Source organism: Mesocricetus auratus, unplaced genomic scaffold (genome assembly GCF_017639785.1).
Source record: "Mesocricetus auratus isolate SY011 unplaced genomic scaffold, BCM_Maur_2.0 Super-Scaffold_100007, whole genome shotgun sequence".
In the NCBI taxonomy this organism is placed as follows: Eukaryota; Metazoa; Chordata; class Mammalia; order Rodentia; family Cricetidae; genus Mesocricetus; species Mesocricetus auratus.
Window position 1 is genome coordinate 35,501,624 of NW_024429191.1, and position 144,179 is coordinate 35,645,802.

The 144,179-nt window shown below is 41.5% G+C and overlaps 2 long non-coding RNA genes across 2 annotated transcripts; both read left to right on the forward strand.

Annotated features, from left to right (window-relative positions):
• The first annotated feature begins 1,905 nt into the window (after window positions 1-1,905).
• LOC121141340 lies at window positions 1,906-47,143 on the forward strand. The gene is made up of 4 exons (XR_005878223.1): window positions 1,906-2,025; window positions 2,836-2,947; window positions 45,252-45,307; window positions 46,208-47,143. It is a non-coding gene; the product is annotated as an uncharacterized LOC121141340 (long non-coding RNA).
• Window positions 47,144-79,246: 32,103 nt separating this feature from the next.
• On the forward strand, window positions 79,247-131,619 carry LOC121141341. Its single transcript, XR_005878224.1, has 5 exons — window positions 79,247-79,323; window positions 95,049-95,101; window positions 111,869-111,957; window positions 130,138-130,333; window positions 130,735-131,619. It is a non-coding gene; the product is annotated as an uncharacterized LOC121141341 (long non-coding RNA).
• The last annotated feature ends 12,560 nt before the right edge of the window (window positions 131,620-144,179 follow it).

Consider the following 144,179-nt stretch of genomic DNA (forward strand, 5'->3'; position numbering starts at 1 on the left):
CTACAGGCATATTTTACCATGCGTGGTTTATACAGTGGTGTGATTTAAACCCAGAACAGGCACTCTACTAACTGAGCCATACTTTCAGCCCTAGGCCCTGAATGAAAAACTTCAAAATATTATTGCATTAGGGATTTGGTGTATCACATACTCTTACACATATGGCCTGACAATTCCAAACTCGTCTCTAAGGAATTTGCTGAGAAACCTAATAGTTATAGTCACTGAAGTTGGGACTCCTCGCACCCAGCTAAGTTAGGGAGACATCAGTGGCCATCGTGTTCAAGGATAGAATAGTCCCTAGCAGGAGAAGGAGTTACTATATTGAGGGCTCAGGTGCATCCGTGACCTGGCTGATATTCTCCACTTCTCTCAGCCTGAAAGACAGTAATCTTCTAGTTGGGTGCCTCTCTTCTTCTTTTGCAGGGTATCTCTTTTACTTTCATCTGGAAGGATAGCAACTTTATTTCTGATGTAAGGTGATACTGTACTAGTCTTAGTGGGAGAGAGGAAGGAGAAATTAGTTAATAAGGGTTTTTGCTGCGGTTGTCATGTTGGCTTGTTTGGAGCCTCTTCACTTTTGTTCTTGCATTTTACACATACTTGGAGTGACTTCTCCATATTGGACTCTGTACAACAGGAAGATGAGGACAGGAACTGGAGAGGTGGCTCCCTGGTGAAGAAAACTTACTTCATAATCCTGAAGGTCAGAGTTCAGATTCAGGCATCCACAGGGCAGGCTGAGGAGTGTCCCCCAATACCTGTAACCCCCAGATCTGAATTGTGAAGAGGCAATAGAATTGCTGGGGTTTTCTAGTTTCTAGCCTAGGTAAGAAGATCATGCTGAAGTTTTAGGAAGAGACCCTGACTCCAAGAAATAGTTAGAGATGGATGGAGAATATCTGACAGTTTTCTGGCCTTTGTGTATGCACACTGGTGCATGAGCTTCCCATACGAATGCACACTCACGCAGACAGACTAGTGCACACACACACACAGACACAGGATTGCACTAGTGGCCATGACCAATGCATATCCTTATTGAAGGTTTACTTCATTGCTTACATTCCTAAGTATATTCATCTCCTGTCTTATAGACATAGAGACATCCATAATGTAGAGTTTAATGGCTGATTGCCTTCATTCAGGAAGGTAAGGGGGTCTCAGCTTTACTCAATGACCCAAAACAAGTTGTTGCATTTCATCAGCTTATTTACTAATTTAGAAATGACCCTCTGTGGTTCCTTCTCTGCAGGCCAGCTCGCTGCATAGCAAATCATTTTTTTTCCTCCATGAAGATGTATCTGTCTCAGAGACAGAAAGCGTCCGGGCTCAGAAGCCCCTGAAGAGCTGTGAGAATGCACTGTACTCTCCCTTCACTATCTTGAGGGGAGTCACCTAATTTCTTATGACATAATGCTAGCCTGTGTCTGGCTGAGTTTGATGGTGGCCAGTGATACAATCCAGAGACAGCAATGTAAAATTCCTCTATGGATTTTTAAGTTTGGGCCCCTTGGATATGTATGAAATTATCTCACACTGTGTGGTTGTGTGCATGGGGATATTGCTCTTTCTGAGATCTTCTGGGCACAAGGATGATGATGGGCACTCCTTTCTGATGTAATTGCTCATAAATGGCCAACATAGTCACTTAGAACAGTGCCATGCAATGAGTTGATTTCCACCTCAGATTTCCACCCCACTTTCTGCTTCAGGGGAGATGCCCATAGCTCTTGGCACCAAGTTTCTAAACCAGCCTCCAGATTATAGCATATGCTCAGCCAGGAGTTGCTCCCTTGTCAACAATGAGCATTAGTGCAGCAGTTGGAGAGGAAGGAGAAGCCTTTGTCTATTAGGAAGCCCACAGAGCCTGGTTGCTAAGCAACCCAGTGTGGAGGCAGCAACCAGTGTGTACCAGGAGGGAACCCAGTGAGATGGGCCTGGAAAACAGGGAGAAGGCATTCTTTCTGCAAACCAGCTGAGGCACCAGAGAATAAAAGGAAGCTCCTCCAGTCTGGCACTCAGGTAAGGATGTGGAACAGAGGTGGAATCAAGCTGTGACTTTAGCATGGAAGTGTTAGGTGCCAGAGCTCACAGGCAACTCTCTTGTCATCTGTAAAACTTGGTGACCTTGAAGAGACTTTCCCCAGCCTGGAGTTTTTGACAGTAGGAAATAAACCAAGGAATCGGTTCCAGTGATCTTCCCTCACTTGTACTCTTGCAGAAACCAGCACACACACACACACACACACACACACACACACACACACACACACACACACACACACAAAGTCAAATGGGTCCTGAATCTGCTGTTTCTAACACCTTGCCTGTATGAGAGAGTGTGGAAGGAAGGTTATGTTGCTAAAAACTATGAGGGAAATGACATTTAGGGTTAAGTCCAATTTTCTAAATAAAAGGATATTTACTATTTGCAATCACTTTAAATATTTGTACAGTTCTGAATGTGCCATGATGCAGATATGGAGGAAGTTATCTTCTGTTGGCCCAAGTGCTGTGTAACATTTTACTTCAAAACTCCTAAGACTTAAGAACTTTGGAGAAGACACCTTAAAACGGTGGAAGGGAAGAGCTTCTGAGTCTGCCTGCAGAGCACCCAGGGCTCCGGCTTTCATGAGTTGTCACCCATGCTGCTGTGGGCTTTAGTGATGCACAGTGCCATTGAGATGCCCATGCTTCTACAACTAATCCCTCTCCAACCCTTCTGTAAGCAACCCCGACAAATTCATTGGTTCACCAACTTAGATTTGGTTACTTTAGTCTGTCTCCATTTCCCCCTTGGAAATAAACAGGCGTTTGTTCACATCTCTCCAGGAAAAGCATCGCACAAAAGCCAAGTTTCTCACATCTCTTCTGTCCCAAGATGCGTTCTTAACAAGCCTGCCAGCAGACCTGAAAGGCAGAATAGATGCCTTTGGAAATTAAGGTATGTACATATCTCCTCCTACACCGGGCTGGCTGCCATCCTCAGTATCCACTAGTGCTCAGCTTAAGGTTGGCAATGAATATATACCAAGAAAACTAAGGCACCGTCATTGTGAACCAATGTGCAGGGTGGAATACAGGCTGAGTGTGGCACATGCAGGCCCTGGGGACTGAGGCATGACCAGGAGAAGGCAATGGACTCAAAACTTTTCACGTTGGAGATAGGGATGTGTCAGCACTTCCTCACTTGTTTTAGCTGTTAGCCTTGGTCTCATTGCCTGAATTGTTTGACTGGGCCTCACCTATCAGTCATAGGAGAAATAATTTTATTTACGTGTAGACAATGCTTTGAGTTTGGAAGATGGCCTATAGGACCAGAGAAGCTTCAAACCTGACATCTTTAATTTATTATTATCACTACTATTTTACTTATATGTATGTTTCTGTGTGAGTACAGGTTCTACTGAGTCAAGAAGAAGGCACTAAATCTCTTGGAGCTGGAGTTACAGGCAGCTACGAGCCATCTGACAAGGAAGTTGGGGACTAAATTTGGTTCATACAAGAACAATATGTGCCCTTAGCCACAGAGTTATCTTACCAGTCCCAGAAACCGACATACCTGTGCACATACTTGTATGTGCACATGCAGGCAGGAACTAGAGGTAGACACTGGTTCTTTTACTTCATCACTGTCCTCCTTAGTTTTTGAGACAGGATCTCACTAAACCCCAATCATCAATTTGACTCACTTGTTGGCCAGTGAGTCCCAAACATCTCCTTGCCTCTCCTTCCCAGTGCTGTGATTGCAGTTGCATGCTATGTTACTGCCATTTTATGTGGGTGTTGAAGATCCAAATTCAGGCCCTAATGCTTGTGTGGTAAGCATTTTATGGCCAAGTTACCTCTCTGTCTTTGTTACATTTGTATTGCTGTGAGAGACACCTCGACCAAAGCATCTTATAAAAGAAAATGTTTAATTGGGGGTTTGTTTACAGTTTCAGAGAGTGATTCCAGTACCATCATGGGGAGGAACATAGCAGCAGGCAAGCAGGTGTTGTGCTGAAGCAGTAGCTGAGAGCTTACATCCTAACCCACGAGCATAAGGCAGAGAGAGATTTAACTGGCAGTGACATGGGATTTGGAATCTCAATGCCCATCCTCAATGGCATGCCTTTTCCAACAAGGCCACACCTCCTACTCCTTACCAAATAATTCCACAATATGGGGACCATGTATACAAACATATGAGCAACAGGGAACATTCTCACCAAACCACTACACTGCCTCAGGATGTGATATACTTGGAAACACCTAGTAGAGGTGAATGAACAATTCCATGTGGGTACAAGGCCAATGCCAGAGTAGAAGTGGAAGTTGATAGTATAGCAAATATCACACACACACACACACAACAACAACAACAACAACAACAACAACAACAAAGAGAAACAGATGAGTAATACACCTCAGCGACAGAACACTGGCTTGGGGCCTGTTGGGAGTTTACAGCTTTGTGCCGATGGTAGAACACACAAGCATTTTGATATGGACATAACCAATGGCCATAGCTCTCAGGGTGAAGGTAAACAGTCCTCTTAAATATCACCTTGTAGGTGGCACAGATACCCACTCCAGACAGTATGAGATTAAAGCTTCCTCCTGGAAGAATCCTGGCTGACAGCCTATCCCTGAAGACACTGCTTGTCTCAGAGCCCTTTGTATCTTTGGGTCTGGGTCTCCTGTGAGTTTCTTTTCTCTAGAAGGCCACATTTGCAAGTTCTTTCTTAAGTCCTTGTTACTAGGCTAGTGCCCAACCCTTTGATATTACAAAATGCTGTCATCTACAGATGTGTTTGTTTCACCTTAATGGCTCTCCTGGGATGCAAGTGGGCTGTATGCTGCAGATTGGACATTCTTGCAAGTCTAAAGTGCATGTGTTCTTCCCTGAATGCCCATTACCTCAACAATAGTATGGAAAGTTGACTTAGGTATCTGAATATGCTCTAGCACCTGTTTTTCAGATACTTTCCTCATACATTTTTAGATCTTTAACCATTCTATCTATTCATAAAAAATATTACTGAGTGTTTAGTAGGTTCAAAATACTGCCACAGCACTTAAAAACTCACACTGATTGATCAGGTTGCAGCCTTGTGTTCCTTTTTACATGTAATGGCCAGATATGAATAATAAACACAAAAATACCCAGTTATTTAAGGTTGTAACCATGACACTGTTTTGTACAGCGTAAATAAAACACCACAGAATGGGTAGATGATAAGGAAGAGGAGTTTATTCTCCATTTGGTTCTAGATGGTAGGTAGCAGGTCCAAGGCCTAATGGCTGGCAATTGGCAAACAGTTTCTGAGGAGTCACCCCATGAAAGAAGGTTAAAGGTTAAAGGGTAAAATAATGAGAAGGTTGGCAAATATGAAGAAATGAAGGGGTGCCTAACTCAATCTTTAATGAGCAATGTGCAGTTCAGGTAGGGAAGCCCTCATGATGACATTAGTTCTCCTGGAAAGGCAGAGCCCCATGGCCTCCCAACCTCTCCTTAGGCCCTGGCTCCCACTGCTGCTGCAATGGGGATTATGTTTCAAACAACTCAAGTACATGAAGCTATAGGCATGGCAGAACACACTGTAATGCCAGCATTCAGGAAGATGAGGCAAGAGGATGGTCTTGAGTTCCAGACCAGCCTGTGTCATATAGTATGACCACAACTCCACAAGAAATAAAAACATCAGAGACAAAACATTCAATACAAAAATTCTCGACAAACATTTCTATTTCTGACATGAACCTTTGGGGAACATGTTCAAGTCTAACATTAGTAAGCACTACAAAGTACATCAAAATGCAGAGGTTTCCCCCTGCAGTACAATAACCTCCAAAGTGCAGTCCTATTAGTTTTTCTTATTGTATGGTTGACTTGACTCCACTGAGCAGTCCTCCCTCAGGTACTGCACATGAAGTCATCCCTGTAACCACATTCAAATGAAAGGTTGCATGGGACTATCTTCCAAGATATTTTTTATCATGGGGTTCCTGTTGCCTATCACCCATTCAATGTTCCTGCACAAGATTCTACCAGCTCCCAAGAGGTGATTGCATTTCAAACATGTGTAGTTACCATCCTTCCACTGCTCACTCTTTCCATGTGGCTTGGTAAAATCCAAAGTTCAGAGACAGCTTGGGAGAGGACTACATGAAGACATGACTGTCAGTCCAGGGAGCTGCCAGTGTTTGGGAATCTGGTTACTGTATGTTATGTAGATATATAAAGTCTTTTGGAATAGTAGTCTTTGAACTAAACCCAGAAAACCATGAGGAAATCATAGCTGAGCGAATGGGACCAGCAAGATAGTTCAGCTAGTAACGCCTGCCATCAAGCATGATGTCCTGAGTTTGATGCCTAGGACTCACACAGCGTAAGGAGAGAACCAACTTCTGCAAGTTGTCCTCTGACCCCCACACATACACACAGCACTCTCCGTACAGCATATAACTAAAGTATAATAATTTTTAAAAGGTTCTAGGCAGATAAAAGAACAGATGGAGGTTTCTTGGGTGAGAAAAAGTTTGTGTATTTCAAATATCTTGATCGGTTCTCTCTGGCTGGACCTCTGACAGAAAGAAGTAGAAGAAACAAAAGGTTAAGAAGCCAAGGTGGCCACACTGGGCTTTTGTAGGCATAAGTTGGTGTTTGGGCTCGGTTTTATATGCACTGAGGCACAAAAAACATGTTTAAGACATAGAATGATCTGATGTGATTAACAGAAACAAAAGTCAGACTTACTTGTGAAAAAAAGATGCTAAGACATTTAGCCTAGTCTTGTCAGTAAATCAGAAACATAAAATAGGGCAGAGTTGGATTGAGAGGTTTAAATGATGACAGCCAGATGCAAAGTGAAATCCTGGAATGGAGGAAAATAGCTGTGGAGACATTTGGGAAGAATTAGGAGATTTAAGTCATACTGAGAGAAAGAGGCAATATTATCTTGGAGCCAAGTTAACAAAGCATCAGGGACACCAGGGTTTTACTTTTGTTTAAAGTAATCTCACAGTGTCTATAATGTGACAAAGACACATGTTAAAGCTTTGAGCTTTCTATGACCTCTGGGTGTGAGATTGAGAAGGTCTGGATTGCTTAGAAGTAACAGGTGGGAAGTGCTAAGAGTGAAAACCAGGCTATCAGGAAGGTGGTTGCTTTGGGTGCATATATAAGTCACTTTGAATGGTAACTGGCTGGATTTAGTGAGCAGATCCATTGGGGTTTTTTGGAAGTAGAAGGATTGGGACCTACTGGTAAACCACCATCTGAGAAGAGATGAAGTCCAATTGGAATGGCTTTTAGACTTGGGCTTGAGAAATGGATGGAAGTAGAGGCATAATCTGGAATGGGAAGAAACAAATGTGTGGCAAGGGTACCTGATCAAAGAGAGGTGTAGAGATGAGTAGACAGATGCCTATGGATGAGGGATTTCCAAGGAGATGTTCCATCTGAAGTCCTTAATCCCCTGGATGGGTTCCTATGGGTTTTGAGAGTTTTATAAAGCTGAAGCCTTTTTCAAGCAGAGTTTTTAAAAATCTGGTTAAGTCGAGGCTGGGTGAGCAGAGATGTATTTTGGAAAGACCCCTGGGGTGTAAAGCAGAATACAAGCAATACATCATACTGGGTGCCTGTGGAATCAAAGTTGAGTACCTGCACTCAAGGTGGTTCAAACATAATTCACTCTTAACCTTCAGACTAAAACTTATATCTTTGAAAAAGAGCATTGGCCACTATGTTCAGAAATCAGCTATCTCACAGAAAGATTATCAGAATTCTCTTTGCTAGAAGATATTTTCTAGCCAGCTCTCAGCTAGGTAAAATGTCCAGCTAACCCAAATTTCCATTAAATCTTGTGATAAAACATGATTTGTAGATGACCCGGAAGACTGCCTGGCTCGTACTGAAGTTTTACTAATTACATAAGAAAAAGTTCGGTTAAAAAAGGAGAATTTTTTAAGTAGTAAGCCAAGAATAGCACAGGTGATACTTTGGGCATGTCCCCACCCTTTGGGACTAGTTCATGGCCAAAGATTGTAAAACCTGAATAGCCAGACTTTCTGAAGGCGGCTCTTTCCAGTGTATAATTCTTTTAAACCTGGCCCGTGACCAATCTACCCAGATGCTTCGGGCTGAATCAGTCCAGATGGTTCTGTGAAACAGCCAAACTGAGCATTTCAGATGTGCTACAAATTTGGATACTGGAGGATCTCAGAATCTTCACTAAGTAGGAGACCTCAGGTACCAATTGCAGAGACCTGGAGACTGTAGGAATTAGGGAGCAAGGGTCAAACATCAAATGGGGAGCAGGTGTGAATATCAACAGTGACACAATTCTTCAACTGAATTCAAATATTCAGCATAGTTTCTTCATTAATGATCATCCAATTTTAATAAAAAACTTTTGGAATTCAGTGTTGTCCCAACAACAGAGTCTTCCAAGGTCCATGCTGTAGTAGTCTCAGTGAGAAATGTAGAGTGGGGAATGCCCGTGTCCCCACAGGCTCATGTGTTTGAGCACAGAGTTCCCAATTGGTAGCACTGTTGGGGGAGACTGTTAATGGCCTTTGCTGAAGAAAGTGTCACTTGGGGAAGGGGTGGGCTTTAGGAATTTTGGCCTCAACTTACTTTCTATTTTCCTACTTGCTTCTTGAATGCATTGTAATAAAACACAATCTGTAGATTAGCCGGAAGATTGCTCAACTCAAATAACAGCTTATGAGGCCTTTTATTTATTTATTTTTTTTATTTTCCAGTTTAAATTTATATAAGAAACAAGGTTGCTTCACAAATCAGTTCCAGGTCCCTCTCCCTTTCCCTCCCCTCTTCCCGTGCCCCCCCCATTATCCCCTCATTCCCCCAGGGAGGGTGAGGCCCTCCATGGGGGTGTCCATAGTCTGTCATTTCATATAGGGCAGGGCCTAGATCCTTCCCCAAGACTTCAAGGTGAGAGTGCACCTCACAATGTTCAATGGGAGTCCAAAGTCCATGTGTATACTTGGGATGGGTACTGATCTGCTGCCCAAGGCTCAATAGATTACCTAGGCCTCCTCACTGACACCCACATTCAGGGGGTCTTGATGAGGCCTTTTAAATAACCATAATGAGTAACAATTCCGTTAGCAGACAGCCTCTTGCTTCCTAGGTCATTTCTTCCCCTCTACAACAGACTGTATCTCCTTTGAAAGTCTAAGACTCAGGTAGAGCTATGTGAGATGGCACACATCTGTAATCCTAGCACTCATCAAGGAAGGTTGTGAGTTCTGTCCCATCATGGGCTGGATAGCAAAACTCTGCCTCAATAAAAACCCCAAACAAACAAATAACCAAAGCACTATTTACAGATGTTCATCAGTGGTAGAATGCTTGCTCCCTAGCAATGGGAGAGGGGAGACACAAAGAAGTGGGGTAAATAAACTAGATGGACAGGAAGCTGAAGAAGAAAGCAGGAATTGCATTAACCACTGGTTTAAAGATGTTTCCATCTAGTGGAAGAAGGTCTATCAAACATGTCAGAGAGCTTGGCCTTTAAATCATCAGACATCATGATGATGTTCACAGGGAGCAGAGCCTGCTGGCCGTGGTGCCTCTCAAGAAAGAATGCTGTTCCTATAGGTGAGAAGAGCCACATCAGAGATGAACACAGACCAGAAAACTTTCTTGTGAGATGTACCCAAAGCTGGGAACATACCTGCCATTCACAACTGTGAAGACTGTGACACTGGGCTTGATGCTTCCTTTTTCTGCTTCTTTCTTGGCATCAGAGCTTAAATACTGCTCTACAAAGTGTTGCATAATGCTTGATACCTAGTATGCCTTGTTCATGTTAGCTATTTTTCTTTTTTCCTTTTTGTTGTTTTGTTTGTTTGTTTGAGATAGACCATCACGTACTTCAGGTGATTCTTGAATTAACTGTATAGCCAATGGTTGCTTTGAGCTCTTAATCATCCTCCTTCGGAGCGTTGTGATCATATGTGTGCTGACATTCCTTACTAATGTGAATGAAGGAAATGCATAAACCACAATAAAGGGATAGCATCAGTAAAAAAATACTCACCAAGCACATGTGAATGACCTCATCACTGCAGAGACTGAGGCAGGGGGATATAGTGTGTGACACTGCTATTTGTAATGAGTTTCAGGACAGGTCTTCCTAGTCAATGTAAATAAGATCCTGCCTTTAAAAAGCCTCCCCCCACACACAGAGAGAGAGAGAGAGAGAGAGAGAGAGAGAGAGAGAGAGAGAGAGAGAGAGAGAGAGAGTCTTTCTTTCATTTCCCGATTCATTGTTTCTCAGAATGCTGTGTCCAGGCAACATGGAGAATCTGGTTGCACTGAGAGCCTTTTGGCATTGACAACTGCTCAGCTCTGAACACATGGAGCCACGAATACAATGACAAACACTTGATGTTTTTTTAATCACTCAGCTCAATCTGATGACATTCTTCTTGAGTTCTCATGGGACTTATGATGACAGCTCATTGGGGATCTGTTCTCAGCTTTGGGGGAGTTGAATGGCTTCAGGCTGAAGACCACAGTCTCAAGGCTGGTAGCTTAGAGACAGTACAGGTACAGATGCCATCCACCCTGAGGTGACTGTGTGCTGTCTGTGCTTGTTGAACCTGTTATGAGCACATTTCTTAGGAATGCATTTCCCCCTTCTGTGTCTAGAATCTGCATTCTTTAAAAATTTCAGAGTGTGTGTGTGTGTGTGTGTGTGTGTGTGCGCGCGCGTGCACGCGTGTGGGTGCAAGGATATGCAGTATCCATGGAGGCCATCAGAGGGTATTAGAAACCTAAATCTGGAGTTTACAGCATTTGTGGGCCACCCTGCATGGGTACTGGGAGCCAAAGTCTGTTCATCACCACTGAGAAGCAAGCTTTCTTAAATCTCTGAGTCATGTCTCCAGCCCCCAGAACCAGCTTTCATACATGGACTTGAACTCATCAACTGAGTAGTATATTCCTTTAGGTAACCCTTTCATTGCAATCACCCTTCCCTGCTAGGCCAGATTTCACATACTGCCCACTCTGAAGGCAGTGGAGGACTCTTGCCAGGAGGAAATGCCTGTAATATGTCAGAACATTTAGTGGCACAAGCATCTACAGGGCATATATCTTTCTATTTGTTGATGGGAGAGCTGAGATCCAGGGAAGGCTGGGTTGGCTAGTGAGAAAGAAAGGAACTGCTTTTCAGACTCTCACTTCAACTCTAATTCCGGGTCAGTTTTGTTTCATTTTTCTACCAGGCAAGTCCAACCTCTGAACATCAAAACATGATGTCACCATCTACATCATTCATACTGGAGAAGCAATGGTGTGTGTACGTGTGCGTGTGCATGTGCGTGTGCTTGTGCATGTGTGTGTGTATGTGTGCGTGTGCGTGTGCATGTGCGTGCGTGTGTGCGTGCGCGCGCGCGCGCGCGCGTGTGTGTGTGTGTGTATGTGTGTGTAATGAATTAGAAAACAATCACAGAGGAAGCATCATAGGTTTTAGGTTCATGGTTTAGTGTCGGTCCATATTCATGACTCTCCTCAACCATGCATGGTCTCATGCTGCCCGATGCTTATGAGTTGGACACTTCTGGCTCAAGAAGTGGAATACATCACATGTGTGTGATGGAGGGGAAAATTAGAAAACAGTGGAAATGCATCTGCAAGTCACTATGGGTAGCAAAAGGTGTACTAGGAGTCTTAATGAGGGCACTCGAAGGAGGACAGCCCTCTTAGATCCCAGTTTTAAGGCAAAAACCTCAGGCCTTGCATTCCAGGAAGGAAAATTGTTAGCTAGTCACTTGAAAATCTTTTCATCTCCACAGTGGTGATGTTATTTTTTCCAGCATCATGGCTTCTTGAGAGCTGGGGGGGGGTCTGGTTGTGGTGCCTAATATAATCTTTCACTGAATATATTCCTTCAAATTTAGTGTCTTTGTTGACAGCTATTAAATGCCCGGTTGACACTAGACATCAAAGAATAGGAGAGCTCACATTAGGTGCTGCAGATTCATTTAGTATTCAAAGATAACTGCTGGAAAAATAACGGCCAGTGTGGATTTATTTTCAGGATGAGTGGCTGGTTGCCATGTGAATCACGGATCCTGAGTTTATCCCCTTCACCAGCCTGCCAGAACACTCCAGAGCCCTTTGTTTGGGACTATTCCAAGACTGGTTTTTAAATTCTTATGGCAGTTTGATGATCTCAATGCATGTAGATTGCTCACATGGGTTTACCTCTGTAGCATTTGTTCTCCTCTGCTGTGTATATGGCTTTAGTTATCTAGCTAGGTAGTAGCCCTTGCCTGTGACATTGTTGGATGTGGTTAGATTCTGTTTCAACCTTTCTTGTACTTGTAACATCAAATATTGGAAGAGCCGCTGGAACTCTGGACTTCTTCCCTAGCTCTCAGGGAGCCCAGTTCTCAGCTTGATGCTGCTGGTCTTGGGGAAGTCAGAATTGTGGTTAGCTGGGAGCCTGCTTTCCTCATGCCCCACCTTCTCATCCTTTCCTGTAGAGCATCAGTGTGGTCATTTTGGACTGAAAGTTGAATCACAGTGGTGACACAGGTGAAGTCCATTTTTCACACTCTTGGCTATAAAGGGTTATTAGGAATGATTCACATCGGAACAGATTATCTGGGACTGGAGCCAGTGCAGTCATCAGCCTTCTTTTTCATCAGTGGCAACAGCAGAAGCTTCTGTTGTTGTGTCTGTGTGCTCCTGTGTGTGGAAACCAGAAGTCAGCTTCCGGGATCATCTCTCAGGTGCCATGTACCTTGCTTCTGAAATAGGGTCTCTCACTGGCCCAGACTTCACCAAGCAGGCTAGTCTAGAAGGTCATGAAAGCCCAGGATCCACCTGTGTCAATCTCCTTAGCATTGGAATTTTCCATGCCTGGTTACTATATAAATTGTTCTGGGAATCAAACTCAGGCTCCTGAGCTTGCATGGCAAGCATTTTTCTAATGCAGCTATCTCTTCAGCCCTGATGAAATGGATTTTATTTTAAGGACCGTATTTTCAGTTCAACTTTAAACAGCTGTTGACCAAACTGAATCTGGAGCTCCTATTTCCTAACTCATTTCCTTCCTTCCTTCATTTCTTCCTTCCTCCCTCGCTCCCTCTCTTCTCCCTCCCTCCCTCCTGCCCTCTTTCTCTCTCTCCCTCTACCCCCTGTCTGTCTCTTGTGTATTTTTGAGACAGGCTCTCACAATCTAGTTTAGGGCTGATCTTGAGTTCATAAACCTCTGCCTCTGCCTTAACAAATGTGGGGAGTTCAGGTTACATGCTTGAGAGTGACCTCATATCCAGGAGCATTTGAACACAGTATAACTCATAGACAGACAGCAACAGTCTCTTTCTCATATACTGGACAGAGTTCAACACAGAGATGCAAAAACAACCAGGGACGGGTCACTATTCAACCCACCCTGATCTGTAACTCCTCAGCTTTCTTCATTACATGCCTCCTATCTATGACCTCAGCTGTCTGTTTCTATTTCTCTAATTAAATTTCTGTCTTGGTAGGCAGGGATCCAAGCTTTCCCTACCAGCCAGGGGTATTTGTGATTCCAGATCTGAACAGAGTCTGTTTGCGGTCCCAACAATAGTCTTTTACCCTTTTCATTTCTTTTATATTATGTGACACTTGAGAATGCCTTTCATGGTGTTTGCCTCACTGTGATCCACCCTGGATCTGTCGTCAGGCACATTAGGAGTCCCAGGCATCACATGCTAGACTCCCTGAGTCCATGGTCTTGGAGTTTGTGTTGTCTCTTTGTTTAGAAACAGTGTCTCTCTATGTTTCTCAGGCTGGCGAAGAATTCACTATGTAGCTTAGGGTAGCCCTGAGCTTACAACCTTCCTGCCTCAGCATCCATTATAGATGTTTTCTAAACTATGCTTGGTTGTGCACATGTGGGTATATGTTTATATGTATGAGTGTGTATTTACGCAGGTGTATATGTGTGTATGTGTATGAGCTCATGAATTTGTATGCATAAATAAATACACGCACACATTTGCACACATGAGTGTGTGTGTGTGTGTGTGTGTGTGTATTTGTGTTGAGAGAAATTGGGTTTTCTGAGTAAATGCAGAGGATGGAGTTTGTGGACCAAGCTTTTGGATGAGGTTGCAAAGGTCTCCTGAGGCTCATGCCTCCATTTCATCCTTTGGAAACTGGGTAGTTAAAACAGCTAACTTACTATTCTAAGGCAAAATGTATTGGATTGGGACTTTAGATATTAAGAGCTGGACCCAGGGAGAAGGTAACATCGGGAGGCACCATGCCCAGGCCTGTTTGTCTATTTGCATGCCACCCCTGTCATTTCTTTCAAACCAAGATATGAGGCTATAAGGAAGTGACACACCTCCATGTTCACACAGCTCCCTCTCTGGCACAGTTTTCATTCTGTGACCCTGTCCAATAAAGGAAAGAGGTAGGGCATACCGGCCATGCTATGTTCATCAGGGAGATCTCCAGTCTCAGAGACTGGAAAACCATATCACCAGTTTTCTCTTTGAAGGTCAATCAAAGTCTCTTTTTCGTAACCCTCTAGCTTGCTTGGGCTTGTTCTGTAAGGATAATGTCCCCTCTGTCTTGCAGTGAATAAGCAGCCTGTGAACACAAATCTCCAGGAAATTTCAAGGAAATCTCATGGAGTGACTGAACTGTGGACTCCTGAGATACTGAAGAGGAAGTGTCCTCTAGTGCCTTGATGGAAGGGGTGGTTGGTACACTGACGGCAGTAAAGTCAATTTTGAACAGAATAATAAGGAAAGAAATAAAGTGCTGTAACTAGAGAAAGAAATCACCCAGATAATGATCTGTTAGTGTGTGTAGTAAAGGGGTATATTAAATCACCCAGTTAACAAATAAATAAGCCAAAAGGCCTGGATCTAGGGAAAGGTGATGGTTTGCTGGGCCACATGGGACAGCATCATCATTCTGGAAGTACACAAAGTCAATAAAACCACAGTTTCCTCACTGATATGTGGGAGGCAGGCAGGCAGTTATGCCTAAAGTGGATCTGCTTCTACTTTAATGACATTCCCCCAACTCTGCACTTCCATCCTGAAACATCCTCCTCAGGTGGTGCAGGTTTATAGATAGATGTAAGTTTCACAATTCTCAGTAAAGAATTTGCACAGAAGTAATTCCTACACTGGGAGGCTGAGGCGAGAGGATTGAGAGTTTAAAACCATCCTGGGAAACATAGTGAGGCTTTGTTTCAAATACATACTTACATACATACATATACACATATACATACATATATACAGGCATGTACTCACGTATATATGCTGTATTATTCAGGGTTCTCTAGAGTGATAGAACTTATAGAATAAATCTCTCTCTCTATATATATATATATATGTAGATGTGTATGTGTGTGTGTATATGTGTGTATATAAAGAGGATTGTTAGAATGACTTACTGGCCATGGTCCAGTTAATCCAACAATGGTTTCCCATGAGTGGAAGGTCCAAGAATCCAGTAATTTCTGTTTGTGAGGCTTGGTGTCTTGGCTGGTCTTCAGTGTAGACTGGAATCCTAAAGATGTAGGCTCTAATGCCAGTAAAGGAAGGACTTACTGATGAGGTGAAATCAAGCAGGCAAACAGCAAAACCTTCCTTCTTTCATATCCTTACACAGGATTCCAGCAGAAGGCATGACCCAGATTAGAGGAGGGTCTTCTTACCGCTAAAGATCTAGATTAAAGGTCTATGGTCCCATACTTCAAATCCAGATTAGAAGTGTATCTTTGTACTTCAAATTAAGCAAAAATCCTCACAGTTGTGCCTCACTTTAGAGTTTTAGTTAATTCAATTAGTAAATTGACAAACAAGAATAGCATATCCTTTACACAGGGACTACTAATGTTACATATACTACTACTACTGTTACTACTACTTCTGATATTATTTAAACCAGTGAGACCTCCTTTTGTGTTTATGTGTGTGCGCGCGCGTGTGTGTGTGTTTGTGCACTCATTTGTGTACATGTTTGTGTGTGCATGTCTGTACCTACGTATTTGTGTATGTTTATGTTGAAGTATTTGTACATGTTTGTGTAGGGATGAGTACACCAGTGTATGTGTACACGTGTTCATGCAGATATATGTATTATGTACCTGTACATGTGTACATACAAGTAGATAGGGCTCAGAGGACAACTTCAAGTGTCATTACTCGGGTATGTTTACATTTTTGTTTCAGCTACAATCTTTCACTTGCCTGAACTTACTCAGTAGACTAGACTAGATAGCCAGCAAGCTTACAGGCATCCTCTTGTCCTCGACTCCTGTCTTGCCATCTTTGGGATTACAAGGGTATGCTACCATATCTGTCTCTTTGCATGGGTTCTAGAGAACAGATCTCAGGCGCTCACACTTTCAACTTAAGAACTTTATTGACTTGCTATCTTCCCAGCCCTACCAGGAATATCTGTGTGTCCTTCTGAGGGGCTCCTTCTCAAGGCATCAGGCACTATTGTGTTAGCCTGTTGATTTCCTGGTTCTTGAGGTTTTGCCAAGTTATTGTGAATAAAGTTCTTAGCTCCAGTTAAAGGCATGGCTGCTGTTGCCTTTTATATCAGGTGGGTCACGAAGTCACTCATTCTCTAGTCTCTCAGATATGAAACCAACATATCTGTGTCACTCTACAAGCTGAGAGACATCTGCCAAGTTGTTTAACTTCTCTAAGCTTTGGTTTTATGACCTATGGAGTGGAGGTGATTTTTTTTAAATCTCAAAAGTAAGAACAGTTCACAGTTTTGAAACAGTTGGCGCTGGTTAGCCTATCCTGAATGCTGAACTTGTAGTGAATTTACTCCAAGTATAGTTTAGAAAATTCAGAAGCTGGCTGCAGCCCTGGAAGGCATGTTATTTCATTTGAGAAGAAAACACTTTATTACATTTATTCTGAAAAATAACTTAGAACCATGCACAATGTCCTTGGCATTCTACACAGACAGAATAATGAAGTTGTTGACCTTAAAATGAGGCCACCATACATAACCCAGGGGCAGTAGGGTTGCATTTCTTAACTTTTTAGTTAGAAGACTACCAGACTAGATGATTTTTAAAAGCTTTGTCTTATGAGCTTACCTCAAAATGTCAGAATCACAAGGGATTGCATCAAGGTCCTGAAGATGCTCCCAGAAGAGCAGTCAGAGTAATTGAATCTAATCCTCACCCAGTGCTCCTGTGCCCCAAACAGTCCCTCTGTCTGCTGCTGTACTGGGAGGCAGGGACAGGCTTTGCTACCTCTCCAGGCTGTTTATTTTCCCATGGATTTAGGTGGCATGAACTGTTCTATTTAAATTCAACACAAAGAAGAAAACATCTCTGCTCCTTGTGTATCCAGAAATCCAACTCTTGTTGGTGGAAGGAGCCTAACAAATCTTTCCCCGAGGAAATGGTCCCTCATTGGATTCAAGGCAGGTAGCATAGACTCCAGAATCCTCTCTATGGTGAAATACCCTGAGGCTGTTCAGCTACACAGCATGGACTTTTAAGATCATTTTCCTCTGAAAAAACTTTCTCTATGGTACTTTGTCCTCCCTGAAGAATGACACTGGAATAGACCGCCCAGAGTTGAGTTCTGAGTTTTTGCTCCCCACAGTCTCAGTTATATGATATTGTTCTGATCTTCATGCCACACAACTTTCCAGCACCCACTCACATCCAGGACACACAGGACACACAGACAGACAAAGAGAGAGGGTGAGGGATAAGAAGAGGGAGAGAGAGGGAGAGAGGGGGAGAGAGAGAATTTCTCAAGCTCACATGATTCCAATCAAAATGACTTTTTCATCTTGATAGACAATATTTTTATACCAAGATAAAAGTTTGGTATCCGTTCTGTTAGGAGAAGTATTCAACCTCCCCAAATCTTTCCCATAAAATAGGTCTCATGTCAAAGTCAGATAACTACCAGCATGGCTGTAGAGATAGCAGGCAGTGATTCCCAGAGAAGTGGAATATGAAATGATTTAAGTCAACCCATTTCCCTTCTCCAAAAGCCATCCATATCAGAATGGCTCAGTGTCTCATCATCTGGCCTCATTTCCTCATCCAGTTCTTAAGTGAAAGCTGGTCACTCAGCTCTGGATCCTAACCATAGCTAGACACTACTCCGAGCTTTTTATCATTTTCCAAAAAGTGTCTAACACTGTAGGAGCTCCTTTGACATTTGCTGTTTTGACCTCAAGGGTTCACCTCCAGCTCCCCATATCTCCTAATACAGACTGGTCCCAACTACCTGTCATGTCTTTGATTTTACACACACACACACACACACACACACACACACACACACACACACACACACACACACACACATTTTTCCAGTTAATGATGTCCATATGTGCATAGGTGTGGGGCATTCACTGGAGCTTGGGAATCCTATTAGTGACCATGTCTTCAAATAAATAAAAAAATACTCTTTCTCCTACCCCAATAGCTTCTCAGTAAGGGATGGGGCATAGAGACCATCTTTCCTGTCTTTTCCAATATTTTGTTTGCCTTCACCTTGCATAGGTCTTATGCAGGTAACCCCAAATTCTGTGAGTCGATGGGTGCAACAGCATCTCTTGTCCAGAAGCACTTTCACAGTAATCCTTCCATCACCCAGCTCTTAGACTGTTTCTCCCTCCTCTTCTACAATATGCCGTTAGCCTTGGTGGTGGGCTTTGACATGCATGTCCCATTTAGTGCTGAGCACCTCTTGCTCTGCCCTTTGACTCACCACTGACTGCTATTCACTGCATCAAAGCAGGTCTTATGGCCAAGGTTAAGAACGGCCGGAATTATGCCTCACAGGTGACATGATTGCCTTTATTCTATTTTCAAAGCTTTAGGGAGGGCTTGAAAAGGTGTCAGAAGGAAAAAATGCAGTAATTACCTAGCCAATTCCCCAAACACACTATTTTAAGTGAAGGCACTGCCTTCAGGCAATGAGTACCCTTGGTGTCAATTGAGACCTGGGAGCTTCTGTTTTAGATTTGCTGCAAAGTCAGCTTCCTGACTGTTCACATGTGCTTAAAATGCTGCCTGTATTTTGTTGCATATTACATACTTGGTGTTTCATGATTCCTTGTGAGCAGTGAGATTCCCTGTGTATTGTGATTACGCTAGGTTTGTGTGTTTACATGTCTCACTTCATTTTAAACACAGTTTAAAGAATATTTTGTGCCAAGGCCTTTAATCCTAGCACTTGAGAGGCAGAAGCAGGTGGGTCTCTGAGTTCAGAGCCAGACTGGTCTAGGTAATAAGTTATCAGACAACCAGGGCCACATGGTAAAACCCCGTCTCAAAAAATAACAGTTCTTTTTGATTGGCAAACATAAATTTATGTTTTAATTATAGTTATCATGATGTACAGTAGATGTTTTGAATTCATTCTTCCCACCTTACTAGAATTTTGTGTCCTTTGGCCATCTCAACTCAAGTCCCTTATTTTAATATAGCAGCAGCCTTACCCATTGAAAGTGACATTTCTTTTTTCCCTTATCTAGCTGATCAAGTGGAGGCTATTCTGATTTTAAACCAGTTGATAAATGGAAGTTTTCATTTCTTTTTATAAAGGAGAGAAACAATAACAAGATAACTACAAAGGGCACTGGTGTCATTACATCGATATAATCTTACAATAAAAAGATGGTAGGAATGCCCTAGTGCTGGAGTGTTCATGGCTATGGGCAGTAAGAGCTCGATGCTCTGAACTTTCTATTCTGCACACTGGCGATTGAACAGAAGAGATGGACTGCTTCTGTGTGTTGGAACATGGAGCAGGTGAAGCTGGATGGCTCAGTTCTTAGATCTAATCCTTTCTCTGAGCTGACATCCCAGGCTCCCTCCTACTTCCTAGGTTTGGGGTCCCTGTCTGCCTCTATTGCTGTCTTCCCTCCTTCCTCTCATCATTTGAACTGACTCACAGGGTTCACACATACTTACAGTGCACAGTGTGGTGCTTCAATGTATATAGTCAACATGAAATGATGGATTTGGGGCCTTTCCTCCACCTCTTTAGTTGTTTACAAACAACTCAATGTACTCCCGTCACTCACACATCCATCATGCTTCAGGACCATAGAACTCATTCTTCCTGACTGCTGTAGATTAGTACTCTCTATGGATCCTCCCTCAGTCTTTCTCCACTACAATTCCTCAGCCTCCAGTTACCCTTTCCCACACTCTACAATAGAACAAACACATTTTAACGTTTACATATTACTGATAATATACAGTATTTGTTTAGTTTCTTTCCTTAATTCTGTCTGTTATTTCAGGCGTGTTGCCACAAATGCCAATTTTGGTAGTTGAGCAGAATTCTCTTGTATACATAAACTACATCTTCTTCATCTATTCACCCATCAGTGGATGCGTTGCTTGGCAACTGTGAACAGTACTGCAATAAACATAGGGATGCAGGTGTCTCTTTGATGTACTGATTAATTCCCTTTGGGATGTCCTGGAGGCAGGACAATTGTGATTTTAAGGCTCTTTATTTCTTTCGTTAGTTTATTTAGGAACCTCCATAGCATTAATTTTTCTTCCACAATACATCATTTTTATTTGAATATTTTTATTAATTTTTGAAAATTTCATAATGCATATAATGCATTTTGATCATATTGAAACCTCACTCATTTCCCTAGTTCCTTCCAACCTCCCCTTCCAACTCATTGACCTCTTTTTCCTAATAAGACACAGATTCCATTTCTGTTATACATACACTCATGGGTGTGGGACCATCTACTGGATCATGGTTCAACTACTAGAGATTATATCCTTAAAGAAAATAGACGCTCCCTCCCCTGGAAACCTGTACTGGCAGCAGCTCCTCTTCAAGGAGAGGAGCCCCTCCCTCCTTCATGCTGCAATGCTGTTTGGATTACCTTTTGCAGCCAAGTCCAGCTTCAGTGAGTCTGAGTTTAGCAGTCTTACCACCACTGCCGTTCTTCCTGACCTCTGACCTCTGACCTGTGACCCTTATAACCTTTCTGATGTCCTTTTTAAGATGGTCCCTCAGCCTTGAGGGGAGGAAGTGTGACATGGATGTCTCTTTTGTGGTTGAGCATTCCACAAACACTTATTTGGCTGAGGTCAGAGGGCTGTGCCAAGCTACAGGTAGAGGGAGACAAACTTAGAGGGAATCTTGATACTATGCCCATTTAGCAAAATAAGAATGTTAGGTTCACCCATGGGACCTGGTGTTCCTAATCATGGGTTCTTGAACAAATATTCAGCTATGTGCTTTCTCTTGTGAGGTAGGGCTTAAACCCAAGTAATTTAATTTCCCAACATCAGTGAATCAGAGCTCCCTTTTCTAGGCTAGAATGTCTTTAATCTCTTGCTCTGGACTCCTCTGTTCACAGCATATTGAAATCACTGTGAGCTGTAGCAGGAGATCTGCCCTGAGGCCATTAGAATGAAAGAGAAAGGAAAGGAGGATAAACAGGTGTGTGTGTGTGTGTGTGTGTGTGTGTGTGTGTGTGTGTGTGAGAGAGAGAGAGAGAGACAGAGACAGAGAGAGAGACAGAGAGACACAGAGAGACACAGAGAGAGGATAGCATGCCTGCATTTTAAGACTTGAGGTTATTTAAACTGGGTATGGTTTCAGACAAGAGATGAATGTCAGTGTAGAGAGGGTTTGCACATAAAAAAGTAAAAGAGATGGGCAAGAGGATGAGTATAGGAATTGAAGGAAAGGGAGTAGGGGGTGGGCCTTAGCTTATGTTAGCATTAGGTGAGGTCACAGCAGCAACCACAGAGGGAATTGAGGGAGAGCCCAGGAGAGTCTGGGAGTCCTTGAAGTCGAATGAGTAACACCTATCAGGAGGACCTGGTTGACTATATCCAGCTGCTGGTCAGGTCACATGAGAGAGCACATGTCAGGATGTTTCCCAGTATAGGCTGAGCAGCAGTGGCCTTCCAAAGGAACACTCTGTTATGAGGATTGGACTCAAGTTGGCTCAAGTGGGCTAGAAGAAGACCAGGATTGTGTTAATACACATCTGTTTACCACAGATAGGGAACCAATAGTGGACCAAAGAAATGACTCCACAAGTCAATCTTGGCGAACAGATGAATTCATTGGAGTTCCTTTCAGGAAAATGGGTAAGCGGTTACTGACAGGTGCATGGATAACTAACCCTGCTGCACTGATTAAAATCCTCACCCAGTGTGAGTGATAGACAACTCATGAAAGCTGCAGGCCTGGTGTTCCCTGACTAACTTGTAGGCAGCTCCACTGAAGAGTCACCTTATAGCCAGCAATAAGCTTTCCACAGGGAGCGGCTAACCATGTATCTTGTGAATTTCCTAAGCTTCCCAAGCCTCATCCACGGAAGAAGCAAATGTGCCAATTCACAGGGAACAGCACTACAAGCCCTAGGAAGAGAGAATGTCCTAGAAAGTCCTTTCAGGAGCTACACATTTAGAAAGACCAGAGAGGTGCAGAGTTAGCTGAAGAGGAAAATAAGGTGAGTTCTTCTGTTACTGATTCTATTCACTTTGTAATATGAAGGAATGTTTATGTTCTGAGAGTTAAGCACCCAGTTAGGAAAACTTGGCATCATTTAGCAGTTGCATACTATTGCTGGAGCAATAACCTTGAGGAGTTGAGTGGAAATGACCTGTGTGCAAAGGGTAGTACGATGCCTCTCTCTGGAGTCAGGCGACAGCCTGCTTCAAGTTGCCTGCTGCATCTGCCACACCCAGCAGCAAACACACAGGTTGATGGGAGTGTCAAACTAATTTGTGTGATGTGTTCAAAATGGTTCCTGGCAGAGCAGCTCAGTAATTTATTCTTTCCAGGGAATCTCCAACAGTTGGCAAAGACCACACTTCCAAAGATAAAATGTGATGTCTCAGTGGACTTAGGGCCACTTTCAGTGACTAGGCTTTATATGAACTCCTAGGAGTGGAATGAAGATCTTTATAGCCACACCTTGTAAAGAGGTTAAACTATGGCAGGAAGGCCATACCTACAGTCATTCTCTCTTCCTTCTGCTCTTCCTACTCTGCCTCCTTCTCTCCTCCCTCTTCCCTGCTCCTTTCTCTTCTTATCTTTTCTTCTACCCCCCCACCCCTCCTCCTGCTCCTTCTCCCTCTTTTCTCAGTGCTAGCTTGAACCCAGATTGTGATGGCTATTCTTGGCTGTCATCTTGGTGACCTCTGGAATGAACTAAAACCCAAGTGACTGGGTATACCTGTGACACACCTTTCTTAGTTAAATAATTTGAAGTGGGAAGACTGGCTTTTGATCTGGATCTTTTGAGGTGGGAACACTCACCTTCAATCTAGGCTACACCTTCTGGGGGCAGCCTGTATAAAGGAGATGGAAAAGGGAAAATTTGGCTTTTTGCATGTTTGCTGTCACTCTCGCTAGCAAGTCCATTCCTTCACTGGAATTAGAGCTATTTCTTTGGGATTCTAGTATATCCTGAAGACCAGCTGAGACATCCAGCCTCATGGGCTGAATGACTACTGGATTCTTCAACTTTCTGTTGGTAGAGTGTCATTGTTGAACTAGCTGGACTACAGCCTATAAATATGTTAATAAATCCCATATATATTGAATATTTGTTATTTATTATTACAGTTGAGATATATGAAGTCATTCTATCAATTCTATTCCTCTAGGGGAGCCTGACTAATACACAGATTGTTTTTTTATTATTTACATTCCAATCCCAGTTCCTCCTCCTTCCTTTCCTCCCACTTCCTTCTCCTATCTGCTCCACAGAGAGGGTAAGGCCTCCCATTGGAAGTCCACTAAGTCTGTCCTATCATCTAGTTGAGGCAGGATCAAGGCACCTCTCTGCCCCCACACCCCTGTGTCTAGGCTGGGCATGGTATCTCTCCATATAGAATGGGCTCCACTAAGTCAGTTTGTACATTAGAGCTAGATCTTGAACCCACTGCCAATGGTCTCATATATTGTCTCACTCACACCATTGTCACCTATATTAAGGGAGTCTAGTTCGGTTTTATGCAGGTTCTCCATTTGTCAGACCAGAGTCAGTGATCTCTCTAGCTTGGGTCAGGTGATTCTGTGGGTTTCCCCATCATGATCTTGATTCCTTTGTTCATATTTTTGCTCCTCCCTCACTTTGATGGTACTTGGCCCAATGGATAGTTGTGATTTTCGGCATCTGCTTCCATCACACAGATCTTTTTGCATATTAGGCCAGTGTTTACTGCTGACCTGAATCCCAAGCCCTCTCTTAACTTTTTTTCTTTACTTTGAAATTGAATGTTTCTAAGTGGCCAATTTGGCCTTGAACTCACCTTCTTCTTGTCCTAGCCTCCTGAGTAGCTTAGATTTTGGGCTTGCTCCGCCAAAGCCACACTCCAGTAGTCTTTTAAAATAGTGTTTGTCTACAAATGTTTACTCAATAATTCAATAAGTCCACTAGTTACACAGTAACTGTTTTCCTTTTTCAACTAAAGCCCTGAGAAGCAGGATGCCAGGCCCAGTGCAATGAAGTGACATGGTGGTCACTGGCTGCTGGATGGTCGGATCTGTGTGTCTGCCTAACTACTCAGGATCTGGATCATGCTTTATCATCCTCAAAGCACTGTGTATGCTGCTTTCCTCACCACGATGACCAAAAGCCTAAAGCCAAGCCAAGAAAGGAGTAGGTTGTTCCAGGCTCACAGTTGAGGGCAAAACAGTGCATCATGGCAGAGAAGGCATGCAGCAGGAGCTTGAGACAGCCACTCACGTTGTATGCACAGTCAAAAAGCAGACAGAGAGACAGAGAGAGAGAGAGAGAGAGAGAGAGACAGAGAGAGAGAGAGACAGAGAGAGAGAGAGACAGAGAAGCTGGCTCTCAGTTCACTTCTTTAGACCAGGCTCCTGGTCCATGGGATATCTATAGGGTATCTATAGGCACCCTTGCTCAGTTATGTCTCTCTGGAAACCCTCACAGAGAGACCTGCACAATTTGAAATCTAGTAAAGTTGACAATGAAAACTGACGTCATCATACACAGATCTAAAGGCTCTTAAACTAGCTAAGTAAACTAGGTTAACTGAACAGTCCTTAGCCAATGAAGGTGGCCACTCACTTATCAGTCCCTAGTAACTGAAGACTGACATTGCAGAGAACAGAGAGGATGGGGACTATGAGTTGTGGAGCCTGCTTTGAAGTGATCCAAATGCCAATAGGAAGCGTTATGACATTCCATGGTTACAGTTTAGTGTGCTGAACTGGGATATCTTCTAGAAAGTTAGGTGGAACAATCATTTAATCATTTGCTGACATTTAATCAAGAGCCAAAATTCTAATCAATGGCTGACCCATTGCAGCACTGGGTCTGTTCTGGCTTTTTGCCTGGACTGCCCAGACTCAATTAGCAGTCATCTCAGCTGGGTGACCTTGGCCTTGGGAAATTTCAACAGGGAATTGCTATTTCCTAGGGGACCTTAACTTCACCCCCATCCCCCACTCACTTCTGGACAGTATGTTGGTTCCAACCCCACTGCCTCCATTGGTTGATGTTAGGTCAACATTGTAACGAAAATCTCTAGTGAAACTTTCCTAGAGGAAGTTTGAGATGTTACCCTCCCCTTTAATCCTTTCTCTGTTCTTTCACTTTGAAGTACAGTGTTACTTAATTTTATGCATTTTAGTTTCTTTCTGGATTCACCAGAAATCTAACTGAGCCAGGAAAGATTTTTGCTTCAGTTCAAAACAGAACTTTCAATTTAAATTGTGTCCTTAGGATAAAGATAGAGCCTTGCTCAGATGCCCCGAATGCCATTTTCTTCTGACCCCTATCTTGGATTGGGTCTTAGATTGAAATTACTGTTTTGTCTGTGTCTTTGGCAAGGGACTCGACTGCTTTGTGTCTTCCATTGACATTGGTCAACAAAGGCCTCCTTCTGTAGAGGTGTCACCTGGGGGTTCAGTAAAACCAGTCTCTGGGAATGGGGTTCCAGCAGAGAGAAGCACAGCTAGACCGTGGATGTATTAGAGGCACAAGCAGATCAGGTGAGCAGGATGGACATGATCTTATCTACACATTGTGCAGTTGTGCGGAGGCTCGGTTATTACAGTGCTTGTCATGAAAGCCGGCAGACCTGAGTGCAAGCCCTCAGGACCCATAAAAGAAGCAGGGAGTGGTGGTGGTTGTGGTTGCAATCCGGGTGCTGTGTAGGTGGAGACTGGGACATCCCTGCGGCTCAGCTGGTTTTGCTGAATTGGTGAGCTCCAGATTTAGGAAAAGAGCATGTCTTTAAAAAATAAGATGGAGATCTGATAAAAGACAATGATATATTTGCTTTACCTGTGTGAACACCCATACACATTCATGTAGATACATGAATACACTACTCACATGTACGTACAATCTTTATAGGTAATCATTAGGAGAAATGTGAGTAGATTACTTACAAGGATGTTTGGACTCTAGTAACAGTGCTGGTTATTGCCATAGTCAATATTTTGTTTCTCAGAGAAGGGCACACTCCCTAGGATGGCATGCCAGACCCTTCCATGAGAAGAATCTGAGTCTCAAATCCTACTTCTTTAACCCTTAATGTACCTAGTGAGTGCTACAAGGAAATGTGGTCTTACTTCAACCTTTCCATTTCCCCTCGGGCGTGGAAATGTGACTGCGAAAGACTGCTGGGCATCATCTACCACGGTATGAGCAGGGATGGAAATGATGCTGAGAATATCCTTGTGTAACTCATCTCCTTTGCAGAGCTGTGTTGATACTGGGATGGTCTCCAAAACAATCTTGCCACACAGATTATTAGGGAATCCATGTCCAAGTGGAAGGACACGAGTATTTGTTGATAACACAGTTTTCAAGGAACTCATTAAAACCTCAATTTTAAAAGCTGCACCACCAGAAGTGAGTTACTTTTTCTTTCTTTTTTTAAATTTAAATTTAAATTAGAAACAAGGTTGCTTCACATGTCAATTCCAGGTTCCTCTCCCTCCCCCCCTTCCATGCCCTCCTACCAACCCCTCCAATATCCCCTCATTTCACCAGGGAGGGTGAGGCCCTCCATGGGGGTGTCCATAGTCTGTCATTTCATCCAGGGCAGGGCCTAGACCCTCCCCCAAGAGTCCAGGGTGAGAGTGCATCTCTCATTGTTGGATGGGCACCCAAAGTCCATTTGTGTGCATGGGATAAATACTGATCTGCTGCCTAGGGCCCAATAGATTACCTAGGCCTCCTCACTGACACCCACATTCAGGGGATCTTGATCAGTCCCATGCTGGATTCCCAGCCATCAGTCTGGGATTCAAGAGCTAACCCTTGTCAGGTCAGCTGTTTCTTGGGGTGAAACCAGCCCAGTCTTAACCCCTGTGCTCATCAGTCCATCCTCTCTGTCACTGGATTCCTTGAGTTCAGCTCAGTGTTTAGCCGTAGGAGTCTGCCTCTGCTTCCATCAGCCACTGAATGAAGGTTCTGTTTCCCAGACTCTCTGGCCATGGGATTGTAGGCTGGCACTCCTCAGATCTATGTCTAAAATCCATATATGAGAGAGTACATGCCATGTTTCTCTTTTTTGTTACAGGGTTACCAAACTCAGGATGGTTTCTTCTAGTGCCATCCAGTTGCCTGCAAATTTCAGAATTCCATTGTTTTTTTCTGCTGAATAGTATTCCATTGTGCAAATGTACCACATTTTTTCTATCCACTCTTCTGTTGAGGGGCATCTAGGTTGCTTCCAAGTTCTGGCTATTACAAATAATGCTGCTATGAACATAGTGGAACAGATGCCCTTGTTGTATGAATGTGAACCTTGAGTTACTTTTTCTAACTTGCTGCTGTTAATAATAATAATAACCGGTGTCTTGGGATGCTACCGAGTACGTGAGATAGCCTCTTGAAGAACATCAATTCATTTGACCTTCACAGTAACCTCATAACTTGGGTAAAATTAGCATACTAACTTCTAGCATATAGGATCTTGCCAGCAATATTGGGGGAATGCAAGACATGTTTGATCCCACAAACAACACCAAATGGGAGTCTGAGAGGGTTAGTTTGTAACTTTCAAATTGCCATCACTGAGCAGAGATCTTTAATTAAGGAATTGTCTAGGTCAAAATATCCTGTGGCTATTTCTTTGGATGACTGTCTTGATTATTAATTGATGGCAGAGTTGGGTGGCATACTTCCCTAGGGATTCATTGGTTTCTCTCTGCTCTTGGCTGCAGATGTGACTAGCTGCTTGAGTTCCTGCTTTGGCTTGTCCTCAGCAAAAGGCTATCACCTGGAATTGTAAGCAAATAAACCCTTTCTTCCCTAAGATGCTTTTGGTCAAGAGAAATTAAATTATAATGGGATCCATAGCTTGTGAACCATAGTCTGGGGCCATCTCCATCATTCCCAAAGGAAGGTCCCTTCCTTTCTCTGCATCCACAGAAATATGGAATTGCAATGCAGAAATTGGCAAGGGGAAAAACATGCCTGTATTAAGTCAATACTACTCCCAGGATGGGATGTGTCTGAATGAAAAACAACAAAAAACAAATAAATACAATGCAAAGTTTAAGGAAATTCAAGGGCTAAATCATAATAGGATCCCCATTTTTGCTTTGTGAGGTGTCTATTAAGTAATAACATACTTAGAGGTTGTTCCATACATTTGAAGTCAGTGGTTTGACTTTTCCAAGTGAATACCCTCATATACCTAGCACCTAGATCATGCCAGGGATAATGGTCAGCATTTCTGATCTTCCCTCTGTTTCTCTCAGTCCTCATTTTCTCTAGAAAAACATGGCTCTGATCCTCTCATCATAAATTACTTCTGATATCTTTGAGTGGGTATATATGATTAGACAATTCATGTTATGGGATGCAATTAATAAAATAAATCTTAGCTATTGTGCAATAGTAAATTCAAAGTGTGCCACTAACACCATGATCAAACTTCAGGTCACTTCTATCAGGTAGAAGCTGCCTTGGCTTGTGAGCTACAAACCCCTCTTCTTTTCCCCATCCCAATCATAGCCAGCATGGGCTCTGTGTGCAAGATTCTTCACCTTTCTAACCCTTATGACATGAAAACCCTGTAGTATGTATTCTCTTTGGACTGATTCTCTCATAAGTTCAGCCAAAACCTGTGGATCAGGATGATCATACTATATGACACATGGACATATCATGTCCCATGGTATGAATTTTGTTGACTTATCAACATACACAGATTTGGGCTCTCATGGCCACAGTGCTTGCAATGGACACTCTACACATATCTGTAGCAGTGTCAGTCTCCATTTATCTAAAGGTAGATTCTTTGGTGTAACCACAGGGTCCTGTGGGAAGCATTCATTCTACACAGTGGTTCTCAACCTTCATCATGCTGTGACACTTTAATACAGTTTCTCATGTTGTGGTGACTCCCACCATAAAATTATTTCATTGACGCTTGATAACTGAAGTTTGGCTACTACTTATCTGATATGCATGATATCTGATATGTGATTACTGTGGAAAAGTTGTTCAACCAGCAAAGGGTTGAAAATCCACAGGTTAAGAATCACTGTTTTAACAGGTTAGAAATTCCCACTTCCCTATTGGGTTTAAAACAGCCACAGTGTCATTTTACATCCCTAGCAGGGATGGATGAGGATTTTGGTCATATCCCATCCATGCTAAACTTTGGTACCAGGTATCAGTCTCTGATTATACCCACATGGGTTTGCACAGCTGTATCCTTTGGGTGTAACTTGTCCTTTGCTAGTAGCTAGTGTGCTCTTGTACTCATTATTAACTCTAAACTTTTGTCAAGCTACATAATTTTGTTGTTTAGTTACAAGAGATTTTTATATATTATGGATACATCTTGTTTGTCAGATAATACCTTGAAAACAATGGTTAGTCTCCTTCTTGCTGATTTTCCTTTTCATGTATACAATTGTACATATTTTGAAGGGTATGATACTTTAATAAAAAAGTCTATTTTTTTTCTTTCACAGCTAAACCTTTATAGTGGTCATATCTGAGAAATCTCTGCCTAATAAAAGATCCCCAAATACTTCTTCTAGTTTTTGTTTTATTTTGTTTTGAGACAAAAGTCTCAGGTAGTCAAGGATGACCTCAAACTTTTAATATAGCCATGGGTAGCCTGGAACACCCATTCCTCCTGTCCCCCACCTCCCAAGTCCTGGGGTTACAGATGTACACCACTGTTCCTGTTGTGATGGTTTGAATGGGAAATGGTTCTGTAAGTGCTGGAATTTGAATGCTTGGTCCTAAAGTTTGTGATGTTGCTAGAGAGTTCATGGAATCTTTGGGAGGTGGACATATGTCATTGGGGTGAACTTTGAGTGTTTATGTCCTTCCATATTTTCTGTTCCGTTTCATGCTTGTTTTCAGATGTGAACTCACAGATTTTGGTTCCAGCTTCCCTGCTTCACTGTCACAATGGCCTCATCTCTCTGACAAATATTCCTTCTAACCATTGCTTTTGGTTTTGGTTGTTTTATCACAGTAACAGAGAAGAAAATCCACCTGGCCTTTCCAGACATTAGTGCTATAGTTCTGAACATGCAGTTCTTGTGTGGAGGCCTGTGATAAATTTTGAGATGGCTGTGTGATGAGATTTAAAGACCAGTGTTCATTGCTTGTGTGTGGGTATTCAACTGTACCACTACACCAGAATATTTATTTTTAATCTATTCTTGCCCTTTTGATGTTTGCTTGCCCTATGTCAAGATGCTACTGCCTTATTGACGGTGTATTTAAGTTTTGGAATCAGAAAGTGTTAACTATTCAATTGGAATTTATTCATTTTCTACACTGGTTTGATGCAAAGAGAAGCTTTTTCTTTGAGAGAAGACTTCCCACCAGCCTGGTTCCACAGCCGCATCAGTCCCAAATAAACACACAGGAGGCTATATTAATTATGAAGCTATTGGCCTTGCTTGTTTCTTACTGGCTAGCTCTGACTTAAGTAATTACCTCATAATTGTTAGTCTAAGTATTTCTCTTACCGGAGAATAGTTCCAGGCTTCCTACCCCATGGTGTTACATCTTGATTCTCTGTGTTTCTCCTTTCCAGAGTCCGTCTGGACTCCTAGTTCCACCTATCTTGATTCCCTCTTGGCCAGCAGTGCTTTATTGACAAATGCACAGGACTTCCCCCCAACAGTTTTATTCTGCATTTCCTATGCTGTTCGTTCTACATGGGTCAATCTGTGAAGTTTTATTCTAAAAAGGCCTTTTGGTATTTTGACAGAAATTGTTTTTAAGGAAGAGTTTGGGCAGAATTACCATGTTAATAACACCTCGTCTTCAAACTTGTAGATATGGCTTGCCGCTGTTTATTTAATAGTTCTTGGTTGTGTTTTATATTTTTCAGTTGTAAATCTTATACCTTTGCTGTGTTTGTTGTATTTCAGGGGGTTCAATTGGTAAGTGAATAACTTTCCAAGTTTTTCACATTAACAAGACAGAAGTACAATTTTCCAAATATTATTTTAGTATATTTTAGTTAATTGATATAGGAGGACCCAACCCACAGTGGGTGGTGCAAACCCTAATCAAGTGGGTTTGAATTGTATAAGAAAGCAGGCTACACAAGCCATGGAGAGTGAGCCAGTATTTCTCTACGACCTCTACTCCAATTCCTACCTGCAGGTTCCTACCTTGAGTTCATGCCTTGGCTCCCTCAATGATGAAATAGGCCCTTTCCTCCTCCAGTTAGTTTTCGTTAGTGTTAATTAGCATTTTATCATAGCAACAGGAAGTTCACTTTTTGTCTGCAGTCAGGAAGCATTGGCACTGGTGTTCAGCTTGCTTCCTCTTTTCCCCTGTTTCACTTTATTCAGCTCAGGTCCTGCCTGTGGGATGGTGACATTCACATTCAGGGTGAGTCTCCCTTCCTCAGGTCTACCTCTCCTGAAAACCCTTAACAGACCTGCCTAGAGTTGTGCCTCATAGGAGATTCAAATCCAGCCAACCGGACAAGGAAGATGAGCCATCACTGCAAAGCTCTAGTTTTACATTTCTGTCTTCCAGAATTGATGGGCTAATGTACACACCTACCAACATTGATCAAGGCTTCCTTTTCCTCCAGAACCTGGTAAGCACTAGCATCCATTGTAGTTTAGTTGTTCACCCTACTTACTGGAATGAGGTGGTATCTCCTTGTGCTTTTGCTTAGCATTTCCTAAGTGGCAAGTAGTGATGGAACATTCTTTTCTTTCTTCATGTATCTGTTGGTTACTCACATGTGTGTCTTTGGAAAAACATTTTATCAGATACTGAGTGATTTGTAAGATTTTGTTATTGAGTTTGTTTTTATATAGTTTGAATAGCAACCTCTTTTCGGGTGTATAGTGCACAGGCTTTTTCTCTCACTCTGTAAACTGCCTCTTCACTATGTTAATTGTTTACTATGCTGCGTGGAAGTTTTTTTAGTTTGACACAATCCCATTTGTCTAATTTGCTTTTGTTTTCTCTTGTGCTTTTTGGGTTTTGTCTAGTTTACTTTTAGTTTGCTGTGATAAACACTATGACTAACAGCAGTGTAGGGGTGGAAAGGGTTTGCTTCAGCTTATGTTCTGGTTATAAGTAATTCTCCACTAAGAGAACTCAGGGAGGGAAGGATCTCAGGCACTTAGAGCAGAAGACTTGAAGAAAAGGTGCTTACTTATTTTCTGGGGTAAATTTTTATACATCTTTGGTCTACCTGCCAGGGGATTGTGCCACTGACAGTGGGCTGGGCTCCCTATATAGTCAGCAATCAAGATGACATCTTGCAGACACACCCCCAGCATAATCTAATCTAGGCTATCTTTCAGCTGAGGTTTCCTCAGTTGACTCTGGCATGGTAAATTGATGACTGAAGCTAACTCAAACAGGTTCTTTTCTGATGACTCCATGACTGCTCGAGTTTGTTTGCTTATAGATTCAGTGTTTCATCTGGTTCAAACATGTAGTTTTTACTCTTCTACACATAGGCATCCATTTTCCCTACCGATGAGCTTTCTCCAGAGCATGCACTTACAACAGTAGGTTGCACCCATATGGATTTGCTAGTCTCTGTACTCTTCCCCATTGGCCCATGCGCCTTTCCTGGTAATTTCACACTGTCTTGACTGCTACAGTTTTATGTTCTGAAATGTGGCAGTCAAATACTTCGTGCTTTAGTTTTTGTGCTCACGATGTAGCACATTATATAGCTGTGTGTAACGTTCAGAACTTTCTTCTATAGTTCCATGGATCATTATAATAGGAATGGTCTTGAATCTGCAGATGGAAGACCATCTCCCTGTGGATATTATTTGTTTTGAAGCAGGGTCTTGCTATGGCATGTACTCCTCTTTCTGCACCCTGGCCAGTGCTGGGATTACAGACACATGCCTCCAAGCTCAGCTTCATTTCCTTTTGCTAATATCTCATGCCAACTACCTTGGTCTCAGTTTATTGACCTTGGGAATGTCCTCTTCAGTGACGTTCCTGATAAGCCCTTTTGTTTATTTTCCTTTTAGGTTTTAGGCTGTCTGTGACTCATTTGTGGGACTTTAAAAACTGTATTTTGAGACGGATCTTCAGCATATCCTTGGGTTACAAATATCTTCTGTTCTAGGACTGCATATATATCCCAATTAATTTATGTTTTGCTAGACTAATCTTTTAAGATTGAAATACATGAGTATATTCTTATCATTAATTTCTCAATAAAATTAAAAAGAAACAAAGAATATTTTATCCAGAAGCATGTAAGAACTGATAAAGGCATTGAAAAGAAACTAGATTTTTTACTAGCTAGTCACTCTGATGAGTACAAGCATAAAGTTCTTAAATTATGATTAAGTTATTAGAATCAAGATATATGAAACTGGTAATATAATCATATCACTTTTTATGAATGTTAGTTATCTTAAAATTTTTATTATACTTTGTTTATTTAAAAGCTTAAAACTTTATTATAAAAGATGTTGCAAATGAAAAAAAATTCACACAGTGAAATTAACCAGGCCTAAAGGCTATACAGCCTTCCCCCCTTTCATTAAGCATAGATTTTTTCCTCATACAATATAATAGTTTTCCCTCACTCTACTCTTCCAAATTCCTCCCCACCTTCTTTCCCATCTTGTTCAATTTCCTTTTGGTCTCTCATTAGAAAAGAACAGGCTACTATGAGATGAAAATGAACCATAACAAAATAAAATATAATATGATAAAACAGAACTAGCATATTAAAGTTGGATGAGAAAAATAAAAGAGCCCCAAGAGAAGACATAAGAATCAGAGACCCACTCATTTATACACTCACGAGTCCCATGAGAGTACTAAACTGGGAGCTGCCGTATATGCAGAGGACCTGGTGCAGACCTGCTTAGGCCCCCTGATTGCTGCTTCAGTCTTTGAGTTCATATGAGCTTAACTGTTTTAGAGGCCTTCATTCACGAGGTCTCCTCTGTCTGCTTGGTATCCCCCAGTCCTCTGCCTCCTCTTCCGTGGTGTTACCTGAGCTTTGGGATGAGCAATTTGATGGAGACATCTCGTTTTGAGCTGTGCCTATCTCTGTCTGTCCCCCCCTCCTCCCGCATACTGTCTGGCAATGGGATCTCTGAATCTGTTCCCTTCTGCTGCAGGAGAAAGCCTCTTTGATGATGGCTGAATAAGGCACTGGTCTGTAAGATTAGTAGAATATCATTAGGAGTCATTTTACCATTACCTTCTTTTAAAAGACCAGTGATATTTGGTTTTTGCACTAGGTGTCTGGACTATCTAGTCTCTTGTTCTTGGTCACTCTAGCAGTGTCACCTATGGGTTCTATCTTATGGAGTAGGCTTTAAGCCAAATCAGGCATTGGCAGGTTACTGCCAAAAGGTTTGTGCCACCATTGCCCTAACATATTTTGTATGCAGGACAGATTATAAAGATTGTACAACTTAATGAACTCCTAAACAGAATAGGTATTTGGGACCTGTGTTTGTGTGTAAGCTTGTGCATGTACATATTTGTGTGTGTGTGTGTGTGTGTGTGTGTGTGTGTGTGTGTGTGTAAGTCAAAGGACAACATACAGGAGTTGATTCTTTTCTAGGAGGTGGGTCTTAGCCTTCATATTCAGGTTGTTAGCCTTGGTAGAAAATGTCTTTACCCAGAAATACAAATCCTCAGTCCTGAAAGTTACATTTAAAACTCAATGTATTTCCCTTCATTAATGGAAGAAAGAAGAAAACAAAAAAATCATCCACAAAGATGCAAAAATTGATAAAGTCAGATAACCATGAGATAAGACTTATTTTCAAATTATAACTGAATTTTCTTAATACATTCTAAAATATCTACTAGAAAATCAAACCAAACTCTAGCCAACGTGGTATTTAATGCACCTGTCTGCAGCTGTTTCCACACCTGAAACTGGAACTCCACAGATGTCCTCTGATGCTGTCTTCTCCACATTAGCTACTGAAGATTTTAGCCACTTTGTGAGAAAAGAGAAAACACAGAGAGTAAGTGTAAGATGGAAAAGAAGGCACAGATTTTCAGCTGCCTCCCTTACATGTGATCTGTAAGAAAGTTGCACACATAAATTAAGACAGATTTCCAGGCTGCAGAGGGAAAATCCACAGAATCATATTTTGAGCAAATGGTCACACAATAAAATACTTTGATAAACACCACGAAAGAGAGACGTTCAGCAAGTGGTTGTGGCTCAGGAGGAGGCGAGGACCAAAGAACATGACCGTTGGCTTCATGTTACTTCTGCCATCAGCATTGGAGTCCAGGTAATACAGAACTTTCTGACCTTCGGGGAAGCAGAGACCCAGGTGTTCCTCCAGCTCTAAAACCTAGTGATTGGTATAATAGGATGCACTGGGTGGGCCTACCTGACACCAGGCAAGGTTCTGAAGTCATTGGTTCTGGGTCACCTCAGGGTGATGCCTGTTCTGTACCTGGGTCTGTTCACTGCACCATACTTCAGCAGACTGCAGATATAGGCATGCTTCCAACTTGGGAGAGAAAAGAATTTGAGGCCTGTGACACTGAAACCTAGAGCTGAGAAAAGCCCCTTGATTCTGCATTTTCTTGCTCGTTTTTAGAAGCTCAAAATATTAATGGAGTAGAAAAATGGCTCTTGTAACATGAAAAATAAATGACCCAGAGACTGATATTGTGGTTCAAACTTCAAGTTGAAGATCAGAGAAGCAAAGCAGCTGGCCACTAGCTTCTTACCTCTACCTCAGACTAAAAGGATTAGTTCTGTCTCCATGAGTTCTCACCAAGCCTCAGACTGCAAACTTTCTTCAGTGTGGCTGGAGATTGAATGCCTCCTACTGAATACTTGCTCCTGTCTTTTATATCTCCCTACTGCTGGGATGAAAGATGTGAGCTATAATTCTCTTTTAGACCTATTCAATCTTATATAGATCTGGGCGACCTTGTATTCACAGAGATCTGTTTGTCTCTTAATCCTGAGTCCTATGATTAAAGGTGTGTATCACCACTGCCTGATCTCTATAGCTTGAGGCTGACTTTGCTTTTCTGAATCCTCAGACAAGCTTTAGTAAATCACAAATAATATATCACTACAGGCTCAGAAGTTAAGAGCATTTGCTGCTCTTCTAGAGGACCAAAGTTTGGTTCCCAGCATTCATACTGGGTGGATCACAGCTATCTGTAACTCCAGATTCTGGGAATCCACTGCCCACTTCTGGTCTTCATAGGTAACTGTACACACACATGTATGTACTTACCCGGCACATAAATAGCATTAGATCTGTTGACCTGAAAGTAAAATGGCTGCTAGTGATCTGGAAGGGTGCTGTGGAAGTGAGTAGTGAGGGCCAGAGTGTGGGTGGATGTGAGATCAGTATTGATATAAGGACCACTTGTTGAACATGCAGCTGTTATTAATATTTATGCACCTGATGTGAAATCAAACAAATACACATAGCAAATAGTGTGAGGCCTACAGGAAAGGGAGAACTTCACCTTCCCTTTTCCCATGATGGACAGATTATGCAGATGAGATATTGTTGTCTGTTTACTTTGGATTTAAATATTGCTTCCTAGGGTAGAATAGACTCATACAACTGAAGAATCTTACAAAGATTAGGGGATAGTTGTTACTGCTCACTGAAGTCATGTGAGCCCTAAGCAATTTCTGGGGAAAGGAGACTCTTTAACAGAGCTCTCTGTAAGTTATGCAGAGATCTGCATTGATACAGCTTTTCTGGAATCTTCCATATGTAAGGTATGAACCTTTTGGTAGTTTATCTGTCATGCGTCTATAAGTAACCCTTCCTTTAGGATTCTGTCCTACCTTTTTTTCCCTTTGGTTTTGGTTGGTGTGTTTCCCTGTGGTGGTAGTGACTATTGTATGTTCCCTGCTGTAAATGGTAAGGCATGCAAACAAAACTAAGTCATCTGAGAGTGGAGGTTCTTTGATGGGAATCTCGGAGTGGATATCCTTCTGAATGAGGTGGTACCCTTCCTTTGATGGATGGGGTCTGCCAAGTGAGCATGATGATGCCCACAAACAGCTGATATAGGGGAGTGAGAGACAGAGACAGAGAGAGAGAGAGAGAGAGAGAGAGAGAGAGAGAGAGAGAGAGAGAGAGAGAGAGAGAGAGAGAGAGAGAGTGACTGGCGGTGGGGGGAGGCAGTAAAGTAAGCTGGCTGTGACAACAGTTGTGTGGCCTTGACTGTGGTTGATGTGCTGAGGCTCAGCTGTCTGTTCAGAGAACTTGCCCACTTAAGGGAATCATTACAATAGGAAAAAAAAACCACATGGGCACCATCATCTGCACACCCGCTGATCTGGCAGGAATCATGGAACAAAGGGAGAGTGAGATTGCGGTGTTGGCATTCTGATTCTTACAGCTGGCAGGATGCAAAAGAAAGAGTGCAAATTAGATCTGTGCTAAATAATCCTTCCTGGCATCAACAAGCTTGGAACCTACAGAAAGATTAAGACAGAGAGAAAGGAGAGAGCTAGGCAGAAGTCATGAAATTTATTCCTTGGGCGAAACTTTTAATACAGAGGAAGGGGAAATCCATGATTTGGAATGTAGTTGGGGTTTCATAGTGACTAATACAGGCAACTATACATGATATTGCTTCCAAATTGCTGGAATTTGGAAAGATTTTTTTAAATAATGAAAGGTCCTCTCCCAGCCTGGCTCATGAAACCATGTGAAAGAGGATGATGGAATTAGTCTGAGTGCTATGGAAGTGGAGAAACTGAGTCAAAAAACTCCTTGAGACTAGGCTAACGAGACAATATGAGCGAAATCAAGACCTGACAGGCTGGCTCATTTGAGTCTTTAGGGACACATGGGTATCACTAGCTGAAGTCTCCATGAACACCAGGAACTGCAAAACAACGGAGCAAGAACAAGTGTCATTGAGGGGTCTGGACTCGAAAAGGGCTATTTGGTGATCTGTTCTTCAAGGCAGACAGGCTGTTCACTGCAGAGTTAACAAAGTAGATAAAGAGATCACTCAATGGTTGAGAGTGTTTACTGTTCTTGAAGCCGGTCAGAGGAGCATAGTTCTGTTCCAGGAACACACAGCAAGCAGTTCACAACTGTCTATCACTCTATCTCTGGGGACATTTGAAGCCATTGGCATGCATGCACGAATACTTGAAGACACACACACACACACACACACAAAACTTACAAGAATACTTTTTAAAAGTAAGATTATGACTCAACAGGAACCTCAGGAATGGTGTGGGTGTTTGTTGGCTTTGCTGAATACTGCAGTGGGACATGATCTTTGCAAAGCAGAAGAGGAGTTGATGGCTCAGAGTGATTGAGTTTGGAAGTTGGCAAAGCATTCATGAGAAGATGAAAAAAAGAGAGAAAAGCAGATGAAGGCACATCTTGGTCACTCAGAAACAAATGTATGAAGATCTCTATTGATCTGGGGTTCTTAAAGAAAACCATAGACAGAAAGGTGAATTCTGAAAGACTATAAAAATTTTAACTCTGCACAGCAGTTCATAAAAGGAGTGTGAATGACAGAGAAACATAGGTGACAATGATCCCACTTGTCATGGATGGGTAATTATCTCCCTTGAGTATACTGTGTAGATTTCCTCTCTGCAAAATAGTAGGCTGAAGGCACAGACTGTTCACTTAGCTCACAGTCCTTCTAGGATCCATATATAGCTGAAAGTGACCATGATACCAATCCCAAGCTTGTCAGAGCCCAGGGCCCACCTCAAGCAAAAGGAACAGCAGATTCAACTTGCCTTTGATTCCAGCATCACCATACAGTACAGGCAGATTTATTTAAGTTCATGGTGGGTGGATGCAATGACTCCACACTAGAGTCATGGGATGAGGGAATAAGCAATGCAGGCCATCCGTACTGATGCACCTAGTGTTGTCAATTTCATAAAACCATTGATAGGAGCAAAGAGATCATTTGGAGCCATACCAGATGCTAATTACTTTTAGCATTTCCTCAGTTGCTGAATCCTAAGACCAATGGCTACCTACTTGAAGTGAACAGTGGTAGATCTTCAGAGATCCTGCACACACCCTACAAAGAAATTTCATTATACATTTCTAATTCTTTAGTGTCTTACAAATTTGGGGACATGTCTTAAAGACAAGTTAACTCAGCCAAAGGTGAGCCTGGATGAAGCCTGGCATGGGAGTTAAAGGCACTTTAGTAGCCTCAAGAATATTGTGGGTGTCATGTACCTTCTAGCTTGAGCCCCTGGTTTGACTCTCCCAAAATGATGGCCTGTACCCTGGAATTGCAAGCTGAAATAACACCCTGCCCATCCTCTGGTTGTCTTTGGTCAGAGTATTTCATGACAGCAATAGAGACAAAGGCACAGCGTAGCCCATGTAATAGGCTCTGTTGCTGAGTCCATGTAATGGTGAGAGAGTGGACTCAGGTTGTCAGTTCTCCAAGGTCAAGTCACAGCACTGAGGGTCTGGAGTCTGCACATGCTGTCTGTGTTCTATGAGAGCAGAGAGGTGTCTCAGGGAGCTTTGAATGCTGAGCAATGGCACAGCAGTGGAGTTACAAAGGGAAAGGGGGCACCAGGGAAAACTCAGGTAAAACTCTCCAGGGCCCAGTCATTCTCTGAACATGTGGGTTGAAGGAGAGGAGAGGGTGGGAAGCAGATTTCCAGATTTCTTGTCCTGATGTCTGGGTTAAGGGTATAGACACTGAGAACGAGGAGGAATAGGTGACTAGGGAGTGGTTTGGAGCATGGGCCACAGTTCAGTGTCAGGCGACAAGAGAAGGTTGTTTTCCATTTCCCTTCACTGCTGCTGGCTTGTAATTTTGGTTGTTTGCCTGACTTCTTAAAGACTTATTCTTACTTATTGTGTATGAGTGCTTGCATGTATGTGTATGTCTTTTCTCACTTTAAATTAAAGGTTTTGAGAAGTTTATATAATGTATTTTAACCATACTCATCTCCGACTCCTCCAAGTTCCATACCCTTTTACTTACCATGTGTGTACTCTCTTTCCTTTTTCTCAAGCCATTAAACACAATTTTTGTAGCCCATATACTCCTAGGTGTGTGGTCATGCACTACATTCTTAGGAGTGTGGTTGGCCTCGGGATGGGGTTTCACCCTTAAAGACAACTGACTCTTGTCTTCCTAGCTGTCAATTGCTAGTAGCTCCGGGTGGGACTCAGTGCACACCTCATCTATCTGTGCTGGGATTTGGTTTGGTTTGGTATGGTTTGGATTTGTGCAGGTCTTACATATGCTGCCACAACCATTATGAGTTCATATGTGTAACTGGCCCACTGTCCAGAAAACATTGCAGTCACACAACTGCTTCTGGCTCTTACAGGTTTTCTGCCTCCTCTTGTGCAATGATCCCTGAGCCCTTGGGAGGAGGTGATGTGATACAGATGCCCCATTTAAAACTGAGCAGTAAACCGGGCGGTGGTGGCACATGCCTTTAATCCCAGCACTCGGGAGGCAGAAGCAGGCAGATCTCTGTGAGTTCAAGGCCGGGCTGGACCGATAGCCTCCAAAACAATACAGAGAAACCCTGTCTCGTAAAAACCAAAATAAAATAAAATAAAATAAAAATAAAACTGAGCAGTACAAAGTTTCCTATTCTCCATCTCTTGACTAGTTATGGGTCTCTGTGTTAGTCTACATCGATTGAAAACAGACAAGCTCTGATGAGGCTTGAAAGATGCAAACATCTATGGGTATAAGGATAAGTCATTAGCAGTCAGTTTAATGCTATGCTCCCTTAGAAGAATAATAATAGTAGGTTCTCCCCTGGGGCCTGTGACCTGTCTAGCCACAGGTTCCTGGCCCTGATCATGGTGCCAGGTATGGGTTTCAACTTGTAGAGTGGGCCTTAAATTCAACTAGAAAGAGGTTATTTCTATTCATTCCAAATGGTTGAGAACCATTTGAAAAATGCTCAACACCCATAGCTGTTAGGGAAATGCAAATTAAAACTGCTTTGAGATATTTCATCTTACTCTAGCCAGAATAGTAAATATTTTTAAGGCAAAAATGCTGGCATTTGTGTGTGTGTGCCATGGTGGTGGTGGGTGACACTTGTTCACTGCTGATGAAGGTGCAAACTGGTACAGCTTACTATGGAAATCAGTGTGAGAGTTCCTCAAAGAGCTAGAAATAAATACAACAGTTACACTACTCAGGAGTATACACAAAGGAGTTTATATAGAGATAACTGCTCATTTGTGCACATTGCTGCTCTATTTATGTTATCTAGGAAATGGAACAGCCCAGGTACCCATCACCTGCCCCTGATTTGTAAACCACAACCTAGTGATGAACAGGGAAGATGTTCTGATCTTGTTTTCCTGTTAGATTCCAAGCTCTGAAAAGAAAACCATCTAACCCTGCATTGAGACAGCAAAGAGAAACATCTTAGTGATATGTAATTTGGAGCTGAGTATGGTGACACACACATGTAATACTAGCACTCCAGAGGTAGAGGCAAGAAAAATCAGAAGTTCAAGGTCACTCTGAACTATATAGTGAATTTACAGCTGACCCTGTAATAATTGAGATGTATGAAGATGTTAGAAATCTCACTTTGGGGTTGGTCTTAAGACCCTTGCTCCTACCATTTCAAATTTATGAGAAATATGCTATTATTTTGGTGGAGCTCTCATGTTCTTGTTTTCTTCTCCACTTCTAAATTTGTTGATGATAAGAGGGTGGCAAATTAATGAGGTAAACCTAGTGGCAACCCTCTGAATTCAGTGCTTTGAGAGATGTTTACAGAGGATGGCTATCCAGTTAATGATTTCACAATGTCTGTGTCCAGCATTGGATTGTGAGGAATTGAGACATAAGTTGGCAGGCCAAAGGAGATCAATGAACACAGGTATGAGGGGAGACACCGGGTAGTCTGGCATGGCTTATGGATCACTGTGGACATACTCTTTGACTGTGGGGTGCTTGAGAGGTTCCACGTCAGTGAACAGAGAATGTATTTTTGGGTTGATTATTCAACTGACCTCTCATTTAGTAAAACTTGTCGGTGATATAATAACAGCTGGTTGTCATCTTTTGTCTCCTGTCCCATGGTACTCTGTTGGGGTTCATATAAGCACACATCACTGGCATTTAGGAAAGCAAAAAGAGAAAGCAGTGGTGCATATGTTTAAAGGTGAATTACTCTAGTCCAGTAGTTGTGTTAGACTGTCACAAGCACTATACCTACCATGCTAGTGAACCAAAGACTGGTTTTAAAAAGTGCCTTGTGACTCAGTCCAGGATCCTAAATATGTCTGGGCATAGCTGTGTCTTAGCAAAGTAAGACTGAGCCAGGGCATTAAGAGACTAACTGGGACCATGTTCATGGGAATGAAATATTAGGAGGAGGAGGAGGAGGACACACACACACACACACACAAACACACACACACACTTGCTTAGAGTGGATTAGTTGTAGAGGTATCCATGCTGGGAGGATTTGTCGTGTGCGGATCCTGTGACTCTTAAAAGATGACATCTTGAGCTTTCCTAGAGGCTCACATAATTAGAGCTCTGGAAGACCCCTTTCAGGCCAGTCAGTAGCTCTAGCTACATGAACATCTATTCTCCAAAAGGGCAGAATTTGAAATGACACAGTTTCTGTGGGAGTCTTTTTTTTCTAATTCTTTGGACTAGGCAATGCTTCTCATTAAAATAGGGTCTTCAAAACATCATTTTGGTACTTGGGGCTGCCTTTTCTATCATGCTATTTCTTTAAAATTTACTCTCATGTAACTTTGTGATAAAATCCAGGAAGCATCATCTCATTAGGCTTTTTTATTATTATGCTAGCTGTCAGAATGATGTAATGGTTATGCTGGAGAATATATCTTTACATAAGTGTTCTAGAAACTGAGGCATGAAAAGTTACAATGACTCCCAGTGTTCCAGGCTTGCAAAATTTTATTTTTAATGTGAAATAGATCTGTGATTACTTCACAGCTTGCCAAGTAAAACTATCACTTCCATGGAGATCATCTTGTTGACTCTTGGCTTTTCCAAATGCATTTAGGATTAAATATAAAACTCTTAAAATACCCACAAGACCCTGCATGATCTGGCCCGAGCCCAGATCTTCAGTCTCCTATGTCTTCTTGGGTCAGGCAACTTCAGGCTTTTCAGATCATCAACACATCAGACATTCATCTTCTCAGTATCTGTGCCCACAACATGACATCCAGTTTTGGCCAGCACCACTCTTTTCCATCCATTCTTTCTGTGAGTGGATCTTGCATACACTGCCTATCACATTTTGCTTGGTTGTGCCACAGTGACAAGCCAATCTCAACTGCAATGGCTGGCGGTAGTAATGGTCAGCTTCCCAATCTTGAGTTGAATCTCACAGAAGCCTCATAAAGACCCCAAGGAATGTTTTCCCTCCCCACCCTTTCCCCTACATCTTTGAGACAACATAATGTCATCCCAACATCTTATCTCTCTTAGGCTTTCCAACTTAGCTTATATTTAACCTAAGCCCCTTTAGCACTAGCGGTGCTGTGACCCAATCCTAGTGATGAACTTGGGCCCCACTCTGAATCTTCTCCTTCTCCTCAGTGTACACCTACTGTGGTTGTCTTCCACTCATTCTCTGAAGGAAACCCACTCTGTTTACAAACTATATCTCAATTCATGGAGACCTTACAAGTCTATAGCCTGTGTGTTCTTGTAAATTTCACCCTTTTCTATCTAAGTCTTTTTAAAGTGTCAACTGTCCTTACCATGAGTGGTGGCTTCCTAGCAGTCCAAAGACATCATGTCTAAAGGCATTATGCCACAGCATTTCATCATAGAGTGCTATACTGAACTCGGTGAAGAGTGTGCGCAAGTGCTGGATATGAGTGTGTGCCAGTGCTGGATATGTGGTTCAGTGCAATCTACCCCTCAGAGCAAAACCAGCAGCCATCTTCAGCAGATCAGTTGTGTCTGTTCACAAGAATCATCATGGCAGGTCTGCGGACTATTAACATTCCCCTGGAGAAGTTGGGAGTAGGGAGGGCCTTTGAATCTTCACCTGCTATTCCAGTCACTCTTTCCAGTGCTTTGTATGTAGTGTTATACAAATTGCACATGGTCTTGCTGTCTTTGGTAGATTCTAGAGTACATAGGTTGGGAAAACTGAAATGGGTTTCTATCTAAGCAGCCATGGGGGATCCATCATCCATGTTGGGTACAAAACTTTGGGGCCAGCCATGCTCCTACCCATAACTCCTCTGTAAGTAAGTTGTGAACTGTTGTGGAATCAAACTTTGTTTTTTTGTTGGGACTTTATGAAGAGACAGCACATATCGTTTACATCTCCCCCTGACTCCCTCCATAGGGGGAGATTTTGGCAAATAAGAGTTGATTGATGTAACCGCAAGAGGGTACATAGTGTAGGTAACAGGCATGGAAACCAGGACACCAACTGTGGTGACTGGAGTGAGAATGACTCCCATAGGTTCACATGCTTAGTGCTTAGGGAGTGACACTGCATGAAAGGATTAGGAGTTATGGCCTTGTTGGAGGAAGTGTATCACTTGGGGTAGCCTTTGAGGTTTCAAAAAACCTAGACTAGTCCCAGTGGCTCTTTCTCCCTGCTGCCTGTGGATTCAGATGTAAATTCTCGGCTACCATGTCTGCCAGTGTGCCACCATGCTTCCCACCATGATGATAGTGAATTAAACCTGGGAGACTGTAAGCAAGCACCACTTAAATGTGTCTCTTCACATCAATGGAACACTGACTAAGACTCCAACACTGCCTGAGTCCTTGATGAAATTTCTGATGAAATTTTTGGCTTTCTTTATCTTGTCAGGTGATCGTCTTTCTGAAGCCTTCCCAGAAGTCATTCAGCCCATCACTATTCACCAGGTGCCTGGGATGTGCAAGACTCTTTTCTGGGTGTAAGAAACGAAACACAGGCATTCCACAGTCACAAAGTCTTCCAGCTTAGACAGTGGAGGAGTGATTTAAAGTCTCAAAATTGAGTCTTGGGTTTTTAAAGTTAATGCTTATGATGGCAAAACTATCATGCTTGTGTGCAAACTTTAGTCTTTTATTCAGTTTTGGTGAGTACTAGTATGCTTGTAGCTGTAGCCACTGAAATGAGAAAGGAAGGCAAGCTAGCCAACTCCAGCTAGCAAAGATGAAGATATTCCAAGTTGAGGGGCAGCCAGGAGAGGGTCCTAATGTGTACCTAAGGATGTGGAGATGTGATTGGAAGAGATTGGCCAGGTGCCTGATGGCATAGTCAGAGTCAGACTGTAGAATCATAGAACCATAAAAAAGTTATTTTGTCTTATTCTCTTTAGAGACAGGGTCCCATGCAGCCCATACTGGCCTTGAATGCTCTACATAGCCAAGGGTGATCTGGAATAATTGAATATCCTGCCTCCACTTCCTAATAGCTGGGTTACAGGTGTTCATTGCCATACCCAGTTTACTGTAGTTCTGGGGATCAAACCTAGGACTTTGCACATATGAGGCAAGAATGTTATCAACTGAGCTACATTCTCAGCTCACATATAATGGTTAGTTTCCGTTTTCAGTTTGACACAACCTAGAACCACCTAGGAAGAGAATCTCAGTGAGAGACTGTCTACATTGGGTTAGCCTGTGGCCATGTCTTACTTAGTTAAAGTAGAAATACCTACTCTACTCTGCATGCACCACTTCCTAGGCAGGTTTCTTATGCTATATAAATGGGAAAACTGAGCTGATCACAAGCAAGTAACCAAGCATGCATTCATTTCTCTCTGTTCTTGACTGTAGACGTGCTGTGACTAGTTCTTCGAAGTTTCCACCTTGAAATCCCCACAATGATGGACTGCAAGGTGGACTTACAAGTCAAAACAAATCCTTTCTCCTCCAAGTTGCTTTTAACCAGAATGTTTTTTATCAAGGCAACAGAAATGAAGACAGAGCACCACAAATCAACTTTTTGTTAGGTTTTAATGGCCGTGCTTAGCCTTCACAAATCCAGATGTTGGAGTTCAATAGCGCATTGAATCATCTGAAGCATCTTTGAGGACCCACTGTTACCTTTGTGCCTGACTTAAGTGTTCCAACCTTTCATTTTCGAACACAGTCTCTCTTATCTCATTGGACCCCATTTCCTGTCATTTTGTCCAGCAATTAGACAGTGCACCCAGACAATACACTGTTCCTCAAATGACTCTCTCACACTCATTGTAAACTGTCCAGGGTCAGCATGGGGTTTATGGCACAACAGTACTACTAGCTAAGTCAGCGAGGCTGCCCCAGACAAAAGAGCCCTGGCTAGCTCACTGACCCTTTGACTCTTTCATCGACACTGGCACACTCAGGTTGCCAGTTAAAGCCCCTGTAATAACAGCCAACTGCTCACAAGCATCTGGGCTCTTAATGAAACTACATCTCTTTCTTCCCTAGAGGGAAGGAAGAATTGTTGGTTTTCTCTTTCAATTATTTTTCCAGTCTATTAAATTGTCACAGCCCTTGTGTCTCTGTAAGAGGTGGGTGTCATCGTAGCTCATCTCCCGGAGCCTGGGAACAGTGGTGCCATAGGGAGTTGCTTTGTGAGTCTGTTTTCCCATCACCAAAAAGAAGCAGATACAGATGGAGACATTCACATGCTGTGGGTGTCCGGGAGAGATTGATGGGACACGCAACAAGCGGGAAGAGGATGTTTATGCCATTGGGTTATATTAAATATGCAATTTTAATCCAGTAAGCTGTTTATCTTTTCGTGCAGCTTGGTCCCCAAGATAATTACCTTGCTGAGCAGTCCGTGTCATGTTCGAGGCAATGTGTGTGCAAGGATACGCACAAAAATCGGTGTGCGACTGGAAAACATAGGAGAGAACACAGGATTAACCCAAATTTTAGAAAAATGTATGGTGGGCAGTGAAGGCAGTAAGCAGATGGACTTTTCTTCTCTCTTACTAGGGAGCTTGGAAAGGTCTGTTTTCCTTAGAGTGACCAACAGTGATTAACTATACCTTTATTGTGTGTCAGGTGCTATATGAGTCACTGTTTGTTGTAATCAAATGCCCCAAACCAGTGACCTGTGGGATGGAGGTTTTATTTTCATTCACTGAGTATGTGATGGTTACATTTACTGTCAACTCCACAGGACCGAGAACAGCCTGGAAAACAAGCTTCTAGGTGTGCTTGTGAGGGAGTTTCTATATTGCATTCATTGAGGTGGGAAAACCCACCCTACATGCGGGCAGTGCCATCCAATGGACTGAAGAGAAAGAAAATTGAACACTCTCATTGTTTTCTGCTTCCTGACCCTGAAGGATGCTATGTGACCAGGTGCCTTCTACTGCTGTTGCTTTGACTTCACATTTTCATGGCTTGGGTAGTGTCAATTTATAAGGATCACCTAGGAACATATCTCTGGGTACTTCTGGGAGGAAGTTTCCATACAAAGTTGCAAGACCCACCCTAAATATGGGCTGCACCATTCCATGGGCTGAGGTCCTTAGATGGATTACAAATGAGAAAGGGAATCAAGGGTTTGAACTCTTCTCTCTGCTTCCTGACTGTGGATGTGATATGACCAGCTACCTCAAGCTCCTGCCTCCATGACATCCCACCAATGCATCTATCAGGCTGACCTAGCGTCTTCTCCCCTTCCCAGTCAGTCTGACCTGTGTGTAAGTATCTATGTTTTAGCAGATGGCAACCCCATCCCTCTATTTGGCTGAAGTACACCATAAAGTCATTGTGTGTATGTGTGTGTGTGTGTGTGTGTGTGTGTGCACGCGTGTGTGTTGCATGTGTGCACATCTTGGTAGGTGTGTGTATATCTTTCTTCATATGTATTTGTGTGTACAAAGTTGTAAACATGTGTGTATACATATTTGCTTGCATATGTGCGTTGTCATGCATATGCTTGTGTACACATCTTTATATGTGAGAGTGAGTGTATGTTGTGTGCATATCTTTGCATGTGTGTGGGGATGTATGTTTGTATATATGTTTGTCATCATCAGTCAATTTCAGGTGTCTCTATTATCCTCCAGGTAGAGACAGATTCTCTTACTGAACCTGGGGTTCAGTCCAGCTGTTCTGTCTAGGCTTGCTGGCCATCAAGCTTCAGGGATCCACCGGTCTCTGCCTTACCATCACTTACTGTGCTGACAGGAAAGCTTACCTTGCTTGGTTTGTTGTAGTTGCCTGTCTGCTTCTATTTCTGCCTCCTCCATTGTGGTCTCAGTACCTAGCCAGAGGTATGCACCAGATTTGCCCACCCGCTGGTATCACTGTCTCAGCTTAAAACTTTTATCTGGTTGCCCATCTCACTAAGAAGGCATAAAGTCCTTATGAAGGTCTATAGAACCATAACTAACATCACATGCTCCTCCAAATCTTTAACCTTATTTCTAACTGGCTCTGGCTTCAACCCAGCAGCCTCTTTGCTGGGTCTCTTGGCTATTGTCCCGGGTTGGAACAGTCTCTGTCTTTCAGATGTTTCCACTTCCTCCTTTAGAGTTTCCTCATGTGGCTCCTGTGCCATGGTTTGTGTAAAGGTGGGCCACCCCTGACATTCCCAGTGCTGCTCTTTCCATGGGCTACCTTCCTTGTTCCATTGATTGTCCTTTAACAGACTTCACAACTTAATTGTGTGTTGTGTTTCAGATGTTCACCCCCTACTGGAATTACAAATGCTTTGAAAGTGATTCTGTTTGTTTCTTCACCTTTGTGTGGTATAGCAACAAGCAGCTGAATGAATAAATAAATCTCAATAATCGTTGCCCAGAGCAGTAGTTCTCAACCTGTGGGTCACGACCTCTTTGGGGATTGGATGACTCTTTCACAGGGGTCACATATCAGATATTCTTCATATCAGATATTTACATTAAGATTCACAACAGTGGCAAGATTACAGTTATGAAGTAGCAATGAAAATAATGTTATGACTAGGGGTCACTATGACATGAGGAACTGAATTAAAGTTTTGCAGCATTAGGAAGGTTGAGAACCACTAACCTAGGGAGTAATGAGAGTGATGGTGCAGCCTCAGGCTTGTTATCTAGGCCAGCCCGTTGCTGTGCTGTGTAAGGACTGGAGCTTTGGTTATTGACACCGCAACTATAACATGCATGGTCACTTATGGATGTAATGCCATTTTGAGGCAAGAGCGTATTGCTTAGATTCATCCGTCATTCTAATAGCCTTTAAACTCCTGCCAGAAAGCATACTAAATGCTAATATCTTAAATGTTTAATATTCTTAAGCGTGTTTTCATCAATTACAAAAATTATCTGGGCATTCAAATTTTAAAATAAATGCCTCTAAGATTTAGGGGAAAGGGAGTACATTGCTGAGAACAGATGCCTTGGATAGAGAGTGTCTGTGGAATTTACTGGTCCTTTCAATACATTTCCAAAGCTTTCATGCCTCAGTTTTCTTTCTTTATCATTTATGAGCAGCAGCAATATAGTGACCTGACTAAGAGGGTCAATGAAAGGTTTGATAAACGGCTATATGTGGAGAACTCAGATCAAAGCCTATCATGGAGTGAAGACTGAATAATCAAAATATCAAAATAACAATGCTTGCACATGGGTACATGTGCATGTAGAGGCCAGACACTGAGCTCTGGTACTGTCTCTCAGGTACACTACATCATATTATTCCAGACAGGGTTTCCCACTGACCTGGAGCTTACCAAGACAGCTATGGCACTGAATGTCAGGGAGCCCCCTGTCCCTGTCTTCCCAGCTCCAGGTTTACAAGCACTTGCAACATTCTGTGATTTTTTTTCTTTTCTTTTTTTCTGCACAAGGTATGGGAATTGAACTCGATTCTCAAGCTTGCAAAGCTTGTACTTTGCTGCCTGAGCCATCTCCATTGTCAATATTTCTTGTTTTGTTTTTAACAAGACAGTTCAAAGAGACATTATATAGCTATGGAAGCCCTTATGTTTTGAAATAAAGCAGCATAACTGTCTAGTTAGCCCTGTGCAATGCATCTGCTATAAAGGAGACAGTGTCTACATAAAAAAATACCCATACATATGATGATTTACACCAGTAATAATTGCCAACCATGTATCAAATGTCAGGTGCTATTCTAAAGCATTTTGTATATATTTGAAAATTTGACAAAGGGGCTGGGGAGATGGCCCAGTGGGGAAAGGGCTTGGTGCACAAGCATGAGATCCGGAGTTTAGAGTTCCTGCACCCATATAAAATGTATGTGATAGAGTATGCCTATAACCTCAGGACCTGGGGAGTGGAGCAGAGACAGGAGGATCCTGAGAACTTGATGGCCAGCCTCTGTCAGCTAGTGATGAGCTCCAGATTCAGGGAGAGATCCAGTCACAGAAAATAGGATGAAAAACAACTGAGGAAGGTATCTGACAAAAGCTTCTGGCTTCTACAGACAAACATATGAGCACATGCATATCTCTCTCTCTCTCTCTCTCTCTCTCTCTCACTCTCTCTCTCTCTCTCTCTCTCTCTCACACACACACACACACACGATTTGGAAACAGGAAAAAGACATTAATTTGGCCAATATCACAAAGCTACTGAGGGCTGCAGGAGGATGCCCACCTGTGGACGAATGCTTTTCATGGAGAGCCCTACAGCATGGAGGTACAATGACCTTGTTTTACCAAGAACACACTTGACTGAATGCAGACAGGGCAGGTCACAAATGAAATGCACCATCCACAGACATTCAGAGACACACTCTGAACTCAAGGCCAAGGGTGGTTACCACATTGGCATTTTCTTTTGTAAAATGGTCTTCATAATTTTCCCCCTAGTGTAGCACTGACTTTAGAAAATTATTTAATTGTTGGAGTGGTTACAAGGTGAAGGCTGAGATTATACCACTCTTTCTTTGACAAGCATTTTAACCAGGGGCAGCAAGTGTTGGGGTTGCTGTTGGGAGGTTGAGAATGAAGCTTGATAGAATTGCATTTATGATATAAAGCCCTTGCCAAAGGATAATTACAGGTGTTTAATTAATAGTTGTGTTGATTGCTGTGGAACTTCCAAGGCAGATCAAATCCATTTGTGAAATGTCTTCGTGATGCGGTTGTACACAAGATGCGGTTGTACACTTACAACAAGCAGCGCAGGTTGAGATTTGCTAGATCACATGGTAAAGTGAATGTAGGGACAAAATCACACAGTGAGGGCTGCCCTCTGCTCTCCAGAAGTGTGACTCAAGGCCAGCAGAAAATTAACTGATAGAGGTACTAGCTGTAAGGCTATTTCAGAGAAAGACAGCACTACTGGCTGTGCAATGTTGAAGAACTTTGGGACTTATACCAAACCATGTCCCAGCAATAGGTGTTGAGACCAGAGGCCAGGATAGGTGACTCCATCATCACTGGGCAGATTGTACACACACAGATGCCTCAGCTGGCCTTTGTGTTCATCAGTAGAGATGCCTGAGCTCTGGATCTGTTTATGGCCTTAGGAAACCATCATTCTCACCCTTGTCCCTGCATTGCTTACGAGAATTTCACACTAGGATTCTATGACAACCCATCCCTTTCTAGACACTAATACCTACATGAACTTGAATCTCACTAATGCTAAATCAATTCTTTCTTCCCAGTCCACATAATCCTGAACCAAACTCATTGCATTCCCTTAATAGAATCCTGGGTTCTACCCTGGAAACAGTAAGTCCTGGGAGCTGTCTCATAGCATATCTACTTCCCTAGTCTTCTCTTTTTAGGAGTGTCTTCTTTATGACTTCCAGGTATTTTGTTGCTAAACAACCCATCTGAGTCACTTATTATAATACACATTGCCCCTCCTTAGAACAGTGTCAGATGGCTTCTGCCAGCCTCTCCCCCTTAGGGATTTCGATTACCTCTCTTTCCTATTTAATTTTCTTCTGTAATAGTAAGTCAAAATTCACCATGAGAAATTTTCAACATGCTGGATTTTTATTTTAAAAATTTATTACATTTACTCATTTATTGTGAGTGAGTGAGTGAATGTGTGTGTGTGTGTGTGTGTGTGTGTGTGTGTCCTAGTTAGCTTCAGATCTCAACTTGACAGTCTAGAGTCATCCAAAGGAGTCTCAATTGAGGTGTTTTCCAGCTCATATTGGCCTGCGGGCATGTTTGTGGGGCACTGTCTTGATTACTAATTGAATAGGATGGTGTAGCCAACCGTGGGCATTTTAATCCCTATGTAGGTGGTCCTGGGTTGGGTAAGAAAGCTAATTGAGCATTAGCTACTGAGTTAGTCAAGGAAAGTAGTGTTCCTCCATGGTTTCTGCTTGGTTTCCTGCTCTCACTTCCCTTAAAGATGAACTGCAACACAGAAATGTAAGATGAAATGAACCCTTTTCTTCTCAGAGTGTTTTGTCACAGCAACAGGAAGAAAACCAGGATATAGGGTAGCGTACATGTATGTGTGCATATGGGCCACTGTGTATGTGGAAGTCAGAGGACAATTTTCAGAAATCTATTCATTTCTTCCACTGTATGGATCTTTTTTTATATTTTTTTAAATGTATTTTTCAGTTTAAATTTAGATAAGAAATAAGGTTGCTTCACAAGTCAGTTCCAGGTCCCTCTCCCTTTCCCTCCCCTCCTCCCGTGCCATCCCCCAAATCCCCCATTATCCCCTCATTTCCTCAGGGAGGGTGAGGCCCTCCATGGGGGTGTCCATAGTCTGCAATTTCATACAGGGCAGGGCCTAGACCCTCCCCCAAGAGTTCAGGGTGAGAGTGCACCTCACATTGTTGGATGGGAGTCGAAAGTCCGTGTGTATACTCTGGATGAGTACTGATCTACTGCCCAAGGCTCAATAGATTACCTAGGCCTCCTCACTGACACTCACATTCAGGGGGTCTTGATCAGTCCCATGCTGGATTCCCAGGCTGATGCCTGGGATTCAAGAATTAACCTTTGTCAGGTCAGCTGTTTCTGGGGGTTAAACCAGCCCAGTCTTAATCCCTTTGGTCATCAGTCCTCCCTCTCTGTTACTGGCTTTCTTGAGTTCAGCTCAGTACTTAACCGAGGGAGTCTGCCTCTTCTTCCATCAGCCACTGAATGAAGTTTCTGTTTCCCAGACTCTCTGGCCATGGGATTGTAGGCTGGCACTCCCCAGATATATGTCTAAAATTCATATATGAGAGAGTACATGCCATGTTTCTCTTTTTGTGACTGGGTTACCTCACTCAGGATAGTTTCTTCTAGTGTGATCCATTTGCCTGCAAATCTCATGATTCCATTTTTTTTTCTGTTGAATAGTACTCCATTGTGTAAATGTACCACATTTTCTCTATCCACTCTTCGGTTGAGGGACATCTAGGTTGCTTCCAAGTTCTGGCTATTACAAATAATGCTGCTATGAACATAGTGGAACAGACATCCTTGTTGTATGAATGGGCATCTTTTGGATATATGCCTAAGAGTGGAGTTTCTAGGTCTTGTGGTAGGTTTATTCCCATTTTTCTGAGGAATCTCCATACTGATTTCCAAAGTGGCTGAACCAGTTGGCACTCCCATCAGCAATGGAGGAGTGTTCCCCTTTCACCACATCCTCTCCAGCATAAATTGTCATTGGTGTTTTTGATTTTAGCCATTCTGACAGGAGTGAGATGGTATCTCAGAGCTTTTTTTGATTTGCATTTCCTGGATGGCTAACGATGTTGAACAATTTCTCAAGTGCCTCTCAGCCATTTTAGACTCCTCTATTGAAAATTCTCTATTTAGTTCTCCAGCCCACTTTTTAATTGGATCTTTTGGTGTTTTGGAGACTTGCTTCTTGAGTTCTTTGTAAATTTTGGAGATCAACCCTCTGTCAGATGTGGGATTAGTGAATATTTTTCCCATTCTGTGGGCTGCCTTTTGTCTTGCTGACTGTGTCCTTTGCCTTACAGAAGCTTCTCAGTTTCAGGAGGTCCCATTTATTAATTTTTGGTCTCACTGTCTGTGCTAGTGGTGTTATGTTCAGGAAGCTGTCTCCTGTACCAATTCGTTCAAGGGTACCACCCACTTTCTCTTCTAAGAGGTTCAGTGTGGCTGGATTTATGTTGAGGTCTTTGATCCATTTGGACTTAAGTTTTGTGCATGGGGATAAACATGGATCGATACGCATTCTTGAACTCAGGATGCCAGGCTTGGAAGCAAGCGCCTCTAACACTGAGCCAATTTGTTAGCACCCATACAGACCCTTTTATTTCTCAAACTTTCTTGTCTTCATTTGTTTTCTCTCTTACTCATTCTATACATCGTATGGTCAGCAATATCCACATTCCCTCTTCAGTCAGATTTTCAAACACTTCATTCAGAAGCCACAATCAACTTCTTCATCTTATTCCATTCTCAGTCTAGATTCCCAGGTTCTTCTCAGCCTCACTTTGACCTGAAGCTTCTGTTTTGTATTTTTTGATAAGATTATTTTTATTCATTTTTGATTTATTTTGCATATCAGCCACAGGTTTCCTGCCCTTTTCTCCTCTTGTTCCCTCCCCCACCTCCTTCTACCCTCTATCCACTCCTATTCTGTCTCAATTCAGATGGGGTTAGGCCTCCCACAGGAATCAACAAAGCATCAAAGCATCGCAGATCAAGTTGAGGCAGGGCCAAGATCCTCCCAGCTTCATCAAGGCTGAACAAGGCAACCCACCATAGGAAATAGGTTCCAAAGAGCCAACTTATGGATCAGTAACAGGTCCTGATCCCACTGGTAGGGGCCCCACAAAAGCCCAAGCTACACAACTGTCACCCAGATGCAGAGAAGCTAGGTTGGTCCCATGCAGGTACCCTAGCTATTTGTCTAGAGTCTGTGAGTTCCCACAAGCTCAGGTTAGCTGTCTCTGTGGGTTTCCCCATCATGATCTTGACCTCCTCCTTGTTTATCTAATCCCTCCACTGTCTCTTTAGTTGGACTCCCAGAACTCAGCCTAGTGCTTTTCTGGGTATCTCTGCATCTGCTTCCATCAGGTACTGGATGAAGGCTCTGTGATGATAATGAAGGGAGTCACCAATCTGATTACAAGGTTCAGGCACCCTCTCCACTATTGCTAAGAGTGTTATCTGGGGTCATCTTTGTGGGTTCCTGAGAGTTTCCCTGGCACCAAGTTTCTCCCTAACCCCACAATAGCCCCCTCTATCAAGATGTATCCCCCGTCACTCTGTGCCCAACTGGACTGTCCTGATCCCTCATGCTCTCATCGCCATATCTCTCTCCTCTACACCCCCACTCCCAGTTTACCCAGGACATCTCAATCTACGTCAAGACCCAGTGATAGAACTCTTGGGCATATAGCCAAAGGATGTTCAACCATACCACAAGGACACTTGCTCAACCATGTTCATAGCAGCATTATTCTTGATAGAACTTGGAATCAACCTAGATGCTCCTTAACTGAAGAATGGATAAAGAAAATTTAGTATATCTACACAATGGAGTATTATTCAGTGGAAAAAAACAATGACATCATGAAATTTGCAGGTAAATGGATGCAACTAGAAAAACATCATCCTGAATGAGGTAACCGAGACCCAGAAAGACAAACAAGGTATGCACTCACTTATAATTCAGTATTAGATGTAAAGCAAAGGATAACCAGGCCACAATTATCAGCCCCAGAGAAGCTAGATAACAAGGAGGACCTTATGAGGGACAAATGGTTCTCCCTGGGAAGAGGAAATAGATGAGATGTCTTGTGTAAACTGGGTATGTTAAGGAGTAGAGGGGAGGGGGAAGGAGGATGGAATTGCCTCATCCAACGCTGGTGGAAAAGGGGGTGCCTGGTTCCATTGCAGCTTGAGGTACCATGGATGGCTGATATCCATGAGTGACCTGCCTGTATCTGAATAGAACCAGTGGAGAAGGGTTGGGTGAGGTTGTTTGGGGGAGGTGGGTTGGTTTGGAAAAGGAAAAGGAGGGGAAGCTTTAGTTAGGATGTAAAAACAAGAAAATAAGTTTAGAAGGAAAAGAAAGAGAAGGGATATTGCCTAATTAATTTATGAGGCCAAAGTCACCCTGATACCCAAAATTCACATACTCAACAAAGAAAGAATTACAGATCAATCCTCCTCATGAAAATTGATTAAAAAATAGTCAACAAAATGCTTGAAATTGAATCAAAGAATACATCAAAAATCATCTACATGATCAAATAGATGCAGGGCAGTTTCAAAATATGAAAATTTGATATGCTTGTATATGCTGTGAATATGTGTTGCTTTTATTGTTTGATAAATAAAGCTGTTTTGCCAATGGCCAGGGAGAATATACCTAGGGAGAAACTCAAACAAAGATATAGAGAAAAAGTAGGCAGAGCCAGGGAGACACCATGTAGTCACCAAAGGAGTACCATGCTGGAGCATTATTATAAGCTACAGCCTCGTGGCAATACATAGATTAATACAAATGGGTTAATTTATAAGGGAGAGAGCTAGCTAGTATATGTCTGAGCCATTGATCAAACAATTGTAATTGATAGCAAGCCTTATTTCGTAAGTGGATGCAGGACTTGGAGTATGGGAGAAAAACTGGTCTAGTGGGACTGGATGTGAAAAAAAAGAACTTACCACTAAAAAATCAGGAAATATAATACACCATATAAACCAAATGAAAGGAAAAAACCACATTATCATCTCATTAGATGCAGAAAAGGCCTTTGACAAAATCCAACAACCACCCTTCATTTTAGAAGTCTTAGAGAGATTAGAGATACATGGGACATACCTAATCACAATAAAGGCATTTTGCAACAAGCTAATAGACAACATGAAACTAAATGAATAGAAACAAAGCAAGTCCACTAAAATCAGGAACGAGATAAGGCTGTCCACTCTCTCCATCTCTATTCAATATAGTACTTAAAGTATTAGCTAGAGCAATAAGACAATTTAAGGAGATCGAAGGGATATAGCACTTAATCAATGAGACCTCATGAAACTGAAAAGTTAAGGCAAAGGACATCATCAATTGGACAAAGTGGCAACCCTATATAATGGGAAGATTTTTACTAACTCTACATCCAATAGAGAACTAATATCTAAAATATATAAAGAACTCAAGAAACTAGATATCCAAACCACAAATAATCCAGTTAAAAATGGAGTAGATCTAAACAGAGAATTTTCAACAGAAGAATCTCAAATGGCTGAGAAACACTTAAATGTTCAGCATCCTTAGCTATAATGATATCCTCAGAGAAGCTTCCTTCAGCAACAGATGGAAGCAGATGCAGAAAGCCAGAGCCAGATATTACTTGGAGGGAGAGTCTAAACTGGTGGTTTCCATAGGACCCTAGTCCCTCCCTTTGAAGCTTGGGCAATCCTGAGAAAGAGGGGTTGGGAAGATTGTTGGAGTCAGAAGGGATGGAGGACACCAAGAGAACACGGCCCACTCAATCAACCAAGCAGACCTCATATGAACTCACAGAGACTGAAGTGTCACAGGTATATGTTGTGGCTGTTAGTTTGGTGTTTTTGTTTTTGTTTGTTTTGTTTGTGGGACTTCTGAGGGTGCAGGCCTGTCTTTGACTCTTTTGTCTGCTTTTGAGATTCTTTTCTTCCTGTTGGGTTGCCATGTCTAGCCTGAGTGTGAAGGATTTCACCTTGTCCTATTGTATCTTGTTTCATTGTGTTTTGTTGTTGTGCCTTGGAGGCCTGCTCTTTTCTGAAGGGAAATAGAGGGGGTGTGGATATGGGGGAGAGAGGAAGGGAAGGCTGGGAAGAGTAGAGGGAGGGAAAACTGTGATCAGGATGTATTGTATGAGAGAAGAATATATTTTCCATAAAAGAGAAAGTCTTCAGTTTAAATTTTAACATTGTGTTAGGAGGATTCTGGATAGAGATGTAATGCTTAGGATTTGTTTGAAGATAGAAAGAAGACGACACCTTTATCCAGACATCTTTAGGGTCAGGAGGTTTGATAATCAGCTTTAGTTCTGACTCTGGAGGTCACAACTAGTAAGGCATGAACAAAAAGAGAATATAAGCACAGTTCATCACACAGTAGACAGGACTGCTAATTAATGTCTGATCCTTTCTCTTGCCCTCGTCATCCTCATCTTCTCTCATTTGTTCTTAGTAGGAAAGACGTCTTATACCTATCCTGAAAAATCAGCACAGGACAGTCTTCCACAGCAGTTCTATTCTCCATTTGGAAACTGGACTGACAAGGAGTCATGTTAGGAGTTGATGAAGCAATAGGGGCCACACCTCTGCAGATCACATGCATACTGTATTTGAAGGGGGTGAAGGCCAATCAGATGTCCAGACTCATGAGACTGCATCAGTAAATCTTGAACACCTCTCTAGCGAAGCCTAAGAGGAGGTTAAAGTGGGGGGGGGGAATCAGTCTGAGTGACAGGAGAGTAAGGACACCTCTCCCTAGAGGAAGAGCCTTCTTGTGACCTCCTGATTGACTATTCCCATGATTTCCTGAGATGTATGAGATGGGACTCTGTTCTGTAGGACCAAGTCACCCACCCTGCTCTTAAAGAAGAGAGGAAATTAAATTCTCAAAGCTGATGCAAACATTACATCAGGTAATTTAACTCATTCCAACACCAAGTACCTTTTGCCAACTTGGTGCGTAGAGAGTACATTACCTGCCTGAAGAAGAAAGAAAGGGCTCAGACAGACAGAATGGCTTTGGGGTTAGTAATCTGAAGCTTCCCTTTCTGTGGAACCAAAGCAGGCTTCTTCCCCTGGCAGTTTATCAGTGAAAGATTTATTTGTAAGGAACACCAAGGTATTTCAAAATCAGTGTCTGCTGTCAACCTAGAAAGGACACTTTCAAGGCCGAAGCTCAGCTCCTCAGTGTCCTGGGATGGAAGCACCAGGCTGTTGTTCAGGACAATGTGTGCTGTGTCATGGGCTGGGTGGATGGTGAGTGCCCCCTTTACCTAAGCCCTGGGAAGCCTGAACACAGCTGTGCTATTTCTAGGCTTGCCATATTCCTGGGTTAAATCGGGTCACTCAGAGGTAAAGAGTTCTCTAAAATGTTCAGCAACAGTCAGGGAGTAAAGACAGTACAAAAAACAAGAGTAGGAAATAAAAAGAAGCCTCTGACTGGCTTGAAATTTACAATCTCCAATGATTAAGGGAGAGTGTGCTTTTGGTCCACGTCTTCGTTTCTTTTCCGGTTGCTGTGATAAAAAGAGCCACGAGAAAAGTATCTCAAGGGACAAAGGATTTATTCTGGCTCAGAGTTCAGGCTACAGTCTGATGTGGGGGAGTCTGTGTCAGCAGTTGGGCACATTCCATCCGTGGGCAAGAAGCAGAATGAGAGAGCCATGAGTACATGCCACTATGAAACTCCCTATCAGATAAAGATCCCATCTAGGGAACAGTGGCACCCATGAATGCAGTCAAGATAATCCCTCACAGACATGCTCAGAGGCCAAGTTGACAACAGCAGCTATCACAATAACTGTTCTCCAGTCATTCTCTTTAGTAAGTTGCTGTAAAGTTGTGTGCAGAAATTGCCAAAACTGTTATTTGAAGCCCAAGTTTATGATTTCATGTCTCCAATTGTGTCAGTTTCTGTCCAATGCCAAATACTCTTAACAATTGATAACAGCTGCAGATAAAGGCTACAGTTAAATAGCCCTGTGTCAGGAGCTCTGTACAGAGTTTTCCCTTTGTCCTTCTGATATACAGTCTGTGAGATGGATACTCACATGTCTCTGGGAAACACAGTGAACTTCAGAGAGATCACAACTGCCCATGGTCACCTGATTCTGGGTGCCATCCTAGCTTTCTCATAGCAAGGGAAATTTCCTGACCTCAAGGAAATAGGTCCAGTGTACACATGGGAATTCCAGTTCTACCTTTGGAACATTTTTCAAGTCTGAAAGGAATTCTCATATCCCACTTCAACAGGAAGCCTCCTTAGAAGGCTAAACAGATGGCAAGGAATCATGGAATATGACTGCAGTTCTACTTGTATACAATGCTCAGCAACATGTTACCAAAACACAGGAGTCCTCTCATTTTACAAAGTAGAGCTATTATTGTATCACAATGATGAGTGGTTTGCTTAGATAACCTTATTGTCCAATCACCAGCACCATAGCACCATTATTGCTACCCATTGTCATCATAACTCAACAAATACTTTTCTTACAGGGGCTGAAGAACAGTTGGTCGAATGTAGATATCATGAAGCCCTGGATCTAGTCTCAAAAACTGTATGAAATCAGGTGTGGTAGTACACACATGTAATCCCAGCACTCTGGAAATGGAGGTAGAGAGATCAGAAGCTCAGTGTCATCCTCGGGTACAAGGTGAGTTTGAGGACAGCCTGAAATACATAAAACATTACAACCCCCCCTCAGATATATAAATATATATCTTCGTGTGTGTGTGTGTGTGTGTGTGTGTGTGTGTATAGTCCAGAAAAGTCTAACTATATAAGGAAGACCCCACCCAGAATGTGAGCATCTCTATCTCATGTGGTGGGATCTTAGACTGAATAAAAAGGAGAAAGCAAAATGAGCACAAGATTCACCTCTCCCTGCTTAGTGACTGCAGATGCCATGTGGTCAGCTGCCCCAAGCTCCTACCATGCCTTTCCTGCCATAGACTTGACTTTCAAATGCGGTGCTAAAAGAAACCAAACCCTTCATTCCATACATGGCTTTGTTAGATATTTTCGGTGACTACAATAAGAGTAACTAGCACATCATACTCGTCCACATATATCCTGTGACATTTGTGGCATGAGATGCCCGGGAAGTGATTAGCCAGAGAAGCCAGTGTTGATTGAGACAGCTGTGCAGACCTTCACCCCACAATTTTCTCTTAGGAAATAAGCATGTGCCTAAGTTTAAATCTGAGTTAATTGTTAACGGTTAAGGAAGAGGAATTTGGAGCTCACAATTAATAAAATAAGAGTGTTTAACTTTCTGCTCTCAAATCTCATGTTTCCAGAAGTGATTTCTTTATAAACTATGAGATTTTGGACCAGTTGAAGCCTTCTCTGGTATTTTAGCACATGTTATGTTTCCTGTATTTATCAGAGTTCCTGCCTGAACAAATATTATATTCCCAGTCCGAACAGCTCCAATTACATCACAGACATATCAAACAAGCTCTAAAAGAAGCCCAAAGTACATACACTTGGTTGTTAAATCACCCAAATGCAATATGTTGTGGATTAATTTGTATCTGTCACTGGAGAAGGGTTATTGCTAGATTGAATAAGTATTTTAAATTCCTTGACTGCACAGACCATTAAAGGACATATTAGCTTCTAAAAAATCTCATGGGGCTGCCTGGGAATGTGGCATAATGGCCGAGCCCCTGCCTGACATGCATAAGTCTCTAGGTGCTGTCCCTAGGATCACAAAATAGACGGCACAAGAGAACATGAAAGGTCTAGACTTTAACTTGTCATTTGGAGGAAAGTCTTGACAGTATAGTATGGGGAACTTTGGGAGCTGTCAGAATGGGGAGAAGCTAGGGATGTAGCATGAAGCACTCAGGGACACACAACTAAGTGAGTTGCAGCCACAGGGAAGGCCATTAGGAATAGTTTTTATTACTTTAATTTTAAGTAGCTTGCTTCACATATCAATCGCAGTTCCCTCTCCCTCCCCTCCTCCTGCACCTGCCTACCATCCCCCCCAACCTCCCACCCTATCCCTACTTCCTTCCACTTAGGGGATATCCAGAGTCTGTCATTTTGCTCAGGGCAGGGTCCAGGCACTCCCCTAAGAGTCCAGGCTGAGAGAGCATCCCTCTTTGTGTTATGGACACATATAGTCCATTTATATGCCAGGGATAAATACTGATCTACTGCCCAAGGCCCCATAGTTTTCCCAGGCCTCTTCACTGACTCTCACACTCAGGGGGTCTGGATCAGTCCCATGCTGGCCTCCCAGCTGTCAGTCTGGGGTCCAAGAGCTCCCCCTTGTTCAGATCAGCTATCTCTGCTGTTTTTGCCAGCCCATTCTTTGCCAATTTGCTGATCTCTCCTCTCTCTCTGTCACTGGGTTCCATGGGTTCAGTTCAGTGGGTTCAGTTCAGTTAACTGTGGGTGTTTGCCTCTGCTTCCATCAGTCACTGGATGAAGGTCCTAGGACGGCATATAAGGTAGATGTCAAGTTCATTATCAGGAATGGGCATTTAAGGTGGTCTCTCCACTATTGCTTAGCTTGCCAGTTGGTGTCATCCTTTTAGATCGCTAGAGGTCTCACTGGTGCCAGATCTCTCTTCAAACCTATGACTCCCTCTATTATGGTATTTCTCATCCTGTTCTTTCCCTATTCTACCTGCCACTCAACCTTCCTGTTCCCCCATGACCTACTCTCTCCTAGAAATTTAAAGATGGCAGACCTACTGAAAGGTTAACAGTCTAGGCAAACATACCAAATTGTTTACTTTTATGTATTTTTTGTGTTTCTTTAAGGGATGTATAAGGACTTGCCACATTTAATTTTGAAAATTCTGGTCAGAATATTGGAACACTATGATAAACTGCCTGAGCTCCATCAGGCCAAGGAAGGCCTCATCCCTATTCATCAGATGTTAATGTAATGATTTGACCACAGCTGTCATTAGCTGGCTAATAACTATTTATGACCTCAGGATGCACTTTCTACCCAGCTAATGGGAGTTGCAGTAAAGCTATGATTTTATCTCAGCTGCTACAGTTGTTGGTCTCAGTTGCTTTCATTAAGGGACAAGCAGGTTCTGCTGATTATCCACATAATAAGAGATCATGTTCTAAGGGCCTTTGGAAAACAAGCCTCATCAAATAAAACCGGAGCTGTGCCTGAGAAGGAAACTTCCCAAATAACATGCTGATTGCCCACAAATAATTCTCACGAATCATGCTTAGTAAGAAATTGATCTTATATTTTCCCAGCCACAGTTTTAAGTGACTTTCATTCTCTAAGTGTGTGTGTGTGTGTGTGTGTGTGTGTGTTGTATCTGCTGACACTTAGTCAACATCATTTCTTCAAACTGCTTCCACTTAGCCTAGGAGGTGCCACCTGGCACTTGTTGACACAGCTTTGAGGTCCATGCTAAGTCGTGCCTGGCTGAGACAGGTTCAGGGTGTATGGCTTTCTGAATTTTTATCAGATGGGTCCACAGGAAACAGAGGACCTAAAGATGCTCACATGCCATGTCCCAAGCAGTTCTCAAGCCACACACAGCTTTTCTCTTCTCAATTTTCCTCGAAAATTGGGTTTTCTTTTCAAGTCAAGCAAGGTTTCCTTTGTTCAATCTCCGTTCCATGACCAAATAGGACATGCTAGAGATAAGCATTTCAAGTATATTCTGGGGCTGTGTTGATAGCTCAGTCAATTGTGTGCTTGCCAAAGAAGCATGAGAACCTGAGTGTAATTCCAAGAACCCATGCGAACTTGCCTCACTCTGTTGTTAGGACTAGTAACTCGCACGGCTATGCTCAGCCTTTAAGCACATTAATCTGTCTTTTTAGATGCACTCTTTTATTACTCAGGGTACCACAAAGCAAAGAGTGTTGTTGATCCCAGACAATAAAACAAATTCTAGAAACAGCCCTAGTGATGTTTGTTACCACTACCCTCTCTCAAGAATCCACAAGGATGACCCCAGCTGAGACTCCTAGCAATAGTGGAGAGGGTGTCTGAATGGGACTTCCTCTTTAATCAGATTGGTGACTGCCCTTATTGTCATCATAGAATCTATATCCACTACCGGATGGAAGCAGATGTAGTGACTGACACCTAAGCACTGGGCTGAGCTCTTAGAGTGTAGCTGAAGAGAGGGAGGAGGGATCATATGAACAAGGAGGGGTCAAGATCATGATGGAGAAACACAGAGACAGCTGACCTAAGATAGTGGGAGTCCGTGGACCCTGGACTGTCAGCCGGGAAATCCAAATAGGACTGAATTAGGCCCTGTGAATGTGGGTGACATTTATGTGACTTGATCTGTTAGGGGTTGGGCCTGGAAGTGGCATCAGGACCTATCCCAGGTGCATGAACTGACTTTTTGGAGCCCATTCCCTATGGTGGGATACTTTGTTCAGCCTTGATACAGGGGGCGGTACTTGGTCCTACCTCAACTTGATATGCCAGATTTTGTTGACTCCCCAAGGAAGGCCTTAACCCCTCTGATGAGTGGATGGGGGTGAAAAGGGGAGGAGGTAAGGAAGGCAGAACTGGGGTTGGTATGTAAAATGAAAAGTAATTTTTAAATAAAAAATACATCAATTTTAACATTATATTTCTCAAACAATTTCAGGTTGTTCCTCCCTTTTCCAGTTGGCTTCCCTGTTCCTCTGGGTTGTGCCTGCCCATATTGTTTTAATTCTTTAAGCTACTCTACTCTTTATTGTTGAGTCTGAGTTCATCTTCCTGCTTCCTGTACTTCCAATCTAAGAGTAGTCATTTCTTTGGGGATGCTTTGTTTTATTCAGTTATTTATTGATTTATCTTCAACAATGTAGCATACATAAAAACTTAATTATTAATTATTACACTAAATAAGTTATAGTGCAGAGAAGAGCACTGGAAAGATGGCTCAGTGGTTAAGAGTACTTACTGTTCCTGCTGAGGGCTGGAGTTTGGATACTGCAGCTCATGTTAGCTACTGTAGTTCCAGGTACAGGGGATCTAACACTTTTTGACTTCCATGCATGCAATCACACACACACACACACACACACACACACACACACACACACACACACACACACACACCATTAAAAATACGAAGGCAATAGGCTGGGCAGTAATATTGGTATTGCCTGTAGCCTAATTCACTTTATTGAAGAATGATATTAAAAAATAAAACAATAAGTTTTAGGCATTAGATAAGTTTATCGCTACAAGAGTGTTAGGATCTCCAGGTCCCCTCAGAAGCCAGAACAGAAATCTATACATGGAGAATGTGGTTAGTTTGAATGTGGACTCTTCCCCATAGGATTGTGTATTTGAACACTTAGTCCTCAGGTGTTAGTGCTATTTGGGGAGATTATAGAACCTTTAGGAGTAGAGTGTTGTTGTAGCAAGTATGTCATTGGCATGATCTTTGAAGTTTTATAGCCCAGCCCCATTTCCTGTTCTCTTTCTGCTTCCAGACTGGAGATGCAATGTGATAGGCAGGCTGCAGACCCCCTCCCAAGATGGACTGTATCCTCACAAAACCTTGAGCTGGAATTAACCCCTTTCCCTTTAAAATGGTTTGGTCAGGCATTTTGTAGCAAAAACATGTAAAGTCACTAATATGGAGAGTCACTGTGCAGAGAATTCAGGTATTCCTGTTGCAATGGTTTGCATCTGTGTTACATTTGTTTTCTTCCTATTGCTGTGATAAAGTGCCATGAGGAAAGGCTTAAGGGAGTAAGAAAGAGGTTTTCTTTAGGTACAGTATCAGAAGGCACAGTGTCTGTCATGGCAGCAAGAACTTGAGTGAGGCTGGCCTAGCAGTCAGAAAGTGTAGTGAGAACAGGAAGTAGGGCCAGGATGTACCCCCCCAAGCCTTCCCCCACTGGCACACTTCCTCCAGCTGGGCTCCATATTCTAAAGTTCCACAACCTTCCCAAACAGTACCCCAGCTGGGGACCCAGCATTTAAACGAATAAGCCTATTTGTCTTTGGTGGAAACTGGAATTTCCACATGGCAGTCATATTCTGTTTACATGTACTCTTGTGTTCTGCCCTTCTTCTTGGTGTTCGTCATGACACTCTTGGTACTAATAGCTGCAGCCACTGATAAATGCTTCTCTCTTGCATTAGACTGCAGGGTCTGATGAGGCAGGAGCAGGACTCACTGTCATCTGCAGCTCTGACAGCTACTAAGGGTTCACCAAAGAGGGAAGATTCCTCTCCTCATAGGGCTCACTCTGGAATTATAACAGAGGAATGTCAAGTGCATCACAGGCAGCAACAGGCAGCAGCATTCATATAGATATTGACTATAGATATAGATTTCAACTATACATAACCACTGAACTCTTTTCACAGCCTTCTCATAGCAATTCTGTGGAATAGATGTTATTACTATGATCCCCTCTCAAAAGAGGAGGCATCTCAGCAAAGAAAACTCATGGTAAAACTAGGAGCAAATGGCAGAGGCAGCATTCTAGTCCTGAGAATCTCCCCCACTGCCTCAGGGCTGCTGTTCTACCTGTCATACAACTGTTGCCATGGGAGCAGACCACTCTCCATCGGATCCCCATCACCACATCTTTTGCTAGTTGTTTCTTGCCAGAGGTTGTGAGTGTTTGTTGTTTGGTCTTTTCCTCATCACGTTACAGGTAAAGACTCTTAAGTGTGACACAGCAGTTTCCACAAGGCCAGGGATCAGCTGAGCTGGCACTGGGACTTGGCTCGCCCTGTTGCTGGGACTAGTAACTCCCATGGCTATGCTCAGCCTTTACCCACACAAATCTGCTCTTTTAGATGCACTCCTCTGTTACTTAGGGTGCCACAAAGGAAAGGGAGGTGTTGATCTCAGACAATAAAATGAATTCTAGAAACACCCTAAACAGGTGATGTCTGATACTACTCCTCCTGTCTGATCTTTACCCGAAGCTGTTCACTGCACTTAGGCCATAAAGCTTTAAGCTTGGATTATTTTTTGTAACTTTACTTGCGAGAAGGCAAATAAAGCGTGTGGGTCTCTCTAGAAGGCACCAATCAGGTTTTAAAATCCCAAATGTCATTGCTGTTAAATAGAGACTACTTTAAATACAGGACCTCACTTGATGCTCATCACAAATCCACGAGATGGTGCTCTTATCAGTCACCCATAACAGCCTCTACTACTTTATCACAAAGGAACTCAACCTTAAGCCAAGGCAATAACTCTCAAAGGCACCTTCAGCTAGTTCAGGGGAGAGCAATTACAGACCTGGTCTGGCTCATGTTCAAGGTGAGGCTCTTAGACACTATATATTACTTCTCTTTGACCTTTTAGAGAGTCTGTACTGCCAAGGATGGTGAGTTGGCTCAGCTGGTGAAGTGCCTGCCATGCAAGCGTAAGGACATGAGTTTGATACCAAGAAGCCAGGACTAGGAAAAAAACAGACAAAACAAAAGCCTCCAGTGTTGGGGAGGAGAGACAGGTGCATCCCTGGAGCTTGGTATCCAGACTATCTAGTCAAAATGGTGAAGTTAAGGTTCAAATGAGAGACTGTGTCTCAAGACAAAGATGGAAGGGCTAGGGAGATAACTCAGTAGTTAAGTGTGCTTGCAGAGGACCAGAGTGTAGTTAGGGTGGTTCACAATCACCTGTAACTCTAGCTCCATGGGATTGAATGCCCTCTTCTGGCTTCTACAAGTACCCACACACTTATGAGTGTGAACATGTTCATGTGTACGTGCATGTGCATACACACATCACCATCATCATCATCACCAGGTAGAGGATGGTAGAGGCAGGCACTTGACTTCAAACTTTGGCTTCCACAAACATGCACATGCACACAGGTACACACATAACACACATTCACACAGTTGCACATACAGAGACTAACGCTGAGATCCATGCCACAATGGAACGTTTCTTCTTTACTAAAGAGGCCAGGCTGGTCTCATTATTTCAGCACCCAGGCCCTCTGCTTTAACTCAGTGATGCACAAGGATATCGCAGTCAGTTATTCTGTAGTGACTGTGTTGGGGGAGGAGTTCCAAATGGAGCCATCCATGCTGTCATTTTCATTGTCTTAAAACAGATGCCAGGAATTGAACAGCACTGCTGAGGGTGAAGGGCTTCATGGCTACACAGGTGTTTCTCATAACAGAGACTATTCTTAGCTTTGGGTTTGAATTCTTATATTTTATAATTCTCTTGAACATTCCTTAGATTTTTACATAAGTCTGGAAGGCTCTTTAGCTGGGCTATTCTACAATATGAGGAAATGGGGAAAAATCAAGAGAAAGGGGAAAGTAGGCAAAGACTGTCACAGGAGGCTGGACAAGAGCTGTGCAGGCTTGATTCCCAGTTGCCTTATTGTCTCTCATTTGTGCGCCTCTAATTCTTCATTTGTTCTTCTGAATGCTTTCTTTCAGAAAATGTAAGTAATCATGGAAGGGAGATAGGAAGACAGACATTCACAACTTAATCTAAATCAGTTTATTCAATAATTTTAGATAAGTTCCTGAATTAAGAGAGCGTATCTAGTTCTTCCCTGTTGACTTACATCATGGAGGAGTGAAGAGGGACTTGGCTGAATCAGAAATCCAGTTTGGTTCATAGTCAGGACATAAGCATGCTGTGGACAGTCTGTATAATGCCCTTTTCCTTGTGTGTTTTCCCAGCTGTCAACCATGACATGTCATGAAGACCGTGTGATAGATGACTGTGTGATAAATCTTGTTGTAGACAAGGCATAAGGTAGAGCTTGAATAAGATGGAAAGGTTGGGGAGACAGAGTCAGTAAAGTGCTAGCCATGTGAGCATTAGGACTTGAATTCAGTCCTCAGAACTGACATTAAAAACCTGGTCGTGGGGACACATGCTTGTAACCCCAGCTCTGGGAAAGCAGAGGCAGGCAGATAGTTGAGGATCGCTGGCCAGCCAGACTAGCTTAGTTGACAAGTTACAGGCCTGTGTATCTGAGGGAAAGCACCACACATTGTGATGAGTAAAGAAACTCCATTTATTCTAGGCATCCATCTTAGTACCTCTGAGCCATTTGCCTCTGACTCCAGGTCCTGGAAGATAAGTTCCCAGTAAACCTCTTAATCCATGACCCCCTACCTGGAAATGTATACCCATGATCATCTCCTTGATATGATACAACTCACTGCTTTTTGGGCTTCTGTAACTTGCTTATACAGACACCCAAAGATTGTTTTGAGTCACCTTAACAACTTAAATTTAGCAGAACAGACACCCCCATTTTTTACTTGCTTGTATAGTTATTGAAGATTTTATTGTGGTTTTTAACCTTTAAAAAACCCTTCCCTGTATGTACCCCTTTACAAGACAATTTCAAATATGGGTCAGAGATGGTTGTCCTATTCATAACTGTTCAATAAATCTTTTAATTATAATTGTATTGAGTCTATGCTCTTTCCTTAAGGGTCACAAATTCTGTAACAGTGTACATGTCCATATGCCCATCCTCCCCAACCCCAAACACACACACATAAACACTGACACATATAAAACAGGACAGGATGGAGACAGATCCTTTGCACAATTCTGCAGGGTGCCTGGAAATGATTCATATCTGCTGTGACCTTCTGTTTATTCTTCTGCACAATAGAGATAAATATTAACTATCAGTCTATAGTCACAAAAACAAGATAGAATTATGCATTTGATGCTCTTAGCACAGTATCAGATACCAAGAAACTCTGCAATACACCCTAACATTTAAAAATTTATTACTTTAGATCTAAATGATTCAGACCATGGACATGGTTTAATACAATGCAGGTGGATTAAGAACTGGGTTGGGGATTTTTGTCAGTGACATGTGACCTGTCTAAGTCTTAATCAATCCTTTGTTCCATGTGGGCCTCATAAGCCACTGTAAGACACCAAGCTAATGAACAAGAAACACTGTGCACCCTTGAAAGTCCCTCCAAGCATCTCCCTAGGTGAACCAGGCAGAAGATACCTTGTATAATTAGTAATATACTGAGATAGATGCTCGTTTATTATGGGAGGGTTGACCCCTCTAATTAACCCCTGTGAATTTCCAATGTACATGAAGCCCCTCTGGAATTACTAATTAGATCTCAGAACTGTCAGGTGTTTAAAGATCTTGGAGTAACAAGAGATCAGTGAGAATTTTTGAAACAGGAATGAAATTAAATGTTTTAAAATGTTCGAGGGATCTTGTGATCTGAACTACTGAAAAACAGCCTCAAAAACCAGTTTTCCCCGGGGAGATTTAGAACGATTGTGTGTCAAGATTCTGGACATTGTTGTAGCAACAAATAGGATTTTAGCAACTTTTCCTTAAGAACTTAAGTTTGATGACCATTTAATCAGTTGCATTTAGAGGTCTCAGTTGTGAAAAATATAAAAATGAATAACAAAAATGTAACAGCTTCTAGTGGTATCAAAGGCAGATAGGACCTGATATCCAGACAGCAGCTTGACTAGACATCATTGGCCATGAAATCATTTCAGACCATGTTACTCATCAATACCCTGTATAGGCATTTAAGAAGTAAAAGTGACCCCCATCTAGACTTAGGGGACATTAAGCAATATCAGGCAGAAAGAATGTACTAGCTGGAAGACAAGGTGGAGTGCTGTGAAATGATCTATTCTAACCTGACAATAGCTATCACATTACAAATTCACCACACTGTGGTCACTTGCATAAAATCTGTATAAAATCAAGCCAGCCAAAATACTAGGATAGGTGGGAAGGATCTCTCAAAGCCCCACCTCTTACTAAGGAGCTATTGGTAGTTGGTAAAGGTTGGGGGAGTGTCTTTCTCTTTGAAGAAATGGCCACTGTTAGGTACCCATAACCCAAAGGATGACTCCACACCCATGTACATTGAGTATCATTAAATGGTCTTAGTGGGTTAAGATGAAAGAGGTGTGAACTAGGGAGACCAGGACATGGAGCATCCATAACTGAAGGGCAGGTTAGCCTACATAATGAGCTCCAGACCCGCTTGAGCTACACAGCACAGTATCATCTCGAAAGCAAAAGAACAATGGCCTGGAGAGATGACTCGTCAGTTAACAGCATTGGCTGTTCTCAAGGAGGACCTGGGTTCAGTTCCTACTACTGATATTTGTGGCCATTACCCTCTGTAACTCAATTCTAGGGGGCTCGACACCTTCTTCTGGTCTTGGGAGATATTGCATACACAAGGAGCACATATACAGAGGCAGACAAAACATTCATGCATATAAAATAAGTATATAAAAACAAATAACAACAATAAAGTATCAATTAGCTACTGCACAAAGGAGAGAAATACCAAAGAGATAGCCCAGAGTATTGGAGAAAATCTTTTCTATCTATTTCCCTGACAAGGACCAATATTTGGGACACATAGGAATAAAAAAACAAAACAAAACAAACAAACACCATTAAGGGACTGGAAAGACTTCTCAGTGGTTAAGAGCACTTGTTGTTCCTGGATAGGGCCTAGGTTCAGTCCCTGGCATCCACACCCATCTGTGACTCCAGTTCTAGGGGATACAATGTCCTCTTTCTGGACACTCCAGGCACTGCCCTAACACATGTACACAGTCACACATGCACATAATAAAAAGTAAAAGTCAATCTTAAAAAAGGTGTCACAAGACCAAACATATAATTGATAAATGCAGAAATAAATCCTCCTCAGCTGGGCGGTGGTGGCGCACACCTTTAATCCCAGCACTCGGGAGTCAGAGGCAGGCGGATCTCTGTGAGTTCAAAGCTGGGCTGGTCCAACAGCCTCCAAAACAATACAGAGAAACCCTGTCTCGTTAAGAGAAGACGAAGAGAGATTATGTAGGGTGGTGAGAGAACAGAAGTAGGGTAAGGAGAGGGAGAGGTTGACTATGACCGAAGCATATTGAATACCTGTGTGAAAATGTCATTCACAAAGAAGCATGACACAAACCAGGGCGGCAGGGGCTCTCAAAGGCATAGTGAATGTCTGAAGACTAGGGTTGGGAATGGAAACATGGCTCATTCAGTAAAGTGCTTGCCATGAGCTAATGCAGAATGGAATTTGGTCCCCAGAACACACACTAAAGGAGAGAGGATTGAAAAGGTGAGGGAAAAGAAGAGAGGGGATGGTACATGTAAACCCTGCTTTGGGGGTGACAAGAGTTTAGGATCACTGGGGCTCATTGCCCAGTCACCCTAGCAGAATTAGCAAATCTCAGGTCCCAGTGATAGTCTCTGTCTCAAAACGATATGGTGGACAGCTTCTGAGGAGCACCTGAATGCAGGCACCTATTCATGCACGCGAGCACGCGCGTACACACACACACACACACACACACACACACACACACACACCAACATTTTGTATCTGTGCACACATATGAACACATACACAGAAGCTTGAGGAAACTGTTCAGTAACAATCATAGGTCCTCAGACCTTTTTCCTTTTGGAAAGGTCTCTATGGTGGCAGGTGATTTGGTCACCATTGCCTATGTCTCTCTGGGCCATGTCTTGAGATCACAAAGACACAGATCTCAAATCTTCACCTCTACTTCTTTGGGTTTATATGTGAACTTTGTTCCCTATACCAACTTTGATGATGAAATCAGTCTGTTATGAGCACCAAACCACATTTTTTATAATAAATTAATTGACATAGGAAAAAAAAACCCTGAACATCACTTTGGAAGTGCAGGCATTAATACAAACAATTAATTAAAATATACGTATACATAAATAAAAAGGGATTTAATTAAATAGTTATCCTACAAAGGGGGGAGAGGGGCAAAACCCCAACTAGAGACCCAATGCTGGCCAACAAAAATGCCTGCAATTATTTATGGCAGTCTTACTTTTTAAATATTAGCCTGGGAAGATGTACTGATCCCACAATGTGGGAAACATCTTGGCTTTCTCTGAGGCTCAGGAATTGCCTCCAGGCAGGTGACTATATTGTGTTATGTGAAAGAAAACATGAAATAAGGAAGGCAGAGGAAGCTGCAAGCATCCCTGAGTCAGTAATTAGCAAAGATCTTTGTTCTGAATCTCCAGGTCTTCAGAAGGCTGCATTCTTTTTCTTAAAAAACATATTTTATTCATTATGGTGTGTGTGTGTGTGTGTGTGTGTGTGTGTGTGTGTGTATGCATAACTTGCAGGACTTGGTTCTGTCCTCTCACCATATGAGTTCTAGGAATGAACTCAGGTTCACATTCTTGACAAGCACCTTTATCCAAAGAGTGCTCTCTAGTCAGCTGGAGGAAGGCTGGTTGGTCATGAATTCCTCATACAGCTTACGAGAAAAGAAATCAGTATGCCTTTGAGCATTGCATTTGAGCCCTTTCAGGGCTGGGCATTTCTTTAACCTGCCAGAGTCATAAAGCTCTTCAGGAGACAAGTGGGACTGCTCAGGAAGGGGAACTTTGCCTACTAGGAGACCAAAGCCTTGCAGTCTATAGTCATATTGTGATTAAAACACTATGTGTTTTAAGGCCTCCCTGTCACCCTTTTCCACACAGAATGACATATGACCTCAGGGCTGGAAGAAGACATATCTAATAACAGTACGTGACTTTGTATTATCTTATTTTTCTATCAAAGGATAAAATCAGAGACGCTTGCCTCAGCCTTTCTAGCCTCTAAGAACCCCACTATCTCATCTGAACTTATTGGAACCTGAGCTCTTTTCATCTCCCTGGATTTCTATAGTCTCACCCTACCTCCAAAGCATGATAAATAGCAAATTTTAGAAAGCTGAGTCCTGAGCTGTGCAGCGCGTAGGTACTGTGTCCACTCTTGGGAACCCCAGAGTCTAGTGAGGCTGATGGAGCAAGCAATGGTCCCTTGACTGAGTCTGACCTTAGAGGTGTGATGAGTTACAAAGCAAGGGTGAAAGACACCACAGCAGCTAAAGGCAGAGGTGGGACTAAATTAGGGAAGCCAGGAAATGCATGAGGACAGAAATCCAGAATGGACTCCAAAGGATAGTGGGAGAGGTGAGAAGACACTGAAGGGCCTGGAGCAGTGCTACCTCCTGAAGGGAGAGTACAGGAAAGTCAGAACTGGGAAGGCAGACAAGAGGCAGGAGGTGAAGGTGGCAGGCAGATACAGGCAGAGTCACAAGGGATGGCTGGAAAAATGCAGGATCCATCCATTTGACTGACCTGCCTTCCCTCCTCTCTTCTACCTTCCTTCTCCTCCCTTCTTCCTTGCTCCCTCCCCTTTTCTTTCCTTCCCTTCCTTCACTCTTTAATTTTCTCATAGCCCCTTCCTCCCTCCCTCTTCTCTTTCTCAACTCTTTCTTCCCTCTCTCCTTCCCTTCTTCTCTCACTTCCTCCCTCCCTTTATCCCTCCCTCAATCCCTATCTTCCTATTTTTCTTCCTTTTTCCTCCTCCTCCTCCTCTTTCTCCTCCTCCTCCTGGTTCTTCTCTCTCTTTCTCACTGAATTGAAAATTAAGATGGAAAACAGGTTAAAGAAATCAGGCTCTTCCAAATAGCCATCATTTGGCTCCTACAGTTATTAACCTAGTATAATGCTGTTGTATGGATTCCCTCAATAGCAGCTGCTTCCAGCCTCACTTAGTTTGTAGCAAAGCCAAGATCACATGTTTTCTTGGTAAACATTTTGGTTTTCATTTCTCAAATCAAAGACTTCTAAAAATAATAGACACAAATTCTCATACTTAAAGACCCCAGTATTGTACTATTATCAACTCTAGTAAGAGTTCCGATGGTGTGTGGTGTGTGTGTGTGTGTGTGTGTGTGTATAAATTGGTAGATATTGTCTTCATGTTGGAATTTGCACTAGGCCTATGCAGTGTGTCTGGTACAGCATTCTCTCCTTCTCTCTGTGGAGTTTACCTTCCCCTTTTTATTATCTGATGTAGGAGTGAACCCCGCAAAGCTATCCGCCTGTGTCAGTTTACATGTCCCCGCCCTCATGGGCGGATAGCTTTGTGGGGTTCACTCCTACAATCTGAGACTGGAGAAGCTGGACATTTTGTGTGGTAGATGATCTCATGACCAAGGCTGCCAGGGACTGTCCATGTTGTTGCTGAACATGCTTCTCAAAGATATACATTTTCCAAAAATTAGTGCACAAGTGTGGCTGGTCCTTCAGGAGGTTCCTGTCCTCTCCATGTTAGCAGTCACTAATGGTCATGACTGGGAACCATTTCCCCCCCAGGGATCACAAAGTAATTGCCAGGATCCATTGTCCTGTGCTCACTGGATACAAAACTAGGAGGAGAATGTTTCCACCATTAACTCTTGTCACTACAATAGAGCTAGTGTAAAGTAGGACGGCTCCTGGTTGTGACTCTCCTGAAGGTAACAAGCTGTCAACATGGTGACTGAAGGTTTTTGCTTGCTTGTTTGTTTGTTTTGATTTAAAGACCATAATCTGCTCTCAGATCAACATATGTTTTTTGGAGCTGGAGAGAAGAGGACACCAGCCATAATGGTGTCACTACAGCTGAAGCAGAAACCATGATTTTGAAGATTAACATGGTGCCTCTTGCCCATATCTAGAGCAGCCTGTAGGGGCTTGTATTTATGAATGAAGAAGTGATAGCTTTTATTTTCTTACTCTTGGTTTTTCCTCCCCTCCCTGTCTTAAAAAAACAATCTTGCTTCATGGAACTTTTTGTTTTTTTTTTTCATGGTGAAACACTTTGGAAGGAAATTTCTGAAATACATGGAAATATGTTTAGTGAGGCAAATGGCCCTGATGCTCTGAAGAGGGTTGAATAGAATGAAATGAACATCTGCCATTTGAATTGTGCCTATAGTTTGTCTCATCTAGGGAGTCCTATATCCTCCCTAATCCTAACAGCAGCTCAACAGGAGAAGACAAATGCATCTTTAACAACAAAAATGCTGCTGGGGAGGTTCATGAATTAAGCCCAATTCTTCTGGTAGAAACCTATAGAGTGTTGAGTCACTTGCTACGGTCCCAAACATCATGCCTGTCCTTTCTTTTTTGTTTCCCATTCAGCCACTGTCAGTCCACCCTAAGCAAATCAGTTTGCTTGCAGCTCTACAGAGACCTCTCTCATAGACATCATCTTTCTTTATTTATGGAGCATGACTCTCTCAGCACAGCATGAGTCCAAACTCAACTCCCACTTCTTAGCCTTATTTGTAAGAGTCATGCATATTCACAGAATCTTCCTTATGCATTTTACCGTGTGTGTGTGTGTGTGTGTGTGTGTGTGTGTATGTGTGTGTGTGTGTGTGTGTGTGTGTGTGTGTGTGTAGAGAGGGCAGAGGATGGCATATGACATTAGGTATCTTCTTCAATTGCTCTCTATTTGATTTCTTGAAATGGTGTCTCTTAAGGAATCATAGCTCACCTATTTGTCAAACTGGCTAGCTGGAAAGCCTCAGTGGTATGCCTGTCTCTACATACTCACTTATGGGATTGCAGGCATGCATACCACCATGTTTTGCTTTTTACCTGTGTGTTACGGAACCAGACTCAGGCTCTTATGCCAACATAAATGCTTTACAGCTGAAGCAATGTACCTTCCCAATGCTTACATTTTTACCTCCTTATAATTTTAGCACTTATTTATTTTATGTATACATGGGTGCACATGTGCACAGCATTCCATGTACATAAGGGAGACATTTTGCTGGAGTCAGCTCTTGCCTTCAACTATGTTGGTCTCAGGGATTGACCTAAAGTCTTCAGGCTTGGCAGCAAGAGCACTTACCTGTCAAGCATCTTGCTAGCCCTGTTATTACTTCTTATCTGAAGTACATGGAAAAAATAACTGCAGGGTGGTGTTGAGTTGGGAAAGAGACTGGAGGATAGGGAAGTGAAGAACAGATTTAATTATGAACAAAGACAAGGCCTTTATTTTTCACCTTTTCCTTGAGTCTGAAGTCAATTTAACTTTGTGAACTTGAGTCAATTACTCAACCCACTCAATTTCTCTGTTCTGACTTTCCCCACATACAAAGTATAGGAGGGAATACCTGACTTGGCCTTGCATGGAATGATTGTTGGGAAAAAGTAGGTGGTCCTGGAGTCAGCCACTCTACACAATTCCCAGTGGCATTTTCTTCGCCTTAGCTTCTTTCTGGATGTGCAGCTGCATTCCCAATTTATGAAGGTCACTCTTCAGTTATTACAGTAGAAGAGCACAGAACAAGGTTTCTAGTGGGTGCATTGTTGGAAGTTAGATTCTGACAGCAGGATGCTTAGTTTGAATTCTAGGAGAGGTGTACATGGACACAAGTGTGTACAGTACCACAGAAAACATATGAGGATAATTGTACCAAAAGAAAATCTTACTCTAGTAGGTAAGTGAAATATGAAAGTATGAAAGTGGATAACCAAAATGTATGCAAATATTTTTGAAAAAAATACTGATTATAGGCACTTGAAGAAAAGTGGCTTTAACGAGAGGAAGTGCTTGATGTAGATCTCTCCCAGAGATCCTGAAGGAGATTTGGGGACACTTAAAACATTACAGAAATTGATGCCACACATTTATAATCACACGTTATTTAATTTCCATGATTTCTTGACATCAGACTCTAGCTCTTGTCTTTTCCATTTCGTGGTGAAGATAGAACAGCAAAGAGACTGAGGAGATAATTTCCTAATGTAGTCACAAGTAGAAGACAAAAAAGCTTGGAATATCAAGTTTAATAGCCACCACTACCCTACAGGTTAATAGATATCAGATGCAAGGTGGCTTATCCTCCCCCACTACTAATATTCCTATTCAGTGGCTTGTTTTGTTTAGTTTGTGGTCAATTTTCTAATCCAAGGATAATATGAATGTCTTAAAAGCCACAAATCATGGATTCAGTAGTCTCCCCATGACCACTCCAAGACATTTCATACCAAGTTGATGTCTAATTGGGGCGTCTACCTATTTTTGTCAATACTATGTTCTTACTATTCACAAATACCTAGACTAAAATTGTTTGTTTGCTGAGACTGGCTTTCACTACACAGTTCTGGTTGGCCTGGAACTTTTATGTAGGCTAGATGACCTTGAACTCAAAGTAATTCTATTGCCTTTCCCTCCATAGTGCTGAGATCAAAGGTGGGTGCCACCACACTTTCTAAATTCTAAAATTTAGTTTATGAATTAGACACAGTAAGAGATAGATAAGAATATTAAAACAGAACTGTAACAGTATGCTATAGTACATTAGTCACCATCACTCTTTCTATGGTTGGGCCATAGAAAAGTGATACTTACCTGAACTCAGTCACTGTGATGCACGGTTGACCTGACAATGGAGGCAACTCTTGAATGGACAACAGGAAATGACAATAGTCTTCACACCATGGAAATACTGAGAATAATGATGACTTACACCCCACACAGACTTTACTGAGATTTTACTGTTGCTCAGAACAGGAGAGGGGAGGCGGGGCACAGCTGCCACACAATGTATGCATCTATGTAAATACATCAGTGAGCCAAATAATTTCAATAATTCATATATGCAAAAAGAAAAATGATGGGGCCTTGGATGATGGCTTAATGGAAGAATGCTTGTTATAGAAGCCGAAAGAGTTGAGTTTGGACCCCTAACCCCAGGTAAAATCCTGGTGTGGTGGTGTGTTCAGGTAAGTCTAGCTCTTGGGTATAGAAACAAGAGAATCTCTAGATCTCAATGGCTAGCCAGTCTGACAAAAATATTGAGGTCCAGATTGAGGGAGAGACCTTGCTTCTGAAAATAGTGTAGAGAGCTTTAGAGGGAGACACCCAACATTGACTTCCTCAACATAGGTGAGCACATACTTACCCCCAGCACACCTGCAATCACAACCACACATAGTCATACATATAAAATGAGGTATGCATTACATTTGTGTAATTTTAACTGCCCTAACAGCTACATTAAGAATTTGAAGCAAATAAGTAGGAAGACCTAGGAACACTAATTTCTATAATCTTCCATTAATTTTCCCAAATCACATTGACTGCAGTAATGGAAACTGGAAAGTGAGACCATGGCTAAGGTTTGGTTCTCCTCTTTTGATAGATTTTTCATAATTTGAACGCACATCCTCAGTGGGCACCCCAACGTCTTGAAAAACATCCAGGTATTTACTAGGAGCACTTTCATTATGTGCTCTGCTCAATTGCAACCTCATAGTCACTTTCTTAACTCCTGATGGCACAGGGTTGTTTCCTCTCTCACAGCACTCAGCTCTTGGTTGTTACGTCGTCACTCACAGTGCAGCATGATTGTTACGTCACCCACAGTGCAGCATGTTGTTGTAATGCCCCTCACAGCACTCAGCATGTGGACTCAGCATGTGGTTTCCCTTTGAACTTCTTTTCTCCTGTGGATTCTAGAGACACACCCAGTACTGTTTGCAACTTCAGTGAGTTTATTCTGTCATAACTGTAGTTTCTTTGATGGAGCATCCATTAAGTTTTTTCTGCTTGAAATTCAACTTATTATTTTTTAAACACGGTAGTACATTTCTAAAAGTTAGATTGTCCTTACGCAATGTCAGCACACATGTACATGATGCCTGCTGACTACTCTCACCAACCACCTCCCTACCACTCCTGCGTACTCCCTTCTTCCATGCCATATGTGTTCATATGTTTCCTTTTGGTCTGAGATCCATGGCCATCTGTGTGACTGGATTTACAGTTGTCCACTGGTGCCTCAACACTACATTCACAAAGATGGCAGCCATGCCTCTCTCATAATCCATAGAGTCAATGGTTCAAATGTAAGGAGGAGGGGTTCTTGCCTGATGGTTTTGCCAGTCTGATGTGGGCTCAGTGGGTGTCACCACACTTGCTGTGAGTTAATGACTGCAGTGTTCATATGACATCTAGACTGTCTACAGTGTTTCTTGTATATATGGCACACATATATGACATACATGAGAGATGAGGCTGCGTTTTCATTCCTTGGCATTCTTCACTCTGCTCCCATTAAAGAAATACAATTTCCATTCATTTTCACTTCATTTTATTATGCTCTCGTTTTGTACATGTCTTCATTGAATGGAAATTAGAATTGAAGTTTTTATTTTACACTTGGTTGTGCTGTATGTGGACTTTTTCTATTTAAGGGATGTTGCTTATCCCAGGGTCATGAAGATGTCTTGCCATGTTTCTGGTAGACAGTTGTTTTCTCATCTCTGTATAAATGTATTTACCCTTTATTATTTAAGTTGTCACTAGAGGTGAATTTTTTTATGCTTCATGTCAAGTAGAGGGTTATGGCTGCTATTTTGCCACATATTTGCTTAAAGTCATTTTAGTGTGGATTTTAAAAATTACCACAAACTTCAGGGTTTAAAATAGCATAAATGTATTATCTTGTAACTGTCTCATTAGGATCTCATCAGCTATCAGAAAACTGTTGGCAGAGCTGTGTTCCCTTGTCAGTTCTAGGGGGAAGGTTGCCTAGCCTTTCCCAGGTGAGGCTGTGTTCATGCCTTGCCTGATGCTTCTTAAGTTGGCACTAGGCTTAGGTCTTCTGCACCACATTTCTCATTTGTGATTGCACCCCTCCATCTTAACCTCCTTTTCCCTTGACAAAGATTGTGACTGCATTAGATCAGGGCAGTTATTTCAGGGTGCCTTCTGTGTTATGGCCGACTCACCAAATGGTCTTAATCTACAAAGTCACTGTCGATCTGGGCTGGTCTTCTGTCCTAGTTTCCTCTGTGCTGCTGTGGTAAAGTGCCCTGACCAAAGGCAATTCTCAGAGGAAATGTTTGTTTTGGCTCACAGTTCCATGTTACAGTGATAGCCCCTCACTGCAGTTTCACATTACCGTCCGTCACTGCCATTCCATGTCACAGTCCACTGCTGCTGAGAAATCACAGCGGAGGATCTTGGGACAGCTGACTACATCACATCCACAGTCAAGAGCACAGACATGGATGTAGCCTTGCTCCTGGCTTTCTGCTCAGCCTACCTTCTTTAGTCTTGTACCTACCCATGAAATGACTCCAACCATACTGGTGGGCTTTTTACCCCATACCAACTAAGAAAATCCCTCACTAGTATGCCTGTTGGCCAGTTTCATCCAGATAATTCTTCACTGGGACTCTCTTCCCAGATCACTCCAGACTGGGTCAAAGTTGGCAATCAGTTCTTACCATCACATCATATAGATATCTAGGTATCAGAGCATGAACCTCTTTGATTATCTGCCCCATCCATTAGTGTATCTATCCAGCTGATGGCACTGATGTGTTTTTTTATTTAAAGATCTTAATTTTAAATGTGTATCTATATGATGGTATTTGTGTACATTCATATGGGTACCTATGAGGGCCAGAAGAGGTATTGGAGTTCCTAGAGCTAGAGTAATAGATGCTGGGAAACAAATCTAGATTATCTGTAAGTGTAGCAAGCCCTATTGGCTACTAAGCAACCATTCTGGCTCCTTATTATCTTTTCAAACTCTTTGTATGTGTGTGTTTATATTGTTATTATCTTTTCTACATTATGTGGAAATATTCATCCTTGAGCCCACTGGAAACACCACCTTCCTTTGGATCAAAATTCATAATAACTATTTCAATAAACTTCAAAGCTTTGTAATATCCAGCAATTCTAGTTTTATTCATATCTGTTTGGATAAATTATATTTTCTGGAAATTTGTCTACTTTGTCTAAACTCAGCTAATGTCCATAAAATACCACATTTTAATGTAGTAGGTTATACAACAACTCAGTGTCCATCCTTTGGTAATTTGTTCTTTTTTTTTCTTCCCCTTGGTTGGACATATTGATTAATTTTACTACTTTTTCTTATGTACCTTCTTGTTCAACTTTGGTACTTTCAAGTCTTGCTTTTATTACCCAATTCACTTTTACTGGTACTGGGTTGCTGCTCTTTGGGTCTAACTTGCTCTACAGGATATATGTTTTATTGGTATTTTAGCTCTTCATTCATCTTCTAATTTTATTGAGTTAGTTTTTATAACTCAGACCTCATCATTTTAAATTATATAGTCTAGTGGTTTTCCATCACAAATGTTGAATTCTAGAGAATTTCTTTTCACCTTGTTATTCTCATTTTAATTCACTTTAAATTAATTTTATAATTAGGATAAAAACTGATGAATTTCAATAAGGCATTTTCATGCATATGCATGATCATACCTCCTTCTAATTCATCCCCATTCCTAGCTGCCCTCTTCTACCCCAACATGACCTCCTTGTTTGTCAACTTTCTCCCCTCAATATCCCCTTAATCCAGAAAATTATGGACTATTTTGCTCAACTCGTTAATTACCAATGACCACTCATTCTTGTTTATGGATTTGCCTATAATAGTAAATGAACCACATACATGACAGTTACTGTCCAGCTTGATCTCTTAGGAATGATTCGTCCAAGGTTTATTTATTCTGATGTCATCTAACAGTACTTCAGACTGCCGTATTATGGTTCAGTTCTTTCCATTATATATATGCACAATATTTGTTTATTAATGCATAAACTGATAGAACTTTTGGCTATTTCTATTTTTTCATTTTTGGAGTTAGTTTTACTTTCTGGTCTGTGAATATGTGAGTGTGTGTGTGTGTGTGTGTGTGTGTGTGTGTGTGTGTGTGTGTGTGTGTGTGTATAGCTTATGTGTATGAAGGCCAGAGGAGGATGTCAGATGTCCCTCTTCATAATGCTCAACATTATTCCCTTGAGACAGGGTCTCTTAGTGAACCTGGAGCTAGGTTGGTGCCAGCAAACACCAGCTATCCTCCAGTATCCACACTCCCTAAATCTCCCATGGTCCTGGATTTAGAATGTGTGTGATACCACATCCATGGGGGATTTGAACTAAGGACTTCATGTTTGTGAGGAAAGTATTCTCGTCCACTGAATCATTTCCCTCAGCCAATTTCTAACTTTTGAGCTACAAGTAAAGCCACTATGAAAATTCGTATGCACTTTTGTGCATGTTTTCAGAAATACATATATTTCTATACATCACATTTGGGCTTCTGCTCTCCCTTTGGTGGATACTTGGGGTTTTAGTCTTGAACTTGGATTTACAGGACAGAAGGAGTAAGATGTTGGGGAAGTCCTGTGTATATGTCAATAAATTACTGCTGGCCAATAGGAATCTAGATAGGTGGGGCTAGGAGTCCAGGAGGATTGTGGGAAGGAGAAACACAAGGGAGTCGAGATGTAATGCGAATAGGGTAGGAAGCCCGGAACTATTCTCTGGTAAGAGACATACTTAGATTAACAATTATGGGGTAATTACTTAAGTCAGAGCTAGCCAGTAAGAAACAAGCAAGGCCAACAGCTTCATAATTAATACAGCGTCTTGTGTGTTTATTTGGGATTAGAAAGCAGCAGAGCCCAGGCAGCTGGCAGGGGATATACCAAAGCGGCTAGCAAGAAAAAGCTTCTCTTAACAGTAAGCAATAGCATAAGTGGCCCTGGGGAGTAGAAATGACTTTGAATAACTATTCTCATAGGAGCTAGAATTTACACAACTCAATCAAGTTCTCTAACATATGTGTCTTCCATCACTAACTAAGGATTACCATGTCACATGTGGTTATATTCAAATATTTAAAGCTCTCTGTCTTCCAGAGAGCAGACACCACATAAATAATTCATGTAAAATTATCAGAATTGAAACTACAATGATTAAGTTTCCTGTTTTTATATATCAGAAATTTCTGCTGGAATAGGTATCTGGCTACTTGACATCCCACCAATAAGAGAGTACATAAAATTAAAATTGTAGGCACAACACAAAACACACAGTTGGAGAACAATACTTTGGAAGGAAATGTGCTGTGTGTGCATGAAGGACACACCCATGAGTCCCACATCAGTGAAGGGCAAGGAATCTGGTGGGAAACTAGTAAACACTGAACCTGCAAGTCACAGTATGCCAACACAGCATTTACATTAAGTGGTGCTCAGCATTACAGGATCTGAAGACAGCTGTGCAAAGGTCTTTGCCCATCTAAATGACAGCAAAAGAGTTGAAAATACCCATTATTCTTGTAGGATAATGATGAGAATGAGTGGCATGCTAACAAGTTTGTATGTAATTTAATCATTTAAAATATAATTGTATGATTCCTGCTTCTAAAGCCTCTGACGTCCCCCCTCATATTCCTGCCTTCTTTTTCTTCATTGTGGTTATGTAGTTCATTTTATCTGCAACTAGAGATAACTTTCTTTTTTAATTTGTATCCCCTTAATTTTCTTCTCTTGCCTTATTGCTCCAGCTAGTGCTTCAGGTACTGAATTAAAAAGGAGTAGGAATGATTAACGGCTCTGTCTGCTTTTCAATTTTAATGGAGTTCTTTCAAGTTTTTTTCCATTTAGGATGATGTTGGATGTGGGTTTGTCATATATAGCTTTCATTATATTGAGTTATGCTCCCTCCAGACCTACTCTCACTTCAACCCTCATCATGAAAGCATATTGTATTTTGTCAAAGTCATTTTCTGCATTTATTGAGATGATCATGTAATGTCTGCCTTTAAGTCCATTTCTATGATTTATTATATCTAGTGCCTTGTTTATGTTGCACCTGCCTCAATGGGATAACACCCATTGATTTTGTTTGTTAATCCATTCGGCCAGTCTATGTCTTTTTATTAGAGAACTGAGGTCATTATTACTTGAAATTATTATTGAAAGCTGTGTATTGATTGCAGGCATTGTCGTAATTGTTGTTTTTTGCTACTTGCCTTCTTAGACATACTTTGTTTTCAGCAATTATAACTTCACTACAGCCTCTTGGCTATGTTTGTTCCTCTTTTCAGTCCAAAGTTTTCAATACTTTGTTTAGGCTTGGTCTACTGGTTATGAATTTTATTTAGCCTGTTTGGATATGTCAAGGTTTTTCATTCCCCTTCACCTGTGGCAGAGAGTTTTTCTGGGTATATTAGTCTAGGCTAGGTCTGGGAATACATTGCTCCAAGATCTTCTAGCATTCAAATTTTCCATCGAAAAATCATCTATGTCCCTGATAGGTTGCCTTTTATATGTGACTTGTGTTTTTCTCTTTCAGGTGTCAATACACTTCCTTTGCTTTGCATACTTAGTGTTTTAACTATGATGTGCCTTGGGAGTTTCTCTTTTGTGGAGACTTTCATTTCTGGTCTTGTCTATTTGATGTGTTCTGTACTTCCTGCATGAGTGTGCCTTTCCTTAATTTGAGGAAATTTTCTTTTAGGATCTTGTTGAAAAAACTGGCCTATGTCATTGATTCTTCCTCGTGCATGCCTATAATTTGACATTTGTCTTTGTCATGGTGCCCCATAATTCCTGTGTGTTCCTTTTCTATTGTTTACAGTTTTTCCATATTCTTTGTTTGTGTGGCTTAATTCTTCTGCTTTCTCTTGGAGTCTTCATGATCTATCTTCTATTTGATCCATTTCTTATACCTTAATTCTTTATAAGGCTTTTCCTTGAGTCTTGTATTCAGGTCAGGTTATTGAATTTTCAATTCCACCTTCAGTTCAGCTTGAGTTCTTCTCAACAATTCTATCTCTGTATTGAATTTGATTTTCAAATTCTGGATTTTCCTCATCATTTCCTTCAGCCTTATGTTTGTAATTTCTTGGGCATTGCTCGGGCATTTGTTCTCTTCAAGGTCTTTGAGCTGTTTGTGTTTTCTTTAGATTCTCTTAAGTTTATTATTATTCTTTCAAATCCAGTGTCCTAGAATTCATCCAGCTAATTCTCATTGGAAAACATTTTTGTGGGACTGGTGGATTTTGGCACATGTTGGGGTGAGTGGGGGCAGGTCCTGCCTTATTCTGTCACACTATTTGTAATTTTGTGATGAGACCTGGGTATGTGGACTTCTTTTGTCAGTTCTGTATCTAATGTTGACACAGAAGACTGAGACAGAGCATAAACAGTGCTGGTCCAGGTTGGGTCTGAGAGTTGAATGTGGTGTGGATGGGATGAAGCCAGGTAGAAGAAAGCGCCTTGTCCTTGTGTACAGTATGTATATCCTGGCCAAAGCCTGCATAGGGACATAGATGATCAGACTGGCCATGGGCATTCTATGTGAGACCAGGAAAAATCTGAGAACTTGGAAGGTTCATGGAGGGTTGGATCAGGCAGACTCACCAGGCTTAATATTGGTGCAATCTATGTTGTGAGTGGGCTAGCCTAGAAGTTGGATGTGACATGCGAATGATGAAGATAGGTGATAGGGAACAGACACAAAACACCTTGTGGATAAAGGGTAGCAACCTTATGATGGCATGGCAGAGCTCATAGAATAGTCTGCATAGGAAATATATTACAAGTGTATTTATTCCATAGTGCCATATATATTAAGCATTAAAATATTTGATTCTATTTTGAACTTGTGAGTGCATATATGAGTGTGCATGTGCACACATGTTCCTGTGTGTGGAGTTCAGAGGTTAACATTTGATATCTTCCATATCACTCACCACCAGAATCTCTAAATGAACTAAGAACTCACTGATTGACTAGACTGGTTGGCCAATGAACTCTGTGGATCTGTCTGTCTCTGCCTGCCTTGCACTGGGGTTTTAAATTCACACCACCAGGAACAATCTTTTTGTGGATGTTGGGGATCCAAGTTAAGGTATTCAAGCTTGTCCTGCACTTCACCTGATAAGTGATTTCTGATCTCCCTCCACAATTCTATTTTAAATGAAAACTATCACCCTTCCATGAGGACTTATAGTTAATGGCCACTGGGGGCAGGACCACCAGTTTCTTCAGCACTGCTGGGTTGACCATGTGCCTGTAAATCTCCTAAATGGATTGCATTGGTTTCCCTAAGACAGAACAATACAGAAAGTGATAAGAATAGAGTAGGACTAGTTAAGAAGAGCAAGGGGGTCAGCAGGAGTGGGAAGGGGCAAGAAAAGATGATGGAGTACATTATATACAAAAGTATAATGAAACCTGTTATTATCATAATTAATAGAGTATGAAAAGATATTATGAGGAAAAGCAAATGTCAACTTAGAAAACAAACCATACTGTTTTAAAATCTACCATCTAGTTTGAAAAGATGTGATGTGTTTCTCATTACATGCCTTTTGCTTTCCTTTTTCTCCAAAAACATAACACTGACACATGATATAGAATTAAGAGAGGTTAGAAACATAAGTCCTGAGAAATCCCAGAGCCACAACTGCTCTGAGCCTGCTGTGGGTGATGGCCTGAGTCGAGCTCCTAATGCAAACTGACACTAATGTGTCTCTCTGAAAGATGTAGGGGGTTTTCAGCCTGAAATCCAAGTGTGGGATAAGGCCCCTTTCCTTATTACAAAGAAATACTTCATCATGCTGCAACAATGTGGATAAGTTGAAGGTATTGTCAGAGATGTAGGCCTGGGGAGTCAACGAAGACACAGCTTAGCTCCCATCAGTGAAACAAGGTGCTGGTACCATGAAGGTGGCAAAGTTCCTAGCTCAAAGGAAGCTGAATGTTATGTGACACTATCCCCAGGAAGATGTGAACAAATGTCTATTCACCGTAGATGGGAAACTGACAACAGATTGAAGCATGGATACCACCAAAGTCCAATTTTGTGAACCTGTGAGTTTTATTGAGCTTAAATGAGCATGTGTGAGGGGTTACTTACAGGACCAGATATTACTCAAAGATGGCTAAATCACCAAAGCCAACCCCAGCATGGGTGACAACTCATGAAAGCCAGAAACTGGAACACACTGCATGGAGCAGCAGGCAGCTCAACAAGTTGGTGAGTGCCCTTTTTTGGTGCCTTAGTTGGTTTGAGCTTCTTCTAAATGGCTCAGCTGATCTTTGCACCTTCCAGGAAGCTTTGCTTGTCTAAGGGTGTCACTCAACAATCCTTATTACTCACAAAAGCTTGGCAACTAAGGAGCCTAGTGAATCTGGTGAGTTTCAGGGACTTCCTGAAATCTATTGGTCGTTTATTTCTTGAGCCTAAGGAGCTTCCCTGCAGAACAGAATGTTCCACCTTTGCTTAGAACAGTCAGTTGTTTTTTTTACCTTCTTTCTTTTAACATCCTGTGTCTCAATAATCTTTCCTCCAATATGGAAGGTTCTGATCCTGGAGGATGCAGCTACACAACTCTGGGAGATCTGGTAAGTTGTTCAAGGCTGGAAGCCACCTGATCAACATTAGATAAGACATGAAAGGAATTGAAAACTACATGTTTGATTAGGTCATGTTCATTGTAGGATTCTCCTTGCTGTTTGGGAAGGTAGTGATGATTAATATCACTATCTTAATTTGACAAGGACAGAAAAAGAAACAGTAGATGAAAAAAATCCCAGAAGTTACTTCTTACTCTGGATATCCACAAAAGTGATGGAATTCAGAAGCAAAGAAGAAGGGGGAAAACAGAAAAAAAACACAGATGAAAGACAGAAGTAACCTAAACACAGCATAACCACAGGGAAGATAAACAAATTAGATCAATTAAAAGACATATTAGCAAGGTGGATAAAACCAGCAAAAGTTATGACCTATATATTAAAAATATTATTAAAACACTCCTGAAATTAAGTTGAAATGCAAATGAGCTGGGGAGCAAATTTAAAATGGAAATAATTTAAATTAGAAAGCAGATTTCATTACCAGACATAAAGAGGAATGTTACATTGTCACAAAAAGGGTAATTCACCCCAAGCTAAAAAACTGATGAAGTTTGGAGTTCATGTCACCAGGGCATTAATGTGTGGAAAGGAAACACTGACAGACACACACTCATACACGCACACATTCACACATGCACGCATGCATGCACACACACACACACACACACACACACACACACACACACACACACACACAAAGCAGACAAATCCGAAATAATACTAGAAGATTTGAAATACCACAAGAAGAAAGAGATAGACAAATCAGACAAGAAAAATAGCGAAGCTGTAAGCGTTTCGAGGAGATTGGAACTGGAGTGGGTCAGATATTCTGGCACTCGGGAGTCACAGAATACTGAGTGTTACACAGCTAAGGTGGAAAGGTATCCTGGAGCTTGGAAGCCAAGGACTAACACAGGTTGTAGTAAACTTAGCAGCTTACAGTACAGCCTCAGGGAAAGGCTTCCCCAGTGTATCAGCTTTGCTCAGGCAGCACAGGATCTTCCAGCTGGGGATATTCGCCTAGTGTAACAGTTTTGCTCTACAGGAGGTTTCTCGGGTGAAGTTCAGCTCTGCTCCCAGAGAGTGGAGAGCAGAACTCCTCTCTGCCAAGGGAAGGTTTCCAGGGCAAGTGTTAAAGCCCTGCTCACTCTCGCCTCTGCTCCATCGCTGCTGCAAAAGAAGATCTTCACCCAAAGCTCATCCGAAGGGGTTTATTGGAAGGAAGCAGCTGGCCCAGCCAAGCTGAACATACACAGGGTTTATATAGGGATACTTGGGGGCGGGGAAGTTTTTCCAGGGTAGGGATTGGTCCGATTTCAGTGCTGAGCTCAGATTGGCTAGAGCTCTGCTCGAGGATTAGTTAGTTTTCTGCACAGGATTAAGGTCAGATTTGGCTCTGGTTTCAGGGCCAAAGTGTGTTTCTTTCTCTGGTCCTTTTTAGCCTTTTGGCTCCAATTTTAGGGCCAGGGTACATTTCCTTCACTGAATCAGATTCCAGGGACAAAGTGTGTTCCTTTGGCACTGGTTTCAGGGTCAAGGTACATTTCTTTGGTTCTGGTTGCAGGGACAAAGTGTGTTTTTTTGGCTCTGCTCAGGGTGTGTTTCTTTGACTGGCCCCCTTTCCCTACAGAAGCTCTAAGAAAGAACCCTTTGTGTGCATGTGTGTCTTCCTCAGTCACTCTTAGCCTTGTTTTTTGAGGCAGGGTCTTCCACTGGACCTGAATATCACAGATTCAGCCAGGCTTTTTGGCTATCAAGCCCCAATGATCCTCCTGTCTCTGCGTGTCATCTTAGATTTCAGGTGCATACCATCACACCTGGCTTTTTCATGTGGGTGCTGGTAATCCAAACTCAAGTCCTATTGCTTGTCTGGTAAGCATTTTATTGACAGCCATTTCTGCAAAAACCAGTGAAGAATCTCAAAAAAAAAAAAAAACAGCAGCATTATGTCAGTGATTCTGTATGTCTCTTTAAATGGAGACACTGTAAGACACTCTCTTAGGGTTGCAAATTTCTGTTTTGAAAACTGTTCTGTTTAATGATGTTCTTGTTGAGATGAATTTTAACATTAATAGTTTTCTGAGCAGGCAGAAATGGTAGCTACCTGCAGACATCTTGTCATCTGTATTCCTAGCTTGCTCACTATTGCTGCCATAATATAATAGAATATTTTTTATTGTTTTTATTGTCTTCAGTGGATGTTTTGGCATTAGAATTTATTTAACTTTTAGGGGCTGGGGAGATAGTTTAGTCAGTATGCTCTGTCAGTACAAGGATCCAAATTAGATCCACAAAACTGATGTAAAAAAACTTGGCATAGTCTGTGCTTGTAATTCCAACACAGTAGAGGCAAAGAACATGGGCCCCTGGGATTCAGCAATTGCTTTTGCTAAAGACACTACACATTTCAAATTCAGGACTTTGAGAATCCTAGCTGAATCTGGCCTGAAAGCTCTCCCTCTGAAGACAAGTTTCATAGCACCAGAAGGTTCTACATAAGCTTCCTCAGGGATGAAAGCAACCAACAGTCCTACCCAGCTGTGGTGACTATAACACACAATGACCATCACAGCATGATATACCTAAAGGGCATTTATATATTGCTGATTATCTACAGCTGTTTAATTGTGCTTAAGTCCTATACAACAGGAAGAAAATCATACCTGGTACTGGAAACCTAGCCAAGTACCAATGACTCATGAGGACATGAATGCTAGAGGAGTACCACCTACTGCCAGTACCCTGAACTACTATGATCCATTACACAGACTAAATATTTATCCTTATGCCCACAAGTAAGTGTAGCTCTAACCCCTCATCAAAGAATCTTCTCTTTGCCACATATCGGAGACAATTACATAAAACCACAAAATGCAGAGCACAAATGTCTATGGGGTAGCCAACCACAACTGATACATACATGTACAACACAACTCCTCACCTAAGGCTCAGGGACAAAAATGCTATAAGAGCCTGAGGAACAGGAACTTTGCTGTGGGATGTTTGTCTCCTAGAAGTGATAGGGAAGCTTCATCCAAGATATCTCAACAATATGGATGTTTGAGCAAAGACAAACCCAGTAGACATGCTAATGTGAGGGGTCCCACCTTAGACAAAGAACTATATACCAGTAATGTCTTCTGAGAGAGGGAGAAGCAGTCCCCAGGGATGAACCCTCTATTTGATTATCCAATTCTCTGACCTCATAGACATACATGCAGCACTAAATAGAGTCAGAAGGTTGCCTTTATATATTTATGCACACACACATCTGCACATATGTAACAATAACAATTAAAGGAGAGGAAGACATGAGTTAGAAAAGGAGCAAGGTAGGTACATAAGATGGATTGGAAGGGGAAAGGGAAGGGGCAATAATATAATTATATTTTAATTTAAAAATTAAAATGTAATTTAAAAATACCCTTAAAAGCTCATCCCCTCAAAAATTCCATGTTTAAACATCTCAAGAAAGGCATAGAATAAATCATGACATATTTATAACTGAGAGTATCAAGTGATAATCTGTGACATGTGGCTAAAACAGCGCCAATGAGTACATAATCCTGATTTGATTTATTATCAAAACATGATGTAAATTAAATGTTAAACATTAAACATTTACAGTTTTAACAAAATGATAATGAACACAGAATCAAAGTTAAATTACATTAGAAATAGCTGAAATTAATAGAAGAATAAAACAAAAGAGGATATTTTTAAAAGGCAGAAATTGATTCTTTTAAAATAGTCTAACAAGTTGTATCTGAGGAGACTGATTTAGCAAAGTAGACAACCGGGTTGAGCATGGTAGAGTATTTATGCCACAGAAACTGTTAGATGCTGCTAGTCAGAATCAGGTTTTCAGAAAGAATTAATAATCTGCTATGTCCCAGGAGGGTGTAACCCACACATAGGGCAAGTCTAGCCACCTCACCTAAACTAATCAAGATATGCCTTCCAAATGTGCATAGGACCCTCTCTCTTAGGTGACTCTGGAATGAGTCAAGATGACAATCAATGCTAACCATCGCATTTGTATGTGCACTTTATGTACATATTTTATTATTTTGAACCAGAATTATACATTAGTGTATGATAAATAACAGCATAATACATAATATTAAAAATATGCTAAAATAAAAACTTGAGCATGGTATCATTATGTAGTAGATAAATTATGCTCTAATATGTATTGTAGGTACCATATAGATAACCCCAGTGATATATTGCTCATATGTTATGTATATTACCCCCTTTAAAAAAGACTTTTCCTCAAAAAGCTATGGCTAAATGATGTCACCTTAAAATCAAGGCCACAAGGTCACCAAGCTCCATGTTCATTAACTGAACTGACCACAGGATCTGAAGACCTGAGATGTCCTCGGTGGGAGGTCTCCCTGTGGAGGCCCTTTGATGAGAGTGGCAGATCATTAATCCTTGTAAATCAATCTCCCCACTTAGTGCTAATGAATTAAGAACCACTTCACAAAGACTGTCCAGTTTCTGGCTAATGAAGTGACAGCTGATGTGGCTGGGCCTGCTGTGGAGGAAGGCTCTGTTATTCGGCAGATGCATCCTCAGAGACCTCCCTGTCATCTTTAATAAGATCCACCGTGGATAGATTGGTGGATCGTTAGAGAATCAGCATAATGAGATGCTTTGTTCTCTTCTGTTTGTGTCTCCCACCACTCTCTCTGCAACTATAAGTAGAAAAAAAGTCAAGGGTATCCCACCACTTTCTCTCATCTGAAGAAACAGGGATATCAGTTCATGGGCCTCTGGGGAGCTGGCAGAAGCAGAGGGGCTATGTGCATCAGAACCCAGATGTTCTGGTGCACAAAGGCAGCTTGGTATAAGATCTGCCTGCAAGATCTGTGAGCATGACCCTTTAAAGAGAATGGACAGATTTTGGAAATAATAACCGAAGAGAGACCACCATTGTTTACTTCTGGTTCAGGGGAGGCAGAGATCAGTGGATTCCCAGGGCTTGCTGGCCAACCATTCCAGTTTTTCACATACACCCACTTCTAATATTGCTAATTGTAATAGAACAAGTTGTAAGAGGCTTCCACCTAGGAGAACACACAGTCTACCCACACGAAAGTAGCTAATATGAAGTGACCAAAAAAGACATCTTGGTGACTGGGAAAAAGCTAATCTTCTGCCATGGCAAAGCTACAAGCTACCTGCAAGGTTGACAGTGGCACTATTGGTCAGGGCTAAGTAGAGCAGATAGGCAAGGAGAGTGGTTGAGACGTCTAAATCAGAGATAGACAGACAGAGGCAGTGTGTAAAAGACGTGTGGTCATCTCCTGGGTTGGACAGTGCACCATGTAGTGTAGCCTCCAGCCAAGCTTACAGCTGTTAATTCATCCTTTGTCCAGTTTTGGCTGGGCTCTATAAAAAACCTGCTAGATAAGAAAGATAAATGATTTTTTCTTCTTTTGCCTCTCTCCCTGTCTCGCTTCATTCTCTCTCTCCCTTCTCTCCTTGCCTCAATGTCTCTCCTCTTTTGTAGTTTGTCTTAATAAAGATTAACTCTATTTTGCATACTGCAAAGAGAATCTGTGTCTTTAATCTTCATTGGCATGAGAAAAAATTTAGGACTACTATTCCAAGTTAATGTATGGTGGCTGAATGGCCATCACCTGAGATCCTTGAATCACACAAAACTGGACCATGAAAAGGGAAGTGAAATAATCTTGAACTAAGAGAATTAATAGAGACAGGGAGAGGTTAGCAGGATATGGAGGCAATATGCTCAAAATACAGGATACGGATTTCTGAAAATGGTTTTCTATAAGCTTGAATGATAAACATTTACTGTATTATAATAAAGGAAGGAGTGACTGCAATTAAACAAACATAGATATGCGCTTACAAAAAGGAACAGTGATCTTCACTGGGTCATCTCTCTTCATCTTGAAGTCAAGAGAGGAAAAGTTGGCCACTCACTGGGAAGAAAGAGGGTCAGGATAGCTCCAGAGAACACAGCACACAGTTGTTTCTACCCAGGCCCTGGATGCTTATGCTGTGTTTCACATGATTTGATCCCATATGACATATATGCTCTTTTTAGAGAGTGTAATTAGCTGAACAGCTGATTGTAGGGAAGAGCAATACCAGCTATTGGATGGGGGGTTGCTCTGGCCCCTGGCCTATAGCAGAGTTACTGCATGTGCAGAGTCCATGAATCCCTCAAATAAATCCCGTTCTCCACAGCACATAGATCCAAAGCATGCCCGGACCCCTCTGAACAAATCATTCACTATGAAGAAGTTGTGGGCATCAGGGTGTACCTTTTAAGTCACAGCAGATGAAACTTTAGATTGCAAGGGGAGTCTCTGAACAGTGGAAAAGATTTCTTTTAAGGTTCCATTTCATGCACAGACAGACTCATGGGCCAGCTTGGTCAATGTGTGCCCTTTGGCAAGGTTAGGGTTAGGGTTAGAGTTAGGGTTAGGGTTAGGGTTTGGGTTAGAGCAACCAGACCCTTCAACTCTGAATGTCAAATGGGAACTCTTTATCTTCCCTTCTCAGAAAGAGGAACTATGTGGTTGCATAAATCACCAGAACAAACTAGAACACACTGATCCAAGGTATCTCTGATCACAGTGGCCATGATGGTTTGAGGACTTGTGCTTTAAATTCAGAACAAACGCTATGGGATCCACAGATGGCCAGCAGCTGAGTCACCTCTGGCAAACTCTTTCACCTCTCTGAGCCTGAGATCTTCCCACTTCACAGAAGAGGGGAACAACTGGAGTTTGAAAGATCATTGCAAGATTAAATAAGGAAAAGTGTATAATTATTCAACATATCCCACCGAAGTTGACCTAGCACTCACGCCAGTTAGGTAGTTATTTAATGATTTATTCATTCCCAGTTATTACCAGTTCCCATCGTCACTTCTTACTCACATTCTCAGAGTCTAATCATCCCATTGTTTTAAGCTTCTTCTCTCAATGAGATGATAAAGTGAGCTCTGATTTTCTCCTTTCCGCAGGGCTCTGGCTCTGATTCGTCCCACACAGAAACTGCAAACGGGAAAACAACCGGGTATGTATGTGCTCCTGCTGTATAAGACTGGTGTGGGAAACCATTCTCCATCAGACTGAATTTAAAGGGATCATTTGGGTGATGGACTGGAGTGTTGATAATTGATGTTCTGTTATGTACACTCATTCATCCACTCAACAACAACTCCTTGATTATATAGCAGAATCAAAAATCTTCAATGTGAGAAAAGAACTTATATATGACTTATACTGTCTGTTTGAAGGGGATTAAAAGAAGTTAAATGCAACTTTTATTTCCACATTGAAAAGAAAATAAACAAAACAGACTAACACATCCTGCTAGGCAGTGGGAAGCAAAATGAACAGAGCTATGCTCCTTCTCTAGAATCTCAAAGGGCTCAAGGAAAATGAAATGTGTGCAGAGATCACTGCAAAGTGAGAGGCAGGCACTTGGAAAAGAGCCATGGGGATTTTAATAGGATATTACTTCCAGCTAGAAGAAAAGTTTGAGGTATACCTTCAGATCTGTGCTAGCCAACCAGGCATTTCCCTTTTTTTCTTCTTTTCAGAGGCCCTGCTTTTCCTTCTGCTGTCACCCTCTCTCTCTCTGTGCATATTATGGGTGAAAGTGACCCCATTCCCAATGTTAGACTTCACTTAGCTGCTTAGAGTACCATACTGTTCAGTTCTGAAAATTATCTCCCAGATGACTGTGTGATCCAAAAGTCATTGTGGGATCCCTACCCAGGCATGGCTACACTGGCAAATGGGTTTTCTCATTTGCTGCGATGGTAAGCTAGTAAAGCACACTGTCAAAGCTCTCAACAGCCATTTTTATATCTCAAAAGAAGTTGGCGATTCAAAATTTCTCAAAGCATAAAAAACAATGAGATGGAAAAGTACAGATTTCTGGGGCTAGGGAAACAGCTCAGTGGGTAAGAGGTTTACTATGCAGTCATGAGGACTTCAGTTTAAAGCCTGTAATCCAACATTGTGGGAGATGGAGACAGGAGGATTGCTGGGGTGAGCTAGAATCCAGCTCATTGCCAGGTTCATTACATAAGAGAGTATCTAAAGAATAAGAGAGTGAATAATTAGAACACCTGATGTGCTTATCTGATTTCTATGAGCCCATGGTAATGAACATACACATATATGTATACATGCACTGCAGACACATACATAATGCACACACTTAATTAAATCAATTAATAAGATTAGGTGCAGAGTCTTGATACCATTTGACTACCTGAATCTAGGTGAATCTTGAGTTAATGGTGTTTCAGATGACACAGATGTAGATGTGTAAACTAACCCAGATTAAGATGTGATTATTATTATTATTATTAGTTTTTCGAGACAGGGTTTCTCTGTATTCTTTTGGAGGCTGGCCTGGAACTTGCTCTGTAGACCAGGCTGGCCTCAAACTCACGGAGATCTGCCTGCCTCTGCCTTCCAAGTGCTGGGATTAAAGGCGTGTGATTATTTTTAAGGATTTATTTAAGTGTATGTAACATTTTGCCTGCATATATGTATTCGCATCATGTCTGTGTCTGGTGTCCACAGAGGCCAGAAGGGGGCATTGGATTCCCTGGAAGTGGAATTACAGGGGATTGTAAACCACTGTGTGGGTAGTAGGAATTGAACTGGGTCCTCTGCAACAAAAACAAGTGCTCTCAAATGTGGACCTCCCTCTCCAAATCTTACTCTGGAATTTTAATATGCATTTAGAACAGTAATATTTTAATTTGGTCATAATTGGCAGGTAGACATTAGATTTGTGTGTGCCGTGCATGAGGAAATTATAGGATAGCAATGGAGGGAGAGGTAGCAATTGGAACATACAGAACGATATGGAAAACCACAAAGTATCATGCTTCCATGCAGTTAGGAGAGTAACGAGACAAGTGAAAGATTGAAAACAAGGAGTGCAGTTGGATTTTTTGAAAGTGTTTGGTCCTACACTGCAAGGCTTTAACTTGGAGAAGAAGGAACCATTGGGGATTTTAAAGGCAGATTTGTTACGTGCTGAGCTGTGCTTTAGAGAAAGGAAGCAGGCAGATGTAGAGGATGGAAGTATAAGGAAATAATTATGGCAGAGAGGGCTGTGTGATAGACATGTAATTAACACTCTTGCCAAGTGTCTTCTTTTCTTCAGAATGGGGGATGCACTTCTGCTTCCTTCCTGACATAAATTTGTATTCTGTGAGTTGATTCATTCTCTTGAAGCTTTCATTGGTTTAGTATCTTTCTTGGTCCCTGGGAAAGCAGGAGGTGTCATTTCACATCCATGGATATATATTCACTTGCAGTAATTATAGATAAAATAAATCTTCATTGAAATCCTCTTCAACTCAAAATTATTCAAGCTATCATCATTAGTTTAGACTAAAGTAGAGCAAAATATTTAACCTACCATGAACACGGTTGCATGTAGACTCTGGTTTTAATGATAATATCTATTTTTCATTAACCTTTTCAGCTTTTTTTTTTTGGTCTTGGCTACCCATAATATCATGTGATGGTTAACTTAGCAGTCACCTTAACACAACCTAGAGTCATCAGGGAAGACATATTAATCAGAAATGATCTAAATCAACTTGACTTTAGTTGGGGGATTGATCTTGATTGTTAATTGATGTAGGGAGACTGAGTCCACTGTGGGCAGCATCATTTCCTGGAATGGGGATCTGAAGTATACAACAGGAGAAAGCTAGCTAGAGTAAGCAAGCAAGTAGGCCTGAATGTATTTGTTTCACTTGGCTCTTGACTATTAGATGTGAGCAGATTTTTGAGTTCTGTCCTTGACTTCTCCTCAATGATGGACTGTAATATATGATTGTAAATCTAATAATCCCTTTCTCTTCAAATTTACTTTTGTCAGGCATTTTATCATCATAACAGAATAAAAACTAGAACATGTCAAATAATTATTAAAATGTCAACCAACTACAACCAAATATGTTAAGTAAGTGGCTATAGGACACAAGCATTACAGAGCAGGATTTGAAATAGGTCTCTTTCCCTGTATGTCTTTCCAAGATTGGGAAGGAATTTTTTAAAGATGTTTTTGGGGCTGGAGAGAAGGCTAAACAGTTAAAAACAAGTACTGTTCTTGCAGAGGATCTGAATTCTGTTTCTAGCACACAAGTGCCTTCAATTCCAGCTTTAGAGTATTAGGAATCCTCTTCTGACCTCTACAGGCACCTGAACCCACTTAAACATACCATTCCCCCACACATACTTAAAAATAGAATAAATCTTTTTAAAAAGGCATTTGGAGTTTTCCTAAGAATTGTAATACTTAAAATTGGAACACCAGAGAAGGATAAAATTTCCTTTAGGACATTAATTGGGATTAAATGTCATGGCGGATTTTGACAATGAACCCTTTGTCCTGTAACACAGTGCTCAGGATGCTCAAGAAGCCAAAAAGGCTCTCCCTTAAGTTGCTTTTGTCACAATGTTGTTTCACAGCAACAGGAAGCATAACTCAGGTGGTGGGTATGGGTGGCACAAAAGCCACATTTTATGGACATAGTGACCCACTAGTGACATCTCCCAAGCAGGCTCTGAAACATGTCAGTTATATAGCCATTTAAACAGGGGGAGAGATCTCTAGCCCAGGAGTAGGTAATGCTATCTGAGAAGAAATATGCAGTCACCTGTCTTAGTTGGGTTTTCTAATGCTGTGATTAAACACCATAACCAAAAGCAAGTTAGAGAGGAAAGGATTCATTTGGGTTATACCTCAGCATAGTAACTCCAATTATTGTCAGAACCCTGCTTTTATATGATGGACACAATGTGAATTATCTGTTCAGTATCCTGCGACCATGCCTTCACTGACACAGTGGACAGTATCTTTTGAACTATAAGCTAAAATCAACCTTTCCTCTGTTAACTTGCGTCTTGTCATGTATTTTTCACAGGAACAAGAGAAGTAATGACTGCACTAACCATCCTGGGACGTTAATGTGTTGGCTCATTCTTGGGTGCCACTACCAGACAGAGTGTATTTGCCATTGCTGTGGACTAGGGACACACTGTTTCTCTAGCTTTTCTTTCTTCTTATCACCCAGGAAAAACCTCTCTGACAGTTTTTCCTAAGATCTAACCTCTGAAATATTAGTAACACAGATACATGGTCTGTTTGCTTATACACTACATAAGGATTCAGATCCTCCATGAACCAGCATTCAACTGTTGGTGCCATTACTGCCTACACTAAATACATGGACAAGGACACTCTGTCTTGCAATAAAATCTTACTGTTACTTAACAACTTCCTAATACACCAGTGCATTTTCACACTTGCACACTTATTTAGAGGTTTCTTGGACTGCTAGTCAGAAAAAAAGCATGGCATTATATTCATCTCCTTTCCCTTCTCACATTCTGTTCTTTGGTTCAGCCGGTATACTATGTATGCTTCTGCCACATGGGCTGTCTGAGATGGCCTCTTTCTCACTGAAAGTTGCTGGTGAAATGGGCTTTATACCTTGTACCCTGCACCGTGTACCCTGAACCTTGTACCTTGTACCTTGTAGCTTGTATCTTATACTTTTGTACCTTTGTACCTTGGTGGTGGCTCTCACAGAAGACTTCCTGTACTCCCTGGTTCTATTTAGACATCACTCATAGCAATCAAGCCTTTCCTTGTCCCCATTTCTATTGCATTTCTTCTTATCTCCAAGAACAGTACAGCTATTCCATCTATACCTTGGTCCTCACCCCTAATGCTTGGAATATCCCCTTTCTACTAGTGCAAATTCAAAGCACATTTACTCCAGAAAACACATTCATTCCAGCCTACAGTAACCACTCTCTTCTCTGCTCAAGCAGGACTATGTTTAATACACATCCATGTACTCCCAAGAGCCTAGAATCGGGTTTTCCTCCTACAGCACCAAAGAAAACACCTGCGACATTCATCTAGACAGATATCAGTAGTTAACCTTTGCATCCCTATTTAATAGTTAGTGTGATCCAGAGCTACCTATTGTGATGACAGATTAATGTACAAACAAAAGTTCATTGTCTCCTAGGTCTTAGGGTTTTTGTTGGTTTTCTTTTTTCTTTTAGACGAGACAATGCTCTCCTACACACACATTCATGAAGTCTTTTTTACTTAGGCACTACACAGTGGCTAAGTATTCATGATAGATGGATGCACATTCTAATAGTGATGCCTCTAGGAGCTATGGCCTTCAAGCCAGAGCCCAGTGAAATCTAAATGGAAATATCAGACACAATACACAATATGAAGTAGACAAATCTTAGTTAGATACAGGTGACATCACTGCATTCTAAACCTCTCTGGGTTTCAACTTTTTTTTAAAGGTCTAAGGGATTTATTACAAACCATAAAGTTTCCTGGTTCTGTTTCCTCAGATGAGTGTCCTAAAGGTCCCTGGGGTGAGCTACTGGCTCAGAGGGGCATATGAGTTGCTTTCATATGAGGGGGAAATCTCTTGAGCTTTCTGGTAATGGATATAAACTCCTTACCTAAATGCTGACCGAGGCCAAAGTGACCTTGTGTTGGAGATTAGACCCTGGTCAAGAGAGGTCCTGAAGAAGGTCTGGACAGCTTGGAAAGTTGTCATGAAGACTCACAGAAACATGGAAGGTCTAGCAGGGAGACAGGTCACCATGGAGTTCTTCCTCAGGAACAAGAGAGTACAATATAGGTGGCTCCTTCTGGAGCTGACAGAAAAGACCAGATTCCTGAACTCAGTGTCTGAGTTTGCTATGCTGTGACACTCAAACAAAACCATCATTGCAGCACAGAGATGTAAAAACTGTTTAAAAAATGGCTATCACTACTGCTACTTTAAAGAAAATCCTTCTTTAATCTCTGTCTCATCCAACTCATTGAACAGCCCGGAGTCAGAGTCTCTGCCCAGGTGTCTGCCAGAGGTGTCTCTGATAGCTTGTTTGTATATCACATACCCCCAACATACAGCAACATTGGGCTTTAGACAAATTGAGCTGTTTTTACAGAAATACAGTGATGTTTCAGCAATATTCTAATTACCAACTCTGAAGGGCACTTGAGTGGCCTTTCTAATTCAGATAGATCTAGAGATAAACCATTAAGCCTTACACCGAAAGTGTCCTGGAATCCCTCATCACTCACATCCCATATTAATATTATCTTTAAGTAACCCTGGAACCTTTCTTGGTGGAGAGAGTTCCACAAAGATAGATAATGTAAATTGTGTAGGCTTGTTAACACCATGGTGCCCTTAGGAGGATGAAAAGGGAAGATAATTCAAGGCAAGCTTGGGATACAAAGTGAGTTTCAGACCAGTCTGGGCTACATGGCCAAACCTTGTCTCAAAGTAAATAAATTAATTAATTAAAGGAAAGGATATAGGTGTGTCATGGAAATACTGAATTTACAAGCACAAGCTCCTAAAGTTCAATCTCCAGAAAAGGCTTTGTGTGGTTACACACACTTGTACTCTCAGAGCTGAGGAGGCGAAGACAGACTGACATTGGGGTTCAATGGTCAGGCAGCCTAGGCTAATAGATGAGATCCAGGATAGGGAGAGAGTTTCCTCAGAACACAGCATAGATGGATCCCTAGGAATGACACTGAAGACTGACCTCTGGCCCATACATGTACATGCACACTCTCATATGTGTATACACATACCACACATACATACACACATACAGTCACACACAGGTCTGTTGGGCAAGCATATTGTGCTACTTAAACAGCCTGTGAGCTGCTTAATTTGCCCCCATTGTTGAAACATGATTTTTTTTCTGCATGAACTAAATGCAGAGAGCCTGAGACTCTAAACTTGGGTGAGTGGCCCCAAGAGACCCAGTCATCAGTTAACACAGTAGATTCAGACCCATGCCCATGTGGATCCCACACTTAAAAGACACCACTGTGCTCTGACCTGGTGATTCCAAGTGTGGTGTTTGGAGAAGCAGGTGCAGCAGCATCAGGGCACCTGTGAAACGTGCAGATTAAAAGCCCCACCCTAGCATGCAGACAGATACCCCATCCAACCACTAGGTGATTCGGAGGGGCTCTAAACAAATACTCCTTGTCCTCCATCCCCTTTGCCATGCATTGTGCTTGGCACACCATCAACTACAAAAGGATAAACTCTAGGTTTCTGGGAAGAGTTTATGATTTACACAACACAAGCAAACAAACAGTAGCGTTGCTGACCATTAGCTGGAACAGGTTCAAACCTGCTCAGACATGGGCAGTGTTCCATAAAACGCTACAAAAAATCCCTAGCTTTAGAGAGCAGTGTGCATGTGTGACTGTCACCTTTGTCACCTTTACCTTTGAAAATCGAATCTGGTAATTTATCCCAAATTTTAAAACACAAATCCATTTCATCTAGTTTTTGTTGCATATCCTGTTTCTGTGGATCTATTAATTGATAAATTATGGATTTTATATTTCCGTCTGTTCTCGCCCCATCTCTCTTTTTCCTGGCCACAATGAAGTTAGCAGCCATCTCTGTTGTATGTTCCCACTGCTGTGATGTTCTGGTCCCCCTTAGACTCAAAGTAAGGAAGGAAGGCAACCATGGACAAAATCCTTTGAAACTGTGAGCCTTAAACTATTTCTCAGATGACTGTCAGAGCTCCAGAAAACCAACACACATGCATCCAATGAAAGAGCTACTTTCAGTGTTTGCCCTACTCATATGACATGTGTCAGTCTGATGTGTAGCTGTGACTGTCCCTAGAAACCATTTTATGTATTTGTGTGATTTCAAAGTATAAGAACAAATGTTGATTCTTGCTCATTTGTTGTCTTGTTCCTCTCAACTCCAAACACATTTGTTATGGATAGGCATGTGTTCTAGCATAACCATTCTGAAATATTAAACAATATGATTTTATCACAGATGGATTTCATCTACTTTATATTATATCTGATTTTATGAAAGTACTGGTCACAGCTGAGTTGAACATCTGTAAACTTCATACCAGAATTCAAAAGACTACTATAAAAGGGGATTTGGATTTAAGAAGGTTGAAATCAGGATAAATGAATGGTGATGTCCTAATGTTGATTTGCTTTCTCTCCATTGATCTTCCTGGATTATGAAAGCTGTAGGGCCAGGGATCTGACAGTTTGTACTAGAGCACCTCCCTGGTGGGGTCTGGTCATTCTCTTGTTGTCCCTCCTCCACCAACTTGCTAAGTGTTGTTCTGACTCAGTCTGGACAAGATCACACCCTGGATCATTAAACAGATGGGTGTTTCAGGGACTCATGGGCAGTGGCAGAACAAATTGTGTAGAAGGCATGGTGTCAACTTGAAAAATACAGGCCCTTCTGAAAAGCCAGAAGAGCTAAGACATGGTGCACATGCAAGGAAGTCAAGGGCCAGGAGGAGGAGGAAACTAAATACAAGCCCTGGGCAGGCACCATCTTGTGACAGGGAATGGATGTATATGTAGCCCAGAAGGCATTTAGAAGTCAGAGTGACACAAGCCACCTGGGCAGACACAGGCACTGGTCATATTCTTTGTGCCTCATGACTTTTGGTGAGACATTGAGATTATTTTGAGAGCTACATAAACCTTCTTGAGAGCTTTAGGGAAAGAAGAACATAATTGAGTTTGCATTGTAAAACAATTCCTCCGATTGCAGCAAGAAGAATGGCCTTTGGGTATTCAAAGAATACTTGCTTAATAAATATATACCCAAATACATTTTCACATAGATGAATATACCGGTGAATTCAACCATGTAGAAACTCCAGCAGGCTTTAAACCTGCACCTTCTGCACACTACACATGCTTCTGTTTCTACCTCAGAGCAGTCCCAGACTAACCTTCAGTTCCTCAAGGATGACAATAAGAACTTGAAGATTTCCTGCAGCCCAGAATAATGCAGCAATCCTGCCAAGGCTGCCCTGCTGCCAACCCTTTTTGGCTGCAAGCAGCTGGGAAGAGCACGCAGAGGCTCCGCTCTGTTGATCATCCTGGGCTTGGCATTTGTCTGCAGCTGGAGCCCTTTCTATAAGATCACTCAGCATCTATAAGTTGACTCATTTCCATACTGATTGCAAAGCTGGAAGTGTGCACACTTGTCATTCTTATTCTTGGCCCAAATGCTTGCTGGCAGTAGCTCTGACGATGGGGGCCTTGACACCACTTGGGAGTTATTGTCTCATGTGCTATTGATATGAGTGGGATTTGGAAGATACACAATTTGATAATCAGACCCCATCTGCAGAGTAATCATGAGCCACATTATGGAGAAAAAGTGAGTAAATGCTGGAGATGTAACTGTCTTATTTTCGACTTCCTTTACCCGAGCAAAGACTGTGCTAAGAGACGTTGATATGCAAAACAACTTTGTATTTTTTTAATATAACGAGCATCTCAGCATTTTATCATTTATCTAAATACAGCAAGTTATAAAACAAAATTCTCCCCTGCACATGATCTCATTTGTAAATGAGTTCTAAGAGTAACATGTTTGGGGAAGATATTTAAGCTACAGGGAAGCACAGTAAGTGGTCTTACTGTATTCTGCCCACTCACCTCCAGGATGATGGTCGAGCCAAGGGCAAAGTGGCAGGTGAACCACACCACCTCACTTCAGTGTTCTCAGCTGTAAATTAGGAATGGTAGCTTGACAACAAAGCTGTGGATCAGGGCTATGACTCATTCTGTAAAGTTCTTGCTGTACAAGACTGAGCACCTGAGTTTAGCTCCCCAACACCCATGTTAAAAGTGGACATGGTGGCACCCATCTGTAACCACAGTGCTAATGGGATCTGGAGGGACAGAAACAGAAAGAGCACACTTGGTCTTTGTCGGTCACCTGTTCTACTAGAATCAGTGAGCTATGGGTGCAGTGAGGGACCCTGTCTCAAAGACTTAAGGTGGAGAGTCATCTAAGAAGATAATCATGACTGACCTCTGGCTTTCACATGAACTCATGTGTGAGCATAGACACACCCACCGCAGGTTCACCCACACACTTGAGTAAATACACAAACACCAACAAACAGAAAGTTGGGATGAGCACTCTTTCATGAATGTTGAGTTTGGAACAGAGCCTGGAGCATATTAGGAGCTCAGAAGAGCTAAGAAGTGCTCCATATTGTTTCACTCCTTCTAACCAGATACTCTCACAGTTTTCACCAGTTATATGCTACAAACATTCGACTTTCATTTTCATTTACTTAAGACAGTATCATGGATATACCATTTTCCTCCATTTAAAGTTGTATTAGCACCTGAATAGCATGCATAAGACCCTGGGTTCCATGTCTAGCACAGCACAACAGGAAGGATTCTGGAAAGTTCATTTTCTCCTCAACATTGAGATCTGCATTATTAACAAGTGCAGAATTTAATTTTATGGACAGGCCTCATCTGTTTATCCATTTAATCAATGATCCTTTTGATTGCCTCTAGCTTTGTGATGTTCTTATTGTATTCTAAAACTTAATTGGCAGTCTTTGAACACTTGTAAGCATATCTTTGCCAATTAGTTTCCAAGGAGTACCTGTTCTGACTCTATCATCTCAAACTCCATTGGAAGGAAACAGTCTTTGAGCTCTGTTGCTCAAGAGGACTTAGAGCATAGTGGAAATGGGATTTATGTCAGTGTTTCAATACTAAATCAAATGTGCTTTCCATGTATTGACATAAAATTGAATCAAGATGTCTCTAGTACCCAACAACTAGAATCCCTGGAAGTCTTTCATGCTGTGATATGAACTATTTATTAAATGTAGCTGCAGATGAACCTGTTAAGGTTGATTATAAATGGAATGCATACAATCAACAAATCCTGATCTTTATCCAATATTATAAAAGATCCCCCCCTCAAACCCTGGACTTATGAAGAACTCAGTTTGATTATAGAACAGAGAATCTAAGGCAAATAAAATCAAATTAAAAACTGTGGGGAGGTCCACATTCAGTCAGTTCACTGTCTCACAGATAAGAAATGAATGACATAATAAAGATACAAAATGGGTTGACTACTCTAGAAAATTTACCCCATCAATCATTGAAGACTTTAAAAGATTGCTCTTAAATACCCAAACCAGCTCCCTTTACCCTTACACCATGGAGAACCACAACTCCAAGACCCTAAAGCAAAGTTATATGGACACTTGCCCATGGTCACCATTTGAACCTCCAAATACAATCAAAGAATAGTCATTGACTCATGAACAGAGAGTATTTCATTCTCAACCTAAGAGTCTTAGTTTTTGTTCCTCAATTTATGAAGATTATGGAGTATAAAACTGTTGAGGTTAAGTGTGTAGATGAAATGGTCTCCCAGTAAAGTTGAAACGTTCAATTTCATATCATATTCCAGGGATATATATATATATATATACACAAACATATATATTTATGTACATCAAAATATCATGAAACACACTGCTATGGGTTTGAGATAAACACAATACATTCAGGAGTCAGTTTCCCTAGGCTTCTGTCAAGTTTTGAAGTTTAGCTGCTCTGCAGTTAATGTTATATCATGGTTTTAAACCCATGTCAATGGAACAAATAAAACTGTATTTCTTTTTGGCATTCATAGTTATTTCAAATCCACAATCAGGTGAAATGTTAAAAGCACCCTAATCTCTAGAATACCTTAGGTCATTTTTATGTAGCAATTAAACTGAATACTAAAGACTTAGGTGACCACTGCAATAAACCACTGGTCATTATCTAATGGTTGCAACACTTGCTGTCTCACTTGTAGCAATTTCCGACTGGAACTTAATGACTAGCACTCTTTCCATGTCTGAGTTTTCAAAAAGCTGATGCTGTTAAACACCTGTTCTAGTTTGGAAATAGAGATGATGGAGCTTAGAGGTTAGGTTGTGTGCAATCCCGTCCCCTGCACCATCAGTAACTAAACAATAGAAGTGACAGTGGTGAAGAGGCAGCCTTCCTGAGTCTCTGCTGGTAGCAAAATGAAATATTCTCCTGAAATCCCACATGCTCCTGCAAGGACGAAAAAGATAAAAGATCAATTTGATTGGATTGGTGAAAAAGAGTAAGAAAACAGTGTTTTTGGGTTTCTGTATATGGGAGTATGGCTGCCAGGATTTATTTGAGTTGTTCAGGGTTCACAGAACTTGAAAAAAGTCTGTCAGAATGAAAATATATTTGTGCTGTGCTACCAGCAAAGAAAATATCTCTTAAATTATGCCCAGATTTTTTTATTTCTCAACGGATCATGAAACCTAACTGCATAATAATAGCTTGCATTTCCATAGTTTGATTTTTCTGCTTCAATGATCCTCAGGCACTTTGAGTAATACATCCTGCTCTTCTACATGCATTTACACCAGGTTTTTGTTGGGTAGAATAATCACACATGTATGCTTTATGTACATACATGTCTGTAAGAATATCATACATGTATCACATGTCATAAGTGAACTGATTATTAGTCATGCATATATCTATGTAGTCTGGTGTTTTTTGGAGTTCAAAAGAAGAAAACAGGTTAGGACCAATGAGAGGCTTGTCATAAACTATGTGTTATTAGGCACTCAAGACATACATACATGTAATATTCTCTACAAGTATGTGAAAGATTGTCTTGTGGGTTTCCTTAAGAATAAACTGAGGCTCACAAGTGATTTAGTAAGTTCAAAAGTTGCAGAAGTCACCTGACTCATTTCATAGCCCATCACCCTAACAACCATGTTATTTTCATTAGAAACAACACAGGTGGCATTCCGTTTGGTTTGAATTTTAGATGAGCAGCAAATATTACAGATTGTTTCCCCAATCCATATCTAGGCTTTTAGATAGAGAGGCACACAGTAGGTCTAGTAATTTATAATAATCTGAAAACCATTCAGCATTCAGGATATTCAATGCTTAATCTCATATATATCCTCTATTCACCTCTAATCATAAGCCACCTGCATATACTATGATTATTTACTACTTCTGTTAGTTTCCTCAAGTAGGTAAGGGAACAAGAAATTTAGGATACAATAAACCATAAAAAAGTCATGTGTAACTTCTTCAAGACAGGCACAGATTTGATTTCACTTCTTCCTCTTCTCTCTCCTGCCACACACACTCTCTGTATATATACAAGTCTCTGTGTACATGTTTGTATTGCTATGTACATGCAGATGTATGAAAATGCATGTGAAGTCCAGAGATGCCTGTCTGGTGTCTTCCTTGATCACCTTTCAGCTCATGGATTCAGCTAGGCTGGTTGACCAGCAAACTCTGAGGCTCTGCCTGTCTCTGCCTCCACGTGCTAGGATTTCAGATGCATGGCACCCAATTTTCACCTAGGTACTAGAGATCTGAAACCAGGTTCCCATGTCTGCATAGCAGGTACTTATGAGCTGAGCTTGCTCACAGTGTCAAAGGCCTAGCTTTGGCATAATGTGAGATGTAGGGTTACTCTTTGGGGGGGGAAGAGGGTTTGAGACAGGGTTTCTCTGTGGCTTTGGAGGCTGTCCTGGAACTAACTCTTGTAGACCTGGCTGGTCTGAAACTCACAGAGATCTGCCTGCCTCTGCCTCCTGAATACTGGGATTAAAGGCATTTGCCACTACCACCTGGCTGTGGGATTACTTTTAACAGAAGAAAATATCAGACACAGACTGTTAAGAGAAGCTTTTTCTTTTGCTAGCCGCTTTGGTTTATCCCCCGCCAGTCGCCTGGGCTCTGCCGCGCCAGCCTGGTTCTAGATCCGTATGAGTCCCAAATAAACACACAGGAGGCTATATTAATTATGAAGCTGTTGGCCTTGTTTGTCTCTTACTGGCTAGCTCTGCCTTAAGTAATTACCCCATAATTGTTAATCTAAGTATGTTTCTTACCGGAGAATAGTTCCTGGCGTCCTACCCCCATGGCGTCACATGTTGACTCTCTTGTGTTTCCCCTTCCCAGAATCTTCCTCGACTCCTAGTCCCTCCTATCTAGGTTTTCTATTGGCCAGACAGTACTTTATTGACAAATGCACAGGCAAATAACAGGACTTCCCCAACATCTCCTCTTTTCTGTTTAAACAAAAGAAAGGTCTTAATTTTAACATAGTCAAATAGTATATGACAGAACAGTTATCAAGTAAGAACATAGTTACAATATTTTAGCAAGATTTAAAGAAAATATCATCCATCCCATCCTTGTGAGTCCAAAGTCCTATATGTAGCTTATCTTTTATCATAACTAAGGAAAACTATAATTATAACTATCTGTCTTCAACTCCATCAAGGACCACAGAAGGATAATATATAAACACTAGGATTGACAGAGACATCTTACTGCCTGGACAGTCACCCGAAGTTCCTCTGTAACGTTGGGGCATCCATCTTCAGCCCATAGGCCACAATGTGTCTGGAACACTTCTCAGCAAAGCAGGAAATTTCAAACTGTCCATCTGCGTTGGCAGTCTGTCAGTCATTTTTCTTTGTCCTGCAGAAAGTCTCGTAGACTCTTCATCAAGCAGGAACCCTGTAAGACTGAGTTCAGTAGTCACTTTTCTGTGGGTCCTGCATGTCCAGATGATACAACAACAGTCAAACAATCTAGGCAAGAGCAGTTTCTTGCCCAAATGGCTAATCTTGCCATGTTGAAAGCAAACTTTATAACGAGTTTCTTCGATGCCCATCTTCCTCTCAGACGTAATTGGTGCTGCCAGGAGCAGACATTTCTCATTGTCAAGACAAACCCTAAACCATTTTAAATGCCATGTTCTGAAGGTCTTTGAGAGGTTTGAAGACTGTCCATCTCAAATATATTTCTGTATATCTAGAAACCTAACTTATGTAACTAGAAATTCTATTATAAGTAACTATAGTCTGTATTCAATTATGCATTACGTTGTAAAAGATCAGTATAAGCACAATACTTAATCAAGAGGAGAAATATAAGCATCACAAAATTGACCTTGATTTTGTCTCAATAAATGAAAAACAATACCCATACCATAATTCCCCTTTTTACCATTAAAAAAGATTGGCTGTGATCACTAGCCAATTATAAACAACCCATTTAAATGAAAACAAAGATTTATAAACAAGATGGGAATTGGGATGTCGCTCATTCCAAACTGCTTCATGCTGGAAGGGGGCGCTGTTTATACCATGGGGATCATGACAAAACTCAGAAACCTGTATAAGTCCATATTTTCGGGGTCTGTAAGACTGCATCATCTTCGCTGTTTCGATTGTTGGAACACCTGGTCCACTGCTTCCGGGGGTCTTGGTTCGTCAAACCACAAAAGCCTGGAAGGAATCTTCTGCTTTTCATTTTCTGTAGAAACATAAATAAAAACTCCTTTTCCGAGTAACATATCCTTATACTTAAATTTTGAAGTCAAGGCATTTTCAAAAGATATAAGTTGAATTAATTCAGCAGCATTTATAATCAAGTGTACTTTAGCAGCTGTTCCTTCCTTAGCAATCAAAAACCTGAAAAACATAATAGCATACAGTATCCAGACTCTCTGTGTATTTTCCATCTTTACGTGGCTTATTTATTTATCTATTATTACTTTATTTATTTTACTTTTATTTATTTTTCTCTGAGACAGGGTTTCTCTTTGGAAATCCGCCTGCCTCTGCCTCTGGAGTAAATCCTACCAGCGTGCGCCACCACAATGCCGGCTTTTGTATTTAATTACCACTTTGTCGTTTCATTTTCTCACTCAATCTCACGTATATTTTTAAACACACTGTAAATCTTTAGAGGTTTTTCTTTATCCAAGTCTGACTTTACTGTAAATCTTTATGTTTTTCTGGCCACGTGTCTTATCTGTAAAACCGTGCCTGTTTTAAACTGCCGTTTCAAGATGGCGGGCATAAGCATGACTCCAGCTTACTGCCTCAGTCCATGCTGACATCCAGCAAAAGCTGCCACTTCCAGCTGTACGTACACACCTTTAAATTGTTAGTAGAGTCTCTTAAAACAACCTTGCTGGCTGATTTTTTTTAATTTTTTAATGCCGAGTCAGGAAGACTCCAGTAAGCACGCCAGTGAGTCTCGGCTTGTTGCGGCAAAACAGAGCACACCTGAGAAAACTGCTGCTACCAAAATCTGTGCTTCTCTCTGTTCTTCTGTTTCTAAAATTCCTTTAAAGCTTTTGTTGTTTTGCGTGAAAATTCAATCCCACTCCTGACAACCATTATGTCAAGAGAAGCTTTTTCTTTTGCTAGCCGCTTTGGTTTATCCCCCGCCAGTCGCCTGGGCTCTGCCGTGCCAGCCTGGTTCTAGATCCGCATGAGTCCCAAATAAACACACAGGAGGCTATATTAATTATGAAGCTGTTGGCCTTGTTTGTCTCTTACTGGCTAGCTCTGCCTTAAGTAATTACCCCATAATTGTTAATCTAAGTATGTTTCTTACCGGAGAATAGTTCCTGGCGTCCTACCCCCATGGCGTCACATGTTGACTCTCTTGTGTTTCCCCTTCCCAGAATCCTCCTCAACTCCTAGTCCCTCCTATCTAGGTTTTCTATTGGCCAGACAGTACTTTATTGACAAATGCACAGGCAAATAACAGGACTTCCCCAACACAGACTCTATCTACCTCTGTATACCTCTGCTGTTCATGGAGGGTCTGATGAGAATTTACTGAAAAGCTCTTTCAGGGACTGGGATTAAAAGTATCAAAATAAATCTTAAAAGGTTAAACAAATATATGTAAAATAATAAAAGCAATCCTATGGCAAGCATGGACTAGCTGCAGCATTCTGTTCAAGACTTAGAAAAAGAAATCATGGTTTTTAGTGCTTTGACTGTATTCACATCCTGTTCTCCAAAACAGAAATGACATAGTGCATTTTCTTCAACCCAGCAGGTGGGACAAAGGAGACAGACTACAGGACAGTGGAGCAAAGATGAGTCTGGAAAAAACTTCTCACCCCTAGTCTCCAGTTATCCCAGAAGGTCTGTCTCCATAACAGCGAGTCTTGCCTGGGGTGATAATTGCTTAGCAAATTAACAATACAAAAATGGTGGGGGGATTGTACACAATCTTTCTAGCAGTTTGTCATATTGAAAATAGTGCATAATTGATTCTGCAGTAGCACCAAGGGAATACAAAGCCATAATCAGTGCTTCTGTAGTGTTTATATCTATAGTGGCGGATGTCTAATTGCATAATTTATCATTATGAAATAAACTGCAGTGATCACAGGTAAGCATGGTAATCAGCTGAAAGGTAGTATTGGCTTTTTGAAAATCATTGACATTTTTGATCCAGTACAGAAGCCATACATAGAAAACCTCAATTCTGACTCTGTGCAACTGAATTCTGATGGCCATACTAAGTGTTCAGAGACCTGAGCAATGCCATGTTTGGAAAGGGGTGTGTGTGTGTGTGTGTGTGTGTGTGTGTGTGTGTGTGTGTGTGTAAGTGCACATGAGTCTGTGTGCATAAGTCAAAGACAAACCTTGGATGCCATTCCTTAAGAGCCACCCACCTTCATTTTTTGAGACACTGGAAACTTGTGCTTACTGGTTCAGCTGGGCTGCTTGGTATGTGAACTCCAGGGACTCACCTGTGTATACCTCCCCAGCAAGGGAACTACTACAGAGTATTGCCATATTTAACTTTTGATGTAGGCACCAGGGATTGAACTCCGGTCTTCATGCTTGCAGAGCAGATTCTTTATGCTATGAGCCATCTCCACTGTCTCTACATGTTCTCTGGGTCTCTAGGAAACCTCTCTGTCTGCCACCAGCTCAGTCTCCATGTATTTCATGCAAGAAGGTACAAGAGCTACCTTCAAAATGACCACAAGTTCCTCTAGGTCTGCAGCATTTTCATTACCACAGAGAACCTTACTGCTCTATTTCCTTACAGTCATCTCTATTCTCTGTCTCTAGCTCAGCTGCATCAAACCACTCAGCAGTGGCCCCAGAACTCAGTGTTCCTCTTTTTCTACTTGTTTTTGTTCATGTCTCCAAATCCTTGGATTTTGTATATGTGCTCTATATGTATATGGACATCTGTACACATAACATAAGCCACTTTGACCTGAGACACATTTATAGACACTGTATAAAACAAACATAAGAGGACTCTCAATGTTGGGGAGAAGGTGGCAGCCTCCTGTAGCTGTGATAAAACACTCTAACCTACATGAACTTAAGGGAGGAAAGGGTTTATTTACCTCACACTCACAGGACACAGCTCGTTATTGATAGAAGGAAGAGGGCACAGGAACTTCTAGAAGAAATTTAAGATATTCTACATAGCATTACTTGTAAATGGAAGCCTTTTTCTTTGAGAGAAGCCTTTCTGCCAGCCTGGTTCTAGTGCCGCACCAGTCCCAAATAAACACACAGGAGGCTATATTAATTATGAAGCTGTTGGCCTTGCTTGATTCTTACTGGCTAGCTCTGACTTAAGTAATTACCCCATAATTGTTAATCTAAGTATTTCTCTTACCCGAGAGGTTTCCGGGCTTCCTACCCCATGGCGTTACATCTTGACTCTCTGTGTTTCTCCTTCCCAGAGTCTCCTGGACTCCTAGTACCACCTATCTAGATTCCTATTGGCCAACAGTGCTTTATTGACATAATCACAGGACTTCCCACATCATCTCCTCTTCTGTCTAAACAAAAAGAAAGGTCTTAACTTTAGCATAGTCAAATTATATATAAAAGAACAGTTATCAAGTAAGAACACAGTTACAATATTTTGTCTATTACACTTAGCAAGATTTAAAGAAAGTATCATCTATCCCATCCTTGTGAGTCCAAAGTTCTATATGTAGCTTATCTCTTATCATACTAAGGAAAACTATAACTATCTGTCCTCAACTCCATCAAAGACCACAGAAGGATAATATATAAACACTAGGATTGACAGAGACATCTTGCTACCTGGACAGTCACCAAAAGTTCCTCTGTAACGTTGGGGCATTCATCTTCAGTCCATAGGCCACAATGTGTCTGGAACACTTCTCAGCAAAGCAGGAAATTTCAAACTGTCCATTTGCATCAGCAATTACTCCTAACCAAGGAACTCAATCACTGGCAAGAAGTATAGCAGTAAGGATGGATGAAGGAATCCTGGTTAGTGGTTTGCTCACAGGATCATGTTCAACTTACTTTTTTATACAGCCCAGGACCAACTGTCCAGGGAATGGTGCCACTCACAGTTGGATGGTCTCTTCTATGTCAGTGAACAATCATGGCAATACTCCTAGAGGGCCGATCTAATATCAGCCATCCCACAGTTGAGATTCCATCTCAAATGATTTTAAGCTGTGTGAAGCTGATGGTTCAAGTTGACAAGGACAGAAACTGTGCCCCAGTACGTCTGTGACCGTGGGTGCCCTGCATTTTCTTTTGCATTAGTTCTCCTAGGCTGGGTACTAGAAACAGCAGCACACTGGCAATGTCTGTGACTACTGTAGAGATTTGAATAGGAACTATTTCTAACAGTGTCATGTATTAAGACAGGCCCACAGGTGGTGTTATGCTTTTGTGAATTTCTTGGTATTCTGCAACAACAAAAACCCTATCCCTGATTAAGACCCCCTGAATATGAATGTCAGTGAGGAGGCCTAGACAATCTATGGGGTCTTGGGTAGTAGATCAGTATTTATCCCTATCCCTGGCATACAAATGGACTTTGTGTGCCCATCCCACAATGAGAGATGTTCTCTCAGTCTGGACTCTTGGGGGAGGGTCCAGGCTCTGCCTTGGATGAAATGGCAGACTATGGACACCCCCATGGAGGGCCTTACCCTCCCTGGGGAAAGGAGTGGGGATTGAGGGAGGGGTTTAGGGGAGTGGGTAGGAGGATGTGAGAGGAGGGAAAGGGAGAGGGACCTGGGATTGACATGTAAAGCAACCTTGTTTCTTTCATTTTTTGCTTCATCTTTTTTAAAAATTTAACTTTTTACACATGTCACTCTTAGTTCCCTCTCCATCCCTTCCTCCCCCACCCCCAATCCTCTCAACCCATCACCCCCACTCCATCTCCCCTCTGCTCCCCCAGGAGGGCAAGGGCTTCCATGAGGGATTTTCAGAGTCTGTCACATCATTCCTGGAAGGGCCTAGGTTCTTCCCCATGTGTCCTGGCTGAGAGAGCATCCCTCCACATGGTATGGGCTCCCAGAGTCCATCTGTATGCCAGGAATAAATACTTCTCTACTCTCTAAGGTCCCACAGATTGCCAAGGCCTCCTCTCTGTCACCCAGGTTCAGTGGGAGGGATGTCTGGATCAGTCCTGTGCTGGCCCTTCAGTCATCAGTCTGGGATTCATGTGTTCCCTCTTATTTAGGTCAGCTGCCTCTGTGCATTTCACCAGGCTGATCTTGATTCCTTTGGTCATCACTCCTCTTTGCAACTGGGTTCCAGGAGTTCAATTTAGTTCAGAGCTGTGGGTGTCTGCCTCTGCCTCCATCAGCCACTGGATGAGAGTTCTAGGATGGCATATAAGGTAGTCATCATTCTCATTATCATGAGAGGGCATTTAAGGTAGCCTTAATGCCAGTTTGCGTGAAGGTTGAGCCAGAGTAAGAATACAGGAGAAAAGGATGGGAGATACCATAAAAGAGGGAGCCATTATAAGTTGGAGGAGAGATCTGGCGCTAGTGAGACCTTCACAGATCTACAAGAATGCAACATTGTTTCTAATTTAAATTTAAAAATAAAAAAATCTGTAGCTTCATCCAGACCCCCACCAACCAAGAGTATACTGGGTGGTTTCACTTGTGCCATATCAAGGAGCACACTCGTTCCTCAACCCCATGCAGCCAAGTGAAGAAGCAGGAATGTCTTCCTCCTACATACTTATCTGTTTCATTCCCTGTCAAACTTCAGGGAAATCCAGACTTTCACCCAAACTTGGAAGTTTAGAAGCACACTCTCCAGGTGGCTCAAATGGGAACGATAGAGACTATTATTCCATGGACAAGCTTTCACCACAGGTGTAGATTTAGAATAAGTAAAAAACCTTGCTTTTCTTCCTTTCACAGTGTTCTCTTCTTGATTGGTATCAGAAAAATCTGCCAGCCAAAAATAGAAGGCTTAAATGAAATCTGATCACTCATAACAAACTCAAATTATAATGGAAAAATTTCCCATCATGACAAGAAACAGGGACAACCCAACTTTGGGTGAAAGAGCCAGATGAGAGATGCCAGGATTCAGATAACAAGGCTACTGGAATTATTTGATAAGAGCTTAATAACAGCATAGAATGGTTCCCTAAACCACTAAGAACACATATGAAACAAATTAAAACATAGTCTTCCTTTTGAATATTTATTTTAATCTTAAAAATTAAGTGTACATAGTTGTCTTTATATAGGTATGTGCTAGTATGTGTGTTCTGTTACTTAAGGTGGCCAGAAGAGGGCATCAGATCCCCTAGAACTGAAGTTACAGGAGAGCTGCCTAACATAGTTTCTGGCAACCTAACTAGGGTTTTCTGCAAGAACAGTGCATGCCCTTAAACACTGACCACATCTCTAGCTTGAAACAGTAAATTCTTAAAAAAAGAAATAACTATTATAATGATCCAGTATGACAATGTAGAGCTTTGTATTCAAAGGTCACAAGACAAAACACACAGGAAGGTTTCAGAGAAAGAAGAAAGGGAGAATGGAAAGACTGGAAAAAAGAACACCAGACAAAAGGCATAATGGAAACCACAACAATGAAGAGACCTCTGGTACGTGTAGCTCTGTGGATGCCTCCCAAGAAGAGTGACCTCCCATAGTTAGTTGAGCTTTTGGTTTTGAATGACAGTATATTAAATATGCAGCAAGCAAAATAAAAGTACCTGTAGCTAGTAGCCAACAGAGAGAAGCAGCTGAGACCTAAACACCATTAAACTGGGTGCTTACAGAGCCAACAAAAGTAACACCATCATATTGGGTGTCTACAACCTCCAGAATAAACTCTGCTGAAATAGTAGTCCTTTAGGACTTGTCTTTCCATGGATGAGTGTCTGCTTCCTCATCTTAGTGTGGGATTTTTTCCCTCTTTATTTTTAAACTAGGAGACAAACAATGGCAACCTATATCAGAAATGGTTTATCTTGCAGCCATTCTCAAAGACTGTTTGATGCTCTCCTTTGTCCTTTACACTGAAGCAGGGACCATCCTGGCTCAGGAAACAGTCTCAGAGGACCCATGATAAATATGATGAGCCTGAAATAGCCCCCTTCCCCCATCTTAGTCTTAGAGTCCATCTTCAACAAGCACAAACAACCCATGGCAGTTTGTTAATAAAATTTACATTACAATAACAAATTATCTAACATTCATGACATAATCATAGTCTCAGCACAAACAAATGAAAATTGAAACAATTTATTTGTTTCTCTTACCACAATGGATTAAAACTGAATGTCAGACACAAAAAGACAGCAGTAACATCTTCAAATATGCTATACATGCTAGCCAGTGCATCTGTGAAGAATGCACAAGTCTAGGAGGAATGCTGAAGGATTTCTTTAACCTGTGCACTGAATGAGGGGTATAATGAATTTTGTAATTATGCTTAAAGGAGGGATACTCTTGGCTGGGAATAGTGGGACAGGCCTGAAATCACAGAGACCAAGGCAGGGACATTGCAAACTTGATATCAGAAGGGGCAACATAGCAGATGCGTACCTAAAATAAAATTAAAGTGGGTTGGATCTCAGTGGTTAGCGTTTCTCTTGTATGCATATGGCCCTGGATTCAGTTCCCATCATGCCCAATGACTGTCTAAGCCTTATTCAGAAACCTGGATAAAACAAAAGGAATAAAATGAAATCAAAGTAATCTGGGTCTTTGTAAGGTGTGACAAGGGAAGATTGATAGCAGCCTGGGATGCATACCAATGTCATTTATATATCTATATAAACACTTACATACATTTGTGAATGTCTGTTGTTGGATTTAATTAGCAAACCATTAGTGACTTCCAAAGAGAAAAAGAAAAACTTACTAATATCAAGAATGTTGCAGGGGCATTGTAGCATATAGCACAGAATAAAAGGGGGTATTGTCAACTTTCTCTCTCTCTCTCTCTCTCTCTCTCTCTCTCTCTCTGTCTCTGTCTCTGTCTCTGTCTGTCTCTTTTTACACACACACACAGAGAGAGAGAGAGAGAGAGAGAGAGAGAGAGAGAGAGCTTCTATGACATAGGTAAACTCCTTCAAGCTATGACAACACATGCTGAAAAGCCCCTGTCCAACAACTGTTATGAAAACTGAATTCATAGCTTTAAAAATTCCTACAAAGGACTATCAAAGCCCAGATGGTTTTGCTAAAAATTTTATGAAGTGTTACAAAAAATATCTCTAGTCCTATATGATCTCTTCATAATAAAGAATGGGAAGGAATATTTTATAATTCCTTGTGAGTTTATTATCTCTTTGATAGCAAATCAAAGAGAGTATAAAGAAAGCTGTAGACCAGTATCATTCATGAATATACCTGTAAAAGTTAGTAACACAGACTCAGAAAAGAATTCACCATTTTATGCATCATCACCAATAGATTGCATTCCTTGGATGAAATATCTGTCAATGTAACACACTATAAAAATCTAGACAGAGACTTCCAAAAGAATACCCACAAAGATAGGGCTGGAGAGATACTCAGTGTGTAAAGTACTTGTCATGAAAGCATGAAGATCCATGTTCAAAACCATAGATCTACATAAGGCTGGACAATATGTTACATATCTGTAATCACTCCTATATGGAGATGTAGGCAGAAGACAGGAAGACACCTGGAAGGCTAGGAGCAGCTAGAGTGCCATTTGCAATGGAAACAACTGAGTCTATCTCAAACTAGGTAGAGAGTGAGGACTGACACCCAAGTTTGTCCTCTGATCTCTACACACTTTCTGTATCATACACTTGGTTGTATTCATATACACAAATTTGTATACACATAGAAAGATGAAAAGAATTTCTATCAAAACAAATAAAACAAAACACTAGGGTCACATTATACTTAGTGACCCTAAGATAAAAGAGTGAACACTTTCTCTCTACACTCAAGACCAAGACATGTGTCTGTTCTCACCAGCCTGTCAACCAGTTCTGCAAACCCTTCATGATGATAGACAAAGGCATGAAGTAAAGAGCATAGAAGTCTGAAAATGGGAAATAATACTGTATCCAGAATCAGTTCTAGAAAATAATAGGTTATAAGATATGATAAGCACAGAAAAGACAATCCATTAACTATACTAGAAATGAGATAGTAGACACAAAAGTTAAAAATATAACAATTTATAGTAAGTCATTACAAGTGAAATACATGTACATCTAATGAAACATACATAATTTGGAAGCTGAGATCTTGACTGTCATTGAAAGAAATTAAAGCATAAATTGCTCATGCATTAGAGGCCTCAATATAGTAAGAAAACACATTTTTCTCCCAATTATTGTGTGGGTTGGATGTAATTGCTGTCAAAATTCCAGAAAAATTTTCTTTAGAATAGGCAAATTTTAAGAATGTACTATAAGTGGAAATGCAAAGGAAATGGAAGTAACATATTTTAAAATAAACATGAGGCAAGAATCTGTTTATTTGATTTAAAGGCTAACTATTTGGCCTCGGTAATCAAGCCTGAATAGTGTTGTGGATGGTGATGACTTACAGATTGATGGTGAGGGAATAAAGAATACAGAAAGATTTAAAAAATATCTGGGACACTGCAAAACAATCTAACAGTGGTACAGAGACATCTTAGCAAAGGGGAATGGAACAATTGGGCTTCTGTAGGCAAAGACAGAGAGAAGAGACAGAAAAAGATAAATAAAAAAGAAATAATGAGACAAAGAAACAAAGAGAAAGAAAGGTAAAGAAATAATGAAAAATAAGCATTTGTGCCTTAAAAACATAATTCAAAAGGGACTATATCCTTGCCAGGAACCCACTACTGTAGTTTTACTAAAAGCCTTGTTGTCAATCTGTCTTCTATATAATATAATTGTGACTATTCCCATTCATTAGTGCTGCCTTTAATCATAGCCAGAGAAGCTACCCTCTGCAGTGGTCAACAGTTATTGCGAAGACTCATGACTGGTAAAAGTTATGATAACAAGAGATTACTGAGGATCAACTCTAAATGATGTATCTTTGTCAACTCCAGGGAACAACATAGAAAATGGGAAGAAGGAATGTAAGGGGCATAGAGTGGGGAGGAGTGCCATGAAATGTCTTCTGGACATTCCATGACTGTTGCACTCATGAGCTCACGGAAGCTGTAGTCGTCCACAGAAGATAAAGACAATAAAATCAGTCAATACTCCAAAAATTTAGCATCAATTGGACCCTGTGGATTGTAGAAAGAAAACAAAGGAAGTGTTAAAGGGATGCAGACTGTTTTGGGGTGCCTGGAAAGAGTGGAAGGGCAGAGTTGAGGCACATGTGATCAAGATACATTGTTTACAGGTATGAAATTGTCCAAGAATAAATACAATGCGTCTTATATAAGATGGACCATGCCATCAGGAGAGGGGAGACTTGTTAGGAAGGAGAAATAGAATACAGTATGATAATGGAATAAGATGGGGGAATTGAACAGGAAAAATTAAAGGAGATGGAGTGTGGGAAGGTAGGTAGAGAAGAAAAATGAGGAGAAATAAATAATAATAAAGGCACTTGGAAACCTACCACAGTAGAAGCTTTCTAAAATGTATACATACACATGTATAAAAAGAGTTTAAATGGTGTTATTCTTATAATGGAATGATAGTAACCCAATTAGACACCATATTCTATCAATAAAAGCCCCAGTACCAGAAATTGGCTTTATCTTTTTGAGTTATTAGTCAGTGGGGCCCCCTAGACTCTCTAACCAGTACAGACTATTGCTAATGCTCTTGGTTACCCCATAAAACTTGATTTTAAGACCCTATTGCTGAAGATACTACATACTTGAGTTATATGACATGGAGAAATCTAAGTTGTAGTCAACTGGAAGCTTCAAACCTGCTGGGCAGTTTTCACCCTGCTGGAAGGTTTTCTGCACACTACTGGAGAAGAAAAGTAATGTTTAGTCTCAATTATGAACACTGCTCCTGACAATAAGAGCCTCCCTGTTAAGATGCACAAGGGTGAAATAAAGGCATGGATGTTACAGGAGTAACCAACCATTGTCTGATTCAACTTAAGGCTGCTCCGTAAGAAGGGACCTAGCCATGACACTGTCAAAAAGGTCAAAACCCTGCAGCTAGACAGGTCCTGGTACCTATAGGGAACCTACTACTATTATTCTGCTGCATGGACATAGGATTAAAATTACCCCTAATAACTTATTGCTTTGTCATCTAGTTCATAGCTAGACCTTATCAGAGAAGCTTCACATTGAAGTAGATGGTAATTAACAGAGACCCACATCTTGTCAATGTGCAGAGAACAAGGGATTTTGAAGTGTTTTGCCTTGCTTTTGAGACATGATCTCTCACTTTTCACAAAGCCACAATACTAGGCTGACTGGCTGGAGAGCCCTTGGGATTCCAGTTGTCTTCCCCTCCCCAGCTCCCCAGCCCTGGGATTACATGCCTTTACCTTAACATCTTCTCCATGCAGGTTCTGTATGGTGAAATCTGGTCCTCTTGTTTGTGTCATGAGCCCTTTACAGGGACAAAGTTACTTCCTTGTGCCCATTCCAATTACCCAGTTTTCTGCACTGCATGAATCATTCTTTGAAATTACTTTGCTTGTTTATCTTTTTTTAAAAAAAGTCCATCATCTCTGTACTTCAGAAAACAAGCATCATTCTTTCTATTTCCCCCACAATTATGCTAACATTACCGGTAATTTTCCAAAGCTAGGAAAAAAATAACAGGATGAAGAGATGGATCAGAAGCTTAGAAAAGAGACAGAGAGGTACCCATAGGCAGTTTGCAAGGGAGTTAATCTAGCTTAACTAGTTGCCTTAGCAAACACTGAGGGCCTCTTTGTGCTCAGCTCTTCTGCTTGCATCTGTTAAAGAGATACATAAAGGAGAAAGCAAGTGAGATCAGTTTCTGTCATCACAGAGCTTAAGATCCATGGGGGAAAGCCACTACATACCGATCTATGTAGCGACTAAAGTCACTATGTACCCACTAATAACAGGACCACAAACAGAATTATTTAAAAAAATGAGGCTGCAATCTGCTCGGAGAGGCCACAGCAAGACTTGACCTTCTTGGGAGGCTTTCCAGAGAAAGTTGCATTCCTCAGAGAACCTGAAGGTAGGTTCAATGAGTGTGTATCAGGAGAGAAGGAATAGTATTATTGAAGGAGGAACAACATTTGAACAGTGAGGTGTCCCATCACTGGCTCTGTCGTTCATGAAGCATGTTGTCTCTTTATAGTCTCAGGATCCTAGCAGGCCATTCATCCTGATCAAATGAGAGAGATGGTCAACACCACCACCACTCATTTCCATTCGCCATGCAGGGATCATTATCAGTCACAGAGTAAACACTGAGTGACTGATGAAATTTTATCTGTCTAGAGAATACTTTTAATGTGTGTCTCTTATGACACTAGTAAGCGTGTGTCAGCCAGTGGACAATCTTTAACACCAGCCTTGTCCCCTTCATTCTTTGAATAAAGTGTTAGAAGTCAGCAGGTTTGCTTTGTTTACTTTGTTTCCATCAAAATTTTTCCATTGTCCCAGAAAGCATTTCCTGTTTGTGTTGTTTCATTTCTGTCACTTTCTTCGGGTATCCCTTTAACTCTTGCTGGGTAGTCATGGGAAATTCTGCAGATATGAGTATGGGATGCTGGCTTTCAGAAAGTAGAGTCAATGCTGAATACTCTTCTCTTTCACATTGACTGACAAATACCCCTCTCTCTGCTCCATGCTGGTCCAACCTTTATGTGTTGGTTCTGTTATTCTCCATGTCTGGAATGGCTTCTCCTTTTGCAGACTTGCCTTTAGAATCTACTTAAATTTCATCTGCTTTGGGAAATCATATACCACTTAGGATTATTTTGATTGCAAATGACAGAAACACTCATTCTAAGTAGCTTATATTTAAAGAGGAATTCAATGGTTTGTGAAGCCTGATTACTCCCAGGGGATCTTGAATTTGAGAGTATGGGTGTTAAGGACACACCAATATCACCAGGAGCCATGTGGGTTTTTTTGTTTTGTTCATATTTTTACCTCTTCTGGACAAATTATATTCTGTATAAACTTCTGGGCTCACATCGTCTAGGGACAGATGCTCGACTTCTTGTAGATCCTGGGAGGATTTCACACATTCTCATTGGCATGCTCTACATCTTGTGGCCAGCATTGATCTTGATTCTTTTTTCAAATTAATTTTTAAATAATCTTATTTTATGTACCAATTCCAGTTCCCCCTCCCTCCCTTCCCCTCTGCTAACTTCTCCATCCCACCTCCTATCCACTCCTCAGAAAAGAGACCTCCCATGGAGAATCAATAAAGTCCATCCAATCATTTGAGGCAGGACCAAGGCCCTCGCCCTATATCTAGGCTGAGCAAGGTATCTCTCCACAGTGAATATGGTGCAAAAAGACACAAATTTTATTCTTTCCTCAGAGAACACAAGGCTCTTATATGGGAGACCAGGGTCACATGGTAATCCTGTTGTATGGCACTTATTAAATATGTGTTTGTATCAGACAGTCCTTGCTGTTTTTTCCCTTCCTCCTGTTTATTTTTGTCTTAGAGATTAATTTCACACTGTAGCCCAGGATGGCCTCAAACTTCAAACTCAAACTCACAGCAATCCTTCTGACTTCACCTCTTGAGTGTTTTGACAACAAGTGTGAACCACCATGTTGGACACGGTTCTGGATTTGTCCAGCCCTAGATATACTTACAATGTGGCGCCTTAAATCAGGCTAGAAATTTGCTCTGACAGATGAGACTGAGCTGGGAACAAGAGTGTGATATCAGGGATGGCAGGCTGTGACAGGCCGCCATGTAAAGATGTCAGTCAGTAAGTATGTGTTTGGTGGTGGTTTTCTCCTCCCCATGTATATCACATGGGGCATAGGAAATTATAGCTTAAGAAATCAAGCTCTGGCCTATATCCAAGAAACAGGGTAGCAGTTTGTCAAGCAAAATTATAAGGAAAATAACATCACTAACACATCTATTGTGTGTCGCTGGCTTTGAGAACAGTTTACTGTGTACATGGGGACCAAGTTATGTCCTTTCCCTACTTGGAGGCACAGGCAGCTGTGGAAGGTCTCACTGTCCCTGGGGAATGGGTGGTGAGTGGGTTGGGGGTTCGGTGGGAAGCATGGGAGGAAGGAAGGGTGAGGGAATGAGGGGATGGATATGTAAATCAGAGTTCTTCTAAAAACAATAAAAATTGTTTAAAAAAAAGAATGCACAGTGGAGTCTGCAGAGGTTCTCAACATTCCTAATGCTGCAACCCTTTAATATAATTCCTTCTGTTGTGGGGACCTCCAAACATAAAATTATTTCATTACTACTTCATAAATCTAATTTTGTTTCTGTTAGGAATGATAATGTAAATATCTGATGTAGCATATTTGATATGTGACCCAAAAAAGAGTTCAGACCCACAGGTTGAGATAAACTGCTCTAGACTATCTAGAGATGTTCCTAAGAATTTAGACTTGAATTATGACTTTAAAGCTATGTCTGGATTAGTGGGGTAGATGGGTTAAGAATATTCTAGAAAGAGCTCATGGAGTGGGCAAATGTTCTAAGAAGTAAGGATCAAGGAAATATGGCCTATTTGAGGACATTAGATAAAAACACAGTAACTAGTAAAATGTGAAGAAACATTCTAACCAGTGGAAAAGTATGTATGAGCATGTGTCCAGAGAGGGTTCATTGAAGTGATAGGCTGTTTTAAATGTGAGTGGAGCTGTTCTGGGGGATGGAGACTGGATTAGATAAGTAGGGAAAAGGAGAAGGCAGCTGAGCATCTGGATTCTTCTCTGCTTGCTGACATACCATATACTGAGAAAGCAGGCTCAAGATTCTGCCTCCATGCCTGACTATCCCTCCTCACTGAAACTGAAGCAAGCTTCTCCTCCCTTAGCTGCCTCTTCTGAAGTCTATGTGACCACTGAGACCAGGTATTTAACTAACATAGACATGTTATGGAACAAACCTACAGAGCCCTTAGCTAACCCTGGTTTTAGACAAGCTTTAGGGCTTGGCAAGGTTGATTTTTATCTTCACTAACAAGAAACAGTTTGGAGCATGAAAAAGGCACCTTTGGTTTCACTGTTCATCCAAAAAAGAAGCCAGAAAAGAGAACAGTTAAGGATCCAAGATGTAGACCTGCTGAGATTGTTGTAGTAATAAAAGCATAGGCAGAGAGAAACGGATCTGAGAGATATCCATGCATTCAAACCCACAGGATAGCATTCTGTATTGGGCTGGACACAGGTAGGTGGAGTAGAAAAGAGTGAGGTGTCGGGATAAATCCCAGAGCAGTGGTGTTACCTTAGTAAGAAGCAAAAATCAAAGGAAAGAAACTAGAGAGGTGAACATTCCAGGTAGAGGAATGGAGAGACACAAAAGAACTACAAAGGCAGGGGTATAACTTAAAAGGAGATATGTCCATGTGCAGAGACAAGAACAGAGACTCAGCAGGAGCCACTGTGGGAAAACGAACAGGGAGACAAACAGAAAACACAGGGTGGAAACCAGGTAGCTTGGTGTCAAGAAGAAGGTTTGTTTATGCCTAGACATCAGCCAGGAAGAACTGCTGGGCATTTTAATGAGAAATGATGTGTGTGAATAAGCACAAGTTAAGTTGTCTCCTTGGTGTGACAGCAGATAAAAGGTAGATTCAGGCACAGTGAGGGGTTGTGGATGAGACCGTAGGAAGGAGATCATGAGGAGGCTCAACCAGATGTTCACAGATAGAAGGATATCTACCGATATTATTTAAATCAGGTAGAGGGTGGATAATGAAATCCAAGGCTAGAGAAGTGTGAATGGCTGTCATCTTAAATATTATGCAGTCTGTGAAGAATTAGACAGCTCCCTCTCCCTCAGGGAATTTACAGTCTGAGGAGGGGCAAGACTTTGCTTCTTTTTAGAAGCTCTGATGAGTAATAAAAGATGGGGGGGTATGGAATTTCAGAAGCTAGAAGTATAATTCTCTTTGAAGGGCTCACAGTAAACCTGAGAGGAAGAGACAGAGGAAGGGAGGGAGCAAGCCAGAGAAACTGAGGGAGGAAGGGAGGAAGGGAGGGAGAGAGAGAGGCAGAGAGAGAGAGAGAGAGAGAGAGAGACAGAGAGAGAGAGAGAGAGACAGAGAGAGAGAGAGAAGATTAATTAGTAGTAATTGAGAGAGCACATTAGGATATAAGTCCAAGCTCTTGTTTCTCTAGAAGAATCCGTCCATGACAATTGCTGACTTTATACTATAAGGCATCTGGTTCCCTGTGTGGCTTTGTTTCTCTACACTGGCAGCCATCAGAGCTAAGCATCCCCTGAAAATCACGCTAAGCAGACGCATTGCCCTCTTAGGAGTAGTTAATGAAGGTGCTAATGAGATTGGCCTAACCTCTGATCTCAGAGAGCCCTGGTGGACACCCTGGCCTCCCGTAGTCTCTGATGCCACTCACAGCTGCCTTTTGTCGGTTTCACTGTTATGTTCTCTGACAGTTTTCAATTCTGATGACAGCACTCATATCCAATTCAATTTCTAGTTAATATCACAGGCTGCCCACCCCCTCAAACTCTGTCATAGATTTCCTGGGATGCCATCAAATAACACAGGCTGCATTATGTATCATAATTGTAATAATTATAATTCTACCAGGAACCTGGTCAAGGACCTTTGAATGCTTTATTCTCACCACTCTAAATAGGGCCATTTATAATGATAGCTGTGGGCCTGGTGGTTTTGTTAGAAAAGAAATTGTAATTGCCCATTGCTTTTCTAGAATCATAGGAAGTAGACATTTCAGAATAGGAAGAGGAGCAGGAGGTTACCTGACTACTCTTCTCTCTGCCACACATTTAAAAATGTATATACAGTGCTCTCATTGGCCCATGCGACATGCTGAGGGCCAATTACTATAACTATCCTGGAACAGAGGGGATTGTGTTTCAGAGGAGTCATCTGAGACCTTCAATATGACAAATCTGATAAGCAGCATGTGTGACCAAAGGCCAACTCTTCTGGGTCTTAGGTGGCTTCACTTTGCACTCTGTCTTGTTGATAGAAAAAATATGAATATTCCTACAGAGGTGTCAGGGTTAACTTAATGGAAGACATCTATCATTGAAGTGTACCAGTGTAATCAGACTTGTGAAGGATGAAACGAGAGTTAGAAAGCGAGGTACACACTAGTCAACAGGCTGTGATGTTAAACACTGCCTATACCACTGATCAGAAGAAGCTCAGGATATGTCCAGGTTGTATTGGAGCTATGGCCTGCTGGCCCCAATACGTTAACACTTGAAGTTCCAATTCCTTCCAGCTCTCAAGTGTCCCTTTTGGCTGGAGGTTGAACCTAGGTAGTCACACATGCCAGGCAAGTGCTCTATCATGGAATTGTACCTGCCAGCTCTCCTCAAGTTCTAATCTTTATTATTCTATATTTGTCAAAATGCTTAAATTTTTTCTTCTTTTTTTTTCAGGTTTTTTGAGACAGGGTTTCTCTGTATTGTTTTGGAGGCTGTCCTGGAGCTCACTCTGTAGACCAGCGTGGCCTCAAACTCATAGACATTTGCCTGCCTCTGCCTCCCAAATGCCGGGATTAAAGGCGTGTGCACCATCAAGTATTCTGAGTTCATATGTACATTTGAAGCCATACTCATATCAGGCACCAAAGTACAAAGTACACATCTAGCCATTATTGTAATTGATATACATGTAAAACAAGACATAGTCAAAACTACTACTGAATTTGGAGAACATGGAATTTTTTTCTCTAATGTGATTTGGGGAGACTTTCTGAAAACTACAAGACTTCTTCCAGCTATTAAAAAACAGGTAGCTTTTATCAGGTGAAAGCATTCAGCCACTGATCTCCAGGCTAAAGCACCTGAAGAATGGAGAATGAATAGAAAAGAATGAGACTCTAGTATAGCTTTTAAATTTAATCCCTCCTTACTTTAAAATTTTATGCTTATTATTTATGCCCAGACTATATTTCTGGGCAATATTTCTGGGCATACTACTTATGCCCAGAAAATGTATAGTATAATCTATTTTTTAAAAACATACCTGTGTAGTTATATTCTCAAAAATATTTTTAATGAAAGTAGGTATCAGAAGGATACAGAAAGCAAACACTGGACAGAAAATGATTTTATTATTTTTTAATGGTTACTAAGGAGTAGGTACTTTGTATATTTTCAATTTCATTATTGTCTGTGCTTTCCAGTTTCCATTAACTCTGGTCACTTTGACTTTGTTTTTCTCTACTTTTAGTAGGTTCCTAAACTGTGCTAGATTGCTGATTGAACTTTTCTTCTACATGTGTGCGTGTAAGTGCCTAGAAGGACGACTCAGCAGTTAAGAGTGATTGTGACCTTAGAGAGGATCTGGGTTCAGTTCCCAGCACCCACAACAGGTGGCTCACAACTACCTGTTACTCCTGCACCAGGGCACATGATGCCTTTTTCTGGCCTCACTCACCACCTGCATCCATAGGCACATACACACAGACATATACACATACAAATATAATTAAATAAATAAATAATAAAATAAATCAATGTATGCTTGATTTTATACATATCCCTGCTGGCTATGTTTTCAGATATAGCCAATGAATTTTGATGCTGTCTTATTTCATTTTGTTCAATGGATTTTTAAAAAATGTACCTAAGGCAACTGTTTGGACTCCTGGGTTCTCTTCACATGCTGTTTAGTTGGCATGCACTTAGAAGTGCTGTGGCTGCTTCTGTTAATAAGCTCAAATTGGAGTGTATTGTAGTTATTTCAATTTGTCTGAACTTGCCGAGGTTTGTTTTATGGCCCAGGATTTGGCCTCTTTTGTTCATGTTTTTGAGGTCTTGAACAGAATGTGAACTCTGCTGCTGTTGGATGGAGCATTTGGCAAATATTGACTAGATCCTGCTGATGGATGCTGTTGTTGGGCAATTCTGTATCCTTATTGACTTTCTGTCTTGTTGTTCTATCAGCTGTTGAGAAAGACCATGCAAGTTTTCAGTGTAATTGTAGATTTATCTATTCCACCCTTCCTTTTAGGTTTTGTCTCAGGGGTTTGGCATTTTATGGTTTGGATTCATTTGCAATGCATTCTGATGGATTAATACTTTTGTCAGTGTGTGTTGTCTCTTTTGGTGCCTGGGTGGATTAATACTGTAATCAGTGTTTGTTGTCCCTTGCTTTGTCTGGTAACTCTGTCATAAAAGCACACTTTATCTGATGTTAATAGTGAATCCTCCTTGTAAGTTATCACTGCTGGAATGATGTATTTTCATACCTCTGGCTGTCTGCTTAGATATCAACAATGGCTTTCTTTTAGATAAGGGCTCAGGATTCCTGGTTTACAGAGGACTACCTTGTGAGCACCACAAAATATCTTTTTAAAGTTAGCATATTCAGTTCTTTTACATTTAACATATTTATTAATGTGATGTGTTTCATTTAATGTTTTTTCTCCTATTAGATTGTTTTAAATTTTGTTTCTGTTTTCTTTGTCAAATCTTGAACATTGTTTTATAATTTCATATTGATAACCTCTATGTGTGTGTGTGTGTGTGTGTGTGTGTGTGTGTGTGTGTGTGTGTGTGTATCTGGTGCTGGTTTGAAACATGGCAATATGAACCTGATAGGCAAGCGCCTATAGAGTTATGTATCAATCTTTGTGACTTACAATTATATCTATTTGGTGGTCTTCTTAGTGATCTCTCTGGACTCTATCCCTATATTGTATATGAATGACATAGTGCAGTCTACTAAATGTAGATTTTTCCTACCTTATATTATAAGCCTTATCTTCTTTTCTGGCCTTTCTTGTCCTTCTTTTAAATCTTTGTTTCATCAAAACATCATATATGGTAGACCTTTAAACCACAGCGTTCTGATTCCCAGATCTATCAGGAATGGAAATGTTGACAGCATGGTTGGTCCCTAGTAAGGGCACTCTCCATGGCTTGAAGGTAGCTGGTTTATTTTTCTCTTTACTTTCACATGTGTGAGAAAGAAAGCTAGCCATCACCCTAGGATCTCTTCTTACAAAGATACCAACCCCATCATGAAGACATCATTTAAACACAATCAACTCCAAAGGATCCACTTCCAGACACTGGCTTTTTGTGTTAGAACATCAACTGATAAATTTGGCAGACTGTGACGTCCTTGCAGATTCACAGCTCACATGAATTACTCCCTATTCCTGAGTAAGTTCAAAGAAAAGGTCTGAAGAGGTAAAAGCAGGGTTTTTTTATATCTTTTTATTTTTAAATTTAAATTAGAAACAAGGTCGCTTCACATGTCAATCCCAGGTCCCTCTCCCTCTCCCTCCCCTCCTCCCATGATCTCCCACTAACCCACCCCTCTCTCTTCCCCCAATCCCCACTCCTTTCCCCAGGGAGGGTGAGGCCCTCTGTGGGAGGTGTTCATAGTCTGTCATCTCATCCAGGGCAGGGCCTAGACCTTTAGATTTTATGGTATTTTGTGGTTTTTCTCCTCCATTGTTTCTGCTACAGAAATCACATGTTCAGAGTTGTTGTGGCTTCCTTCCCTTTGTCCTATGTGTTATGTTGCTAACATTATTATCTCTTTTCTCTCCTTTTCTTAGCCTTCTGCATTATACAACTTCAGCACTCAATCTACAAAGGCAGTTATTCAGCCAGAAGGAGGTGCTGGGATCTGGGCAGAGGCTGTGAATAGATTTGGATTCAGTTATACCTGCCAACTCCCCTATGGAACCACCAGCTTCTGTAGAGTTTGCATTGTAAACTATGATACCTAATGCAATAAAATCTACACCGTTTTATCTGCCAGCAGCTCAGAGCTAATTAGACACTAATTGAAAGAATTTCTCAACGCCTCATTTCACTGTGTAGGCATGGGCAATGCAAGTGTTATTTTGTGTGCGAGATCCTGAGGGTGGGAACCGCACATTTGAAGCTGTGGGAGATGTATCAAGCTCTAAGCACTTAGAGGATGAATGCCCAGGATTCTAGAGTCCTGCATTTCCTAGTTGGGAGTGTATTTCCACAGTCATGCACTGGAGAGCACAGGGCACTGCAAAGAAACAGTGCTTGCCATCCAGGGGAGGTAACCATGAACACTACAGAATGGAAGGCAGTTTTAAAGAAAGGTAATCATAGATGTTGTGATGGTTAATTTTGATTGTCAATTTGGTGAGTATTAATATTGTCATGGAAACAAATCAGATAGCATGCCTATGAAGGATTATTTAGGCTAGGCTAGGCTTGCATCTGTGCTTGTCTGTTAGGAATTGTCTTGATCTTACCTTAGATACAGGCAATAAATCCAAAGGGATGGGGTCCCTAACAGCATACAAAGGAAGAGGTGAGCTGAGCAGGAGTATTCGTTGCTCTCTGCTTCCTAAGATGTGATGTGACCAGCCCTTTCATGCCCTTGATTATGGTAACTTCCTCACCATGATGGACTGTACCCTCCAAATGTGAGCCAAAATAAATGCTTCCATGAGTTAGTTGTTGTTGTCAGTTTCTTGTTACAGTAGTGAGACAGGTAAATAATACTGGTAAATTTTCAGCAAAATTAAAGCTGGAGGCTGTGAAAGAAGAACAAAATTTAGGACGCATCCATCGCAGAGACAGGTTTATTTCAGAATAAGGCAAAGGGGTGTCCTCTTAGGAAGAGGTGAGAGAGCAAACTTCTCTCAGGGAAGGACTCAGAGTCTGGTTAGGGTGATCATAGTAATGGTTAATTAACCTAGGTTGTGCAGGAATGGTGTAGTGGTATCAGTGGTGCTGACTTTGGGAGATAGAAGCTATTAATCCCAGGAGAGAGGGTCTGTTCAGATGGAGTGTAGTCACAGGAGAACTGGCTGGAATGATCCTCCATCATTCTATTGTTTTCAAGGCTCCCTTTACAGTATAGTATGACATGTCAAAGACACTGAGGTTTGGGTCATGAATCACATCAGACAGTTCTGCACATCTTACTTGGGTATGTATTTTATCTTCTTTGTGTTCTTCAGTGATTCCCATATCTGCACCCATAAAGCCATGGTTACAGTGTCCTACAAACTTGAATCTGAGTCCCTTCTGAAGAATACATAATGACAATCAAAATCTTTGGACAAAGAACCTGAGTATATGGCCTTCAGTTTTAATTTTATTTAATTTTTATAAATTAAATCACTCTAACCCATGAAGGCAGCATGGGATATCACTGATGTGGGAGAAGAAATTTAAGGAAGAGAGACTAATTAGATAGGGCAGGGCAGGCAAATAAATTACACCAAGAAGATTGTGATCTTGGGACTAGTCTGGAATATACAGAGACACTGGCTGTGAGAGAAGAGAAGGTATGGAAAAAGGAGAGAGGATGAGAAGAGAGAAGGAAAGGGAAGAATGGAGAGTAGAGGAGGAGAAGGAAGCAGGGAAAAGGGAGGCAGAAGCAGGGAGGGGGAGGCAATGGAGTAGGAAAGAATGAAAGATGAGAGAGGAGGGAGAAATAAGGGAGTGGGGAAGAAGGGAGGGGAGGACAGAGGAGGATCTGGGAGGGGAGGAAATCGGGAGAAGATGAAGAAAACAAGAGGAGGTCTTTCCCTTTTACACCAACTCTGCCTGCAGCTGAGTGGCAGGAATGAACTCACTGGGGCCACAGAGCCTGTCCTTGTGGAAGCTGAAGCTTCCAAGCATATCTTTGGATGTATGTGGTTTGTTTATCACTATAATCTTCACCATCACATTAATAATTGTCTGGTGTCAACTTCCCATTCACTAAATCTAAGAAACTCATTTGGGGGACTTGACCTTGGGTCCTTTGAAAGAACAGTTAGTGCTCTTAACCACCAATCCATGTCTACAGCCCCTGAACTACTTTTTGTTATTTCATAATTATTTTATATACTCATTGAGCAGAGCACATAGCTAAGATAAGCACCCTTACATCACAGTTCTCATACACATGTAAATGGCTGCACCTTGATCAAGAACAAAGAATGGTGGAGTGTGAGAGGTCTCTACAGCTTGCTTGGCATTTATATCAGTCTATGAATACAGACCATCAAGTTTCCAAGACAACACAAATTTCAAAGTAATTATAGTGCTTACAGGGTTATGAATTCATATTGTGCATGCTATATAGATCTGTGTACTGGGGTAAAGTTAGAGGAGGTAGGAAACTCACCTCTCAAGAGAAAGTCTGAGTTAAGTATCTAGTCGGCCTAAATTCACTGTGGAAGGCAAACAATGCCGGGCCAAGTTGGTGTGACTCACAGATTGTTCTCATTTCTTTTCTGTTGCTGGGATAAAGCACTCTTACCAAAAACAGCTTGTGGAAGGAAAAGATTTATTCAGCTTGTCCTTCCAGGCCAGAAATCATCATTGAGGGAAGTCAGGGCAGGAACTCAGATAGGCCTGCTTGCTGTAGAGTCCCGCCTCTGACCCAGGAACACACTTCACAGCTAAGAAGTACAGCAAGAAACATGGAGGATGCTTGCTGGCTGGCTCCCAGACTCATGCTTTGCTAGCTTTCTTATATAGCCTAGTACCATTTGTCTAGGGAGTGGTGCCACCCACAATGGACTGGGTCCTTCTACAACTATGAATAATCAAAAGGACCCCATAGGACATAGCCATGTCCTATATAGTTCTTCAATTGAGACCCCATTCACAGATGACTCTGGGCCATGTCTGGTTGACCTAAATCTAACTAGAACACCAAAGGATGCTTGGCAGATAATTTGTGCTGTGTTTATGCCAAAGAATAAATGGAGAATGTACAGGAGAGGTGAAGGCATGGACTCTACCATCAACTTTTGGAGCAGGTAAGATTCATGTGATAAAAATGTTATTCAAAGCAGAGTTTACCTATAAGGCAATCCTCACTGATCTCTATAAAGACCTATTCCAATTTCTTTCTTCAAGCCCAGAAGAAACGTTTATTTGAAGAAGATGATGGTGATGTTAGTAATGACATCATGAAGTCTTAGAAGCTTAAGGAGATTCTCATAGGAAGTGACCTTTGACTTAGGAAATGGTACTGAGGAAAGCTGCCCCTGCTTCTCTGTACTAAGCAGAGAAGCACATGGGCGGGAGTACCTGCAGGATGTGGGACATTTCATATTCAAATCACGACATAGTTTAAAAGTCCAAATACACAGCAATCACTGAATGTATTTCACAGTTTGGTTCCATCACTTTCTGGCACAGAAAGAAGGAAGAACTGCTGGGAGAATTGGCTGCTCTTTAAACTCAGGCCTGTGAGAATGGATACGTGGGCCAGGGGCTGGGACTTCCCTTTATTAAGATCCCGGTAAGAACGCAAAAAGTCACAAATAATTGCCATGTATGTCTAGTGCCCTAAGTGATTCCCAAGAGCCTCACAGGCCATAGGTCAAAATCTCCCAGCGCCTCCACCTAGGGCCTAAGCTGTCAATCACAGGTATCTGACTTGCAGCAGTATTCAAACCATGGCACCTGCACCTTCTTGAGTGCATCTATGTTCTATTATAGTGTGCTTCCATGGAGATTCAAAAGAAGACATCCACAATGTCACAAGAACATAAAGTATCTTGACCTTTGGTCTTTAGTTTTGAAGGTTCTGAAAGCTGGGGCAGTGGCAGCAGGTGGTGTGTCCCCAATATCCCTGAGAGTCACCATCACACCCTTCACCAGAGGTTCTAGGAAGACGCATAATGCTGACTACTGTGGATTTTAATTGTGTGTGCGGGGGCAGGGGGAAGAGATTGTTCATATATGTGTGAGAATGTGTGTGTGTACGTGTGTACGTGTGTGTGTGTGTGTGTGTATGTATGTGTTAGTAGAGATTCACATGCATGTGTATACGTTTGTGGAGGCCAGGAGACAACCTGGGTGTTGTTTTTCAGTGCTGCATTACTTTTTAGACCAAGTAGGGTAGAGTGGTTGGCTAGCCAGCCCCAGGGATCCCCCCCTTGTTAGCCTCCCCAACAATGGGATGATAAACACACACAGCCCACCATTCCTGATTTTTAGGTTTTTCACATGGGTTCACACAGGTTCCAGTAATCAAGCTCAGGTCCTCATATTTTTGTATGGCAATCAAATTCCCAACTGAACCATCTTCCCACCCCAGCACTTTGAGTTTTTTAAAGAGAACTTTTGGAAGCTGCTAGGATAGTGTAAGTAAAAGAATTAAAATTTAGTGCAAGGAAGAAAAATCAATAGAAACAACACAATCCAGGACTGATGGTGTGTGTGTCCCCTCACAAGTTACAGCACCTCCTGACTGAAGTGTTTTACTCCAAGTTTGTCCTCCTACTGGGACATGAGAGCAATGGTGTCACCTCCACAGATTTGTGTGAGAGACTCAGGCATGGCCTCTGATAAACACTAGGGATGCTTGAAAGGAGAAGCAGGGCCCTGGGCATGGGGCTCAGTTGGTGGTGGTTTGAATGGGACCGGCCCCTGTTTGAGTGCGTGGCCCCCAGGGAATAACACTGTTAGGAGGTGTGGCCTTGTTGGAGGAAGTGTGAGACTGTGGGAGTGGTCTTTGCGGTCACAGATGCTCAGGCTTGGTGTAGTGTGATGTTCACTTCCTGCTGCCTGAGGACACAGATGTAGAATTCTCAGCTACCTCTTCAGCAACTTGCTTGCCTGCACATTACCATGCTTCCTGCCATGATGATAATGGACTAAAAACTTTTGATCTGTAAGCTAGTCCCAATGAAATGTTTTCCTTTACAAGAGTAGCTGTGGTCATGGTGTCTCTTCACAGCAATAGAAACACTAACTGTGACAGTGGGAAAGAATGCTTGCTGTACTAGCATGAGGACCTGAGTTCAAATCCTAGCACTCATACAAGAAGTGGCACACGACGGATATGTCAATAATCCCATAACTGTGTGGGGATGAGACAGGAGGACTGCTGTGCTCGCTGACTGCCAGCCTAGCTCCAGGTTCAGTGAGAGACCCTGTCTTCAGTGAATGAGACAGAGAGGGATAGAGTGGGACACTGCGTGTCTTCCTCTGGCCTTCACATGCATGCGTGGGAATAAACATCCTCACATATGTATATGTGTCTACCACACATACCTACACACATACAAACACATACACACACAACAATATGCATGTATATAAACACATGTGTACATTCACACACATGAACACACACACCAGGAAAAGAAAGGAAGGAACTAGAAGATTAGCTGGCTAAACAACTGATTCCAAGGATCTTTGTAAAAATAAAATATTTATGGAAATATAGGTGATGTGCCTGGTCCACAGCCTGCCCATAATAAATGCTTGCTGGATCTGAATGGGACCATTTCTCTAGAAACATCAACAAACTCAGGACTGCATGTAAGCATCCTTGAAAATCACTGGCATGCATGGGAACACGCCTGTCTAAACAAAGATCCACTTGCTAGAAGAATCCAATGTAAACTCTGGATTAGTTCTTGACCTCTGAACTTAAAGGCAGCTCCTACCCTCTTTTCACATAATACTTCCTTTGTACACACTGCAATCTTGTTCACTTATACAAGAATTTCCCACGTCCTGAAGATCTAATGTGTGCCCTCTGTAATCATTGCATATTTCCTGTTTTAAAGGATATGTTTTCGAAAAGCTTTCTACAGTGACAACACATAAATACACACTTCAACATTTTTAAAGAGGTTTTTAGCACTTACATTCTTATAAACTGTAAGATACCTCACTTCTTCTCCCTTGTTTTATAAACTCTATCTCCTCCCTGTTGTTTGGGAGCTACAGGTGTCTTCATCAAACTCAGTGGAGTGTGAATGCAAAGTCTACAACTTGGAAAAGGACTCACTCCTCAGAGTACTGAAAGCAGAACTAAGAAATAGCACTGCTATGGACAAAGAGGAAGTATGATTGGTGACTAGATGATGGTGATGATGATGATGGTAATGTTGGTAATGATGGCAGTGATGGTGATAGTTACTATGATGATGATGATGGTGATAGTGATGGTGATGGTTACTATGATGATGATGATGATGATGGTGATAGTGATAGTGATGGTGATGGTTACTATGATGATGATGATGATGATGGTGATAGTGATGGTGATGTTGGTAATGATGGCAGTGGTGGTGATGATCTTTGTGATGTTGGTAATAATGATGATGGTGGTGGTATGGATAATAGTCATGATGGTATGGTAGGGGGATTCAGGTAACAAGGGCAGGTAGAGAGGGACATGAAATAGAAAACAGCAGAACTCATAGACAGGAGCATGATGAGAATATATGTATAGAGCTGTATGAGGGACTTCAAAGAAAAAGAGAAAACATTCTACATTCAGATTGCTTTGGCATGTGTGAACATAAGCAGCCTCTCCTTTGGGATCAATTATAACAGATGTTAAGACCAGATTGCATGTGAATGTTTGACAAATTGGAGATCAGGAATGACAATCTTATTGCCCTCCACATGTCAGCTGTATCAACTGTCATTGTGGCCATAATAACTCTGTAGAATCTGCCAAGGTGGTTAACATGTGGCCTGCAAATTGTGATGGAACACACAGATTTTATATATAAAATCTTGAATTCTTAAAAATACTGATTATGCCTCCATGTATCCACTCTAGCCTTCACCGCAATGCTCTAGAATTTGAAATCAAAGCTTCACATGTCCTGGGTGTTTGATTCGTTTTTGTTGTTGTTGTTTTGTTTGTAGGAAGGGTTTTTGTTTGTTTGTTTTTTGTAGGAAGGAACTTCTAAGTACCCAAGGCTGACCTTGAATCCTCAGTCTTCCACTTTGAGGGTGATGGGATCACAGGCCTGGCTTTGGTTACCACATAATTTTCATGACAGCCTGTTCATCATGCTTGACTCCCCCTTCCTTCCTCCCTCCATCACTTCTTTCCTTCCTTCCTTCCTTCTTTCTTTCTATCCTTCCTTCCCTCCTTCCTTCTTTTTTCCTACCTCCCTCCTTCCCTCTCTCCTCTCTCTCTTATGTATTTAGACTACATTTCATGATAAATTGATATAGTGATTATGCAAATCTATATGGGTACTCTGCCAAAAAATAAAATATAACTTATGATCCAGGTATTGCTAGGTAGCTAGACTGTCATGTCAGGCTTACAGGTCATGATGACAGACTCCTCTCTCATCTGCTACAACGTGTAAATCCAAGGAATCAAACTATAGGATTTTGATACTGTCCAAAACAATGAGACCTGAGGCCCATCCCTGCCTTGGGTGGAGAAAATAGTAAAGTGTCCACAAAGTGATAAACTATCCCCAAAGTCATAAGGTTACTATTTAGTCAAGGTTTCTGCTAAAGAATAAGACATGCCATTGTCTCTTACCTTAAGAGTTAATCCAAATGGGTCTGACAATCACCTGGGTAGGAAAATGTCCCCATCTGCAGACTTTAATAAATAATATAAATCCTCTCTTAAAATGCCCATTAGCACAGTGGTCTCTCTATTGCAATGTTCACGTCATCCCTTGAGAGCATTCAGGTCTACTGTGGGTGGTCCCTCTGATTACTGTACAGGCTCCTTCCTTCTGAGTGCCTAACTTAACTCTGTGTGTCTCATTTGAATTCTTCTGAGAGAGATCACAGGGATGGGGAACTTAGGAGAGTCCCAGACTAGACCCTGGTAACAATATGCTCCATTGGTTGCACTGTTCCTGGGCACCTAGGTTCATAAGCCTGCTGCCTCAGTTTCTCTGCATTACAAAGAAGTTAGGGAACAGAAAATGGCAAAGGAAAATGGGCTCATCTGGCTGTCTTATATTTTATAGAAAGCTATACAACACATATCATAACAAATGTAAATTTGTCTGAGACAGGCTACTCTTTCCTGTGGGACAGGGGACCTGGGACCCTGGTAGTTTCCACTGTTTCCATTATCTGTTGCAAAAACAGTTCTGCATTGGAATCTAGGCTGAAGAAAATAAGGCCTCAAAGATTTCTCATTTTAATGAGAAAAGATTCTCAGGGAATTTCTGGGCCTAGGAGAGTCCTTTGTCCCTTTGTCTGGTCTTTGATAGGTGAAAAGTCAAATCCTTTTATGCCTTTGGAGATCAGCTTAAGCTCACATTCCTGCACGCTTGTACTCAGTTTGCAAATGAAATGGATCTGAGAGTCTGTGAGATGAAGACAGGGGCAGAAGTGTCTCTGTTTAACTATTTCTGTCTCAAGGCTTCCATGGGAGCTCATGGTTACATCACTACTGGGTACATTTCCAAAAGAAGGGAAGTCAATATGTCTAAAAGGCATCTTCATTCTAATGTTCATTACAGCCCTATTAATTACAGTCAAGACCTGGACACAGTCAAGTTGCCTATGGACCCACGATGAAATAAAGGAAATGTGGTACTTATGCACAGGAGGATACTCTTCAGTCATAAAAGAAGTGAAATCCTGTCATCTTGTGGGAGATTTACTGTGTCTTCCATCAAAGGGTTAAATAAGACAAAGTTCCATCTAAAAGAATAGTAAAGAAACCACTCAGCGGGAATTAAATTAGCATTTCTTGAAACCAAAATATATACTCAAAATTTCATTCTGCTTATCGGTTGTGTTGCTTCCTACTAGCCAATTGCATAGGCTTATAAGGCCAAGTTCTGAGCATTCAGAGTGAGGCACAAGACCCCTTGATGTTAGGTGAGGGGGACCCTGCATGTGTCAATGTAGGTAATGATAGGCCAAGAGATGAGAATGAAAACTTGGTTTAGACAGACTTCCTCAACCTGGATCAGACTTTGGGGGCCGGGGGTGTCTAAAGTTGGTTCACTGTCAGCATATTTCAACACGGTACAATTTGGGAAAAAATTTCCAGGTTTCCAGGCAACAATAATTCCAATTCCAGGTGCACAATAAATCTTAAGGTGTGACTACTTAGAAACTCCTTAGAGACCATGAGTGTGGATTAGTGGATTAGTGCGCCTAGGATCTAATGTGGTCTCTGGCCAAGATAGCATAGGGACAGCAGTACATAAGATACATGTGATATCTCCCCTAAGGATAGGTTTTCATTAACTCTGGTAGCTAAAGGTAAACGTCTATGGAGGGAGAGTCTGGGATAATCATTTTGGGAAATTTGGATGAGGTCTGCCTGCATAGCAAAAGATGAATAAGTTTTGTTGCCAGAGATAACAAGAAAGTTAACAGTATCCACTCTCAGCTTTCTGGATGGAATGCAGTTATTTTATTTTATCTTGAAATGAAGAGACACCCCTGCATGATTAAAATTCCTGCTTTTCTTGGATGTCTGTAGGTGCAAGGACCTCCTTGCTCTCAACATTTAGGTGGGAATAAAAATAAAAAGACATTCTCATTGGGTGTGATTGCTTGCTGAATTGATGAACGAGGCAGCTTTCCAAACAGGAAAAACATTTTTTCCTGGTTGGAGTACTTTGGAATGCTGGGATGTGCTGTCCTTTTCTCCAGGCCCAGACCCATTTCTAACTATATGCAACAACTTGTGTGGATGGATGGAAACACTCATGAGGTGAAATATGTCGCACCTGCTGTGCAGCCTGCATCTGAGAATGTAGCGAGGTGGTCAGGATAGATGACACAGAGACTGGTCAGTTGCTTTAAGAAAACTTTATGCTTCCCAAGACAGCTTAGGAGGAGACCCCTTTTTAAGGACTTCTGCCATCCATCTACATACAATTCTTTCCAGACTTCTCACCCTCCTGGCTGGTGGTTTAATCTCCGGCCCCAGAATTGGGGAGACACAGCAGGGGAACAGGAAGAGGCATCTAGCCATAGGAGGTGTCAAAGTCATGGTTTTTCAGTGAGCGAGCCCTTATCTGAGCCCTATCAAGAGCTTTATAGCACTGAATTGTTTTCAGTAAACATTACACAGCTGCCTGCTCCCAGGCCGAAGGGGAAGTGGGTTTCTGCTCAAGGTCTGGTGTCCCCACAAAATATGCCAGATACAGAAATACAAATGCCACCTCAGCTCACTCATGTGTGGGCTCTAGAAGGTGAGAGGCCAGAGGACAGGCACAGAGTGGAGTGCGAGGAGAGGGGAAGGTTGATCAGTGGGTTCTAAGTCACAGTCAAGCAGGAGCAGAAGGCCTCATGTGCAGTTGCCCAGCATTGTGATCACAGACAATAATTACACACTGTGCATTTAAAGAGGCTTGGAGCATGGGATTTGGATGGTTTGCCACCAAAAAAATGAAGTTTGGAGAGAGAAATACATTAACTTTTCACTGTGATGTGAATATTACTCAGCATATATGTGTATTAAGCATTGCATAAAACCAATTATTAAATACAACTTCTTTCTGTTTATCAGTTAACAATTATTCAAAGTGATAGTTACTCATATTTGTCTTTCCCTTTGTTTAGATGACATCTGACTGCTCCCTACCCAAACCACTCCCACTGAGGTGACACTGGACCCTTCATTTTCAATGCCCTTCATCTATCATCTAAAGTTCTGGTAGACCAGAAACTGCCAAAAATATCAGGTACAAATTCTCTTGTATTCCCATTGACTTTGAGAAGCTTGTTTAGTGAGTGCACACAGAATTTATGTAAACACCTGTTGAGCTAAAGGACTCCTTAGTGGTCAGTACAGTAGAGGGTTCAGTCAGCAGTATCTTCTCAATGAATCAATGATGTAATTAGTGAATCTCTATCAGGTATAGATGCTGAGCACTGTGCTTGGTGCTGGGGATAAGCTAGTCCACAGAAAAGACAGCTGCCTTCTCTCACTAACCTTGCATGCAAGCATAAATGTTCTTGAATCTGGTGAAGAAAACTAAACAGGTAATGCGCAAATGCATGATGGGATGGATAATTTAAGGTGCTCTTTTGTAAGCCTGAAGGATACCCAGAAGCCTACTTCTGGGCATATTTGTGAGGCTGTTGCCACTGTGTGAGGTCAGCAAGCCAAGTGGAGAATATCCACTTGGTAACACTCTCCATTGGTCTGAGGGTTTGGATGGAATGAAAACGCAGAGGGAGGGAGAAATTGTCGTGATGGATGATCTCTATGCCAGTTTGATGAGGTTTAGAATCACCATGGAAACAAATACATAGGCATGAGTGTGACAGTTTCTAGAATGAATTAACTGAGGTGGAAACACTCACTCTAAATGTTGATGTCACCATCCTGTGAGCTGAGGTCCTGAACTGAAGGAAAAGGAAAAAATGAGCTGAGCCCCTGAATTCATCTTTCTCCTTCCTGACTATGTGAATAGCTGCCTCAGTTCCTGCCAACATTCCTTCCCCACTATGAAGGACTATGCTTTCCAACTGTATGTCAAAATAAACTCTTCTCTCCTTAAGTTCATTTTGTTAGGTATCTTGCCACAGCAACAAGGAAAGTAACTACTTCTCCCTATATGCTCCCCATCCTTCTTTCTCTATGATTTAATGCTTGTTCCTGTTTCTTCCCTTGAACATCAAGACTCTAGATTATTTGGCCATCAAACTCTGACCTGTGCTGGAAGGTCCTGGAAGTGGGGTTAGTGGGAAGGTCTCAGGCTGTTGAATATGTGGAAGACATCATAGGTATTTTTCTGTGAGTTCACTGAGTGAACTCCCTGACTTTCCAGCTTGTAGACAGACACCATGGAACTGTCAAGCCTCGGTGATACAGTGAGCAAGAGGTCCCTCCGATAAGTTTGTGATGTATTAGCTCTGCTTCCCTGAAGAACCTTGATAAACACACACATCATGTGAGAAACTGATAATTATAAGAGAATAAGAGGTGTTATGCCATGGCATGGTATGGCAACATATGAAGAGGAAGACCTGGGTACTTATCCTTGAGCTGTGACATATGCATAAAGCATTGGAATGAATGAAGAATGTGATTATGTTCATTTCTAGGGGAAATGCATGTCAGCCTTGGAGTGATAAAATGAAATACTTTGCTGTGATTCTCATCAACAGAAAGATAGGCAAGAGGGCTGAAGCATAGAGAACTAGGTGACACTGAATCACATTTACAAAGAAAGACCCTGCTACTGTATCGTGTGGATTGTAAATAGTTCAGAAACAAAAATGGATAGGCATGTCAGGAGGCTACTGCAGAGAACACATTGATTCACACTGAGTGCTATGCAGGCACGGATGATATACTTTTAGACACAGACTAAAGATGGGAGAAGACTCTCCACCAATGAGATACACAGTGCAAACAGAAGGAGGAATGGAGAAAGCTGACCCAAGTATTTTGGTTCAAACATCTGGCAGGATGGACTCCAATTAACTGAAGTTGGAAGGGCAAGGTGAAAGTTTGGTGGAGATTCAGCATCTGTCCTCTGAAAGTAGTTTATAGCAGTCTGTTGCTTATTTTCACATTATCTTGTCATCATATTTCTCTAAGCAGATTTGACTCTTTGTACTTGCTTTGCTCTTTTGAGAGAAATCAGTTAGTTAATGATTAGTTTTGTCTACTTGTTACAACCTAGAATCACATGGGAAGTAGATTCTGAGGGATTGTCTGCATTTTCAATTGGTCTTTAGACACATGTGTGGGTGATTGTCTGAAGTAAGTGAAGTGATGTGGGAAAACTCAGCTTACTGTGGGAGGCATCATTTTCTAGGTAGGGGAATCCTACACTGTGTAATAATGGAGAAGATGAGCTGAGCACAAACAAGAAAACAAGTAATTTTGCATGCATTCAATTCCCTCTGTTCTTGTATGTGGATATAATATGACTAGGTGTTTGAAGACCCTACCTTGATTGACTCACAATGATGAACTGCAACCTGGGATTGTAAGATAAAATAAGCCCCTTTGGGATCTCTATTGGAACAGAACTGATATAATGAATATACATTCATATGTTCATATATTCAGGGAGCCTGTATGGGACTGACTTACTAGATGTTCATAAATATGAATATCTATTATAATATTAAATAATTATTATTTAATAAATATATAATTATATTTATTCTTACATAATTTATTTTATATAATTATATAACCTACAATAAAATTATATAATCATATATGAATAATACATCTTATATATATCCACATACACATACACAAACACACATGCATAAAACAAAAATAAATACGTAAACAACAACAACAAAACTATAGATAGATACATAACTTTTAATAGTT